We start from the raw sequence: 142,332 nt of genomic DNA on the forward strand, positions 1-142,332 counted from the left end.
TACCCTGCTCTCTAAAAGGGTAGGGAAGAAAAACCTTCTTGATGGCAGAAGAGCCAACTTGCTAAGGGACATTTTACCAAAGATCAGTCAAGACAAATTGGCAGCATTCCCAGTTAGGAAAACTTCCTAAATAAACATAATGCAGTGGGATTAAAGAATGTTTGTGTTCTTATTCTTCAAAACTAAAAAAAGAGTTGAGGTTTCCAGAGACGAAACAACATAGTTTTTACCTGCAAAACTTAAAGCAGCTCACAATACTGTCTTTGCATAGTTTGAAAATGAACCAACAATTGGAGGATAAATCCAAATCCAAACAGATACACAAAGCTGGGGTTGGAACAAGGAGCAATCTGACCTCTGAAAGGTAAGGACGGTCACCATACTGTTCCACGATTTTCTCTCTGACTGTTGGCTGCTTTGTTTAGGCAGGTAATCACCTGATAAGCCTCTCTAAAGGTGATAGGTCAAAGAGGAGGACAGGAAGCATGTCTGACAGGAGTCTCTGAAGCTGTTAATGACCAAGACGGACCAAGAAGTGTTCTGCTGCTGCATCTCAATTTCCCCTCGGTTGTATCATTATCCTGTGTTTATTGCAGCATGTCCAAAGCAGGAGAGAGGACCTCTTCTACAACTTCTGCCGACTCAGCCCTAACAGACAGGTAGGCTCAATCCTTTACAGCCTCTGTAGTTTTAAATTAATATAGCTTAAAGGTCAGGGTTTGTTTGTTGAGGAATCTTGAAATGTACTTTACTATTTGTTTTCACACTTTTTAGCAAAGATGGTGGCTCTAAAACTAGCACAGCCACAAACTCCCCATCGGGTTCAGTTTCTGAAACACCAAAGAAGTCCTCCAAGAAGGCCAAGAAAAGCACAGAGAGCATGACCAAAGTCTACAACTCCATTCTCAACAGTGTTTTTGGGGCCGTAAGTAGCCGACACCCACTCACTATCAGAACCATCAAACTGCAGAAATGGACCGGCTGAAAACTACCACAGCCAACAGCAAACCAATTAACAAAAAATATAATAATCTTCTGGTTAAACAGAAAAGATTGTTAATCCTCATACAAATTCTTCTAAAAAGTATTTTTTGAAAATAAAGACAGCAGTTGGGCACGGTGGCTTGCCACCATCTCGATCATCTCTGAATATCTATGTGAGGGGCGGCAGGCTTGTTCCTGACCTTTCTGACGCTGCTGGCTCTGAGCCTGGTGTGTCTGCTGTATTAGTGGCTCTGTAGTGAAGGCTTAATGTCACAGTTTGTTAAGGTTATCCACCAGAAAAGTACTCTAAGATCATTTGTTTGTCAAACTGAAAATATTTTTCCATTCGTAGTTGTTCCTTTGCGAAAATGTGCAGGAGACTGTTGAGATTATGAGAACAGGATATGGAGCTTCACACAGTTATTGGCACCTCATGTGAAGAAGTGTGAACCATTAAATTAAATTATCTTTTGTTGCAGAAACATGAACTCCAACCTTAAATGTTTCTGCATTCATTTATTACAAGAAACAATTCGTATCCACAGTCAGAGCAACAATCAACAAGTTTAAAACAGCTGTAGCTGTCACAAACAGGGCTGGATGAGGAGCCACGTTTATTCATTAGAGAACAGCAACAAAATACTGTGAACTGTTAAAGGTTGGTATTGAAGCACCCGTGTTATTTCCATGTGCAATAACATACAACCTGTGTTTGCTGTTTCATCAGGAGAGAGAGCTGGCCCAGGCTGAAATAGACGGTGAGTCTCATTTACGCAGGTCATTATTTAAGTCAGTAATAGCAACATTTCTGTGGATGTGTCCCGTGAAACGTCAGAAGGCTTAAAATCCATGGGTTCAATGCAGAAAATTTGTAGCAACCATTCAAAGATGATTTACAGCTTGATTTCCATTTGCTGCGATGTTTATGATTTTATTGTCTTACTTTCAGCTCAGAACTATGAAATAAGAGCATTAAAGCGTGACATTCCACTTAGTTTTTGTTAAAAATGGAAAGTTTTATGAGATCTGTCATGCTTCATTAAAGCTGCAGTTACAAGATTGATGTTCCCAAGAGCTGTGAATATTTGTGAAACTTCACAGAGTTGCAAGAAGCCTTTAAGGAGTTTGACTATGACCAAGACGGCTATCTGAACTACAAAGATGTGGCTGAATGCATGAGAACCATGGGATACATGCCCACTGAGATGGAGCTGCTGGAGATCGTACAACAAATCAAGATGAGAAGTGAGTCTGATGAGAAAACATTTTTCCAAATAAGACATAACTTCAAGATCTTAAGTGCATACCACAATCTGGACACACTGATATCTTTGCAAGTAATTTTACTTGTTTTATCCTTTTAGTAACGCTGTTCTTTTCTTCTGCTTCATTGTACTTACAACAAAAATTGGAATTTTGATCCAAAAATCCTGTTGCACCCACATTTCATTTGGAAGCTGGAATACTAATAGGGTTTTCACAACGATAAGGCCATCTTCTTTATCTTGTACAGTTTGCATAAACACTTAATGCATTCTTACACTATAGAAACACATTCACAACCAGGACTTGCACTGTATTAGGTCTGTGATTGATTTGTATTTAAGTGTTTTTACATCATAGCTTTTTTGTTTCATTTGGACCTTACAGAATGCCTTTAATTAATTACATTGAGATAATTATGTTTTGAAAGAAAGACATGAAACCACATTTCAAGTTTAAATTGAAATCTTTTTAAACATTTGACCACAAACTTTAGCAAAAAAAAACGTAGCTTTTTTATTTTGTTTAACTGGACAAATGCACTTTAATTTTCATCTTTTAAATTTGCTCACAAAATCTGACCAAAGATTTGACCTTAATTGTATATTAATAAATTTGTTGATCATGTTTAACCAAGGTTTTATTTGTTTTAATGTCCTTATTAAACCTGAACAAAGATTAGACCAAGTAAAAAGTTATTGACTTACCTTTTTTATAACGGTTTTAATAAAGACCAAATCACTGTGCCTGAAGATTGAATGAAGTGAAAAGTTATTAACTATAAATATTTCTAGAGAATTTGTTTAATTAAATTTGTTGATCAATGTTGACCAACAATTTGACCAAGTAAAATGTCTGCTTTCACAACTGTTTCAAAGTTTTTCATTAGATTTGTTGATATAATTTGACCAAAGAGCTAACAAAGTTCTTTTCTAAATTCCTTCAATTAAATCTGTGTATCAAATTCAACCATTAACGTGTTTTTGATTAAACCATTTGTTAATTACTTTACCTAAACTGAATGAAGATTCGACAAACTAAATGTGTATAATTTGTTTTAATCCATTTTTGATTTCTATCATGAAGTTTGCGGATCAAAGTTGGTTAAAAAAAATCAACTCTTTTTGCTTGTTGACCTCCTTTCTCTCCTTTAGTGGGCGGTTTGATGGACTTTGAGGATTTTATCGAACTGATGGGGCCGAGGATGATGGGAGAAACCACAAACATGCTGGGACTCAAGGAGCTCCAGTCAGCCTTTCTACAGGTCAGCTAGTCAATATAGATCTGGTTAAATTAGTGGAAAGACGAGAACAGAATTAGACGAAGTTCTTATGAACTGAAAGTTTTATTGCGTTATTGAAGAAAAAATATTAAATAGAGAAATTTGTTTGCTATAGTTTGACTTGGATGGAGATGGTAAGATCAACCAGGAAGAGATGAAGGAAGCTCTGAAAAGTCTACTGGGGGAGAAGCTGAAGAAGGGAGAGCTGGAGGAGATCCTAAAGGAGCTGGATGTTAATGCTGATGGAAACATTGACTTTGAAGGTGGGATTGTCATAGAACCTCCTAGTGCTTCTCAGTGCTGGTCAGCGGTATTAATCCTTTGTCATTTCTTCCATTAAATTTAATGATCAAATCCATCCAAAGATTTGACCAAGTAAATTGTCTTTAAACGTCTTTTATTATATTTAATAATATTGAACGACCAAGTAACATTTCTTCACATTGCCAATATTTGAATTTTTTAAAAAACAAGAACTGCCATCCTGAAGGAAATAATGTTGAAAAAGCCTCAGATTCTTGCTGATGATGAATGGATGCGAGATTTGACCAGAGACGTATATGATGTTACAAGCAGATTATTTCGGGTCGACCTACAAAACGCTTTATCCTTCATTGTTCAAATAAACTCAGCACTGACTCTGATTTTTGTCCTGTTTCATTTCAGAGTTTGTGATGATGCTTTCTATTCACTGAAATCTGGAAACAGAACCTGCATGGACCATCACTTACGCGTCGTCTGACAAGTTTTATTATATAATCCAATGTATTGTAATTCTTGCTTCAGTGAAGACAAATACCGCTATAGCCGAATAGGATTTTGTTTGTAATGCAGGTATAGACTTCTACTGTTCAACTATGAAGCTGTAAAAACCCTGTTGGCTAATTTGATTTGCATGGCATTGGTAGGGAAAATGTACTGAATGGTATTTCAGTAGGTCACTGAGTTGGGTGCTTTGTGATATGTAAATAAATCAGATATTTTTTGGCTATTTTATTAAATAAAATTAAAACCAGCTGAGTGTGTGATTTCATCAGGACAACACAATAAGATTAGAGATTATATCAGGCTCCCAATCAGACTTTATTCAGAAAGCACATTTTTAACCACAGAACAATGTGAAAATTATAAACGCACCTATCCGCATCTAAATAAGTTAAATATAAATAAAATAACTACTAATAACAGCAAATCAGCGTTGATTCTTGTCAGATCTCTAAAACCTGGAGACCAAATTAAAGCTGGTCTGTCAGAATCACATTAAAGTCCAGGTTCAGATGGTGGCGCTCCCATCAAATACACCCCATCAACATCTTAGAGGATTAACACTACTGGTAGCTGTCTCTGAGTTATGCTTTAGGTTCTAAGATGGGATCACACTTTTCGGCAAAATGTTTAGCACAGGTAATCTTCTCACATTGCAAAGAAATGCCCACCCCCAGCCCCCCAAAAGAACAGGTGTTGTTGCATATAGAGAAGCTTTAGTTGCATCCTCCTTACAGGAGCCAAGATATGGGTTTAAACACATGAAACTTAACCTTTAAATTAAGAGTTTTGTTCTTCAGATATATATTTTGAATCTATAATTATGTGGTTCACAGCCTGTTGACTTAAAAGCATTGATTGGGCTTTAATTTAATCTTGATAATTACGTAACATCTACTGCTATATATAGCAAATGCAGGATTTATCCATAACACAACCCGAAAAACATATTTCACCAATAAAATAGTAAATTAAAATGTATTACAATCAATGACAAATCATATATATTCACTACTCTGGGAGGATGTTCATTTGCTTTGCTTTATGCAAACATAAAAAAGAGACACAAAACCCCTCAATGTAAGACCTGAGCTCAACACTCAAAATTCCTAAAATATACCTCAATAAATCAAATCACATTGTTGTAATTACTGTCATATGTTATTTTCAGATCATAAAAAAGTAAACAAATTATGAAAGCAGACTGTAACTAGCATTTTAAAATAAAATAAATCCACAAGTTAAATTTTGCAAATGAGTTTGCAGTTAATCAACTGAGCTTTCAGACCTTAACCAGCTGTTGCAACTAGCTGGTTGACAGGAAAGGTCCCAAGTTTCCTGTTCACTAAAACTATGGAAATGATTAGAAAACCTCTTTGAGAGGGTAAGTTATCGAGAAATGTTACAAACGAGTGAGCACATAAAAAGGGAAGGAAACATAGAAGTGTCAATAGAACCAGGAGCCGCTGATTGATATCTCAACTTGTCAAATAATACCAACACAGCAACCCCAAATCTCAGATAATTTATGGAGGAGATGCTGTGTATTCAGAGCAGCAGCAAAGCAGTGACAGAAGGAGGACCTTGAACACATCTCATTCGTCGATCGTAATGGGGAATGTTAGATCTCTGGTCAAAAAAACAGATGAACTTCAAGTGCTGACAAGGATCCAGTCCGAAAATCGAGACTGCAGCTCAACCATAGAAAACAAAATGTTGGATTGGGTTTATGCAAATGTTAGCAATGCATACATCTCCAATGCGAGACCTCCTCTTGGCAAAACAAATTATAACCTTGTTTTTCTCTGCTCGATGTATAAACCTCTTGTTCAGAGCCAACCTGTGAAGAACTGTGAGAAGATGCTAATAAGATGAAGACGTTTGTTTGAGGCAGACTGGGATGAATGCCATGACTGAGTGTGTAATTGGCAGACTAACCTTCTGTGTGGACAACACAAATGAAGAGTTTCCACCTCTCATCTAAAATACTTCTTCAGTATTTCGGAATCTATGCCAGCATATCCTTAAAATTGAAAACAGCTAAATGGAGTTAAAGTATAATTAATTTATTTTATCTTAGTTTTTTTCTTGCTGTCATTTTAATTTTTCTCAGACTCAAACATTTGAGTCTGTAATAATCTCCAGGCACCCTTTAGCAAAAATAATTGTTGAATGGGTAAAAATAAAAATTACTATTAAATTAAATTTGAGATTTTAATTTAAAACAAATTAGATGTTTTATGGCCTGAAAGTACTTTTTCCTTCCATTTACTGAACAGAGGTTTTCTGTTGTAATAGTTCAGGGTGATAGTGTCCCCAGTGCAAAGAGTGATAGAGTAATTACTGAGGAAAGGCAGATGAAGCCAGTGATCTGTCTAAAAAAAAGACATCCATTAATTATACAAAGCTGGGAAGTTCAGCTGTTAAATAAAATTGTTCCCTTTCTCACATCTTTTCTCTACAAAGTAGGATGACAGAACATCCTCCAAGAGTAGTGTTTTCATATTTGTTGCCCTTGGTCAAACTGCCCAACTTTGTCTTTTTTATTTTGAACCACAACCCAAGACCACGACCCACTATGGAAGAAGCAGTAGTAAATGACTGACTGACATTTACTGTTAAGTATATGATTAAAGAAGATCTTTCTATCAAGATTTCCCTCCCATCTTCAGGAAATATCCACTCTGACTTTTGTAAACTTTGTGACACTGAACAAATACCATGCATAAGCAGGCTTTGTAAACAAATACACCTACAGCCACAGTAAAAAATAAAGTACACCATTCTTACATTCTAGTCTTCTACAAATATTGCATATATTTAGGGTTTAGGGAGGTACTTTTCCATTCTGGTTTCATCTTTAACAAATAATAACGTGGTGGGATTTGTTGTGGGTTCTCGAACACTTTGTGTGGGAATGAAATAATTTTCAATGACCTTGTAAAGACTGGGTCATTCATACATTAAAATCCAAAAGCTGGTGGAGGGTGTACTTTCTTTTTAGAATGACAGTAGGTTTTAGCCAGCATCTGACAATGTATGAGGCTCACGTTGTTTTTGAGGGCTCAGGACTTTCAGATCGCTCACATTGATACAGGACGCGCATGCAGAACTGCACTCATTTAAAGCTGTACTGCATGGTTTCAATAAGGTTCTGTTTGAAAGGTTCTTAGAACTATTTTACTTTATGGAAGAAAAAATTAAGTTCATCACAACACCGCTATAATAACCTCAGCCCATATTAGTAACCATTTCCTTGAGTTTTTTGTCTATATATTGTTGCGGCTCTTTATGCTAATAATCCTTCTCTTCTTTCTATGTTTTGTTCACTCTGTCCTACTATATACCAACTAAAAATGGATACGTTTGCTCTGTTTATTGTATTCACACTTTACTGTCTTCAGTAATACGCAGAACAGCTGCTGGCTATAAAAACCAAAACACTCGGAGCCTGTGTTCTGTGTCTACAGTTCATTGCTCGGCTCATCTGCAAACTCAGCCATGATGTCATGCACCCAGATGTCTCTTTCCTCCTGCGAGGTGTCGACCAGGAAGACGGTCAGCTTCCTGTCCCACGGGTTCTCGGCTTCTTGCACGGCCTCCAGCTGGGCCACCAGAGGCTTCTTCTCCACGTGGTTTCTGAAAACGATGGAGGCTTCCTCTGACCACTGCCTCTGCTTCACTCCTGCATGTGAAAGCAAAGCAGGAAACAGTCAGTAAACCCAATATTACAGCGTGAAATAAAAAGCTATTTAATACTCCACTTTACCTACAGAACTCGGACCTGCCGTGTTCTGTAGTGTTTAGTGTTCTAAGGTCATGGTTAGAAGAATGCACTTCAGGCACAGCTGAATATTAACCTGACCATATTCCTGCAGAGCATTGGTCAAAAAGAGCGTGTCTTAATCCTTGAATCTAAATCTGAAACATAACCATTTTTGATCAAAAGACAGAAATAGTGTCTAGCTAAAGTATTTGCACCCCTTGAACTTTTAACATTTTGTCACATTAGATTCACAAACTTTAATGTATTTTATTGGGATTATACAAATTAAATTAAACTGGAATGCTGCTAAACACATCGCATTGGAATAGTTTGGAATAAAAGTGGAAAATACCTTAAAAATAAATAGCTATATGATAAACTATATTTATATATATATTTTGTCACGTTACAACCACAAACATGCATCATGAACATGCTTTTAACTTAACCACAGTTTCAAGCCATTTGCTGCCTCTAAGTAGGTTTTCTTCCAGATTTGTCCTGTATGGATAGCTCCATCCATTTTCACATCAACTCTGACAAGCTTTGCTGTCACTGCTGAAAAAAAGCCTCTCCTCAGCATGATGCTGCCACTCCCGTGTTTAATGGTGGGGATGGCGTGTTCCCAGCGTTCGTTTTCTGGCAAACAGTGTTTCACATGTAGGCTTAAATTTTAATTGTGGCCTCATTCGACATAAAGACGTTCATCGGACTTCTCATTACTTCTCATGGCTTTAACTGCCTTCCTACTCTTTCATGAAGGCCTGATTTGTGAAGGGCTCAACCGACAGTTGTCAAGTCAACATGTTCTCTCCAGGTCCTCCAGACTTTCCATAGGTCTCTCTGAGTAATGTTCTCCTTCTCCATCCTGCTTGTGCAGGCAGGCGGCCATGTTTGAAGGTTTGCAGTTGTGTCATACTCTTTCCATTTTACTAATTAAGTGATTTCTTAAGGAAGTTTAGGGGTACCAGAGCACTTTTTAGATTTTTATTTGTAACAACTGTCAAAGATTTTATTGAAATACAGTGAAGAAGTGGTTAATACTATTATTATTGCGACTATTAATATTGTTGAAAGGAACTGTGTGAGGACTTACCAGCCAGCTGAGCGTGGATTCCCTGGAACGGCAGCTGTCTGAACTCCTTTATCAGAGTCCTGAGCTGACTGCAGCTGACCAGCTCATGTTTACCGTAGTCCAGCTCGCACACAGAAACCAGCCCGTTGGTCAGAACTCCCTTCACTAACACACGGTACCAGCTGCAGAGTAGATGGAGAAACATTTGGACTTTTATACTCATGGTAACAAGAACTATTACTACCTGGTTTTTAATATATAACCAGCTGATTATATCTTGTAGTTAATGAAATCAATGCCATAGCTCACTTGTTCTCAATTTTAGCAGCATAAATCTGATTCTTCTCAACTTTGGGTGGTTTCTCCTCAGTTTTATTGTAGTAAAGTATCATTTCCCCCATCAGCACCACCAGTTTATACATGTCTCTCCAGGGCTGGAGCACAAAGTGTCCTGGATGACACGCCACAGATACATACACATCCATATTGTGTCCTGTAGAAAACACAAAATGAAAGCGAATATAAACAAAAAAAACTGAGATTTTCTTTACAAGATCCTTTGCTTTCTTTATTCTTACCGACGTGGGGTAGATCTAGTAGTGGTGGCAGTTGGAGGAAGGATGAAGGTGATGATGGTGTTCCAGGCTGGCTGGTGGAGGTTGTGTTGCCTCCTCCTCCTTTAGGTCCTGACAGCGTCCTCCTGAGATGAGGCTTGGCTGGCGCAGAAGCCGATGTTGGACTGCCACTGGTGGAGTCACTGCTGCTCGAGGTTGTGGTGGAAAAAGGGTTTGTAGGAATCTTGGTTGGGCTGTGAAATGAAATAAATAGAAAAATCTATTTTTAGTGTAACCATAAAACGATTTTAACTAGACGAGAGCAGCATGAAATAAGTGGAAAAGCAGCAAATAAGACCTGTGGCTGGTCAGGAAGACATCTGGATGCTGTTTGAACAAGCCGGACTGGGCCATCTGGTGGTTGAGGCAGCGGGCCGGGTCGTGGAAGTTCTTGTCGGTGAACAGGTGGATGTAGACGCAGTGCTTGGTTTCATCTACTTTGGCAACCTGGGTAGTGTGGAGGTTTGTGAGGAGGAATAATAGAAGAAAAGGTTCACTGTGGTTCACAGGAGGAAGGAAAGCAGCTTTTCTCAAACACATCCAGCTCACAAGATGAGGTGAGACAAAGTGATAGTTTGGTGATGTTTTTGGGAAAACCAAGAACCATTTTAGTTGCTTTCACAAATGGGTTTCACAAACCATAAATTGCTTTAACCAATCTCTCTATTCCAGTCCAGGTTAAACTGGTCCATAAATTGCTTTTTTACGTTTGTCTAAGGTGGGCGTATTGCTGAAAACACACTGAAAAGTCTCCGTTTTTCTTTTAGAACGGTAGAAAGGTTTCGGGAAGCTCAAATTCCACTCTGCGCAGGTGGGATTTGGCATGTGTTTTTTGTTTTGCCCTTCAAGCTGTTTTTTTCTGTCAAAAACACACAGTGAGACTATATTCATATTGGAAGTTCCCCGCTCCATTCGGCGTTTATATAATACTGGTCTTAAGAGGGTTCAGGAGCTGCATGTAATCCTACAAAATGGTTTTATCCTTTTATCATGGAAGATGCTGGTTTTGAAAAATGTTAGCAGCTGTTTGGAATCTTAGAGGTAAAAAAGGGTTTACATTCTCTCTGCAATATATGTGGAGTCCACTGTTTTAGTAATCTTCGCTAAAACTCGCTAAAATACTCTAATCATTTTCTCTTTGTTTTTTTAAAACACTAAAACCATGTTTGACAGCTTAATTAGTAATGACTGCTGAAAGGAGAGCTAGAAAAAGCAGCTGATGAGACGTGAGAAAAATATTTTAACCTTTCTTTTAATTTTTTCTTTGGCTGTTTATGCACAATGTATAAAATTTGGTCCATGTCTGTATTTTGAGGGGATTTGTAATTTTCCTTATTTTCTTAATGACATAAGCATATTAAACTACACTGAGCAATATGTGTATCTGCAATATGAGTGCTGCCTTTAATTTATTGTTTTCTTTACTTTGAATTGAAATCCCTTCAACATCATAGTTTTTATCATTTGCCACCAGATCAAAGTATTTTCCTGCTTACTGTAAATCTACTAATAGTACAGGAGGAAAAGGAAAATGAACCTTTTAATGACTTTTCAACATATTTGCATGAAAACTGATCAGAATTAATGTTCAATTTTGGACATTTCAGTGTTGATAATAATAATAACAACCTAACCCCAGCCCCAAACTTCTGGAATAGTCAGCCTTGCTGTTCTTTAACTTTATAATTGAAATTAAATAATTTTTCAATGTTAATTACTCCTGGGTTAAAAATACGTATAATGTGAGTATTTTTAAACTAGGTCATCGTCACTATTGTTTTTCTGTAGGTAGTTGGCATAAACAACATGATGTTTAAGTTGGCATGAAGCAGATCACCTTCATGCTGCAGTCTGAGGTATTTAGCACTTTCTCTCGAAGCCACTGGACAGCATCTGGAGACCAGGATCCCACACTGACCGCCAGGTCTGCTAGGCAGCACTTCACAGCCTGAACACAAGTTGTTTCGCATATCAGTTTGTTTAAAATCACATTTTCAAAGACAACGTACAAACTGTGAGCTAAGAGCTTGCTAACTGCTTCTCCTGACTTCTTTTCATTGTTGGACCTGAGGTGGGATGAACACGAGGTCACGGAGGAACTGCGGTGGGATCTCTCTGAGTTCAAACACCTCTACGGACGCGTGGACGCCCACATCTATGAACAGGATGTCCACCACTCTGCTGCCGTGCAGGTTGGTGATCTGGGTTGAAAAACAATCGGGGAACAAAGCCTGCATGATGACGTCTATACTGTCACAACATCGTTTGGTTTTCAATTTCAGAATAATTAGGAGCTGCATTCACTTCTTTTATGGAAATTTGGGAATTTGTTAAAACCTTTAACAATGTGATCTGCAGGGAGTGTTTCCATCTTACCTCAACACGAGACCATTTGCCTTTATAGCGAGCCAGACATCCTTTCCCACAAAAAGGTCTGGATATCAGAAACTCTGACGTCACCTGGAACAAAGTAGAGGTCACTACCACCTTGTTGTCCATCCTAAATGGGACTTTGTCTTTTGGTTGGTTCCCAGTCTGTGTTTGTGCACCTGTTGCTTCATGCAAGCTATTCTAAATCCCTTCTATATGTTTGCACATTGTATTGGAATTGACTCAAAAATAACATCTGCAGTGTTCCTCTTGACGTAGAGCAGTAATGCATTAAAGGACGACAGAGGTGCACCTAGAAAAGCAACTGCTTCCTGTGCTGCTAACAGATTAGGTCCCTTGGGAATGTCTTAACTCCAGATTATCTGCCTAATCTCAGTCAGTACACGACACTGCCTGAGAAGAGTGTGGCGGTACAGTTAAACCTCTAGTTTGATTTAGTTTAGTTGCTTGGTTGGATTTAGTTTTTCTTATCTTTTACAGTGGTTTTAAATACAGAACACAAACATTAATTCTGGTGGTATAGCATTGATATTTTTGACAACAAACACTTCAGGTGAGTTGGGTGTGAAACAAAGGATGAATATGTGGAAAAGCACCTTAAGCCCTCTGTTAAGTACAGTGGAGGATCTGTGATGAGGTGGGCCTGTTTTTCTTCTGAAGGCCTTTGGATGGCATCAAAAACTCCTTGATATATTAGGACATTAAAAATCTGTGATCACTGACTCTTTGAGCAGGGAAACTAATGGCCAAATCAACACAGAAATGGTTCACCAGACACAAAATCCACCTTCTGCCATCTCTCTGTCAGTCTCCAGACCTGGAAGATACAGAAAACCTGTAGGCTGATCTGGAGACAAATATGGGTCCAGGACTCTGGATGATCCAGAGAGAAATTGCTGTCTTATAAGCAAAGCTGGGGACAGTACAGCAGCGTAACAGCGAGAGTGGCAACAACTGTGCCACCAGGGATTTTATTAATAACAACTACACGTTAACATGGAAGAATTTCTCTACTAAATAAATAGACTCAAATAAAAAAAGAAACTGAGTATACCTTTACTGGGAGTGACAATAACTGCAGCTGGCATTGTAGTTCTTTGGACTATGCCTGCTTTAAAAGAGTCTAAGTTAAGACATGAGGGAGGCTTTATAAAAGTTTTTTAACTGGATTTTAAAAGAAGCCACAGACTCAGATGGGCTCAGGGCCAAAGAGGAGAGTTTCAGAGTCTGAGTCAGAGTTCATCTATGTACTTTAATCAAATGTTTAGTTTAGAACATTAATTTGGATAAAAGGAGAAGTAAAGCTGAATAATATCTGCATAACAGTTACTGCTGATGTTTTTTTTTTTTTATTTGACAGTATTTGCCCAAGAGGAAGCAGATATATCTAAAATAGCAGTGGCTCAGAAACAGAGCCTTGGTGTACACCAAACAGGACAACACTGTGTGTTAATGGCTGCTGTAACCAACTACAAAAAAGTGAAAAAGTGTCGTTTTTTTTCATTAAAGTGAAGAAGATTTAAAATGTTGCTACTCTCCACTAAAGATAAGATGATAAGAACTAATTAATGAGGGAAGAAAAATAATGGCTGTGAAAGAAAATGTTCTCGATATGATCAAGGTCAATAAGACGAGGGTATAAGTTTATTTTGTTAAAAAGCTTTTCATTTGCATTTCTATTAAAACCTCTTAACAGGAATAAACAAATCTAAAGAAAACATGCGGTGTTGCTACCTGTGTGTGGAAGTAATTTTCTATTTTCTCCAATATCTCATTCAGCTTAGTGAGTCCTCTAGAGGGAAGCTGGCAGTAAATGGTCCCGTCGGAGCAAACACTGCTGACCGTCACATTCATATAAGCACTGTTCACCTGAGGATAAACACACGTTTAGTTGCTGTGCACTCAGACACCCGAAAACATGCACCCTTGCCTCTTCTGTACCTGTAACGGACTTGCTAGTGTATTGTCATGTAGGGCTTTCATGCAGGCAGCATTAATGTTCACATCATCGTCCTGAGAGGTGTCATACAGGACGACCAGAGGGGTATGACCTTTCTCTAAGATCTCGGCCAGGAGGATCCTTCCACTCGCCATCGTCTCAAACTTCTTCAGCACCACCGGCTCCTGACAGAACGGCTCCAGGCCTGAACAGGAACATTAAAACAGACTTTAATTACATCTCCTTTCTCTATTGTGTCACACGTTTTTTTTCACATTTTTTACATTACAACCACAAACCTCAATGTGTTTAATTGGGATTTCATGTTAACTCCAGTGCGCGGGAGCTGCTGTCCTGTCCTGCATCTTTTAGATACATCTCTGCTCCAACACACCTTAATCAAATGAACGGCTCCTTACCAGGCCTCTGCAGAACATTTTGGAGCAGGGATGCATTTAAACGTTAACAGTAGCTCTTGAGGACAGGAGTTGGAGACCCGTGTTACAGACCAAGCAAAAACAGGGCATAATTGTGAAGTGAAAGAAAATGATGTTTACCCACAGGTGTTGGACTTTGGTTTCAACGTGGGGAAAGTGTGTTCAGGTCTTTTTTTTCTCTGCAGCACATAGAGTTTTCTGTATAGGCCAAAAAGTTGAACTGTGGTCTGACCAGAGCACCTTCCTACGTGACTTGTGACAAACTTCAATTCATTTGTGGATCTCTGCAGCTCCTCCAGAGTTACCATTGCCTGACCTGCCAATTTAGGTGAAAGTCCATGTCTTGCTAGGTTTAGATTTGTGCCATGTTGATTCCCTGTGTGGAGGATGGCTCGAACAGAGCTCTGTGAGATGTCCGAAGTCTATTGTTTTATAACCTGACCCAAACACAAACATCTCCACGTCTTCGTCCCTGACCTGACCTGGTGTGTTCTTTGGCCTCTGAGGCCTTCACAGAACAGCTGGATTTATACTGAGACTAAATTACACACAAATTTACTAATTATCTGGTGACTTTTGAAGGTAATTGGGTGGATTTAGGGGTTTCAATGCATTGGCACACCACACTTCTGATTATTTATTTTTACAAGGAAATCATAAATCATTTTCTTCCACTTCACAATAATGTACTTCTTTGTTTTTTTTTTTTTTTTTAAACTTCCCCCTAAAATACATGGTATTTGTGGTTATTAATGTGCCTTAATGTGTAAAAGTTCAGTGGGTGGGAAGACTTTTGCAAGGCACTGCATGTGACTCACCTGCTAGTTTACACTTGGTTGCCTGGAAAGGCAGCTTCAAAAACTTCTTGTGCAGCTCCAACACTTTGGTTTTATTGATCACCTCAGAGAAGCCATGATCTACATAATATACCTACAGGTACAACAACTAATTATTAGGGAATTACTAATATTTCCTGGTTTGAATTCTTATCTTTAGTGGCTGCCTGGTTTTCAGTGCTTACCTTGACTTTATCAGACATGACCTCACATATTTGTGCCCTCAGGATTTCCTCCTCCTCTTCAGCCCGGACAGCTACGAGTTGGCCTGATGATGGAGAAGACAGAGGAGCTTGCCGGCTTTGGTCTGAACAATAAAACTCCCTCATCTCGTCTTCCATGGAGTCCTGCGCCCTTGAGTAACCCTCACCAATGTACCTGGCAGAGGAGGAGAAGCAGACAGTGAGAAGTCTGTGATCTATCAGTTCATAACAGGACAATCAGCTTCTCTTCCACCTCAGTATAACTGTGCTGGTGTCGGTGGCCTCCATCACCAGAACGGAGGGATACTCCTCTTTGGGGATCTGCAGAGGAGGCACCTCATGGTTACTGCTCTGAACCTCAATTCTCACTCTCAGCTCCTCTTCACTCGTAGATGAGCTCCTCCTGTTGCAGTTCTCATCCTCCCCACCTCCGGCGCTGCTCCGCCTGTACAGGATGGCCCTCTTGGGGTTGTCGGGCATCGGGTAGTTGATGGTGCAAATGTCAGAGAGCAGGTCAAGATTCTCCAGCACATGTCCAGGCAGTTTAGTCTAGTGAAAAAGTAAAAAATAATGATATTATCAACATTTGCACCTGATAAGTAAATCAACTGTACATCAAAGTGTGTGTCACCAACTTTGTAGGTATCCTGGAAGAGCTTGGGAAGTGCATGGGCCCATAGACCACTGGAGTACTTCACCAGCAGCTCCTCCAGTTTCTGCTTCAGCTCAGGGCTGAGGGCCGCAGGGGAGGAAGGAGGGCTGGGAGACGAAGAGGAAGATGGTGGAGACAGAGGAGACTGGGAGCCAGAGCGAGCCAAATGGTTGCTGAGGGGCCTCTTTTGAGCAGGGTACGTTTCAGCTGGGGAGATGGTGGAGTTTGAGTGAAGGATCTGTGAGGAAATGGATGTGTTGGTCTGTTCCTTGGCGGGGTAGAGGAGCAGCTCCGTTGAGGTGCTGCTGCAGGTTTTCTCTACCTACAAGAGAAAAAAATAACTAAGCAAACTTCTTTTGCAGCTGAAAACTTGGATATGTTCTCCAAACTGATTATATTGTGAGGATGACTCTTGTCCACGGTCCTCTTCAGGAGACCCCACAGATTTTCTGTCAGACCCCAAAATTACCAAAATTGTATTTGTCCTCTCAAGATACCAACTGTTCGTTGATTTAGATGCTTGGACTCACAGTGATGCAGAAAACGAAAATTCTTCCTGATTGTCAGCTTTTTAGCAGACAGCAGAAAGTTTTGGGTCGAAACTGTCTGGTGTTTGGAACCATTTATAATTTTATCCACAAAAACTACTTTATGGCGCGCGACCATGTACGGAGGCTACAGTCCTTGAAGCGGCCGTCCCGGGTTCGAGTCCCGGACCTAGTGACATTTGCCAAATGTCCCTCCCCCTCTCTCTACCCCTCTTTCCTGTCTGCCTACTGTCAAAAAATTAAAAATAAAGGCCACTAGTGCCGAAAAAATATCTTAAAAAAACCCAAAAAACTACTTTATTTAAGGAAAAACAACCGCACAACATGATGAAGCATCCTCTGTGTTCCTCTGCGGGTATGGTGTTCATTTTGGTGAAATTGGGAGGACATAAACCTGACGTGACAACTGCAACACCCAATCGCTGTATAAGAGGAAAATAGTCTATTAATTTTGAACAAGTACACATTTAAAAGTGGCTTCTGTCAGTATCTCAAAAACTAAAATGATCGATAAAACCAAGATTTCTAACGTGCTAAATCAGAGAGAAAGTACAGATTTACTGTAAAAAGCTCTTATTTTGAATTATTTATGTTTTCTGTTGGGTGAAGCAATAAGAAATAAAGACTGAAAACTTTATCAATTTCCAAAGTTGGAAAATTATCAAATCACATTTGATTCAAGACGGCTGCATGGTGGCACAGTTGGTAGCACTGGTTCGACTCCCAGCCAGGGGTCTTTCTGCATTGAGTTTGCATGTTCTCCCTGTGCATGCGTGGGTTCTCTCCAGGTACTCCAGCTTCCTCCCACAGTTTAAAAGCATGACTGTTAGGTTAATTCATCTCTCTAAACTGCCCTTAGGTGTGAATGAGTGTGTGTCTCTGTGTTGCCCTGTGATGGACTGGCGACCTGTCCAGGGTGTACCCCGCCTCTTGCCTGTAGACTGCTGGAGATAGGCACCAGGTATAGACAATGGATTGATAGATGGACTTTTCAAGACTACATTTTCCAAAGTTGGAAATGCATTATAATTTATCTAAACAATATTATTAATACCCCCTGCCGACTGACTTCCTGAATGAAAGTGAACTACCAATGCATCTACAGGTCCTTCTCAAAATATTAGCATATTGTGATAAAGTTCATTATTTTCCATAATGTCATGATGAAAATTTTACATTCATATATTTTAGATTCATTGCACAGTAACTGAAATATTTCAGGTCTTTTATTGTCTTAATACGGATGATTTTGGCATACAGCTCATGAAAACCCAAAATTCCTATCTCACAAAATTAGCATATTTCATCCGACCAATAAAAGAAAAGTGTTTTTAATACAAAAAACGTCAACCTTCAAATAATCATGTACAGTTATGCACTCAATACTTGGTCGGGAATCCTTTTGCAGAAATGACTGCTTCAATGCGGCGTGGCATGGAGGCAATCAGCCTGTGGCACTGCTGAGGTCTTATGGAGGCCTGGATGCTTCGATAGCGGCCTTTAGCTCATCCAGAGTGTTGGGTCTTGAGTCTCTCAACGTTCTCTTCACAATATCCCACAGATTCTCTATGGGGTTCAGGTCAGGAGAGTTGGCAGGCCAATTGAGCACAGTGATACCATGGTCAGTAAACCATTTACCAGTGGTTTTGGCACTGTGAGCAGATGCCAGGTCGTGCTGAAAAATGAAATCTTCATCTCCATAAAGCTTTTCAGCAGATGGAAGCATGAAGTGCTCCAAAATCTCCTGATAGCTAGCTGCATTGACCCTGCCCTTGATAAAACACAGTGGACCAACACCAGCAGCTGACACGGCACCCCAGACCATCACTGACTGTGGGTACTTGACACTGGACTTCTGGCATTTTGGCATTTCCTTCTCCCCAGTCTTCCTCCAGACTCTGGCACCTTGATTTCCAAATGACATGCAGAATTTGCTTTCATCCAAAAAAAGTACTTTGGACCACTGAGCAACAGTCCAGTGCTGCTTCTCTGTAGCCCAGGTCAGGCGCTTCTGCCGCTGTTTCTGGTTCAAAAGTGGCTTGACCTGGGGAATGCGGCACCTGTAGCCCATTTCCTGCACACGCCTGTGCACGGTGGCTCTGGATGTTTCTACTCCAGACTCAGTCCACTGCTTCCGCAGGTCCCCCAAGGTCTGGAATCGGCCCTTCTCCACAATCTTCCTCAGGGTCCGGTCACCTCTTCTCGTTGTGCAGCGTTTTCTGCCACACTTTTTCCTTCCCACAGACTTCCCACTGAGTTGCCTTGATACAGCACTCTGGGAACAGCCTATTCGTTCAGAAATTTCTTTCTGTGTCTTACCCTCTTGCTTGAGGGTGTCAATAGTGGCCTTCTGGACAGCAGTCAGGTCGGCAGTCTTACCCATGATTGGGGTTTTGAGTGATGAACCAGGCTGGGAGTTTTAAAGGCCTCAGGAATCTTTTGCAGGTGTTTAGAGTTAACTCGTTGATTCAGATGATTAGGTTCATAGCTCGTTTAGAGACCCTTTTAATGATATGCTAATTTTGTGAGATAGGAATTTTGGGTTTTCATGAGCTGTATGCCAAAATCATCCGTATTAAGACAATAAAAGATCTGAAATATTTCAGTTAGTGTGCAATGAATCTAAAATATATGAATGTTAAATTTTCATCATGACATTATGGAAAATAATGAACTTTATCACAATATGCTAATATTTTGAGAAGGACCTGTATTTTTAGGCAAGTAAAGCTTAAGTGGCCTAAGAAGTAGCAACTTCTGTTCGGCTTGTTGTGATTTGACCGACAAGGCCAGGTACTTTATATTCTCTCATGCAGGTACTGAGTGTATTTTGAGCACAAAGCTGCAGGACCAGTTTCAAAGAGGAAAGAAAGGGTGCAATGGATCTGCTTACTCCAAGTGAATCTGTTGTTTAGTGTTTCTACAAACCTTTAACAGAAGCGTAACAAAAAACCAAGAATCAAAATAGTTCAGTGCAGCTCTGACGTGTTTCTGAAACTGCTGGTGTCTCATGTTGCTTTTTTGCTACAAAATATTTAAGAGAAAGGAAATTATCAAAAACTTTCAAAGCATCTCGCCAGTTCAGAATGAGTACATACAATGCATATGTGGGTCCAGGTCTCCAGGTCTTTGAGGGCCTCTGAGGGCAGGTCCTGTTTGTACAGCTCTCTGTAGATCTGAGGTAATTTTGACACCCAGAAGCCATTGCTGTACTTGGCCAAAATCTCTCTGATGTGGCTCTGGACCTGCTGATGGTTGTATGGTTTTCCTTTGCCTGAGCCAAAGCTCTCATTTAGATTCAGTGGTGCTGGAAGAAAAACAACAGAGTAGGGAGGAAAGAATTTCACAAAAACTCTGGAAAAGTTTTGTATTTCACCAAAACAAGGAAAGAGATTTGACTCTTTAGGAGGATTTGTACAGACCAGCGATTATTAGATGCCACCAGAGCAGCTCACTAGGTAAGAACTTTGACTAGTCCAGGGTCACATCTCAGCTGATGAGCATCTACTATTTTATGATTTTGTCTTTGACCAAAGGTCTTTTTTCTCTCATTATGTCAATGTGAATTTATTTCTTCACCACAAAAAAGCAACAGAAGTTTCCCATATTCAGTGAAGCAAAAAGGTTAAACAGTGCGAACAATAAAACAAAGAGGCGACAAACAAATAAAGTAGACAAGACCAAATACCACCTAGAACTATCAGACATATTTAGGTCTCATATTCTGCTTTAGTCAAACGCAAAGGAGAAAATATTCAACACAGATTCTTATCAGTCCGGGAATGAGAGGGTGAACTAATCCAAAGATTTGGAGCCGTCACTGCAAAGGTCTGATCACCTTTACGTTCCAATTTGTAACGTGGAGCATGTAATCGAAGCTGGTTGGTTGACCAGAGAGCTCTCAGTGGAGTGTAGATGTTGAGAAGATCACATAAATATGATGGGGTCAGACCATTTAAGACTTTAAAAGTAGTCAGCAGAACCTCAAAACCAATTCTAAAGCCGAACAGGATCCCAGGGAGAGAAGCCAGGTTTGGAGATGTTTTTAGTAGCTGTTAACAGACAAGCTGCTGCGTTCTGGACAAGTTGCTGAGATGTTTGATTTAAGCTGGCATACAAGGCCTTACAATAGTGCAAATGAGAGGTGAAATCATAAATCATCTTTTCAGCATCTTTGAGTGGGAGATATGGTTTTACTTTTGCAATCAAATTAAGTAGGAAAAAGCTTGATTTACCAGCTGCAGAGATCTGTTTGTAATATATGCTATTTTCTTTTGATACAATTTTGCATTCAGTTCAAGCCTATATATACAGTACTGTGCAAAGGTTTTAGGCAGGTAAAAAAAATGCTGTAAACAAAGAAATTAAAGAAATATAAATGATTGTTTATTTTTATCAATTTACAAAATGCTAAGTGAGCGAACCCAAACATACAGCCAAAGTCATTAAGAAATATCTTCAGCGGCCCTGATCTCAACATCATTTTAAATGCGCTGCTAGCTTTAGAAAAAGCAAGCCAGGGATGTCACAGAATATTTTGATTACTCTAGTCAAATACATTTTGTTGCTCTGTTTAATACAGAATACAAACCTTATGACTGTGGAACATTGCAACAAACTGTAATTAAAAAAATGCACTCTGTAAAGAAGATCTATCTGTATTGCACAACTGAAGCGAGGTGCGTTAAAGAAGCCGCGTCCAACAGTTGTGCTGAAAGTAGACGAGTTGCCGAGGGGAAGTGAGCAGCAGGAGGTGGCGAGTGAACACACAACATGAACAGAAAATATTTTTCATTTATACACTAACATTAACAGGATATTGTGGAAGTGTTTCTTTTTTATTCTGACACATTAGTAAAGTACTTTTGTATAGACTGCATTCAAGAGATTTATGATCTGGAAAGTCAATCAATGTGTTTATTAAATTGAATGCATCAGTCTTTTACTCTCTTCTGCGTTAACGTTTTGAGGAATGCCTCGTCAAGAAAGGGCCCAGAGGTTTTTGTCAGATAAAAATGTATTTTCAAACTCTGATAACTTCTGCATCTGCTATGTATGAAGAACAGCAACCTGATGCCAAAAATAGGAGCAAACTGACTGCTAGCGTCTGCTGGACTTCGTGGGAATGTTTGCGTATTTAGCGGAATCTGTTTTGTGAATCCAGTGCAATAATTAGATAATGTTCGCAAAACAAAGCTGCGAAATTGGATTGACAGCATGAATTAAAGATGAGTGCATGAGTGTTTTCCTTGGACTTTCTGGATGATCTCCTGATGTGCAATTGGAGGATTTCAGGAAAGCTGTTTCCTTTAAAGAAGCTGAAGCGCTTCTCCATTTGCACTTTATTTGTTTTAATTTAAACCTACAGAGTCACCAACACACTAAATTATCTCAATCACATGCTTCCACACCGTCCACCACTTTTGGAAATAATTTATTTTGAGCAGCTGGCTCTACAGATGTCTTTATTTAACTAGAGGTACAGGTTGACAAATGTTTTGGCTTTTTTCTCTTGTTGAACTACTTTTGCACACAGCTGAACAGGTATTCCCTTAAATTTAGTTAAGAATACTAAATATTCTCTCCAAATCAATTTAAAACCAAACTGCTGTGATTTAACCTTTACCTTTGTTGTATATGATGGATATGAGAGTTGTAGTATGAAGCACACACACAAAAAAAATCCTTCAGGTGAGTCGACCACTTCTTCACAACACTGCATATTGACAGCTAAAGTTATATTTCATCGTCTTCTGAATGCTACCTGGGAAGCATTTGGATAACGCCAGGAAAGCTCAGCTGTTATATGAAATTGTAAAATATTTCATTGTATTTTTGTGCTACAAAATCAAACAACAGACCCAAAAATCAACCCTAGAGTAGTGATTCCATACTGATTTTGAGGGGTTGTAGTTTGGATAAAATATCAGTCATACTTACGATCGGTCTGTTGTGGATTTCTGGAAAGGTGAGTGTGCACCTCCTTCTGAAACCGTGTTGGGAGGCCCATCCTCTTATCTGGTCTGTACAGAGAGAACCAAACAGGGAGGTGAATACCTTCAGATTTGTTTTAGAAAATAAAACAAGAAGACAAATGCTGGAAACCAAATGTTTTGTAATGCCACTTATGGGTTATTCTTTTCAACCCACGATTTATTGGCCTTAATGTTGAACATTATGCCCCTATCAAACTATCGTGAATCTACCTTGTGTTTCAGCGGAAATAGGAGAAAAAAAGCTTTGAAACGTATCCTTAATTTGCATTTCATATAGTAGCATAAACAGTTTTAACACCAGCTAAGTCAGGCTGTCCTGAAATTTAAAGACCTCAAAAATCTCAGCTGCATGAGCGCCTTCAGTATCATGTATACGGCTCATTTGCTTCACTGTTGCAGAATCAGTCTAAGTGCAACCTAAATATTGCAGGTATCAACCAATAATAACATTGCCTAAGCTACATAATACTACACTGTGTTGTCTTCACTAATAAATAGTCATTCCAACGGCATGCTGGATACTGTAAACTTAAAGTGAAACTGACGACTTGACCTACTTTCTGACTAAATTCAGGTTATAACTATCTGAACCCCCTTTCTGGGTTGAAACCAAGACACAATATGCAGGGTTGGACCCAAAACCCAAATATGTTGTGCTGGATCGGTCCATGTTAAAATCAGGACTGGGTAAGGATAGTAGCCCAAATAAACTTATTTTTAAATCTGTAAATAGGAACGAAAGAGTATGATTTTATTAAGGTTGTATTAGCTTCGTAACTCTTACCAAGATCTAGATCTTTACAACATGAGAAAACATTAATTTAGCATGATGCAAACAATCATCTGTTATATAGCTTCAGTCTTCAAGAAAATATTAAAAAAGGACATTTTCAATTCATTCCGGTCTCCAGAACTGAATAAAGACAAATTAATTTTCATAAGTAGAATCTACATAATCAATTCTCACTTAATTGTCAAACCTTTGCCTAATACCTCCCACTCTCAAAAAGAGAAAATATGTTTTCCACGACCACACAGAAAGACTTCTCTTTCTTTTCTTTTGAAATTAAACTATAATTCAGCTTTGGCCTGTTGGGATACGGTTTCCATATTTACCACATTCACAAGTGCACACAATTGAAGATGACGTTGACCTGTCCATAGAAAGATCTACAGGGATACAGAGAGATATGCTGATTCACTCTGTGCTGGTTTAGAAGAGTTAATCTACCAGAGAATAGAGGAGGGATTAAAGAGGGCTCATGCCCCCCCGGGCTGGGCTCCTGTCCCCAGCTGGTACACTGGGACTCCCATCCTGGAGCCCCTTTGTGCTGCAAAGGTTTAGCAACACAATGGACTCTCCACAGAGTGAACTGATCTCACTGTTGTTGTTTTAAGTGGATGGATATTAGTAGGTGAACCAGTCACTGAGTTAAGATGAATCATTCTGTTTTAATAATGTCAGCTGATGATATCTAACAATTTAATCTTTTTGAGAATGAATCAGAGAGTAATAGAAAGACTGATTAATACGCTTTAATGTAGAGAAATAGAATCGATGAAGATCAAGAGAGAACCAGAATAATTTAAGCTTCATCAGTTAAGATGTGACTCTACAAAAACAGGTAGGCAACAAACTGTCATTCTCTGCGCTCCCCCGGCGAACACTTTCTCATGCTGCTGACATACGGCTGAACACGCTCATGGTCAATCGGTGAAACGCAGTCTGTTCACGTCACATTTTAGCCCTACTCAGCCCCGATGGGACCTGCTGACGAGCACGGACCAAGAAAGCCAGTAACAGAAACGGCCCTAAAACAGGCTGAGTGGAGTGAAGTCGGCCAAAGTAGAGCCCATGGAAAAGAGACATGAGTTTATGTCTTGTCTTCTTTTAAAAAAGGGGGGAAAGTGCTAGATGGTGTCATCCCTAAATTAGTTTACAAGATAACTGTACTATAAAGACATAAATACTTGCATGTTTCTCCCACTGATTAATGCAGAGCCTTGAATTGATCATATTCACCAGATTTACTAACTACGTTGATTCATTTTTAATTACTTCCTTTACATCCAAACAGCCATTGTATGTTTGTTTGACCCATTTACCAAGGTAGCTAAATAATGCTCTTGCTGTAGAGTCTTAAATGGTTAAACCAACATATACAGGGTTTGATACGGCAACTACAATTAATGAAACTAACTAGCCCTCAGTCACCTTTCTGCAGGTAGGTTCCCTCTCTTGTTAGCTTTGTTCTGATTGAAAAGCTTGTTGGGATGTCCCCCAGGCCTGCCCTCAGACAGGCCATCTCTCAAGTCTCTCGTCTGTCTGAAGTCTCCATGTCCAGCCCCACGACCGGCGCCTCCTCCTCCTCCTCTTCCTCCGCCTCGGCCTCGGTGGTTTGGCTGCCTCAGAGAGGTTTGGGGTTTAGCTGATAAGGAAAATACCACAAAAAAAGTGAGTGACTCAGCTAAATCTGATGGGGAGACAAGGTATTGCATTTGTCTGGAGGGCGATTTCAAAGGCATTGGAAGAAAGACGTTCAGATAGATTTGTTTAGGAACCAAAAACCAGCTGCTGCTGGTCCACATACTTCTGAAGGATTTCAGACAAGTCTTGAGTTGCAAATAACACTTATAGCTGTGGGTAAAATAAAACAAAATTACAAAAACTTTGTTGTAAATCAGATGAGTGTGAGAAAGAAATGAGGGTTCAATTGACATAAAATCATACAAATCGATGTTTTCTTGTACTTTAAGGGTAATTTCAGTTTGATTATCATTTTATTTTATATTCTAATCATCAGTTAAATATTTTTTTATATTCTGTTCTTCGGGCAGCTCTTTAACAAATGCCTAGACCAGAAAATATGACATTAACTACTCTCTTAATGACGTACATGAGTAAAAAGCTAAAATACTTGCCTTTAAAGATGTCTGTTGATGTCTAAATGTTCTTTTTAGAGTTGATTGGATGGTAGCCAGTTGGAATTTCAACATCCTTGTTTAGGCTAAAAGGGGATAGGATGTATGACCTAAAAAAGTCCAGTTTTTGGGCTACATTGAGACAAGGACTGTCAAGCCTGAAAGACGCGGACATGTAATGGACGTCCAAAGTTTGAAGGGTCGCTTCTTGGCTACATCTGGAAATGAAATCTCAACTTATCCCTGTTAAATAAACTTAAAAAACTAGATACAAATTTATCAAGGACTCACCAAGTTTTTCTTAGGACTTTGACTGCTTTTTCACTCATTTTCAGCCCTTAGTGAGAGATGTGTCATCATTTAAAGTATTCAGCAGAATGGCCCTTTGAGGGCTTCATGTTAATTCATACCCTTATTTTGTCCCAACGCGAAGCCCTTTCGGTTAAACTTAATCTATTGTACAGGTCCTTCTCAAAATATTAGCATATTGTGATAAAGTTCATTATTTTCCATAATGTAATGATGAAAATTTAACATTCATATATTTTAGATTCATTGCACACTAACTGAAATATTTCAGGTCTTTTATTGTCTTAATACGGATGATTTTGGCATACAGCTCATGAAAACCCAAAATTCCTATCTCACAAAATTAGCATATCATTAAAAGGGTCTCTAAACGAGCTATGAACCTAATCATCTAAATCAACGAGTTAACTCTAAACACCTGCAAAAGATTCCTGAGGCCTTTAAAACTCCCAGCCTGGTTCATCACTCAAAACACCAATCATGGGTAAGACTGCCGACCTGACTGCTGTCCAGAAGGCCACTATTGACACCCTCAAGCAAGAAGGTAAGACACAGAAAGAAATTTCTGAACGAATAGGCTGTTCCCAGAGTGCTGTATCAAGGCACCTCAGTGGGAAGTCTGTGGGAAGGAAAAGGTGTGGCAGAAAACACTGCACAACGAGAAGAGGTGACCGGACCCTGAGGAAGATTGTGGAGAAGGGCCGATTCCAGACCTTGGGGGACCTGCGGAAGCAGTGGACTGAGTCTGGAGTAGAAACATCCAGAGCCACCGTGCACAGGCGTGTGCAGGAAATGGGCTACAGGTGCTGCATTCCCCAGGTCTGGGCTACAGAGAAGCAGCACTGGAATGTTGCTCAGTGGTCCAAAGTACTTTTTTCGGATGAAAGCAAATTCTGCATGTCATTCGGAAATCAAGGTGCCAGAGTCTGGAGGAAGACTGGGGAGAAGGAAATGCCAAAATGCCAGAAGTCCAGTGTCAAGTACCCACAGTCAGTGATGGTCTGGGGTGCCGTGTCAGCTGCTGGTGTTGGTCCACTGTGTTTTATCAAGGGCAGGGTCAATGCAGCTAGCTATCAGGAGATTTTGGAGCACTTCATGCTTCCATCTGTTGAAAATCTTTTTGGAGATGAAGATTTCATTTTTCAGCACGACCTGGCACCTGCTCACAGTGCCAAAACCACTGGTAAATGGTTTACTGACCATGGTATCACTGTGCTCAATTGGCCTGCCAACTCTCCTGACCTGAACCCCATAGAGAATCTGTGGGATATTGTGAAGAGAACGTTGAGAGACTCAAGACCCAACACTCTGGATGAGCTAAAGGCCGCTATCGAAGCATCCTGGGCCTCCATAAGACCTCAGCAGTGCCACAGGCTGATTGCCTCCATGCCACGCCGCATTGAAGCAGTCATTTCTGTAAAAGGATTCCCGACCAAGTATTGAGTGCATAACTGTACATGATTATTTGAAGGTTGACGTTTTTTGTATTAAAAACACTTTTCTTTTTTTGGTCGGATGAAATATGCTAATTTTGTGAGATAGGAATTTTGGGTTTTCATGAGCTGTATGCCAAAATCATCCGTATTAAGACAATAAAAGACCTGAAATATTTCAGTTAGTGAGCAATGAATCTAAAATATATGAATGTTAAATTTTCATCATTACATTATGGAAAATAATGAATTTTATCACAATATGCTAATATTTTGAGAAGGACCTGTATACCTGTAAACAAGTTATTTCATACCCATGTACCTCGTTTCTTGACATGAACGTGCTGTTGCCGCCGTCCAGGGTTCAAATACAGACCTTTCCTGCATGTCTCCCCCCTTTCTTTTTTTCTGGCTGCTGGTCTAATTATTGTCAATAAATGCCACTAGTCCCACAACATCTAAAAAAAAACGTTTTTTCAGTTTTTTTCTCTTGGTATTTTATTATATATTGCAGATAATCTTAAAAAAACAATTTCATATAGACTATTTAATTCTATATCATTTTCTAATAGACTTTATATTACCCACTACTTTTATAGATCCCTGTTTGACCCCGCTGTGAAATATGACAGATTATGACCTTTGATAATGCCAAGATAACTATAAATGACCTATAAAGGCCGCTCAATTTCCAACCTGAGAACAAACGACCAAAACTGCGAAAGCACAAAATAAGAAAGATGTTAAGTTACAGGCACTTTTTTCCCAAAGCTTGGTTGTTGTTTGTTGCTAAAATATGATTTTGTATCTATTTTTCTTTATGATTTCCTTCCTCCTTCTGAGCTGGCCAAGATCAATAGTGCACCAGGTTTCCTGGCAGACAAAACTAAATCTTTGGTATGTTTTTTCAAAATCATCTAAAGAAATGGGACCAAAAAGTGTTTTTAGGGGGAAGAAAATCCCTAAAAATCCTATTGAAAACTGATTTGAAAAATTATGTGTCAATGATGTGTCATCTTAGACCTAAAAAGTGATTATCTGGTCTTTCAAAGAGTCTTTTCAAGTTTTGCTTTTTGTACTGTGAAAAGAAAGTCCATAGAGATCAATTCAAAATGGCTTATTGCAAAAATTGTCTGTTATGTGTCAACACAACACTGGTTCATCCTTTGAGTTTAGGAACCTTTTATGCCTGAATAATTCAAAGGTCAGCGTTAAAGTGGATTAAATCATCCCAACTGAAAATAGGCTGATCGGGGACTGAAATGAGTGCCAAAGCCAAACACAGGCTGGCTGCAGGGAAAAATGTATATAGAAACGAGGATTGAGTCAAGACACAGTTGGAAAAAACGTAAAGCCATTAGCCAGACTTTTTGTGAAAATAAATAAATTCACCCAAGAAAGGGTCTAACACCTATAGATCCCTGAATTATCTCACATGAGTCTAATGATAATCACTTAAGGCATAAGACAAGTGATCAGAGTTACTATAAGTAGGTCTATTTGTATTTTTTGTTTTTTCTTCCTCTTTAACCCTATATTTATAAACCAAATTCCCTTTTCAAAGATGCTCATTTGTATTCTATACAGTTTCAATTGTGTTTGAGAGTTCAGGAAAATGTGGCAACAGTAAAAAAAACCTGGAAGCGGTTTGAAAAGATGACCAGACCAAACTGGATTAAAAGTCAAAGCTTTCAGGATCCAAGCAGAAATGTGTCAGAACTCGCTCGTCCACCTTAGTGTTTACTACTAATTAATGCAAGTTCCTAAATCTTAACCCTCTTGTGATGTCATCAACTCAAATACCCACGCAGCAGAATCTGCAGTTTGTTCCCCCAGTGCACTTTTTCAAATCTCTTCAAAAAAACTGCAGAGGAAACCTCCACTTCAGTACTTCACTGTGCTTTTATTATCTGTGTATATGTGCTGGTGAAAAGAAAATACACAAGTTGATAGTATATTCAATGAATTTATTTTAAAGAGTCACACAAACACAGCCCAAACTAGCCAGGCCTCTCATCATTACAATACTACACCAGCCAAGCTTAGCATGACATAACATTTGTGTTAAAAGGCATCACAAGTGCACTGCTACTCACTACCACTCTTGTCTGTTTCACTCTTCCTCCCACTGTTGCTCCTATACCCATTCATTCTACAATCCCCCATCTTCTAGACCTTTCTCATGCTTTAACATTCACTCTGCCTTTATTCCCACCGACTCTGCTTTTCTCGCACCAGTAACAACAAAACCCGACCATCAGCATTTAGAGCCTTAGTCAGCAGACAATTTCTGCTTCATCCAGTCAACACACACTAATGCATAATGCAGGAGCTAGCTGACATCCGCATGCAGATATAAGTAAGGACAACCGCTCACACGCACCGAGAGCGAACGCCACATCACCTTGCTGAGGTGGACCTGCAGCTCCTGGTCTGCCTCTGCCTGAATATCAATAACCCCGGCAGTGAGAGGAGGATGAGAGGGAGTGAGGAGGAGAGCTTGATTTGTGTATCAGCTTCTCTGCGCTTGCAGGTTAAACTGCATCGCCCCACTCCGACTTCCTCCTCCCTGTCACTAGTCCACCTCCTCAGCGTTTCAGAATCTCTCGCTCTCTGTTCACCTCAAACCGCCTCGCTGCTACGTCCCCTTCTCTCTCTTCCTCCCTCCCCTCCGTGCTGCCACCTCCCACCCCCTCCTCTGCCTCTAGGAATTTTCTGCAGCATCGCCGTCTAGCAGAAGTGCAAAAATAAAGTTGTCTGCAGGTTTCTGCATGGAAGTCACTTTTGTCAGTGAAATATGGACCTGTATCACAGTTTTTCCCGAGTTATTTAAGCCAGATGAGGAAAGACAACGGCTCAGTAACGTATGTATGAGCTGTTGTTTTTGTACACCTGACGAACAAATGCCTAAAATACCCGAGAGTCGACACTATAACAGTAAAAGGAGGCCAGTCGTTCATCTTCAACCCGTCGGGCTGCAACACACAGAGCTTTTGCCTCTGCTGCAATATCACAGCCCTGGTTTTAACTTTTCCACATTTTATTTAGCTGCAACCCTAAACTTTCATGTACTTTGTGGAGATTTTATGAAACAGACCTTTGCTTTAATAAGCCTAAATATATTTCAGTGTAACCACTTGCACAAAGTGTGTAATTTATTATCAGTATACATTCAGCTGCCTCAGATGTTTGTTAGACAGCATCAATGAACAAACAGCCCATCATCAAAAAACTGGACTAGTTTAGGTGAACCTAAACCAGTGGTCGGCAGCCACCAAACAACAACACCAAGAGCCATTTTTGCCTTCCGTCTAGCTAAACAATATTTATTTAAAGTCACAAAAGCAGCATGGCTCTTTGAAAGAAAATACATTGTTTTTCTAATGCCTACTATAGGATATTTGTTCACATTTCTAAATTAAAGAACATTTTTTTTCCAGATTTAACACATTTTCCTCAATGGGACTGTCAATTCTTATAGAAAATGACATAAAAACCTGTTGAGGAAATGGTTCCTTAAATAAAGAATATTCCTTACACTATCATTGTCATTATTTGTAGAAATGTTACGTATATATTGCAGGAAAATGACTAGGAAAAAACTTCAAAGCCAAGAAGACCATGGGAACTGTGGAGGAGCTGCAGAGATCCACGCCTCAGGTGAGAGAATCTGTCAACAAGACAGCTACTAGTCGTTCACTCCACAGATTTTTGGTCTTCATGGAAGAGTGGCAAGAAGAAAATCATGAAAAGTCCTGTTTGCCAAAAGCCATGTTGGGACATAGCATATTTGGGAAAGAAGCAGTCATAGTCACACAAGAACAAAACGTTGCAGAAAAAACACCATGTGTGATAGAAAACTCACACCTGGTTTACACGTGCCGTTTCTGTCCTCACAAACGGCTTCTCTGGACAGAACCACACGCAAGTTAACTGTAGGGGGCGTACTTCAGAGGGCGTAGTTTTGACGAATGACTTACGGAAAAGGATTGAATTCATACCTAGGTATCAAATACCCAAATTTACCCAAATGCTTAATTCTGACTCCTGTTTACTAATTACTGGCATCTGGTATGAATAACTGGAGAGGTTAAGAGCCAACTTCAGGTCTGTATAATACCTTCTATAAACCTTATTTTAAGACTTTCTGACTAACTGATAAAAACCCAATGTTGCTTAGATTGCTTGCTGAACCTTGAGCTATGGTGAGTGTACAGACATTGAATAAAAGTGAGCCGAGGATGGAGCCTTGAGGAACACCAAATGTTTGCCTATGATTGTCAAATGATAAAATGCAGGGTGCCATCTGTAGCAGTGTTAGTAATTTATGTGCACTAACTTAATATTTTCTTGCCACTTTGTTTATACTATAATGAAGTCTGAGCAATGGTTGTGATTGTTGCTCCTGTTCAAACGCAAGCTGAGCCTTTTTTGTGTCTAAAGCTATTCCTAGAGGTTACTATATGCTTCAGAGGTTGGAGGTTATTGTCAAGCAGTGCAACGGTCCTGAACGATTTCCACTTACGGCCCTCTACTTATCTATACAAGTATTTTTTCTAACTTATCACTCGTCACAGATGTAACATGGGTTTTTGTATATACCAGTTTGGTTGGTAAAATCTCACCATTGAGGACTAGAGGAACAGCTGGTTTAACTCTCATCTGGGTGTTGACCATGTAGTGTCGGCCTGTTTTCTTGGAGCTTCGCTGTCGGGCCACCACCTTTGCTGTGTGTGCCTCCTCCATGGCTCCAGAGGAAAAATAAACCATCTGGAAAGAGAGATGTAAATGTTATCAGGATAGTCTCAAGTGTTTTGAAGATGTGGGGTACAGAGATCTAGTGTGTGTCTTGCTGAAATGATTTTTAGTGAATTTTATTTTATTTTGAGAAAACTGGAACAAACTTAAATACTAATTCAACAGTATGCTCAAAATGTTTTAAAAAAAATGTAACATCAACCTTCATTTCACTTCATTTTTGTGACATTTGCTTTTATTCGTCACACATTCCCTGATTAACGGCACATTCTGGTGACAATCACCTCTCCAGAACCTCTCCTCTCCATGCGAACAGAGGACGTGTTGGCTAAGAGAGCATCTAGCTGCTTGTGTGGGATCTGTTCTCCAGTCAGCTCCTTGCACTCCGACTGCAGGCGGGACAATGACACTCCACCTCTGTTGGCCTTGACGATGGCCTGCAGCGTCCTTTTCGTCAACTCCACTTCAGCCATCTGGGGCAAAAAAAAAGAAAAACTCAAAACAGGGTACCAAATAAAGCAATAAGACAGACAAAAAAATATATACTTTAGGACTTTATGAAAATGTTTGATGACAATGTAACTTTATTTATTAACATCTTTATTTCCAGTGAAATCTTCTGATTTGAAGAATATTGAGATGAAGAAGATGGACTGAGTTCTTGCTGTAGAATACAAGTGAAATCAAACAGCACCACAACATTCATTGGCCTTTTTCATAAAGTCTTTAAAAAAAAATGAAAAACTGTCTTCCTAACTTTGGATGGTGGCAATACTACTGCAATAGAAGCTGAATTTATGTTGAAGCCTTTTCCACATCTTTCCTAGAGGTTCTAATAAACCTGGAGAGCATTGTAAATATTTGATAGTTTGTTTGGGCAAACAAAGGGCTTAATGTGCTTCTGGACGTCTGCTTACAAACACTTAAAATGTATCAAGAAAAATAAAAAAGATCTGCAATTTTCTTTATTTTATGTGTCATTTAACAAAAAACTGAGCTCGGCATACAACCAAACAGCTAGAGCATCCCATGCAAAACCGAAAATCGATAATATTTTTAAAAATATGAAATTACTTTTTTTTTTTTTGTTCAAGAACAAAATAATGCAGCTTTCCTGTTACTATATATCACTCTCACCTTTATTCAAAGATTAACTGTAACAGCTGAGGACACATTGTAATATGCAAATATTTTTTCGCCAGTATTCCCAGTTAGGCCAAGCCTGCATTAGTTGGACACAGCTTGCATGGCTCTTCGGCACAAAAATCCGTCAGTGTTTGAAGGAAGGAGATCTTAACTGCTGTTTCTGAGTAAAATCTGGATGCAGTCAGGTAGTGTTGACTAATAACCAACCCAGCTGAAAAGTGCCACCAACCACCAATTAAAAACAGAGGAAGTTCTTCATGTCCTCCTCTTCTTCTTCTTAAAGTTTTATTGGTGGTTGTCAAACAATAAACTGGTGCATTACTGGTATGTATGTTGTGCCCCTGGTACCAGGGGACCAGGGGCACAAAGGCCAACTTTTATAAATTTGTTTCCTCTGATAATTTTATTAAAAGGAAATTATTTAGGCCTAGTATTTAAATAAATATGTACATAAAAAAACAAAGACAAAAAAAGGATAAATTGAAAAATACATAAAAATATTTTTGAATTAATCAAAAGACCAAAAGTTCATCAGGCATTTTCCGAAGACATTGATACATTTATTAATGAACTATTTTAATTGAAAAATGTATTCATAAAAGCAAATGCATAGTTTTATGTTTGCCAGTGGTAAATTTGTGCTTGTGCCATTATTTTTTTAATCCTTTATTGTGTGCCAGTTTTGAATGTCCATGACTCACAGCGCGGAAGTACTGTGTAGAAACGCGACTTTCTTTTTTTAAATTAAAAAATTTAACAGAAGCCTAATGTTTAAATCTCCTTAAAAATGTCAAAGGTACAATTTTCTCCAAATCTAGTTTGGACGGAACCACCTAGAACATGGGGACACACCCTGATCCGGGGCAGCCTCAGCTTTAACCAGGGAGGCCTAAAATATATTTAAAAAAAAAAAAAAACCTTCAGGACAAGCGTGAAACCTGTGCGACAAACTACAAAAACACGCAGAACCGTACAGCATATACAGGTCCTATTTAATATAACTGAGGTGAATTGTGCAGCCGTCTCTTTGCATCGTATTTATCACTTGTTGATGTGGGACAGGGAAACTAACGCAACGCTGTCACTCCAGCTCCACACCCTCCATAAGGGACCAAGCTGCTTTCCTTTAACTTCTCTTGTATTTATATTAAATAATCCCCAAACCCTTCTGTAAAAGTACTCTACAAAACTGTACGCTACATTGTCTAGTTTCGGTATCGATTCCTTGCGCTACTTAAGAGATAAATCCTCCCAACAGCTCATAAGTTTAGCTAAAATACGCACTCGATAGACCGGAAGCACATTATAAACAACCTTCAGAATAAAACTACAGATGAGGCTTCGACTACAAGTAAACCTTTATGTTGAAAACCTGTAACCGGAAGTACAATTCTGCGCTCTAGCTAGCTTTTTTAGTCATCTCGTGATCAAAATACACACTTTAGCCAAACTTTGTCCCCCGCCCCTTGAGGATTTAAAAAAGTTGTTATAAAAGTAACAAAAGCTTCCAGACCTTGCTGAGAACAAACGAGGCGGTCAACTCTGGATCCGGTCCGCTCCTTGTCAGAGGTGTCACCGCCACGGGGCTGAGCTGCGGCCGACCGGGACTCGGTGTCCCGTGTGACTGCCAAGCCGGCAGCCGGTCCGGGAACACCCTCCTTTCAGCCACCTGATTGGTCGCTTACGGACGGGTCTTTGGTTAATTACAATGATATCTTTTCCAGAAGCTGCAGCACAAGGCGGAGGAATTCAAATGCATGCATACACTAACTACGACTGTCTTCTAAATAAGAGAACAACTAAAATTAAGGTCCCTAAAAAAGGAGACAAATTATGCCTAATAATTAGGATACATACATTAAACATTAAAACCAAAACAAGATGTTTTTGGGCTGTCCCAATGAAAAATAAAGACAAATGATTTATTTCTATAGAAGGCTGTATAGCCATGAGAAATAAAGGGTAAGCTGATTATTTAAGCATTAACAGTTAGGTTTAAACTGGACTACTATTGAATGAATGACAAATTATTACATAGGAAACAATTTATAGATAGTGAAAACTGTATTTCCACAATGTGTGTGCAGGATGAGTAAAATATGGGTAGAATTTAATAAGCATTTGTATGGCTGAATTTATTTCTCAATTATTCTTTATACAGTTCAGACAAGATGTTTACACACACTGCATTAAAACACAGCCTGTTTTTCACCGTTTGACATTAGATCAGACTAAACTTTAGATCAGTTAGGATTATTATTATGTTTTTATAATTACCACAATAATGAAACATACACATCTTCCTTGTGTGGCATCATGGGAATATTGACCTTGTGAAAATGTTGAGAGATGCTGGTAAGACAGTGTCATTATGCACAGTGAAAGAAGTCCTGTATTAACTAGGGAGAAGCATTACTCTGAAAGCAATATGAACAAAGCCAGATTATAGTTTGTAAATACATACATGGATAAACCTCAATTTTTCCATAAATGTCCTGTGATCTGATGAAACTTAAATAATAACTGTTGGCAATAATGACCATTGTTATGATTGGGGGAAAAATGGGAAAACCGGTAGTTTGGGTTTGAAAACATCATGTGTGGATATTTTGCCGCAAGAGGGACTGGTGCACTTCACAAAATAAACAGTATCATGAGAAAAGAACATTATAAGGAAATATTAAAGCAATGTAAATATTGGTATAGAAATTGTAGTATTACGTAATTTACAAAAGGATAGGTCATGATAACTTTTGATGATCTAGAGAAGGTAGAGGATGGCTTTGTATGGTGGAGAATCCCAGCAGACTAAGTGTTGAAGCATGGAATGCAGTTAGAAGAGAGAGAGACTGAGCAGCATAGCTGGTAGTTAAGAAGTTAAGAGCTGACCTTCAGGAAACAACCACACTATTGCTTTGTCTTGCCAGTGTTTGTCCGTCACATAACTATTTAGAGCTACAAAAGGTACATCACTGTGTTTCTTAATTTAGACCGTTTCCATAGCAATATAACTGTACAAGAAGCTGACAGCTAACAGCTGTATTTATGTATATAAGGACATTAAATGTCTTGTTTCTAAAGAGTTTGCAAATAAATATACCAGTTTTTATTAGTTTTACTAAAATTAAAAGCTTAGAGTTTTTTCTCGTGATAATTAAATATTTAACACACTCCTTGTGGTGATACAGTATATACAACTATCACACAGTAAAATGCAGGATTCTCCCTGATTATTTTATAATTATAATAATATAATAATAATAATAATAGTATAATAAGCTAGACATTCTGATACAGCAGAAATAAAATCATGTTAAAAAGAAAGAACAACCTCTGTCTAAGGTAATCAAAATGAAAATGATTTTAATCTAAAATCAACTGTACAAAATCACACACCATTAATTTAACCCTGTCATTACCTATTAAACAAAAATAGAGCCAATCAGAAAGAATTTTAGATAAACACAGTACACCCAAAAAAGAATAGACACTAATAAATATGTCTAACCCTACAATTTGAAGAAGGTCTTTCTGTTTACCATGACTACAGATTTGCAGACCAGAACAATAAGACTAAGATACCCATTTAATTAAATAAGTCAAATCAGCCCAAGTAAAGACAAAACTGACATAGTTTACCATTTTTAGAAAAAACAGATTTACAGGCTCAAACACCTACAACTTTAAATAATCAATCAGTAAATTCAACAAAATCCAAAATAATAATACATAATTTTAGCAAAATGAAGCCCAACTGGAAACGTTAATTGTTTTAGGCAGCATATTTTTTACAGTGAAACAACATCTAAGAATGAATTTACACATTTATAAACATGCATTTTAAACATATTAGTTGACAAATCCCGTTATATTTGTATCTGAAATTTACTTGATTTTCAAAAGAAATACTTTGGATTAAGAACAAGGTGACAGTAACATCTATCACCTTAATTTGTAGGGATTGAAATGTAAGTAACTGAAAAGAAAATGAATGCTCCAAACTTTCTGTCAATGACACACACACACACACACACACACACACACACACACACACACACACACACACACACACACACACACACACACACAAAGCCAAATTTATAGACTATCTAATGTAATGAAAATGGACAGAAAATAGAACATTGTCCTGCAATAACTATGTCTTACCAGCGGGGGCGCTAGATATGCTGTGGTGTCTTGTGTAGGTGAGGATAACGGAAGTGAGCTGTCAAAAGCCGGAAGAGAGCCGGATTAGCAAACTAGAATATCTCAAGACTGACAACAGATGGTTTTAATGCTTGGATGAAAGCTTGAAAGAGCCACAGTTAACAACAGATATCTCTGTTTGTCTGGTGAGCTGCATTAAAAGCGCGTCATTTGTTCTAGTTTGCTAAATTTGCGTATCTTTCGCGTTTGTCCGTTGACTAGCTAGCCATTTAATTAAGCAACTTCAGTTTTATTGTTATCTCTGAATACATTTATGTGAATTATCATTTAATAATTTCTTTACAAAACGGTCTTATTTTCAAATGGGATTTATTGACGCAGGAATGTTGTGTTTCACGACTTTACTCCCTAACAGTGCAACATTAGCAATGGGTGGCTAATACCGACTTTGTTGCTTTGCATTTGGTCCAGTGTACATGCTGTAAAATGTTATGTTTTCAGTTTTTTACTTAATGCAGGTTTGGATTTATATAATCCATGTTATTGTCTGAACGTGAATATAACATAAATAAGAGGAAAAAGTAATAATAATGTCAATTTCTACGTCACTAGACTGGAAAGTGTACAAAACAGCGTTTCAATAATAACTTCCTCTCCTGATAACGCAACTAAAAAGAAAGTTGAAAGCTTTAAATGTGACAATTTTCAAATATTTTAGTGTTTTTTAGTCAGAGTTTCTACAAAGTCTGGAGAAGTGTGGAATATGAATTCGTATTCCCCGATTTGATCTTTATTGTTGAAATGTTTCTGTGAATTTTTCATCATCCATACAGTTCATTTACAGTATGTGGTTTTTACAGGTTCCAGATTCAAAACCTATATAGAAATACTTGCCATGATTAACAGTGAAGTTTTGTTTGTCTTTTAAAAACTGGCTATATAATTTAGAAAAACTTTAGAAACATAGGTATAAAAACTAGAATTTTTGATATGAAAATGTGCATGTATCCTAATCAAATCAGATTTTCTTTATTGATCACTTTTGGCCACTTTTGTTTGTGATTTGTGAGTATTGTCAGATCTTAAAATTTGCAGTAGGAATGTCATATTTACCTGCGATGATATATTAGATTTTAATAGGTTTAATAGGTTCAAAATTCATACATTTTGGTACTTGAGAAAACAGTGAAACTTTCCTGGCTGTTCTAATGTAAGATCATTATTTAACAAAACCTACATAAGTTTGAACCCTCTAAGTTTATAATGTTTTTTATAAATGAGACTAATTTGAGTCAATCACTTTGAAATTTTGTTTAAACATAAATTAAATCGAATGGGACTGTTTGTCGTAGAAAAAAACTACCATGTCTTCTCATTTTATGTCTTAAGAAAACACTGGTAACACACAGAAAACACTGAGAAACATTAAGTGTTTTGGGATATCTCTTAAAATGCTTCAGTATGACTGAGCTTGAGACATTGCCACACAATATTTCATGTATGAAGAAAAAACCCCGACTATAGATGGATGTTTTCAAATGTTTTGTGCAGAACCTTTAGCTCAACACATCTCGGTTGAAATCAGCTGTGACGTTTTGTGACTTCAGCGCAAAGATCACGCCCTCAAGTCACCCTGGTTTGCTGCTTTCACTTATCTTCGGGAGAGAGAAGAAGGAGGAATATAAAACTAGAATTAACTAAAATAGCAGCAGAACCTTGAAGCTTTTTATTTAACTGGTAGTGAAACCGATTCTGGGTTTTAATCATGGCTATGAACAGACGGCATTCGTATACTCCCCGGGTGAGTAGGAAGGTCTACTAATGTTGAAAAATGACCTGTTTAACCCACTGGTGGATTTTTGACTTATTGTACTCGATTATTATTATACTATTTTAATATAAATCTAGGACAATCAATGAGTTTGTTGTACTCACCATGTAGCAGATGCTGGATTCATATCTGTATATTTTCTTCATCGCAGCAAAAAGTCATTCATTTCACCTGTTGAGACATTTAACCTGTTTGCAGACTCATAACTCGCTGTTGGGAATGATCTTACAATGTCCTGTGTTGGAGCGCCGAAATTAGAACCATTAAATGTTTCTGTTTGCCGCTTGAATTCACATGTCCCTGCAGCTCATATAAAGCCCGTCGTCTTTCCCCTTGACCGACTTTGTTGTCATAAGAGCCTCTTTGTGTGAGATGTTGCTGCTTTTTTAGGATGCTTGTCGTCGAAGGTCATATGACTGTGTGATGCCGTCTGTGTGCTCAGCACCCTCAGGACTCTTGTTGAATATTTGTAACTGTGACTGAGCTACAAAAAAAAAAATACAGATCTATCCTGACCATTTGCAGATGTTTCAAAGTTATAAATTCATTAAAAAAGGTATTGTTATTCATGCTCCTAATAAATCATCTCTGTCTGAACATATTAAACATGCAGAGCAAAGACAGGGGTCTAGTAATATTTGAACAAAAAAACAACACATTCTCTTGAATAGCTACTCTGCATGCTCACTCTGCTGTTTTTGTCTTATTTTCCACATTTCCATGGCTAATCAGCATTCTTCCCTCATATTTTCAACATTTTTCTCCTTGCCTGGATTTCCCACAACCCCTCAGCTGACCAGCCCATTGATCAGCAAAATGAGCAGCACAGGAACAGTGGAGAGTGTTAGACCTCCAAAGGTAGGTTGCTGTTTCAGAAACCATAAAGGAGGAAACATTCAGAGTTTCTTGGAAATCAAATACTTCCATTATTCCTTCAGATTGGCTCCTCAGTGGAGGTGACAGGTAAAGGCCAGCGGGGCACAGTTGCCTACATCGGTGCCACCCTCTTTGCCTCAGGTAAATGGGTCGGCATCATTCTGGATGAGCCCAAAGGAAAGAATGATGGCACCGTGCAAGGGAAGCGCTACTTCACCTGTGAGGAAAATCATGGGATATTTGTCAGGCCATCCCAGGTTAGTGATGGAAATGGGTTTAAATGTAATGTTTTAACATTACTCACCAGCAGGGGGCGTCTCCAGGAAGTTTAGTTAAGGTGGCCAGATAAGGACCACCTCTAATCCTGTGGTGGGCCAACAAAACTAAAAGCAGAATTTCAGGTTTGTCTGGTATTTTGCTGTGGCACAGCTTAGAAATTTAGATCAGATTTATATATATAAAAATGAAACTTCTTTTCTAAGACAAATGTGTGGTTAGTTTATTCGTTTTAAGTCTCGTTGAGCCAGAAATGACAGATTTGATATTTAGTACATGGCTTGTTTAGCTCCTGCACGATTTTTGGGTAGTTTTTTGTCTTTTAATACAGTAATTCTGTATTAAGGGGTTGAGAGTGAGGGACTTTAGAAAAGGACTGTGCAAACAAATACACAAGCATATTTAAATTAAAAAAATACATGTAAAATTATTAGAAGAAATAAATAGAAGAGACTGCTAGATATTTAAAAAAAAATTAGTACATTTTCTCCAATGTGTGCTTTTACATGTTTAACAGGTTTTCGGGAAAATCAAATTCTTTGATCTCATTTACAAACATGGATGACTTCTATCAGCATCAGTGATCAGACACAAATAACTGCTTCCTATTTTCCATCCTTATCATCCAACGTTTGACTCCTTCGTCTCTGTGCAGATCCAAGTCATCGAGGAGGGCTCCCCTGCCACATCACCAGAAACCCCCGAGTCCAGCTCGGCAAAGACGCTCAAACAAAAAGGTGAGAAACCACCACAGAGATCTTGAACAGCCACATTTGTGAAAAATCCGTGTCGGAAGCTCTAACAGTTGTCATTATTTCTTTTTCCAGACATTCCCGAGACTCCCAGAACAACAAAGCAGGTAATAAACTGTGCATACAAGTCTTTCCACCTTGTTTCTGTTTCCTGTTGAGTTTGTAGTAAGTTGAATGTTTACATTTTTGGAAAAATGATGTAAGGTTCAAATCTGAATTGTTACTAATTGAATGTTTTGCACCATAGGTTCATTTTTTGATTTTTCCCTGCTGTCTAGCTGAGCTATCAGCTTTCAGGTTGACTTCTCTTTCTGTTTTTCTCATTACTGTTTGCAGACACCAGCGAACATTAAGAAGGTATTGATGTTTAAATTCAGCACCTTTGCTTTGGCGTGACTCTTTGTATCTTTCTTCACTTGCACGGGACATAGAAGCACAACTTGTCAGTGACGCATTTTTAATTTTCACTGCATTTTTTTCCCCCACCTTTCTTTACGTTCATATTCTGGTTTCCGGTTCCTATTTACAACCAACCTTGGTTTAGAAACCAAACCTGCCATGATGTATCAATTCTTCACATTTCTGTCGCCTTTCTTGGGTTTTCCTGTCTGAATTCACATTTTACTCTTCCATTATCTAGAATCTAGAAGGCCACTATCCTTTCAGAGGGAGCTAAATGATGCATGCAGCAACTTGTGATCAGTTTGTTTTATTTAACAATAATTAATTTGCTTTTTACTTGCTTCTAATCTCTTATTGTGCTTCACTGCTGAATGTGTGCGTGCCTGTTTCCTTGCTTGTGGGTGTGTGTGAATCCATCCATTCCTTCTCCAACTCTCTTCCTGCTCCCCAGTCCTCTACCCGCCGCTCTGCAAAGGTGAGCTTCTTCAAAGCAGACAGAACAGCAGAGGTTATCGAGAACAATGTTGGTCAGTTGTTTTTACAGCAAATGTTTGCTGTAATGAATCAGGTGATGCATTTTTAGCCAGAAAAAAAAAATCAGGATTGCATGCCTATGGTTATTAAATATGCCTATAAAACTGTTATGCTGGTTTGACTGTGAGTATTTGATCATTTTAGACATTGTTTGTATTTTATACTTCTGGGTGCTTCTGTGTTATACAGCTACACCAAGTGGTCAATTAAATGTTAGCAAATTAGTCTCAAAGTACTTGTAGGTTCAACTCTTTACGGGTCAGCCACTACGATCATTCAGAATGACCAGACCGTGCAGTCCTTACCAGTGCAGACAGAGCGTCTGCATAGCGTAGCATGAAACTGGATAATTGTTGTGACATTTGATTAGCAGTTAGCGCTCGTACCACATAAATCTGTTGACATGTCCAAAAACATGGGTGGCAGATCAAATGATGAGTTCTGCAGTGTCTGTGTTGTGTAGCATGATGGGGGTTTTAGTTGGTACTTAAACAAGTTTGCATTAGCGCATTTCCCTTTAGGATAAATTCCTGTTCTAATTTTTCAAATATGCTGTTAGATAGAAAAAGATACATTTTTACATTATTTCTTTGTTTAAGGAAAACTGTGTGCAGCAAGTGAACAACTAACTGGTTTTCTTATCCAATCAGGAATAGGACTTTAATTAATGAATCAACGCCTTGATAATGATCAGAATATAAAAGGTGGCTGTACAGTGAGGTTCCCTTACTTAAACATGTCCTCTCATGCTCTGAAACGAAGTTAACTAGTTAACCTACACTCTAAGATTCCTTCCTAAAACACTTATTTTACCTTCGAACAACTGTGTGTGTTTTAAGTTGTCTGTGGGTAGCGATGATGAGTGTAATCTAACAGAGCAGGTTGCTATAACTACAAATAAAACTGTACCAGGATATATTTTGGCCTGTAACTGTTCAGTCCTAACAGTGTCTGTGATCATCTATGATAGTGGAGCACGCCATGTCTCACGCCTGCTACCTCCCTCCCCTCCCTCTTGATACGTCCCAGCCGCCTCAGACTGGCGCTCCGGGTACGCTGTTATGTCAGAGCACCTGACATGTCACCTCACAGGGGGGTGGGTGTGAAAACGAGTGCATTGTTTTTGTCCTACACTGGTGTACTGGAGTCTGTCAGAACTTGTGTTGGGAAGTAACATAGTTTTGTCCTGGTGGCAGCACGGCTTAAAGAAAATTCACTGAGTCCTTCCAGGATGCACGTTCACTGGGGCAGAAGATCTTCTTTGACACCTTGAATGTCTAGAATACCTTTCCCCTTTATCGTCATCTTCAACGCGTCTGTTTTTATCAACAGGCATCGCGTGAGAGCCTGTCGTCCTCTCTGTCTGGAGATGTCAGTGAGGTGAGCCTGTCCTCCCAGCAGGGGGCGCTGGGTGCGCCCGTTACACCTCAGCCGAGCGGATCTCCTGCAGCCCTGGCTCCTCCGGCCCCAGCTACTCCGAGCAAGGTAGGTCCGAGACCGTTGTGAAGAGCTGAGCCGCGTTCAATCTTTCCACATTTCATTTGTTTTTATTTCTCCATCCTGCTCATTGTGTTAATGTTTGTTGCATTTCATCCATGTAGTTATTTAACCAGGTGGAACCTGCCCTATCCAAACAGGTAGAGTTTTTTTATGGCTTCATGCATGCTAGCATGAGTTTTCTTACAAACCCAAAGGAAAATCTTACCCCGAGCAAAACTTCTGAAAGCATCTAAGAACTCCTTGCTGTGCATTTGCATTTAACTGTGAAGATGCATGGTTCTAGTTTCTGGGAAAACATCTACAGATCCCTCATTGCACTGTGATGTTTAAGAGGAAGGGATGTTCACAAGTTGAATAACTCACTTTGGTTTTTTTTATGGTGGGAATGTTCCTTAATCTCCTAAAATAAGATCTTTGTAAGGACAGTAAGTGAAGTCATTTTGCTTCCTTGTGTTGCCGACTCGTTTCTTTCTCAGGAGGAAGAGTCACTGCGAGCTCAAGTCAAGGACCTGGAGGAGAAGCTGGAGACTCTGAAGATAAAACGAACTGAGGATAAGGCCAAGCTGAAAGAACTGGAGAAACACAAGATCCAACTGGAGCAGCTGCAGGAGTGGAAGACCAAAATGCAGGAGCAGCAGGCAGAGTTGCAGAAGCAGCTCAAAGAGGCCAAAAAGGTGCTCAGAAAATAGTTTCAATGACTTATTTTACCTCATAACATTATCTAAAATGCCTTGCAAAAGAATTCACACCCCTTAAACTTTTTCAGGTTTTGTCACGTTGCCACTGATTTAGGTCGAACTTTGACCTGGTCGTTCTAAGGGATGAATATGTTTGATCTGAACCGTTTCGTTGTAGCTCTGGTTGTATGTTTTAGAGTCAGCGCCTTGTTGTAGGCCTGTATAGAGCACCTTCGATCTTTACCTCAACTCTGAGCAGCTTCCCTGACCATGCTGAAGAAAAGCCTCCCCACAGCATGATCCTGCCACCACCATGTGTCTCTTTGGGGATAGTGTGGTCACGGTGATGTGCAGAGTCCAGAGCACCTCCTTACTCTTGTTTGATGTCACTACATGGCTCGTAGCCAACTACTGATGGGATGTCTTCTGGTTTTACAATAGCTTTCTTCCATTAAGGCTGGATTTGTGGGGTGCGTTACTAATACTTACGCTGCCCTCAGATTCTCCCACTTGTGTTGAGGTTTTTCGTTGTCATGTGACATGGGGGGAAAAAGTGACCATTGGGGAAAAGTTCAAGTTAGCCGACTATATAATGTTGTAACTCATTGGATAACTGAAAAGCTGGTCTGTTTTTTGTGACCCTGCAGGAAGCCCGGGAGGCGCAGGAGGCCAAAGACCGCTACATGGAAGAGATGGCGGATACTGCAGACGCCATAGAAATGGCCACGCTGGACAAAGAGATGGCTGAAGAGCGAGCGGAGTCACTGCAGGTGGAGGTGGACTCGCTGAAAGAGAAAGTAGAGGAGCTCTCCATGGACCTGGAGATCCTGAGGCATGAGATTTCAGAGAAAGGTGTGAGATTAGAGAGGAGCAGCTCTGAGAGGACTTAGATCTACAAAGTGACTTTATTTTAATTCTGTGTCTCTTGTTTTCTAATGCAGGAACAGATGGAGCTGCCTCCAGTTATCAAGTCAAACAGCTGGAGGAGCAGAACGGCAGGTTGAAGGAGGCGTTGGTCAGGTAACGGCTATTAAAAGATCTCTTCAGGGGAGAAATAATCAGGTCTGACATGTTTAAGCTTTTCCTTTAGAGTGACTTGAATCAAAATGGATCTGACCAAAAAGTTAAGAAAATTATATTTCTGAATAAATAAGAACGGCTCTCCTGTTCTTAGGATGCGGGACCTGTCAGCCTCAGAGAAACTGGAACATGTGAAGCTGCAGAAGCACATGGAGAAGAAGAACACCGAGCTGGAGACTCTGAGGACTCAGAAGGAAAAACTGCAGGAAGAACTCAAACAGGCTGAATCCACCATTGATGAGCTGAAGGAGCAGGTAAATTAGAATATGCTTTTAGAGAGACGATGATTTCCCCGAGTCATGTACGGTGGAAAATTATAATTGTGTGAAAATTTACCAGGTTGATGCTGCTTTGGGTTCAGAGGAGATGGTGGAGACGTTGACTGAGAGGAACCTCGACCTGGAGGAGAAAGTCAGAGAGATGAGGGAGACGGTCACTGACTTGGTCGGTTCAGAAACTATGTTTTTGTTTTAACTATAGTCGGATCTTTTGTTGGATCAGTCAAGTAAATGCAGGTTCAGAACATATGAGAAGAAATCTGTCAGACTAGATTAATGCGCGAACCAGCAATTAACGTGTAATTAACACGGTCTTTCAAATTTAATCTGAGACAAAAAAGGTCTAAGTCTCTTATAAGGGGTAAATGGCAATGAATAGGAGATATATTTCAAAAGAATTTATTTTGAAATATAAAAGTCTTGCTCTTTTATATTAGGACTCACATTTACCAATAAAATGTGAAAAATGTTTAAAGGGTGGGAAGGCTTTCGAAAGGCACTGCATTACTGAGACTGTCAGCTTTAAGTAGGTGGGTTCTCACCGGGTACTCCGGCTTCCTCCCACAGTCCAAAGACATGCCTGTTAGGTTAACTGGTCACTCTAAATTGACCTTAGGTGTATGAGTGTGTGCATGGTTGTTTGTGTGTTGCCCTGCGATGGACTGGCGACCTGTCCAGGGTGTACCCCGCCTCTCGCCCATAGACTGCTGGAGATAGGCACCAGCTCCCCCGTGACCCACTATGGAATAAGCGGTAGAAAATGACTGACTGACTATAAAAGTCTTGCTCTTTTATATTAGGGTTATTACAAAGGGAAGATCCAAATGATTAAAAGGCTTAAAGCAGCGATTAAGGCTTTTAAAATAAAAATTTAGATATTTGGCAAAATGAGGGACTCAGTCTTCTTTAAGTTGGATTATTACTAGAAAATGTTTCATATTCCTTAGAAAATTCCTGATGAATCTAGACCAACATTCAACACAAATTAATTTGGACTTTCACAATAAATGCTCTTCAAAATAAGAGCCTAAATATTTCATAGGTTAGATTAGGGCGAAAGCAATTTCCTCATTACTAATGAAACTAAACCACAGGTGAACAAGAGATTAAATTGACCTTTTTAAAAGAAAGCGCAAAGAGATTCTTTGAAATAAAGGTTTTGCTTTTCTGTAGTTCAGTCATTAAAAAAACTAGACTCCAGATTTCTGATGATTTTAATAAGACCAAAGCTGATGTATGTTGGATGTAAAGAAGCATTGGAAAAAGGCTCTATGGTTTTGCAACGTAACAAGTAGCAGGTACCATAAAAAGTTGTTTTTTTCTTCTGGTTAATTTCTTTCTAAATTCATAGGAAGCCATCAATGAAATGAACGATGAGCTGCAGGAAAACGCCAGAGAGACAGAAATGGAGCTGAGGGAACAGGCGGACCTGAGCGTCGTGAAGGTTCGGGAGGCAGAAAAAAAGGTGGAAGCTGCTCAGGAGACCGTAGCCGACTACCAGCAGACCATCAACAAATACAGAGAGCTCACTGCCTCGCTTCAGGTGAGTGGAAACAGAGGACAGCTCGTCATAGTGGGTGTGATGCGAAGTGACGTGTTAACACTGAGCTTTTGTTTTGTAACTTAGGAAGCCAACAGGGAGCTGATCAGTCAGCAGAGTGCAAATACAGAACAAGCTCTGCAGCCAGCTGCAGAGCTGTTTGACTTCAAGATCAAGTTTGCCGAGACCAAAGCGTATGCAAAGGTTGGAGATCAGAGTGATCAATAATCTGAGGTTACCAGTGAATCAGATCTGAAATATACATCACTGTGTGTGTTCAGGCCATTGAGATGGAGCTGAGGAAAATGGAGGTGGCTCAAGCAAACAGACAGGTTTCCCTGCTCACCTCCTTCATGCCGGACTCCTTCCTCCGTCACGGTGGAGACCACGACTGTATTCTGGTGCTGCTGCTCATTCCCAGGCTCATCTGCAAGGTACAATGCAGCATGACGTCCAGGTAGATTGTTCTCGTTTTTTCTTCGCTTTGGTAACTCACTTACTCTCTTGTTTTAAGGCTGAACTGATCAGTAAACAGGCCCATGAGAAGTTCGACCTGAACGGCGGTCTGGTCCAGGGAACGCCGCTCAGAGGACCACCAGGAGAGCAGCGCAGCTTTGCTTCGGGACTCGTCTACTCCCTCGGCCTGCTGCAAGCCACCCTGCACAAATACGAGCGGTAAACACACGAGCCACTTCTCTAAGAAAATCTGTTTAACTTACAGCTCGTTAGCTTCAACGGTTTCTTGGTTTCTAGGGCTCTGAGCTCCTGCAGCGTGGAGGTTTTTAAACGCATGGGCACACTTCACTCCGAAATGAGCTTCCACGAGCGCTCGCTGGATTATTTCATCGACTTGCTGCATAAAGATCAACTCGATGAGACTGTTCAGGTGGAATCTCTGACTAAGGCGATCAAATACTATCAGGTAGGAGTCTGCCAACAATCTCCTGATCAAACAAACCTCCCTCATATTTAAAGATTCACAGGATTTTATCTAAAGCTTCTGAGAGGTCAGACCTGAGCTTGTTCAGTGAGCAGCCTTTTGAGTTTTGACTTCTGTAATAATGTGATGTTACTGTTTGGTGCTTGTTTAATTTAAAAATGCAAGGCACCCGATGACCACTAGATGTCCCTAATGATGTAGAAAAATCACTTTAAATACAATGTGACTCTTTTGTTCGAACCAAGAGGCACAACATAATATCATCGTGTGTGTGTGTGTGTGTGTGTGTGTGTGTGTGTGTGTGTGTTTGTGTGTGTGTGTGTGTGTGTGTGTGTGTGTGTGTGTGTGTGTGCGCAGATGATGGCGCCCAAGATGCCAACGGTCACAGAGTGAGAGTTAGGATTGTTTTTGTCAGATAAACAGAGGAGAATTAATACCTCAGATCCATTATTTCCAGTATCACACAGCTTTAATAAGCACAAACCAGTTTTATAGACTTTAAAATATCAAAAATATTCTTTTCAATTCAAATTCTATTGCAGCACCACCTTAAAAGCTATACTGGGCCTCTGTGTGATTATGGGTCAATTTGTCATTTTGTTCCAGCCTACTACTACTTGGTACCAATAAATAAACCATTTCATATCCATGCACTTAATCAGATTTTTTTTGTCCTGTAAATACTCTTGAAAATACTTAAATCTTGTATATAATTCAGTTTAACTTACAATATTTGTAAGGATTCTGGTTTTGATCCTCGTTTTGGCTATCCAACTGGTTTTGACATATAAATACATAAAACTCTAAACTATTATATTTATGTAAACCGTGTCTTTATTTGGTTTAGTACACAGGAAACAGTGGCACCCGGGTGTAATTTAAATATCCGACGTGTTAATGTTGCGTTGTTTTCCAGCAACTGTACGGCGTCCATTTGGCAGATCAGGATGAGGACTGCACAGTGCAGCTGGCTGATCACATTAAGGTATTTCCACTGCTCTCAGTGCATTCTAACTTCGTTTTAAGAATTACATTTTTTTATTTTATTTGGATTGACATTTTTTTTTTTTTTTTGTACCCAAAAAAGAAAGACAGAAAAATGCATTTATCTAGTAGTTTAATTGGTGAAACAGTGTTATTAAAGTGGTGCCCTCTCACCTCAGTTTACCCAGGGTGCCCTTGATTGTGTGGGGGTGGAGGTGGCTCGTCTGCGGGCGTTCCTGGCAGCAGGACAGGAAAGTTCAGGCCTCGCTGTCCTCCTGAAGGACCTCGACACTTCCTGCTCAGATATCAGACAGTTCTGCAAGAAGATCCGGCGCCGTATGCCTGGAACAGATGTAGCCGGAGTCCCTGCTGCTCTCAGCTTCGGGTCACAGGTGCAGAAATACGCAGGACAATGATCTGAAAGGGGATGTTCAGTCATTACTGATCCCCTGTTAAATGTATACAATAATAATAGATCCTAAAGATGTTTTTGATGCATTCTCATGTATCATCCACCAGGCGTCTGAGACGCTGACTGAGTGCAGGCGACAGCTGACCCGTGTGGTCGCAGTACTGCAGGAGGTGGCTGCAGCTGGGGCTCAGATGGTGGCTCCGCTGGCAGAACAGGAGGGCCTCAATGCTCTCAAACTGGAGGATGTTGCCTGCAAGGCCGTGGAGCAGGTAGTCGCATTCCTCTTTCTAAGCCTCGTCCATTAACTAGTTCCGTGTCAAAGTTTAAATGCAGAAAAATAATTTACAACTAAAAAGTGGTCGTTTCGTGTTCTTCTACCAAACTTAGACAAATAGTGTTAAAATGAGGTTTTTTTTCTCCAAGGTATATGGCTCCCAAGGAGTGAATGGCCCAGAGCTTCTGCGACAGTCCTGCAGCTCTGTCATTACAACCATGAACAAGATGGCTACAGCAATGCAGGAAGGAGAGTACGATGCTGAGAAACCACAAGGAAAGGTATGAGTCTGTTATTCTAAGTTAATGCAACATGTAAAGCATACGCTTGTTATCCATCCCGACCTTCATCCTCTGTCTTCAGACTCCACCAGTGGAGATGAGAGCCGCCACCGTCAGGGCTGAGATGACCGACGCAGAAGGTCTAGGAGTCAAACTAGAAGACAGAGAAACAGTCATTAAAGAGCTCAAGAAGTCCCTCAAGATCAAGGTGATAAAAAAATTCATGAGAACATGTTACTTTAAAATGTTCCCATAAGTCAGTGAGTAGGATAAAGCAAATATGTGGAAGAAAGTGCTCTAGTCAGACCAGTTCAAAACTGTCATTGTACATGACCCTGAACACACCATCCCCATGGTGGAACATGGTAGCGGTGGCATCATGCTGTGGAGATGCTTTTCTCCAGGAGGGACAGAGACTCTGGTTAGTGTTGATATTAAGATGGATGAAGCTACAGGACAATCCTGGAAGAAAACCTGTTGGAGGCTGAAAAAGATTTGAGTCCGGGGTGGAGGTTCAGCTTCCAGCAGGACAGCACCACCAAACATACAGCCAGAGCTACAGAGGATAGGATTAGATCAAAGCATTTCCATTTAAAGTCCAGACCTGAGTTTGAGCTATTTTGTAAAGAAGGAGTCATAAATACAGGCTCTAGATGTACGAAGCTGGTGGAGAAAAGTGGAAAAATATTGCCTCAGGGGGGCTGCAAAATAACAGATGTGAATGTCTTTGTTTGAAGGGTGAGGAGCTCAGTGAAGCCAACGTCCGCCTCAGCCTCTTGGAGAAGAAGCTGGACACCTCCACCAAAGATGCAGACGAACGTGTTGAGAAGATTCAGACCAAACTCGATGAGAGCCTCGCCCTGCTGAAGAAGAAAGAAAAGTATGGAAGATTTGAATTTGGCTGCAGATTTTCCAATTTCTTTTGCATGTCTAACGTTTTCTGATGACGCTTCTTCACTCCTCTGTCTGCAGGGAGTTTGAGGAGACGATGGATGCTCTGCAGGCGGATATTGACCAGCTGGAGGCAGAAAAGGCCGAGCTGAAACAACGCATCCACAGTCAGTCAAAGATGACGATTGAAGGCCTGAAAGCCCCACCGGGTTCAGGAATCGCCTCCATCGTTCAGGGATCTGCAGGAGGCGAGTTTTTGTTCTATGTGTCCTTTTTTTTCAAAATCTGAAACAGGAAGTATAATTTATTTGACAGTATGTCCAATTTAACCATAAGAAAAAGAAACCAGCAACTGTCTACTAAAGTCAGTGACGGGGAAGATTAAACGTAGGAAATATGAGATTAAACAGTTTAAGCGTTTCTTTTCTCTTTACTCCAGCAGGTTCGCCTCCATCCATGGCAGGGCCAACGCAAGTGGTGGACTCGCCTCTCCTCCGACAGCAGGTTGAGGTCCAGAGACTCGGCATTAAGAACCTGAAGAATGAAAACAACAGGCTCAAGGTAAACTCAATTTAAGTTGCCATCTTGGTGTTAAACTGTGTTAGCGTTTGGTGTAATAAGACTCTGCATATGTGACTGACAGGCAGAGAAGATGAAGGCTCAGCTGGCATCCCTGCCTCCACTTTGCCCTCCAAAACTCCCACAAGTGTCTAAAGAAAGCTCCACGCCTCCAGAGGGACTGAACACGGGGATCTACCGCAGGACCGACCAGCTGCTGGCCACTCTGCTCAAGCTGAGTGCAGAAGTTAAGGTGGTGGACATCACAGGGAAGACAGCAGGTGTGTTTTCATGCGTTTCCTTTATACCCCAGTGTGTCACATTCAAGCACATTTATGTAGGTTCTGGAGGTCATTCAATAGACCAACACAAATTAGTGCTTCATTGTAATTGGAGCAAAAATAATACATGGTTGACAAATAAAAATCGAAACAGTGTGGCGTGCAGTTAAATTCACCCCCATTTACTGATACCCCAAAGCATGATGCCGTCACCACCGTGTTTCACCATGGGGGGAACGATGTGTTCAGGGTGATGTTCAGTGTTAGTTTTCCACCACACATCATGTGGGCCAAAAAAGTTCAGTTTTGGCCTCATGTGAGCAGAGACCCGTCTTCCACGTGTTTGCTGTGTTTCCCAAACGTTGAAGGGGAACTTCACAGGACACCTGAGACTAAAGCACAAAGATGGACTGTGTTTACTAATTAGTTGATTTCCAAAGACATGTGGTGGAACTGGAGTCTCTTAAGGGTTATCAAGAGCAAAGAAGGCTAACAAAATACATGTACACCCCACACCTTTTTAGATCATTTGTAAGGAAAAACTTAAAATTGAAAACTATTTTCTGCTACATAAAATACATAGAAATGTGTGATTCTGAAAGGTCAAGGTGTAAATACATTTACAGGGCTCTAGATGCATGTGTGCTTCCTTTATTGAACTGGGTCAAATTTTCTTTCCCCGTCTCCCAGTCAGTGCCAGCGCCCAGCTGCTGGAGCAGACGGCTCGTCTGAAGAATCTCAAGGACGCCCTGGACAAACTTCAGGTCCCTCTTGTACTTCAAACTGTAATGCTCATGTCTTATCCAAGATAGAAACGTCTCCAGTAATAAAAACCTGATGTTTCAGGGTGAGGTGGCTGAACATGTGGTTTCAAACCAGCCAGGAGCAAAGGCTTCCTCTGACTTCGCCACATTCCCAGTGTCCTCCTTCATTAAGGTACAACCACACAGTAAATGCTTTTTGAAAACGATTTCCTTCCTGTACATCTGGATTAAACACCGTACTGTTTTGGAAATGGTTTGTTTTTTGTTTTTTTCCTCAGGCTAAGGAAGAGAAGCAAGGAGGAACTGTTTTCGTGGGTCGTGTTGCCATCCCGTGCACCCGCGGCCAGGAGCAGGTCCACCGCCTCATCCTGTCGCAGCAGCAGCTGCAGCAAGTGCACAATCTCCTCATGGTCTAAAATCCGCTCCCATTCCCACCAAACACCTCTATTTAACATTGTTGTCTCTTTTCAATACTACACTCAGGAATCTGTGTCCTGTTAATCTGTCAGCACTAATAACTCTTTCATAATTTAATGCCAGAATGTCACATTATGAAGATGTATTCATTTAAACTTTGAAGCTTTGTCACCTCGTTAAATTTGACAAAAGTCAACTTTAACCTTTGTACGAATACATTTGTATTTGTAGCGATTCTGAAAATAAAACATTTCACTTGAACTTTGTCGTACTTTTTTTTTTTAAACAATGTAGGTTTTGAACCAGCTAGATGGTAATAACTGAGTCACTGAAACTTAGCTGTCCACTGCAGGACACCTGCTTTAAAAGTTGGCTTCTGGTTTAATAACTTAAGGCCATTTATTCTGTTTTGATCACGGGTTCTAATGGGTCAGAGCCAGTTAATAATAAATGGAAATGAGCTGTAATAGTGAAATTATAGTTAAGATTTGAGTATTGACTTAACATAATTTTTGAAAGTACTTCAATGAAACTATATTAAAAGGCCCAAAGCCATTTGTTCTCCATCACTGACATTTTCAAATTTAGCTTACGTACACTTTGATTTTTACGCCTTTTAAGAGTTTGGAAAGCCCAAAAAAGTCATGACTGCAGTTTTCTTTTAGGTTAAGTCACAAAACCTGATTAACTGGAAGCACATCTGTTGGTGTATTTGAAGGCAAACCTGAAAACGTTCTTATTGCACGTTATGGGAAGATCTTAATCATGTTGACCGCCACAAATCTGTTTCCACATACGGTATAATTTCTAGATGACTGCAGGTCACTAGATTATCTGCTACTATAAATGACAAATCTGCAGCTTAACGTTCAGGGAGGAGACGGGTTTTCGTTTGTGACCCAGAGAACGTGTGCTGATTTATCCCAGAACAAAAGCAAACGAGATCAAGATGCTGATCTAAGTTGGTAGGAGTGCTAAAACACAGAGGAACAAGTTCTGTACGGATATGGACTGAAAGCCACTCGGCCACGATGTAGCCTTTATTTCAAAGGCAAACAACAAAAAAAACAAAAAAAGCAAGTTATAGTTTGCAAATACTCCACCGGACGAAGCTCTTCAGTCGAGCAGGCATGTCCTGTGGTCTCATGATGACTGCTACGTTTGGAGGGAAAAGGGAGACTCGGATCATGTCAGCTGTAATACAGGTGCCTCATGCTGAGTGTGTGGCGTGAGGAAAAATAATTGTGAAAATATTAAAAAGCAACATCTCAATACATCATCCAGGGAGTTAAAACTGTGACTCATATTGGTCTTCCCAAATAACCCTAATCATACCACCAAATTAGTTAGAATATAGTTTAAGGACAAAGTCAATAACACAAAGCCATCATCTGAACCCTGCAGAGGTGGAAGATGTGTGAGAACAAGGCAGCCTAGAGACCTGACTCCATTAGACCAGTTCTGTCTGAGAGGAATCGAACAAAATCCCAGCAAACCAGGATGCTTGGAACATTTGACCCAAGTCACAAATACTTTAAATCTGACTTCTCACTAGGGCATTTAGTGTTTGTGATCCTGACTTTAAATAGAGGTTTAGGGGGTGTCACATGGCTCAGTGGTAGAGCAGGTCCACAGTTGGCTATGGTTCGATTCCCGACCTATTTACTGCACGTTTTCGCCCCCTTCTGTTGGGCTACTACTGAACAACAGTTACTTTCACCCCCCCCCCCCAAAAAAAAGCATTCTGACTTAATGTCAGACAGCAAGAAGAAGTCTTTTTATACTCTGCATGTAAACATCAGGTTTCAACCTCCACTACAAAGACACTGATGTGCTGTGGTCCCAGTAGAAGAAAAGAGGGCGTATGAATTGGCACCATCAGAACTTCACTCTTTTAGACCTTATTAAAGTTCTGTTTCATCTAAAAATAACCAGTGATGACAAGAGTTTAAATGAACAACATCTTGTTGTGAAAAGTTTATTTTATAGAAACTCAAACAGCACATTGTTGAAATGATCTTTAATTGTAAACAGTTCAAAACCTAAAAATCTTCAAAGCAACAAGTCATTAAAATGTCTTCAGCTCTAGTGAAAAATGTTAGCAACTAAAAAGCCGACATGTACACGATAAGATACCTCAGCATGGTAACGAACAACTCATTCATTAACTGAACATGTGTAGGAGCGCCACCACTTCAGTAATGATAGCCATGAAAGGGACGGTGAACTGGTCTGTGATGGGAATACGGGGCGTAGTGGGGTCTGCCGTGGCGGTTCCTCATCACAAACTGATGGTGGTCTTGATCTTCGTAGGGCTCGAGGTAGTGAGGAGGCATGTAGTCAAAACCTGTAGGATATCCACACTGAATTTCAGAGCTATAGAGTTCAATTTATGATACACGGCATGTTAGGGAAATATATTTCTAAAGGTGCATTTGACATGAAATGCTCAGCAGATGTCAGTAACAACTCACCCATCATTTTATTTTATTACACAACTTAATTCACGAGTAGCTGTGGTTTTAATTCTTTGCATGAGTGGACCGGATGAGCTAATAACAGAAGGTGTTCGATACCAAGTCTACAGGGACCAGGGCACTTACCATATCTGGGCTGTTTACGTTTGGACCGATGTTTGCGGCGTGGCCGGGGCCATGGTGGCTTGACGGCAGGTCTGAAGTTCTCTGCGTCTTCACGGCAATATGGCAGAGGCTCTGGGTTTTCCTCAAAGCTCAAGTAGTCACGAGGCAGAGAATCAGTGGCAAACTCCTCGCTATAGCTGTTAACATTTGCTGCTGTTTGATACACATTTTGAAAGGAAAGAGGGGTCAGGGACAGAGAGAACAAAATGAGTGTTTAGGACGGATGGGACGAGGAAGTGCAGATTTATCCGAATACAGAATATTTTAAATAAAGAGCCATTAAAGACAGATTTGATGTTTGTCACCCTGGGATTCCTGCAAGCGATTTTTAATGATTATACGTGACTATTTTCACAGAACAGATTTTGGAGAAATTTATTCTGGAAATTCTTCAATACCCATCTCTGGAGAACTAATCTGCTCTGTTATCTAATTGTTTAATAGCAGAAACACAGAGCCATCATGTGTGGAAGTCAGGAACCTGCAGCATGAGTAACTGGTAGAATGCCACTTACCTGGAAATACAAACATTTTCCATCCTTACACAGACCTGGAAAATCCTCTTATTCCATACTTTTCCAGACTGTGTATAAATGCTAGGAATATATTTAGGAGCACCATCATGTCTTACCTGCAGGTTTTTGAGAACAGTCATAGAATGACTTCTGATCAGGAACCTCTGCAACACAAAGTAGATGCATGTTTAAATCACAAGGGGAGAGTGTGTGTGTGTGTGTGTGTGTATATATAACCACCATCCTCACCATCAGCAGTCAGCCTCACACCCCAGGCTTGTGCTATGTGCCGTAACAGGAGAGCAGTGATCCTGCGGTGGGCAATGGCGTTCCAGTGGACTCCATCCTTTGTTCGATGCTGCAAGGAGAAGCGGAACTGAAAGTGGAGGTCCAACACATCCATCTCACAGCAGCTGGCCAGAGTCCAACCACAGAAGTTGGCTTCAATCACATCGTAACGCAGCTGAGGAGCTTTGTGCTCAATCTGTGTTCAGAGAGGCATAAAAAAAAGCAATCAGGACCTGTCAGCAGAAAGCTAAACTGACAGAGAGGACAATGGGAACTGCATGGTAAAACAGAGAGGAATTACTGCTGCGTACATTTTTATGTTATATGGAGGCTTATTAAAAGTACAATTATCGCACCTTTGCCATATCATTCATGTTTGTGGTAAAACTGTAACATGTAGAGTTTAATGTACATCCCCAGCAGCATGGTGGGAGGAAAGTGACAAATCTCTGTTTACTTCAATCAGCATTGCAAGACTTTTGTGTCTTGTTATACTTTTGATTTTAATTTACCTCAGGCACCAGAAAGCCACCTTTGATCCTCTCTCCTAAGGGCATTGTAAGGTTCCAAATAACCAGTGTCTCCTGTGGTAGGACCATCTTCAGCTCATCAAAGAACAGCTTAAGGTTCTCCTTGTAGTCATCAGTCCATTTGGGATTGTATCTAAAAACCCAACAAATAAAATGCAAACAAAATACATCTAATTGATTACGGCTTAAAGATCAGCATCAAACAAATTTTTGCTCAATATGAGACCTAATGGACATCATGCAAAGACAAGTTATTTCTTTATAAAATTTCTGCAATCTGCAGCTGAACAGATTCGATAAAAGGTGGTTATGTAGTCATTTAAAATGATTTTCAGTCAGCTAATTTTCCCAAGTCAGATGTTAAACACAAAACCAAGGTCATTTTAAACACATCATGGGGTTAAAATGTAATGTTTCTCCAGAATCAAATGTAATTTCCCGCTCTAGTTGTCATTGAATACAAGCTACTTGTCTATACCAATTACTAAATACTAACTTTAAATTTGCAGGACACGGCCACAGAGCACCAGCTCTAGATAAAATGAAGTCTGGAAACAGCATTTATCACACAGATTACAAACAAACTACGGTGTGAGGGGGACATCTCCCCAGAATCCCACATAGAAACATAAAGTATCACGATCACTTGATACCAGGGCTTTACAATATTAGGAAAACTATTAGAGGCACATCCATAAATCGACAGGAGTTCAGAACCAGACGATCAGCTCTGATTGGCCGGTCGAATAGTGATCCCCCCCTTCAAATCAAATTCATTTTAAAATGAATGAATTTCAAATTTTTAATGAATCAAAACAAAGAACGTCAACAATTTCCACTAAACTATAAACACACCAACAAACAATGTATTTCATTGCACTTTGAGACGAATTAAAATGAGAGTGCAGGCTATGGCTGCACAATTCATCGCTTTTGCAATATCAGCGAAACCAACATTAATATGACAAATACTGCTTGGGTGACAAAATTATATGTGCAAAACATTCATGCTATGAATGCCATTAATATATTTGATGTTTGTTTATCAAGTTGCATCACTGTCAGCATATCAGCTGTAGGCAGATGCAATTGTTTTTTTGAAATAAAACCATGTTAGACTACCTGCTAGGTGGAGTTTATACATGCAATAAATCCCAAGAAATTACCACTGTAGACGTATTCATTTATCTCAACTCATAACATAATGGCGACCTTCAACAAGATTATCAGATATCAGGATTTCCTGATTTTGTGCAGCCTTAGTAGGGACAGATGATAGAAAATGGGGATAATATTGTTAATTTCTTCATTCAGAACTACTACTGCTATCAAAAAACCTGCAGCACCCTTTTCGTGTGTTTCGGGTGTCCAAGTCCAGCCTCAAGAGCCACTATCCTGCAACCTTTGGATTTTGGGACTCCTCTGGAGATCATTGTGGAAAGATGGATTCTTCATAAAATGAAGAACATTATGGAGAACCCTGAGCTTCCTCTTCATGAGACTGTCCTACAACAACAGAGTGTCTTCAGTCAGAGGCTTCTTCAGATCTGCTGTAAGACGGAGCGCTACAGGAGATCCTTCCTGACCACAGCCATCAGCATCTACAACGGCTCTTTGAGGAAACCTTCATAATATGAGCTACAACAACATTTAATTTCCCTTTGGGATTAATAAAGTATTTTTGAATTGAATTGCATCCCTGCTCCAAAAGGCCTGGATCTCCTCATTCATTCAACTCTGCAGAGGCCTGGTAGGGAGCCATTCATTTGATTCAGGTGTGTTGGAGAAGGGATTCATATAAAAGCTGCAGGATGGTGGCGCTCTAGGACTGGACTAGAGCGTCTCTAGAGCTAATATTTATAAAAAGGCAGGAATGAGCAGGTATCAGTACGGGATTACACTTATAAAGAGACCTAAATATATAATTTACTAAAAGTTAATGTTCCCCACCTTGAAATATCCCAAACACAGGAGTTTACGATGACCACGTCTGGTTTCAAGCCCTGGCGGAAGTCCTTGATGATGCTCTGCATGTATGTGGAGAAGACGCGGGTCACAAAGTAGAAGCGGACCAGGTGGTGGTCGGACTGAAACTGACGGACCTCTCTGTACTCGGTCCCGTTGTTCATTTGATTCAGACAGCCTCCTTCCACCAGGCAGTCGAGCTCAAAGCTCATCTCGCCCTGAAAAAACAAAATGGAGGTGGGTAGATGAGCTCGCAGCTTAAAGCCATAAGAGAAACGTCACCATGAAGATGAATATCTTACGGTGTACTTTTTTTAACACACGCAATATACACTGCTCAAAAAAATAAAGGGAACACTAAAACAACACAATATAACTCCAAGTAAATCAAACTTCTGTGAAATCAAACTGTCCACTTAGGAAGCAACACTGATTGATAATCAATTTCACATGATGTTGTTCAAATGAAAAAGACAACAGGGGGAAATCTTTGGTGATTAGCAAGACACTCAATAAAGGAGAGGTTCTGCAGGTGGGGACCACAGACCACTTCTCAGTACCTATGCTTTCTGGATGATGTTTTGGTCACTTTTGAATGTTGGTGGTGCTTTCACACTCGTGGTAGGATGAGACGGACTCTACAACCCACACAAGTGGCTCAGGTAGTGCAGCTCATCCAGGATGGCACATCAATGCGAGCTGTGGCAAGAAGGTTTGCCGTGTCTGTCAGCGTAGTGTCCAGAACCTGGAGGCGCTACCAGGAGACGTGGAGGAGGCCGTAGGAGGACAACGCTAGACCTCATGTGGCTGAAGTGTGTCAGCAGTTCCTGCAAGATGAAGACATTGAAGCTATGGACTGGCCCGCCTGTTCCCCAGACCTGAATCTGATTGAGCACATCTGGGACATCATGTCTCGCTCCATCCACCAACGTCACGTTGCACCACAGACTGTCCAGGAGTTGGAGGATGCTTTAGTCCAGGTCTGGGAGGAGATCCTTCAGGAGACCATCCACCGTCTCATCAGGAGCATGACCAGGCGTTGTAGGGAGGTCATACAGACACGTGGAGGTCACACACAATACTGAGCCTCATTTTGACTTGTTTTAAGGACATTACATCAAAGTTGGATCAGCCTGTAGTGTGTTTTTCCACTTTAATTTTGTGTGTGACTCCAAATCCAGGCCCCCATTGGTTAATAAATTTGATTTCCATTGATGATTTTTGTGTGATTTTGCTGTCAGCAGATTCAACTTTGTACAGAACAAAGTATTCAATGAGAATATTTCATTCAGATCTAGGATGTGTTATTTGAGTGTTCCCTTTATTTTTATTTGAGCAGTGTATAATTTCTAAACTAATTATGTCCACATGCTGCTCGTTAGTGCTTACCTTGCTCCTCAGTTGTCTTAGGCTGAGGTATTTGTCCTTTTGTAACAGTACGACAAGGTCCTTGTATACAGACCGCTGAACTGAAGGTGAAAACATCACACAGGTCACTCCAAGTTACAGAAAATAAACCGATAAAAGCCGTTTAGATATGAATAAAAGGTGAAGAGATGCTCACTGGAGTCTCCCAACACCACCACGAACTTGTTATGGAGGAGCAGGCGGGCCTGCCGGTGGCTCACGGACTCCTTCTGCTAATTAAAACAAGCATTACTTATATTATTTTTAAATCAACATTTAAAAAAAGCCGAAATAACACTCACCATTGTTTTCTTTAACTTTTGTTAGCTTTAAGATCTTAACTAACGTTCCTGAATCCAATATCAGCGTCCCTTTCCAAACTTTTTTTTTTTTTTTTTTTTGTGCTAACTTTAGCTGTTAAATCAAAAGCGAAATCATTACAACCTGGACGTCCCTCTCTCCTCCCTCCCCGACTGACTAAACCTACAAAAACCTCGTTTAGTCGGTGCCTAAAACCACTTTTAAACGCGTCGAAGAAAATCTAACAGCCACCGTCACCGTGTGGACCATCAAACGTTAGCATCGCCAGTTAAAATCGCGTCGCTCGACGCTGGCGGCCGTTAATCCAACAGACGCAGGTGACGCTACTTTAATGAGGCCTTTAACGAGTGTCGGACATTTTCCATCCTGCGATTGAACAATATCCGTTGAAAATAAACGGATATTTCGGTGAAATCTGCGATAAATACCAATTTATACATTTTACAAACATAACTCTGTGACATGTATTCAGATAAGATGTCGACGAATTCGTTTTCCAAACGTTAAACCAGGTTGAAATGTGAACATTATCAGTTATCACACGTTCTTGAGGGTACACAAATGCAACTTAGAAGTCAGTTTTAAAGGATCTTATTTTAAAATGATATATAACAAAATAAACAAAAAAACAGGGAGTGCAGTAAACATACCTGCCTAGATAATTTCTCTATTATCTATGCGATTGTGTTTCTATAGTTCCTCATCCTACATTATTGGTTTATCTCACTTTTAATTCATCTTATTACTATCAATATAGTTATTTGTTTTATGTCTTTATCCTTTTGCTTTTAACCTCTTTAAAGCACTTTTTATTACAGCTGAATGATTGATACAGAAAAAGAAAACTAACATGCAAGCTTGTATGTATTCAGCCACCCTGAGTCAAAACTTTGCAGAGCCACCCTTTGCTGCAGGTAGCACAGGTATGTTTCTGCCAGTTTTGAACATCTAGCTCAGTCAGATTGGATGGTGAGTGGCTGTGAACAGGAATTTCCAAGTCTTGCCACAGATTCTCAATTTGATTTAGGTCTGAACTGTGACTAGACCCTTTTAGCACATGAATATGTTGAGATATAAATATTCCACTGTAACTCTGGCTGTATGTTTAGGGTTGTTGTCCTGCTGGAAGGTAAACCTCTATCCTCATATCAAGTCTTTTGCTGCCTTCCAAAATTGCCCTGTATTTACCTGCATCTATCTTCTAACCAGTTCTGACCAATTTACCTGTCCCTGTTGAAGAAAAACATCCCCACTGCATCATACAGCCACCATAATGGTTTTCCATAGGGTTGGTTTGTTTAGCTTTTCCATATTGGCCAAAAAAGTTCTGTTTTGGTTTCATCTGACCAGAGCCCCTTCTTCCACGTTAAATCGGTCCCCTTCTTGGCTTGTGGTGAAGTGGCTCATGGCTTTCTTTAATCAATGGTTTTCTTTGTGCCGCTGCTCTATAAATGCTGTATTCATAGAGGGTATGACTAATATGTCTTCCAGAGTTTCTTCTTGGCTGCTTCTCTAAATATTGGTCTCCTTGCTTTCTCTGTAACTTTAGCTGGACATTATTGTCTTTCACATGCGTCCAATTTCTTTAAACACTTCTTCTGTTAAGGGTCTCGGTTGATCACAGGGCAACACACAAGACAAACAGCCATGCACAAGCCGGAGTACCCAGAGAGAACTCATGCATACATCCATGAAGGAAGACCCCTGGCTGGGTGTTGAACCCAGGACCTTCTTGCTGCAAGGCAACAGTGCTACCAACTGTGTCACCATGCGGCTTGTGGTTGTAATTGCAACATAAAGTGAAAAAGTTCATTGGGTCTTGATGAGAACCAAGTGTTTAAAATATTGAATGTAGTAAAGTTAAATAAATCCAAGATATTGTATAAGGTGGCATATTTAGAAATCTAATAACGTAGGATAAGTTGACACTTTTATTTGTCATTGTACATACACAAAGACACAATGCTTGAAGTTTCTTTTAGAAGCCTGAAGAATAGCATTGAATAATTAAAAAGATAAAAAATATCAAGACATCGGTTAGGTATTAAATAGAAAAACAGATAAAACCCTCAAATAAAAAGAAAAACAGCCTTTTTTCCAAAATGATTTTTTTTATTTCATTGCTTGTGTTATTTTTAAATGGGCAGTTTCAGATATTTTTACTCAGTTGAAGACATCATCATCATCATAATCCAGTACTTGAATCTGATCTTCTTTTTTCTCCTCCTCTTCCTCTTCTTCTTCTTTTTCATCATCTTCTGGATTTCCTGCTGTCTTACTTTCAGCATTCTGCTGAAACTCCTGGTATATCCCATTCAGTGCTTTCGCCGCCTCCAATGACACTTTCAGATTCCCTATCACCTCCCTGTGTTCGTCCACACTCACAACTGCGGAAAGTAAAAAAACACATTTCAATATATTGTAGGAAGTCTACTAGATTCAGGGATGTCCACAGATGGACACAAGGTGGTGCTAGAGCACCTGCCCTTTTATCCTATGGACAAAAAAGTGCCCTCCTGAAATCTTTTTTTTTACAGTGTATAGTGTGGGGCCCAAGGTAAAAATTCTGAATTTAAAGGCCTATAATACCAGTGCCAGGCGCCAGGAGAATGTCTACGATTTAACTCTTAGATAAATTAGAATAAATAAATTAAAATCGATCTCATAGATGTACTTATTACATTTGCTATAATGGTCCCGAATGACTTCTGTTTGACTCATGTTTTTGCTTTTCATTACACATACGGCCAAATGAGCTGGTTATCATTACAATTCATACACTACTAAAATACCTTTAATAAAGTTCAGTAAATGTGGGGCATGTAGGCTAAGTTGTATTTTCTACTTCTGTGTGTGTAAAAATGATGATGTGATCAGAGTATTTTAATTTTTAAAAAGCAGACATCTTATCAGTTCTCAGGACTTCTAATCTCATTCATTTTTATTCTCTAAGAATAATTTCTGTCATATATCACACTGGCTACATGCAGAAATATAGATGATTCTTCTTATGATCATATTCTCTGCTGTTGGTTTCATTTTGACTATGAAGATTTTATTTTAATTTCCCTTTTGGATTAATAAAGTATTTTTGAATTGAATTTGAATTGAATTGAATTATAACTCATTTTCTGGGTATAGTTGATTTACGCTGTAGAATGGTCACTGGTTACTCACATTTCTGAAGATAACTCATTTAGTGTGACCAACCTGGTAAATTTGGCAGTGTAACCTGCTTTGCTACAATATAAGGTTATTTGGTACAGAAGACATTTTGTGATAAAAGTACAGAATGATATAGTCAAGACAAACACGCTGTGTTCAGTGTGTAAAAAAAAAAAAAAATGAAGGATAACGTGAGTTTCAAATTTGACTCAGGAAGTTCAGGTTGTGAATCAGTAATCTAACTTTAAATCAATCTATGATCATTTTGTTGCCTTATTAATCTTAAGAATTTTGTAAAATGCATTCTTGTTTTGAGTTTTTTTTCCTGGGTGGTCATTTCCCTACATCCCACAGGACAGCTTGTTTTGTGGGTGCTTAGTAATACATATAAATTATGTTCATGTTGTGCCTGTAATAAATCTCACACTACAAAAGCAGCCGGCAGCTCCATGTGCTACACAAGGTGCCCTTTTTTCCCACTTGAGCACCTGGCTCCCAAAATGTCTGTCCACGCCACTGACTAGATTATTTGAAAAATGTAGAAAATCTTAAACCTAAAGTGAGATTTGTATGTTTGCTAAAGTCAGTCATTGTCTTCAAATGTTTTTTGCCCTCACAATATAACCATCTGGCTTTCTCCTCTGAGTTAATTCACAGAAATGAGAATTTTTAATACAGTAGCATACAACTCTCACAGTCAGCATATTTTGTTACATTTCCCAAACTAAATCCCACAGCTACAACACCTACTGTCAATCTGTTGCTCGATCACATCGTTTCCTGTGAGCAGCAGCTCCTGTAGGTCCAGGAAAGCGTGTCCGACATCCACACACTCTTCTTCATCGTCCATCGGCTCGCTGACCACTGTGAACTTTAACCTGCGTGACAAATAAACACATACTTACACTTTGTATCTAGGCAGGATTATAAAATAAAAAATAAAAAACATACAGTTCTGGTTAGTGGTTTACATGCAGCCTTTATGGGGAATGGCCTTATTTAATAATGCATTTGACCCATTCTTCGTTAGGATTCTACGTTAGGATTAGAATGTTACATCAAATTAAAAAAACCTGTTTAATACAAAAATATGAGCTTAATAAAAAGTATGTTTAATACCTGCTTAAAGGCTGTTTTTTTCAAAAAGTATGTTTAATTTGACAAACAGGCTTCATCAAAAGTCAACTTGTTTTCTGTTTTAACATTATTTAGCATTTATTGAATATGACTGTATACATTGAACCCCACTAATATTTGGTTTAATGTCCCCTCAACAAGCTCCTGGCTTAATTCTGCCACCATATTTGACCACTCTTCTTAGCAGAAATGTTAGTTAATTTAAAGTGGTTGAAATCAGCTTTTATCAACATGGAGGGAGACGGTGCCTGCATGGAAAGAAGGCCCCGCCACCACCTTCAAGCCCAAATGAAATTTGTCCAAATGGACAAGCCAAATTACTGCTGGAGAAAAGGTTTCTGGTCAGAGAAGATGAAGACTGAATGTTTTAGACAAAATGACAAGACATATGATCAGAGGAGTCAGGATGATGCTTTAACTGTTCAGCATGGTGGTGGCAGCATTATGCTGGGGCTTCCCTGCCAGTGGTAGTGATATACAGCATAGAGTGTATGGAGTTCTTTCACTTCACTTCAAATTCACAACTAGAGGATGGAAACTTGGACACATATGGATGCTCCAACAGGACAATGATCAAAACACATTGAAACAGGTTTTAGAATGGATAAAGTAAGCTGACATCAACTTTCTTCAACTTAACCTCAGGTCAATAAAAAATTAAATGTTTATCTTAAAAGAGTCCATGCCAGGAAAACAACCACTTCAAATGAGTACTTGCAAAAGTTGCAAAACATATGGGAGTTTCATGCCATTCATGGGTGAAAACCTCCGGCTAGTCCCTTATAGGTCACCCACCTGCCCTGGTTGGGATCTGTGCCCTCCAGCATTGTGTAAAGATACCGCCTGAGTGGAGCAAACTGCGAGCCATCCACATAAATCACTGAGAGAGAAAAAAACCCATCATCAGGATATCCTGAATACATTTTACAGATAGAAAGAAACACCCCAATTCAGTCACCTCGTGTGAAGTTGTAGTGAATCTCCTCCCCGCTCACAGGTTTACGAAGGGACATGGGAGTTTCTGTGGTCTCCATGGCAACGCCCAGCAGCCGGTATTCCACGTAAACGCGTTGCACGGACCGGTCCAGCGCCACACTGGAGGACGGTTCAAACGTCAAGGACAGGATCTCAACTCTTAGCTTGTCTCCCTGGAAAACGGCAACATTCATGTCTTCCACGGTACTGTGCAGAATCTTGAAATCCACCTCCCATTATTTATTTATAAGCTCAGTTCATAAAGCCAGACTTTCTTGAAACCTTGTAAAGTATGAGTAACAGTATTTCAAACACATATCTGGAAGTAATTGGTGGTACAGACGGACCAGTTGAGGTCTGACCAGTCAAATTATATAAGGTTTTTGGAGCATGGTTAAATGCAAATGGCACCTCTTGGGCCATGCTGCCTTGGATAGAAAGTTATATTGTCAAATTTAAAAAGGCAAAACACACAAGTATAGAAACATTAACAGACTTTTGGAAATCCTGGGTAAATATTTATACAGACTCCTTTAAAAAGGTTTCCAGAAACTCTCCATGGAAGTAAAATATGAAAATGTCTCTCTACATCATAAATTTAGCCTTGCTCCTACAATTTATTCAACTGTCATTCTCAAATATTTTGTACCTTCCTCATTTTCCTTTTCGGTGGTATAATTATTAAGTCGCTTTGTGAAGAACTCAATTCTGAAGATTCAGGGGCTTCAGTGTCCTCTGTAGGAGTGTTTAAAACAAAAACAGACAGAAAAAGTCAAAGATTTGAAAGTTAAAGATAGTTAGATTAACTGAAGTTAGAAAAAGCTGAGGTTTAACATGTTTTTCTTTCCATATTTAAAAAATAAAAGTCTTTAAATGACAAATGTAATTGCAGGATTACTGCTCTCACTCCTCTGTTTTTCCTCCCATCCTTCAAACACAGACACCTGACCCACAGAGGGAAGCTCCTGGAACAAAAGCAGCCATTCAATTCTGTGTTACACTGATTATATTTGAACAGTATTAATTTTGTCTAGAAAGAACAGAACCGCATGTAGTTTTCAGGAGATGAGTGGGCTGACCTGAATCCCTGCATCGGTAGTAGAGCTTTCACTTGATGGAGTTGATCGTCTGGAGGATGACCCTGCTGCAGATCTTAAATAGAAGTAAGTTTTATAATCTTTTTAAGTGTTTTATTTAAATATACTGTATGATAAAAAAAACAATGTAGCAGGATCATCTGATGTTTTCATTTCAAACTAATTTGCATTTTTACAAACATGTTTTTCCAGACATATTTTATTTTTTCTGCCCATCTACAGGAGTATGTAGAATAGGTGGAAGCGGTTTTTTTTTGTACATATCGTCCTCTTACTTGTAGAAGGATGTCGTTAGTCTTGGCTCAGTGGTTAAGTGAGATGTTCTGACTTCAGAGGACCTCTTGGTGGATCTCTTCCGGTCTGCTGACGGTGTTTTCCCAGACATGATTCGCTCTGATCGCAGAGCCTGTGAGCTTTTCTTTTTGACAGGTGGAGGCTGAGGCTGTAAGTAGAAAAATATCTTACATATGCAGGTAAAGTAAAGCGAGTAATATGCTCAAACAAAACCAAGAAAACATAAATACTTTACTACAATTTATTTTTTATTTTAACCTCAAGAGTGCAGAAAGACACACAACAGATGACATAGTGACATTATTGACTGGAAAATAATAAAACCAAAGCTGTGTGTCGAAAACTAATCGCCTAGCAGCTTCTATAAAGTTTAGGAAGGAAAGTAAAGTAATCAAATGCACTTGATTAATTGAACATCAGAAAATGGGAAAACCTCTATAAAAGCAGGAGTTTTTGAAGTGTGCTGGTCTGGAGTGTTAAAAGGTCGAGTTGACACAATGCCAAAGCAGAAATACATCAACAATAAACTTAGAGGTGCAGTTATCACTCCTATCAGTCTAACTCCCACATTCTACAGCAAATAATTTGTTCACAAGTGGAAAACATTTGCAGACAGTTGCCAATCTTCCCTCGAGTGGAGATTCCAGCAAATCCACCCCAAGAACAGGCTGTGCGATGCTCAGAGCAACTGCAAAACCCAACAGCCCCATCTCAGCCTCGACATGCTTCAGTTGGCATGTTACATGTCAAGTTCATGACAAGACAATTTGCTTCTCCGAAAAGAGTATGGCAGCACGACTTACACTCACAAAGTAATCTGAATGAATCACAAGACTGGTGGAGCATGCACACCACCATGTTTAGGGAATCCAGTCCAGCTTGGGGGTGGAGGGGTGATAATTTGTTCGACTGAAATAATCTGGTGGGACCTTAAGAGAGCTGTGCAGAAACTAATGTCTGCAACAATGATAGAGGCTGATAAAGTCAGACTGAAAATGACTAAGGAGAGTTATTGTTGCTAAATGTGATTCTGCAAGTTGCTCACTCATGGGGTATACTTGTTTTATTTTTTTAGACACAACAAGCGGAATCTGCTGTGTTTTTGAACACTTGAGGCTGGATCGTAATAATTTTGTAACCAGGTAAACAACAGCCAATTTTTATTCGGTCATACCTAAAACCCTCAGAAGACAGACATTGTATTTTCAGCTGGATTTCTTACCCATGCTTCTGTCTCTTTCTGCACAGTTTTACTTTCTTTGGGCTTGAGGTCCTGAGTCTGTTAATGCATAGAAACAAGTTCAGCTCTTCAGAGCCACATTTGAAGACATCTTGACCCAACAGAAAGAAATGACATCACCTTTACTCTGGGCTTGGCCGTCGGCCTCTGGGATGCTTCCTCCCTCCTCCTTTCTTCCATCTGAGTGCTTTTCGTCACCCTTTCGAGCTCATCCACCTTCTCCTTCCCCCATCTACTCTGAAGGCCATCCACCGGCGGCTGAAATGGATACTTCCACTTCAACATGACTCTAACCATTCCCCGAGGTCCACCGGCAGGATCTCTCAGAACATAATCACCTGACAATCCACAGGAAGAAATATCTAGAACCAGTGTGGCTTCAGGGCTTAGCTATAATTATCCATTAGGTTATTTGGTTTTCCTCACAGCCTGACCTCTGATCTCTCTGCCTGTCGCCAGAGCTCTCAGTGGGATCGGCGTCTTGGCCAGGTAGGCTGGAGGTATCTGCTCATCGCTGTCATCAAAGACATATACCCACAGACTGCTGGACCTGGGAAAAGCAAACTGACTATTATCTCAAAGAACTGAACAGTTTTATTTTATTTTTTAGATCTTAGACAGAACAGCATACCTGAGGTAGTGCAGTACATCAGTCGTTACGGCCAGAGGGAAGCTGGTGATGTCGTTGAACACCGGATCAATGGAGCACTGGACCAATGGTGAGACATGAGGCGGCAGGTCGTACAACCGATACGTCAGGTAGGCGTCTGGAAGGAGACCCGGCCAGCGGGCGTTGAGGCCAACACAGCGCTCAAGCATCACTACCAGCTCATTGGGGATCCCTCCACCGTAGTCATGTAACTCCTGCCATGAATGACAGGAAAGGATGAAAATCATCAGAGCTCAGAGCCAGAAAGCCTGAAAATCTTGAAAGAATGAAATATACATCCTAATTAACCTTTTTATCAGTGCTGTGAAAAAAATGTTTGCTGAATAACAGATTTCTTCTGTTTCTGTAACACTTAAATGTCAGACAAATGTAGCCTGAGTAACAATACAAAGTGGGGCTTTCAAATAATTCTTTTTATTTATTTAAGGAAAAAGGGCTTTTCACACCAACCTGGCCCTATGTGGAAAAGTAAATGCCCCACATTTTTTGTTTCTTTACTTTACTAGCCACAACACGGCCGGTTATCTACCAGATCAAGAAATCACTTAAAAAGAAGCTGTCTGATAGCACGAAGTAGGGTAAAAGATCTCTAAAGGAAACGCATAAAGCCTCAGTCTAAAGAAAGTTGTTGAGATCTCTGAGTCTGGAAAAAGGATACAAAGCTATTTCTAAGACTTTTAGACTCCAGGAATCCACAGTGAGAGCCATCATCCATTAATGGTGAAAACATGGAACAGTGGTGAATTTTCCCAAGAATGGATTAAACCTGGAGCTCTTCAATAACTCATTCAGGAGGTCACAGAAGACCCCAGAACATCCAAAGTACTGGATGGTCAATATTCATGGTGCAATAATAAAGCACACCAGCATGTCCATTTCTGAACGGCACAAAAACATGAAAGGAAGGTTTTTGGAGTCACTTAGTGAAAGTCCAGATTTTAATCTAATGGAGATGGTGCGAATTGACCTTAAACAGGCTGTTCATGCTTTAAAACCCTCCATTGTGACTGGATTGAAACAATTCAGGAAAGAAGAGTGGCTCATTGAAAGTTACGGCAGACTCTTGATTTCACCTCTTGGCCGTTGTCTTGCCAGCCAAGTGGGATCTGAACCGGACTCCTCTGAGTCACTGTCCTCCTGTCAGGTCTGATCTCTGCCGCAGTGTTGATGGGTTCAGCAGGAGGAAAGAGGCGCACCCAGAAATCCACAACACCGATTGTTTCACCCTCATTTCCTGAGAAAACAGGTTAAACAGTAAGAAGAGGAAGGAAAATGGGAAGTGAGTATCAGCTTCACTATATAGTTACTCACCTGTGATACTGACACTGCTGCAGATTCGTTCTCCTCTCCTCTCCATGGCACCCATGAGTGACACGCTGCCACTTCCATGGGTGATAAATCGGACCCCTCCCAGTGCCTGGTGGAGCTCCAGCTGAACTCTTGACCCCTGACCATCCAACCGGCTCAAATCCCGGACTGTAAGTGCGTAACGGGACGTGAAGCCGTAGTTCGGCTGGCTCCCTGACACCAGAGGGGTGGAGTGCATCTCAAAGTCCAACAGGCAATAAGTGCAGAAGGTCACAATGTGCTCATGTTGGCCTACACCTGGATGGAGGCTGCTCATGATGCGGAGCCCCACTGGGGTGAAGGTGGCCGCCTGGTGGGACAAAAACAGCTGTTAGTGGATCAATTCTTTTTTTGAGAAAATTCTCAGAGGATATTTTTGGGTTTTTACCTTAAGGTGGATCTCTAACAGTGACTCCCCAGATTTGAGCTGAGAGAAAGAGAGATCGTCCTCTATGGGCTGAATCACTTCCTGATCTCCAGCCGGCCAGGTGTACTGTATTGGTATGGTCCGTTTGTAGTTCCTGGGGCTGTAGGCCAACTCTCTCAACTGGGCTTTAGATTAAAATTGAGGAAAACAAACTGGAGTTGTAAAGAACATGCTAGAAGGTTTTGTGTGTTTTTTAAAAGGTCTTGTCCAAAGTATTTTTCAACAAGAACATAGAAAATGTGAGGATTAAAATGGATGTTGAAAATGCCCACCCCTACCAAATATGGATCAGTGCAAGAAGAGATGTAGATAGTTTTTAAAGCTTTTCTGAAATGTGTCGAGCTCTGGAGGAAGTGGTGGTGAATTGTCCTAATAAAACATATTTACTCCTAGATTTGGGGTAAACAAAGTGGAAATAAATGAACTCTGTCCTGGTCGTGCTCATACGTGTGGCACACTGAGCAGGTTAGTCCCAACCAGGAATTGAATGAGATATAGACTTAAAGGAAACCCAGATGTTTTTGGATATTTAACTTTTTATTTATTTTTAATGGGCTAATTTAGGCTTTATACTATCTTGTATAGAGCTTGTTTTATTGTCTTGTGCTCACATTATTTATGAATTTTACTGGAACCCATTTTTGAGATTGCGTCTGTACCAATCTCTGCTCTTTGGATCCAGGTTTTCCTGCTTCATTCACCCCATGACGTCATCAGCCCTCAGCAACACTTCGGATTGTGTTTCGCCACGTAGCGTCTGGACAGCTCAGAAATCTGACCCTTTTGCAGACATATCACATTCTAACTAAAAGCCCCTCATTAAGGCATTAACACAAATTGATGATAAACAGTTTATTTAGCCGCAAGCCAATAAAAGTCAAGTTGTGCTCTTATTTCGATTATCTTTCTCTGACAGTTAAGAACCTTGAATAGGCTGGTTCAGATAGTGAGATGATTATCACTGTAAGGTTTTGACACAGACTTCTCTCTAAAAACAAGTGTCATTCAAACTTATTCAGACGAGGAAAAAAATTTAAGTTGAAGGAATTTGCAGGCCACAAAAAGTTAAATATTTTGTTTGACACGTTAAATATTTTGTAAAGAATAAATGCTTGAAAACCTTATTTTTTTTTTTACCTGCTCAATAACATACCAAAAATGCAATATTTGAATAAAACAAAGCAGTCTGATCTCTGTAGAAAAAGGAAAAAAAATCCTACATTTGTTTGGTTTGATTGCATGTATTTCTTGGTTAGATTGTATTATGCTTGGTTATTTTTTCCTACTTAAGTAAAAGTCGCTTGAAGTTTAAAAATGAATGTAAAAAAAAAAGGTTCATAAAATAATTTGTGAGATTTCATGTTTTTCTGTTTATGTTTCATTTCTTTGCCTAATTAATCTCAGATAAATATTTGTGTGATTACTAATTAACAAATGTTTGATTCTCTACGTTAATTATTCAGTTTCAGCTGAAGCGTTAATGGTCTATAATATTCTGAAAATAATATTTTTATACCAATATGCTCCCAGTCCTTTTGAAATGTACAATTTAGGCTCCCTGACAAAGAAAATTAACCTTCAGATTGATTATGGAGACTAATAAATACAATATTTTCATTTAATAAGATAGTTAAGATTTCTAATGAATACATACACTTAGCTCAAGTAGCTCATCAATTTCTGCAGTTAAAGATCAACCATTTTTAAACACAGATGACACCCAAAGAACGACTGTTTGAGGCATTATCCCTTCTCTGCAGCAATCACTTTCATGCATTTATCTTTTTTTAGCAACACCAGAGAACCAAATGTTCAGCAAGTGTAACAATCGTAGGATAAAACATTGTCCACTACATTATGTAAAGTGCCTCATAAACGGAATTGAACTGAGTTCTTTGCAGGAGCGCATGGTGTTGAGATCAGGGCTTTGAAGTAATCAGCAGTTATTATGGTTTGTTTTAACTTCAGATCTGAACGCTGTCCTACCTTGTAGCGTGTTGATCTGCAGAGCTCTCTTTGATAGGAGTTTGTCTTTCTCTGCAACCCTCCTCCTGCTCTCCTCCCTCTCTTTTTCCACCTTCTGATTGATCATGTTTAACTCTTCCTTAGAGAGGAAATATATTTCTGAAGTTTATAGTAATCTGACAGTGCCCATTTCATTTAAGCCTTCTCTAATGTGTGCATTTAACACTCTGCATGTACCTGCAGGTCGTTGGTGATCTTGTGCTCCAGCAGCAACAGGTTCCTGGTTTTCTGCAGCTCGAGCACCGTCTCGGCATGGGACGCCTGGATGTTCACCAGCTCACGGGACGAATCGTCCACCCCACCATCAGGCACGAGGAAGCCCAGGCCCTCCCTGCTCTCCTGCTGCATCCTGAAGGCCTTTGGTTGGAAAGGAAACACATCTGATATGAGATTTTAGGAGCACTATTTAATCATCTGTGTGGAGAAAGTAATCCAAACCTTGATCTGCAAAAGAGTTTCGCTGAGATCCTCAATGCTCATGTCAAAGCCCTGGAGATTGGAGAGGACATGTGTGACCGTTTGAGCTACGGGAGGACAACTCAGAGAAAGGAAGTTTATTCTGTTCATTTCTGACCTTAGTGATGGAGTCCAGGCTGTCCTGCAGAGAAGAGACCTTTTCTCTGTATTGGTTAACATCTTGCTCCAGCTGCTGTTGCTTCTTTCTTGTCACCACAGACAGCTCTAAATGTAATTAAATATTGACTTTTTATTTTGCATTTCATCGTTTAGTCAGATTTAAATGAAATGGAAATGAAATGAGTTTGTGTTTTAACCTTCCTCCCGCTCCCTCTGCTCCTCCAACATCTCCTTCTCTTGTCGGAGTTTCTCCTTTTCCAGCTCCAGCGTGATCCTCTCCTCCCTCTCTTCTCGCAGCATCTCCTCCAGTCTCTGATGGAGATCTGGTCTGGAGATGTTCTCCCCCAACCTTTCCTTCTGCTCCACCTCTCTTTGTGTTTCGGCTCGGGCATCAGGGGGTTTCTGGGCGGACAAACTGCTGACAACAGAAATTTACCAAATTAACCATGTTTTCAGCTTAAAAGCAGACAGAAACTAATATTTACAAAAAAGGTCAATCTTTTCATAAATAACACGAACAACTGAACACCACATCTTAAGGACCAGTAACATAAAGTTTGTTTATCAGAGTTTACAATGCCTTGAAAAAATATCTTTCTCTTTTTGTCACATTATAACCAAGAATTTGTGTGTTTTTGAGGAAGTAGATAATTCTAAAGTGGAAGAAAATTCATTAATTATTAATTTTCAAGTACTGACGCAGATTCTCAGTAGGCTTTACGTCTTGATTTTGACTAGGCCATTCTAGCACATAAATATGCTTTGATCTAAACCATTGTAGCTCTGGCTGAATGTTTACAGTCATCCTGCTGGAGGGCAAACCTCCGCCCTAATCTCAAGCCTTTTGTAGCCTCCAACAGGTTTCTTACAAAGGGAACCATGGATCCGTGTCCCTGCTGAAGGAAAGGATCGTCACAGCATGATGCTGCCACCAATATGTTTCACCATAGGTGTGATGAAGTTGATATGCACTGTTAGTTTCCTGACACCCATTCCATTGCATTTCATCTGTTCTCATCTGAGCACCTTCTTCCATTTGCTGTGTCCCCTACATTGCTTGTGACAGGCTGCTAATGAGACTTCTTATTGTTTTCTTACAACAATAGCTTTCTTCTTGCCAGACCTCAACAAGGACCAGATTTGTAGAGTGCCCAACAAATAGTTGTCCTGTAAACAGATTCTCCCACCTCAGCTGTGGATCTCTGCAGCTCCTCCAGAGTTACCATGGGCCTATTGGATGTTTCTCTGCTTTTAGTTTAGATGGATGCCCACGTTTTGGTGGATTTGCACCTGTGCCAAATACTTTCCATTTTCATACAATGGATTGATCTTTGCTCTGTGAGATGTTCAGAGCAGGGATTTTGTATTTTAAAACCATACTTTAAAGTACTCCACAAGTTTATTCCCAACTTGTCTACTGTGTTCCTCTGAGGCCTTCACAGAACGTCTATTTTAGACTGAGGTAAGATTATATAGAGGTGGACCAAGGTAATTGGTTCCACTCGATTTTTTATTTAGAGATATCGCAGTGAAGGTTATCAATACAAATGTATAAGATATTGAAGAGTAACATGACAAAATGTGGAAAAGTACTACAGTAATACTTTTGCAAAGCACTGTATGTGCATGCACAACCTGCAGTAACACAGAAAATTAGAATTATTCCGATTTGTCGAATAATAGACCTCTTATTTGTCACATCTCTATCATTATCTCTGAGGCCCCACTAGCCTTTTGTAAACACTAGAACCAAAAGTCATTTTGTAAAGATAAAGTTATATTTTTCAAACCTCTTTAGTGCCTACCTCTTTAGTAGAGTATCATAGTTGTCTTTTATCAGATCCCTCTCTCCCTCCAGGTCTAAGATCCTCTCTTGGAGCTGAAGGAGAATGAGGTGAATTATTTTCAACCTGACAGCATCACAAATGATCCTACTGCACACAGGTGCCGACATGTTACCTTGTCCAGAGTCTGCAGAGACAGAGTCGTGGTGGTGAGCTGTCCCTCCAGTGTCAGAGCTTTCTGTCTCTCCTGCTTCAGTTGCTCAGTCAGCTCCTCCACCTTCTCCAGCAGAGCTCCCTGACTTTCCCTCAGCGCCCTCTGACTCTGCACTCGAGCACAAAAACCAGGTTTAAACTCATCAGGAAGATTCCGAATTATTCAACAGACGTTATCTGTTTATGCAGAGGTCTTTACCTCCTCCAGCTGATTTTCATACGCCTAGGGAAAGACATACAGGAAGTTAGTCAGATGCTGTTGCTAATAAGAATAAATGATGTGCAGAATTAGCAGAAGACGGGAACAGGGTCTCACTTCCTGCAGGTCAACAATCTTCTCCTCTGTCACTCTCAGGGCTGCACTCTTCTCTGAGAGCTGCTTTTGTAGATGGATCAGATCCACATTCTCTCTGATTGTGGTTCTAATGCAGGTAAAACACATTTCATTCTAATTATAAATGCACTTTTGTAATTAACACATGCTTATGCTGCTATGTGAAAAATGGGTTGTAGCTGTTTTATATGCATCTACATCTACCTGTGTCTGTCGGCCTGTTGCTTCTTCAGCTCTCTGACTGTTCCCTCCATCTCTTTCTCCCTCTCTCTCAGAGAGTCTCGGAGAGCCTGGGCTGTCACCTCCAGTTCTGTCATCCTCACCTGGTCGGTCATACTGGACCTGCTGGATGATGATGGATGTTATGTGGGATTATATATATAGAAGGACCTTGAATAATAATGTGTTAAAGAGAGAAAAATTGGGTGTTTTTGACAGACTTGCACCTACAATCTTTCCATCTCAGCTCTGGTTTCCTCCAACGTGAGGCCATATCGTGCAGGAGCAGTCCGTGCTGCCCTCCTGACTCCAGCCTCTCCCTCCAGATTTTTACCTGAAAACACGAAGGGGAAGAAACCACATATGGTGAGGAAGAGAAGTTGACATCTTCTCGTGATATGCACAAAAGCCACGTGGATTTACGGCATCTAATGATGCATTAAACAGATCTTTTCTCAAGGTGGAATGATTACACAGCATTATTTTGCACTAATTCAACCTTGTTGTCTTCTCATGTAAAAATAATGTATATATGATATATTTACAAAAAAATATTTTCACTTTCCTTTTCATATATTTATATTTAAAACGTCTTCATTAAGAGTAAAGTGGGACCAACGTTAAATTCCTTGTTTGTTTCCACAAATTTGGCTTACAAAGCTAATTCTGATTGAATATTTTTTTAAAAACAAAAGCTGGGTGCGGCTGCATGGTGCTGCAGTTGGTGGCACTGTTGTGTTGCAGTAAGAAGGTCCTGGGTTCAACTCCCAGCCAGGGGTCTTTCTGCTTGGAGTTTGCATGTTCTCCCAATGCATTGGTGCGTACTACGGCTTCCTCCCGCAGTCCAAAAACATGACTGTTAGGTTAATTGATCCCTCTAAACTGCCCTTAAGTGTGAATGGGTGTCTGTCTCTATGTTGAGCTGTGATGGACTGGCGATCGGTCCAGGGTGTACCCCACCTCTTGCCCGTAGACTGCTGGAGATAGGCACCAGCTAAAAGCTCCCTGGAGAAAAATGTTATGGTTTAGGATTGTTTTTGGCCAAAGGAAGGTATCAAACACTGTGTCAGCAGTGAGGCATGGCAGTGGTAGCATCATGCTGTGGGGCTGTTTAAAGACAGTGTCACTGGTGTATTGCACAAAGTGGAAGGAATAAAAAATCAAAACAATCTCCAATTGTTGGATGGTCAAAACTATGGAAAATGGATGAAATATACTGACAAGCCAGACAAGAATCCAACCAACCAACCACTAATTCTTCCAAGAGGAATGGTTGGACATCCAGACAGAATTATGCCAGAACCTTGTTGGTGACTACAATCCGGGTGGTTTTTCTGCAACTTGCTGAGACATTTGTCCAAATGTTAGTAGATCTCACAATGGAGAAATTAACTTGTTACAGCAGCTCTTAGTAACACACAAGTAGTAGAGGTATATGTATAATTTTTCCCTTGTGTGCATTAAGAGAAAATCCACAAAATATTAGAACCTGTGCACCCAATATTTCTTCTATAAAAACGTTGCAGCTGCACGCTATGAGCTTTTTATCATCACTCAAACCTGGAAACTGAACTTTTCAGATGAATCTTACAATGCCCAAATGAAAATGACATTTATGCCAAGCTTGTGCAAACTTGACCACTGCAGTGTCAGACATTGGGCTGCAGCCAGATGCTCTTGCTCTCTGCGTAAATCTCACCTTTGTTGTATCTGTAAGGCGTGCGAGTCCCCAGGTCCAGGATGTGCTGCTTGGCTAGGCTGAGTTTATTCTGCAGCACCTCCTTCTGACTCTCCAGCATCCCCACCCTGGCCTCCAGCTCCTGGATTGCATCCTCCATGTCCCTCTCCTTGACAGGACCAGACCCAGCGTTGGACTGACGAAGACGCATGAGCCTTGTGGACATTCTGGGGTAAACAGAAAGTTGGAGAGAGGATTTAGGGTTAATTTTAAGCACAGTCTATCTGCATAATCATGGTATTTGGTTTATACTTTGAATCCCTAGGTAGGAAAATATCCCACCTGGTGAACTTTCCAGATTTCAATAAATTAAAAGTTTCCTTTTTGCTCAAATGAAAACTTCTGCACAGGCTCCGGTTACCTGCGGAGTCTCTGCTCCTGTGTCCTTGTGTGTTGTCTGAGCACACTGTTCTCCTCCTGCAGCCGGAGGCACAAGTCTTCCAGATGCTCTCTGGGAAATCGAAACAGCCGCTGAGGGTCTGCTGGGGACACAAAGCACAGTCATGTTCGTGTGAACCAAAATTGTACAAGGAATTTGTTGTGGGACATTATTTACCTTTCATCTTTGTAACATGATGCTTCTTCCAGGGCCTGACATCTCTTAGAGTATCTGAGAAAACAGCAAAATCATTTGCAAACAAACAAAAAAATATGCTTCATACTTCTATCCATTTACATAGCCCCCCCAGCAACCTTGCACGGTTGCCGGGGGGGCTAATTCTAGCGGTCATCGGGCAAGAGGCAGAGTACAGCCTGGACAGGTTGCCATTGTAACAGTAGGTTGTCCTATTGCACAACCAGTTGTTGCCAGTAGGAATCTTCCACCATTCCTCTTCGCACAATATCTCTAGATCGTCCAGGATCCTGGGTTCTGTCCTCCCATCAGCTCACTCAGCAGGTTTTCTATAGGATTTAGGTCTGGAGACTGAGATGGCCATGAAAGGAGGCTGACTGTGGGTCTGATGAACCATTTCTGTATTTATAGATTTTTGGTAATTGGTTGGGAGGAAAGACCCAGTGATGACCCATATTTGGTTTTCTGCCAGAGGTGACCCGATTTCCATTTTAAATGACCTGGTATTTCAGACTTCCTGATGCCATTCACGCTCACAAGCTTGCAGGAGAAAAGAGAAACAGACCCACAGCATCCTGGATCCTCCACCAGAATGGGCATTAATTGGCCATTTCAGCATCTTCATCCTTTGTTACACAGCAGACCCACCTGGAGAATTTGTTGCTAAAAAATCTGAGTCTCATCAAAACATAACATGCCACACACCACCAAATCACACAGCTCCAGTTAATTTAGAAAACACATTTTTATACTTGTGATGATATGACATGCCTAAGGGTTTTGAACACTTCTTTACCGGTGGTGCTAATAAGTATGAGAGGTAGTTGCAGAGGTGCAGTGAAACTAGAGTCTAATTTATATGTAAGTAATGCTTTTTTAGCTGATTTATTTATGTAATATTGCTCACATAAATGCTGTTCTTACACTGTAATAAAACAATAAAAAAACAGACAGCTTTCTGCACTGTTTTGTGTTATAGGTCAACACAAACCTGGGAAGGTGGGCATCAGCCCCCCTCTCATCAGCCCCACGTCTCTGACCGGCAGATCCCCGGCTGTCTCGTCCATCATCGGCGACATCACACCTTTTCTACTTCGAGCTCAGCCAATCACAGAGCTCACATCGTTTAGTCTGAAAAAATATGGGCAAAATAAAGTTGCACCAATGGGATAGAAAGACTTATGTGAAGTTAATGACTTGATTATATTTAACGTTGAATTGTAATGTTTAGTTCAAATAACGACACGTTGCTTTTGGAAATGCTCCGTAATTATTTATTTTGCTGAGGTTTTGTCACAAGCAGCAACATTTTGGTTCAGTCTGCAGTCTCAGACTCAGGTGTTATCTATTAAGGAATGATACATAAAACTAGCCAAGGAAATCAATTTAACGAGACAAACTGCTTCTATTTTGTAGGGCCTAAATGCAGCACTGAGCATCTGGTGATACAGAAACCATCCGTACAAAACAACACAATCTAATTCATTTATAAAGCTCTCCAGTCAAATTATTTGAGTAAATATATATGACCTACCCTCACCTGCCGCCCGTCTGAGTAAGTTCTAGATCTCCAGAAGAAATAACAAATGTTGGCCTGTATGTTAGTTTTTAGGCCTGGAGATTTATGTGTCTCCGCCCAGCGCCTGGATCACACCGTTAATCCCTCATCTATTTTATTATTCCCCCACTGCTTCCTGACTGATAAATCCAAATGATCCAACTTTAATTCTTCAAGAGCGCAGTCCCTAAAATAAATGCTAAAATGGGTTCAGTAAAACTCATGCAAGAATACAGGTTTCAATTATCAAATACACGACAAAACTGATGTGACAGAGTGGAGAAGTGTGCCCCTGTGCTCCATCTGCCCTGAGGCTAATCCTATTTCTGCACTAATCTGATCAGCAGCAGGCGTCAGGTTGTTCAATGTGAACATGTGCTGTGATGTCAGTTCGGTTCGTAATCTATATGCAGACAGATCTGTGGAGAGGGGCTGATCTGGGATCTGTGCAATCTTTGAAGAGGGTGCTCGGGTGTGGAGAAGGGGGGCAGAGGGAGAAACAGTAATGCAACAGCTTTCATGTTACTCATACATCAAAATAACATCAAACCTAATCCCAGGTGTTTGACATCCCATATCATTTATCTAAAAGTGCAGTTTTCAGGTTAGCTTTACCCATTTGGGTTTTTACAATGAAAACATTTTTTGCTCTACATTCTTTATTTTCCACAGTAAAACACAACATAAAACATTTCATAAGACTCTGATATGTGTCTTACGGTGACAGGTAGGCAGCAAATTACAGACTGCATAAAGATTAGGTTAAAAACTAAGATAACAGTAAAAGGTTGCAATAATGATAAAATATTATCCTGTATTGCAGTGGTGTGATCTTATATGGACAAATACGGTAGTTCAAAACTGTTAAACTTAAAATGTCCTGAAACCTAATTACAAAAAATGCTAAACATAATATTGAATATGATGGGCTTTATGCATATAAAGTATATAAAAATATACAAAATACAGTTAGCAATATTTTGTATATTACCAATAGTACTACTACCACCACTACTATCACTACCATGACTGCTACAACTAATAATACTAATAATAATAATAATAATAATAATAATAATAAAACCTTTCATTCTTCATAATTTATTATTGCAGTTAAAATGATTCACATGCTTATTTATTTCTTTAATTTATTTGCAGTTAGCTTAGGAGTGTTTTACAAAACATTTCCAAATTAAAGGTTGGATTTTTCCAAATTTTCTTTCAGCATAAGACTATGTAGTGCAAAAAAAAAAAAAAAAAGGATTTATTTTAAGGATTTTTATACCAATGTACAAGGAGTGCTAATAAATGCAGCGGGTTCTTTACAATGTCACAATGAATGTTGTAATAAATAAAAAAAAATCGTTGGATACAGACGTCATAGAATGTCATATAGTGATGTCTTCTAAATCCCTGCCAAAAATAAGTTTATTAATGGGCCGAATGGTCAGGGGCGATTTGTTGGTGCCGTTTTCATTCGTATCCGGGTTGAAAAACGGAAACAGGGCCTCACTGAAGTGAAACTCTGTAAATGAATAGATGTGTGACTGAGTCTCTGCGTCGTAAAAAGACACAGTCCCATCTTCATAATCCAGGAACACGCCAATGACCTGCGGCCTCTGGGGAAAAGACAGCAGCTCTGCCTGTCGTGCGCAGGCCCAGTACTCGGTTCCTTTCCTCAGACAGATGGTCCAGAAACCGTCCTCTGGGCTCAGAGTGACCGCACCTTTCCTTCTCACAGATGCTCGAGCCACACCCAAGTCCCACGCCGTTTTGTGTCCCACATGCACCTCCCAGTAGCGCCTCCCTGTGGTGAAACCCTGCAGACACAAGAAAAGCGGCCTAGACAAAGCAGCAAGGCACCAAACACTCAAACATAAAACCATCATAAACTTTTATTACCATGAGGGCGAGGACACATGGGGCTTTGTCAAAACGCTCTGGGAGATCTGCCACATTTTGCATAATGTCTCCATCTTGAACCTGCCTCCCATCTTCTGACAGAACGAGCCAGGGGTTGGCCGTCCTGGGGTCCAGAAGAACATCAGCTTGGTAGACAGAATGAGATCACAGCAGAGGAGCGTGTTATTGTTCTGTTATTACTCATGTCAGCATGTTCATATCTGTGGTTTCAGTCTCTTGGCACTGAAAGTTATATCTTAAACATCAAGTAGCAAACTTTTTTTTTGTTTTGAAGACCAAGAAAATTTTACTTTATTAAAAAATAAAAAATAAACTGAAAGAAGAGACAGTGCCAAAACATGTGAAAGTCAGCTAAGTTGTACCTGCATACTGCTGGACTTTCTCGTGTTCTGAAAGTCAATAACAACATCCTCAATTTCTTCAAACCATAATAGTAATAAATAAAACTATTGGCTAGATGTTGTGGTGTTCTGACCTCGAGAGGAAAGTTTTTCTAGTTGCAGTTGCAGCTGCTCTCGAATATCAGCCACCGCTCTCCTTATGACCCCCAAGCAAGTGTCTGAATGGACGAGGATCTCCGAGCAGTCTTCGGTGGACGGAGGAGAACTCACAGCTGGGAAACTCTGGAACCAAGGAGTCAAATCAAGAAGGGAACAGATTAAATAACGTGATTCTGCCTGAGGTCTCACTGTAAGACCAAACGCTGATGAATAATCTTGCCATCATCAAATGGCTGCAGGTCAATCCACCCCTTTGACAGTTTGTTATCCCCTAAATTATACTTTATTTTCTGAAGATTTTATCCCACACCCTATTTCCATTAATTGTGGTTCCCAATTCACTCCTATGAAATATGACAGATGATGACCCCTGATCGTACCAAAACAGATCACTCATACTCACATTTGTATGCAAACAATTTCTGTACTTCAAATCATCAGTTGTCAAAACAGGTATCAAATGTCCTACTGGTGGGGAAAAAGTGGCTCATGGTGGGTGTAAAACGTCCTGAAAACCCAAAAAACTCAGGTTTAAACTTAACAACTTATCTGTTCTCATTTTGACCTGTAAACTCCTGACCTGAACAACATGGAAGTGGTCTTCATGGTGAAACAGCTGCTCCAGTTCCCTTCTTCTCCTCTGCAGCTCAGAGATTTCTGATTCCAGACCCGCAATCACACTCTTCGTCCTAATTTCTGCCGCCGTCTGCTTCTTCTGGATCAGCTCGGCCAGCTCAGCTTGACTTCTCTCGATGATGCGAAACAGAGCAGAGAAAACCTGCATGCTTTCCTCCATGTCCCTCTTTGAGTTTTCCTACCAGCGAGTGATAAAAACTGAAAATCAGGTTTAAACTTTGGAAAATAAACGGGACAAATGAAAGATGAGGACTGCACAGTTTGAGCAGTAATCACGCCGAATCAACTCACTTTACTTCGCTCAAGATTGAGTTTGATCTCCTGCAGCTTCCGCAGCTTGTCCTGGATCATCTGCTGAACTTCTGCTTGGATCATTTTCATCTGGCTCTATAAAAGAAGCGTTCAAAGCTGTAGTCAAAGGTCACTCTGTCAAGAGTCTAACTAGAGTCCTAAACTCAGTCACCTTCTTGTCCTGGCTCTCTCTCTCTACTGGAACAATGTCGTGGCAGAGATGGTCGGTTTTGATGCACTGCAAACAAACACACTTCTGGTGACTTCTGCAGAACAGCTCCAGAAGCTGCTGGTGCCTTCTGCAAACCCTGTTCTCCAGCATCGCTACAGGTTCAATCAGCTTGTGAGTCCTCAGCGTGCCAACTCTGAGGTGAGGCTCCAGGTGGCTCTCGCAGTACGAGGTTAGACACACCAGACAGGACCTCAGGGCATTTGTTTGCTTTCCCACACACGTATCGCAGCTTACGGTCTTCCCCTGCCTTCTTGCTCGGATCTGCTCCGACATTTCTTTGGCAAAAGAGTTTTCGCAGAGCTCCGGACAGACCTTGTACTCCGTGTAACATTTGGGGCAGTTGATGGAGAGGCTGCCTTGCCAGTGAGAGGTGATGCAGGCGAAGCAGAAGCTGTGGCCACAGGGGATGGAGATAGGCTCCAAGAAAACATCCTGACAGATGCTGCACAGAAACTGATCCTTGGACAGAAAATAGTCATGGGAAGCCATGACCTTAGAAAGGAAAAAAGAACAGTGCCATTTACTAAAAGAGATAATAATCATGCGAATGCCTAGCATACTTTTCACAACACATTGCAGGATGACATGAGGTATGTTGGGTGGCCTCAGGTATATGTTCTTTCCAACAGAGGTCTACTGGGCCCTTGGTGCACTCCAAATGCCGGGTACAACATCAACATAGTACCAGGAATGTTGGAGACATCCTCTGTTGCCTTCTCCTCATGCTTTTAATGACTAATAAATGCTCCTACATCTGCCTCAAAGCACCATGGCTTCTCTGAGGCCTGTTCTAGAGGCACCAGGTTGCTGCATAATAAAATCATCTGCAGGTCTGGTGAGAAGTGTGCATGTAGTCATCATGGAGATGAATGTCAACACAAAATATACAACTTCAACAAATGTTGTAAATAGGAACAAGGGGTTTGTTTGTTGTTTGGATAATCATCCTCTTATTCTTTTCAGTTTTGTGCCATGTAGCAGTACCTCTGTCCCCAGAATAGCCCCGCAGTAGGATCCTGCCACCACCGTGCCAAACAGTTTGGTTGCCTCCATGTTGATGTCACTGTGGCCAAATAGCTCGATTAATATCTTTTCTGATGATTAAACTATCCTCCAGAAAGAAGTGTCACCTAGAAAATGTCTTTTCTAGGTGGACAGATGTAAGTTTCAGTAAAGCATAAAGGGGAACGATATTTGTCTGGAGTTCAGGGTGGCTTTTCAAGTAAGCAGGACAAAAACCTGAGCACCACTATAGAAACAAAGATAATTTTACTTCTGAAAGAGGGGAAGGTGGGAGGATCTCACATGTGGAAATTATGTAGTGAGAGGTTTTACACTGAGGCGTGAGATTGCTCTGGGAGGGGTTTAAATCAAGTTATGTTTTAATTTTACCATCTGAGGGTGACATATTTGGTCAGATGGTTGAAACTTCAACATAACTAATAAAATGATCCTCAACACACATCTGGAATAGATGAATTAGGCTAACATTAAGGTTGTGGAATAGGCCCAACCTCCACCTTAGAAAATTGTGGACCGAGACCAGAAGAGTGATCAAATATCTTTCCAGAATTAAGCCACATATCATAAAAAAACAAATAAATAAAATCAAGTTTGGTTTTATTTGATTTGTGGATTCTGTTTTTGGTAATTTGAGTGGTCCCTGTGTTTTTCATATTTGGCCTTGTTTTTTTATGTGTTCAGTTATAAATCTGGTTAGTCCATATTCCTGTTATTCTCTGACATTAATCAAGATTTCTCAGCTTCCTAGTTCTGCTTCCTGCACAGCTATATATTCTGCTATTAAATCTCCATTCAATCATACTCCACCACGCGTCAGCCTTCTTCGTGTCTGCAATTGGGCCCTGTTCCAACTACAAATATGTATGCAAATTGGTCAAGTGTGAATTAGAGAAAATGTTTCACGGTCGGGCACTCGGGTCATGTTTGAAGTTTCAGCTGAACAGACAGCACCAGTAGCTGGTCTGCATGTGTATTATATCAAGTCCAAATTCAACCATTACTTCTGTTATACTTAACTTTCTCTGGGAAATGCATTTATGTTAAATTATCGGTTATCTAAAAATACATTTAGAAAACTTTAGTTAGTCAGCCATACTCACTTGATCATTAGCTTGAACCATATCAGCAACACTTATTGACCAAAGTCCACCTGCCTGACTACATGACTCAGTTTCTCACCCTCTGTTTCGGTTCTGTTTTAAACGTGAGACAAAACATATAAAACTAAAACACTAACACACTTCCTCTTTTGCTCTTTTGCCGTTGGTTTGTTATACCAATCTACACACCTTTTAATTTGCTACACAAGACTCCTTTACCTCTCATCTAGAAGAGCGAGCTTCTGGCTTCATAATTTTCTCTTTATGTGAAACAATCAAAAGCAAACTGACAGTCCTGGTACATTTCAGTGTTCAGTTCCAGCGTTTTGGTCTGTTTTAGTCTTTGTCTTACCTTTTTTTTCCTGAATGTGAAAGATGACCTCGGCAGGAGCAAAGGCAAACACTGGGCATTGTGGCTGTCAAGCCAAAGTCCTTCCCATTTAGCTGTGACCACTCCCTGTGGGAATTGTTTTCATGTTGCGCTATGGTGGGAGGGGTAAAGTCCACACGAGGAGGAGAAATTGCTCTGTTTTGTAAAAAATTTTCTGTATTTTTCTCAATATATTCCAACTGTACAGGTCTGAGCAACAAGATGGAAATGAAGCTACAGTTTTTCACAGTGAAATTCACTTCTTTATTTTAAAAGAAGATAGAAATACTAATACAGTTATCATAGAAAGTGAAAACAAGACTTCATCACATTTGTAGATAACATTTAGTAGGGAAGATTTTAGATTAATGAAGAGCACAGAGTAATGCAAAAAATAAATTTGAAAATTTGACATCAAATGTTCTCATCATAATTTATATTTTCTTTCTGTTTAGGGAAAATGTTCTTCCACTCATCTTATGGCTCCACAGTCGCAACCTTCATGGAAAACTGTGGCAGCAAACCATTATGAAGGAAGAACTGTAAAAGCAAGAAACCCCATGTCAGGAAAAAGGGAAAAATAATATTTATTAAACACAAATAAATAAATAAATAAAACTACTCTTACCTTTGCCACCAAAGCCTGTATTTCTGATTCTGACAACGCACCATAGGACTTCAATTGCATGTTTAAGACAACAATGTAATCTAGAAAAGAAATGCAGAAATACAATAAAAAGACCTAACCTGTTATATAAAAATAACGTAATCACAATAATTATTTTCCCCCCAAGTTGTTATTATCATGAATTCAAATAATGATTCACCAAAGTATGAGATTCATTCTTTGTAGATATTTGTTTGGATTTTCTATATCTAAATGTATTGTAAAACATTGGGTCCACATTTTTGAGAACGTCAAAGGAAAGCAGCTCATCTTCATCTAGGTTTACTGTGCTCCATTATGGGGTAAAGTAAAGATTTAGACTGTACTTTTTAGTGGGAAACTTTGGATATTTCACACAGAAAGAGAAGCAGCATTTTGCTTCTAGTGAGTGTCTGTGTGCGTGCAGGCAGCAGGGACACTTCAGCTTTGTGGGGGAGTTCATTAGTAATTTAAGTCTATGTCTCTCCCTTCACTTTAAAGTTGACTATACTGCTTATGGAGAACCAATCCTGCCATAGTAAAGAATAAATACAGAAAAATAAATAAACTCAATAAAATAACCACTGGGCCAACAAAAAGCTACAACAAAAAATCTGTGCGCCATTAAAAGCAACAAAATAATAAAAAGAAGAGATTTATATTTATATTTATATATATTTATATGTTTTAAAATATTTTTAAAACATGTTTTTTCACGCTCCTGACTCCAACTTGAAAGAGATTAGCCGCTGCTAGCTGCTCCTTTTCAAAACCAGGCAGCCATAATGAGGCTCAGCCAATAGGAGAGCAGCTGAGGCGGTGATGCTGTTCTCTGTCCCGCCCCATTCGTTTTTACGTTTCCAGCTGCATGTTGAGGATGAAAAGACAATGGCGTACAAGGAATGTAAAAACTGATCGAAATGAATGGGCTCAATGAAATCCGTTTTGGTAACAAAGTACAACAGGGATATATGAGAGCATAAAATTATATATATATATATATATATACATATAAACTCGACAAATAGAAAATAAGCCTTAAAATTTGCCTATTTATAGAACCTTATATTTGGGAGGTAATAAATATGAAATATAAAACTGCAAGAAATTAACTTGTATTAAATAAGCAACAGAAAGAAGAGTTCAAGAAAAAAGAAATGATTTGAAAATTAGTAGTTAAAATAAAATTAGTAGATTACAATATAAATATAAATATATATCTGATTAATTGATGAATTATTGAATAAATCTCGTATTTTTGTTATTTTGTTGCATTTAATGGCACACTAATTATTTTATTGAGTCATTTATTTATTTCTGTGTGTATTCTTAATTATGGCAGGATTAGTCATCCATAGCCTTCGACTACACTTTATATGTAAGGATATTAACTGATGGCTCAAGCTCTAACCCTATCAGGTTACACTGATGCGTTTTTTTATGGATGATTTTATGTTGTTTAGAGGTGGTAGATGGTAGGTGCAAAGAGACACAGAAAAGCTGCAGCTTTGAACGCCTCTCTCTTAGCATCCGGCGGGTAATTAACTGAAAGAACAACAGTGATGTGTTTAATTGAGATGACTGAAAATTTTGTTAGCCAATGTGATTAAACGGAATCAAGATTTTATTATTGAGGATCATAGTGGGTTGACTCCTTTATCAGACAAATTTATATGCTGGTGAGATTCATTTATTTAGATTTTATGGCTGCAGAATTGTCAAAAAATATGCAATGAGTGGGTATTTGAGCAAGACAATAGTTGTCACTTTTACTGTGAGGTTTTGACGGTGCAGTTTAAAGGGCAAAAAAAAAAAAAAAAAAACTCAGACAAATTATGATAAACGTATAAGAACTAGCTGAAGAAGAAGCCTTCTTAGTTCAAAATATATAAGTGGTGAACTATGAACTTGAATCAGTTCATTTTGATTTGCCTAAACTACACTAGAAGTAGTTTTTGTCCAGGATTAACCGGCACAACACTGGTCTTACTTTCATAACAACATTTAGAAACATTAACTCAGTTATAGGTTTTACCAAAGTTATGTTTATCAAAGCAAATAATAGACAGAATAAATTAGGATCTAAAATAGAAACAATATGTTGAAAGTGTGTTGGAATAAAAAGAAAAAGAAAAACATCCGTGATGAAAATAAAGTTGGAATATATGTCAGAACTGCATTCACTTACTTGTTCCTGTATGAAGACAGGTTTGGAGCAAGAAAAAAAAAAAAGGAGAAAAGGAAATGAATTATCTTAAATATTAATGAACATTTATTTATGTGTAATAAGAAACATTTGACAGCACTATTTCACATTGTATAAAAAAAGCAAATTATCTTACCAGTAGCAGCAATGATTCTGACACCACTGCTTCTGACGTTCTCAAACACAGAGAAGACAGTGAACGTATATTTGGTTCCAGCAGTGAGAGGTGAGACTGTTAGAGTTACTGGTCCATCTCCATCTGGTGGACCAATGTTTAACTCTGTACCATTAAACTGGAGAACATTGCCGACGTTGTTGATGACTCTATCCCACCGCAGAGTGATGCTGGTCTCATCTTGCGTTGATGGTCTAAAGTTGTCTGGATTTTGAGGAACTAAGACAGAAATAAAAAATAGTCAAGGAATTGAACATACAAATAACTTATCCTCCTCACGTTGACCTGTTTACCATATTGATTGATAATGAAAGACAGTTGTGAGAGCAGAAACTTGACAAATAGAAAATAAGCCTTAAAATTAGCCTATTTACAGAGCCTTGTCATAACTGCCCTCCGCTGCAAATAACAACAGTGAATTACAAAAATATTCAACCCTCTTGGCATTTTTCATCTTTTGTTGCCCCACAACCAGGATTTAAAATGGATTTTTTTGAGAGTCTGCACCATCTCACTTACAGAACATGCCTACAAATTTGAAGATGTTTTTTTTTATTTTGTACAGCAAACAACAAATAAGACAAAATAACAGATCGACCCTTCTAAAGTCAGTACTTTGTTGAGCCACCCTATGTGGCAATTACAGCTTCAAGTCTCTTTGGATAAGTCTCTTTGAACTCGCCACATCTTGCCACTGGGATTGTTACCCATTCCTCGAGGCATAACTACTCCAACTCCTTCATGTTGGATGGTTTTTCCTTGTGAGGAGCGATCTTTAAGTCTAACCATAGATTCTTAATTGGCTTGAGGTCTGGACTTTGACTAGACCACTCCAACACTTGATTTTTCTTAAACCACTTAAGTGTTGTTTAAGCAGTGTGCTTCGGGTCATTTTCCTGTTAGAAGGTGAACCTCTGCCCCAGTCTCAAATCACAGGCAGACTGACAGGTTTTGCTCAAGAATATGCCTGAATTTAGCACCATCCATCTTTCATTCGAATTGGACCAGTTTCAAAGTTCCTGCTGTTGAAAAACCTCCCCACAGCATGATGCTGCCACCACCATGTTTCATGGTGAAGATGGTGTTCTTGGGGTGATAGGATGTGTTAGGTTTGTGTCAGACATAGCGTTTTCGTTGGTGGCTGAAAAGTTAAATTTTTGTCCCATTTGACCAGAGCAGCTTCCTCTTTACATTTGGGGAGTCACCCATGTGTCTTTTGGTAAACTCAAAACGTGTGAAACATAAGGTAATGGCTTTTTTCTGACCACACATAAAGCCCACCTCTATGGAGTGTACGGCTTATTGTGATCCTATGGACAGATACTCCAGTCTCTGCTGTAGAACTGTGCAACTCCTTTTGGGTTACCTTTTCTCTGCGGTGCTGGCTCTCTGATTAATGCCCTCCTTGCCCGGTCTGTGATTTTTGGTTGGTGGCCCTCTATTGGCAGGTGTGTTTTGATACCATGTGCTTTCCATTTGATGATGGCCTCTCTCAGCAGCTTTGGCCTAGACTTGTTTGGAGAGCTCCTCCGTCTCCATAGTGTGATGCCTCTTGTTTAGTGGTATTGCAGCTTATGCAACACCACTAAGCAGTCTAATAAACCTAATTTATAAAGCCCTCACAAAAAAGGATATGTACTTTAAACTGCTCTGCCCCTTAAATATTATTTATCGGCACGTACACAGTTTCCTCACATTGTTTCTTACATTGTTACCATCTCAGGCCCTCTGCAAACTGACATGCATATTTTCCAGAAGAGAGTTTTTCTGCTGTGTTTGCACCTATCATCGCCATGCAAATTCAGTTTTTGGTGAGGAAAATTTAAATTTTATAAAAGCTCTTCAGTGGAGTGAATTTCTGGAGAATATTAGAAACGATGATCTCGTAAAACACTTTAAACATGCCTATCATCACATTTACCTGTAGTGCTGGAAACCACAGCAACAATGTAGCCATTGTTGTTTTTTCTCCCTATATCTGTGTTGCTTTATTCAGTTTGTTTCCATTAAACCTCAAATTAAAATTAGGAGAATCTTTAACCAGGTAAACCTTTAGCCATGCTATAACTATATATTTTTTTATTTTGTTGCACTTAAAGCCAACGTCTGGTAATATAACTCTTTTAATTGGTTTGACACAGGCTTGCTGTGACAATGTCTGTGTCAGTGTTTGTAGCAGAGGATCATAATTATATTCTGAGCAGAAGGCAACTGTAACACGATGCAAAAAGTAAGCACACCGTCTCTGCTTATAGTTGCAGACCTGTTTGTGTCATGATCTGCCAGTGTTGGGTTTTCTGCTCTCCTTTTATTTAAGGTCCATATTAGATTCATTCTAGTGTTTAGATATTAGTTACTTCCCTGTCTTAGTTTGTATTTTCTTGTAGATCTGTTTTCACCATGATTATGTTCTTTAGGTAGGCTCATTGTTTCTGTTCACTTAGATGTTTCTGTTACCTCCCCGGACTCCCTCCTCATTGGTTTTAGTTAGCCTCCCTCCTTCAGTTGTCTTTAATCTCTCTCTTCCACCAGCTGCTCCTGATTTCTGTCTGATTAGTTCCCTGTGTTCAATAGTCCATTCTCCACTATTCCTCACCATTTATACTCTCTGGTTGTCATTGTTCTCCACTGGTTCCTCCTGTAAACTACCCTGGCTATTACCTGCTCCATGTCTGATACTCTGCCTGTGTTCCATGACCTCAGCTGTAAGTTCACCAGATTTTATTCTTAAATATTCAACTCACCATGCGTCTCTAGAACTCTTGTCTGCACTTTGGTCCAGCAAAATGTCATCGTTATATGACAGTTGGCACCAGCAAATAATTTCTTTTTCGCTTTGTGAATAAGATGCTGACACTGAAGGAATAGCACGTTCAGATGATGCACATGAAAATGGAGATAATAATGAATCCAGTGCAATCTGATTAGTAAAAAATTAGATAATAATTCAGATATAAATCTGAAACAAAAAGCACACAAATTGTGCAGTTTGAGACAATCTCAAGTCACATGACTAATACAGGATTTTATCATTGAATCTATGGCTTTTTAAGCTAAACAATGGCAAAAACTGACTTAATGACTTCAAAAACTGACCTAACTGAATTTAAAACAGGTGCTCAGCCTAAGGATGATGTAAAACATATTACCAGTGATAGATGTAAGTAGTACTCCACTGCTTCTGATGTTCTCAAACACAGAGAAGAGAAAGAATGTGTGTCTTGTTCCAGCAGCGAGAGATGAGACTGTGTGATTTACTGGTCCATCTCCAGTTGGTGCACTGATGAATGTCTCTATTCCATTATAGTGAAGAATGAAACTGGTGTTGTTGTTGACTTTATTCCACTGCAGAGTGATGGTGGTCTCATCTTGTGCTAATAATGCGAATCCTTCTGCTTTTTTAGGAGCTGAAATTGAGGCACAAGTTAAACTTGATTTAAAAGGATGTAGTCTGTTGTCACAACTATATCATTAGCTTAAATGCCCTCCTTGAACCACCACCTTAACTTGGTGGAGGGGTTTGAGTGTGGCCTCGAGGATCATTTGAGTGTTTGAATGATCCTCGAGGCTATGTTGTCTGGGGCTTAAATGCCCCTGGTAGGGTCTCCCATGGCAAACAGGCTTTAGGTGACGGGTCAGACAATGAGCGGTTCAAGACATACGGCGGAGCTGCCGTCCCACCCTGGAGCCAGGCCTGGGGTCAGGACTCGTCGGAGAGCGCCTGGTGGCTGGGTTGCACCTTGTGGGACCCAGCCGGGCCAAGCCCGAATGAGAGACGCAAGGTCATCCCCCAGTGGGCCCACCACCTGCAGGGGGAACCATGAGGGACCGGTGCAAAGAGGATTGGGCAGCGGACATGTGTTAGGAGGTGTTCAGAACTTTAGGAGAGTTTAATCCAATGTCAAAGCGGACGTTTTCTCATTTAGTAATTTTCTAAGTTGGTTACAGAGCAGGTTTTTATGACTTTAATTGTTAAGGCTGTGAGGTAGATCAGTTGATGGCACTGCTACCTTGCAGCAAGAAGGTCTTGGATTCAAATTTATCCATGGGTCTTTTTGCATGGAGTTTGCATGTTCTCTATGTGCATGTGTGGGTTATCATCGGGTACTTGTTTCCTCCAACAATCCAAAAATATGACTATGAGGTTAACTGGTCTCTGTAGATTGCAGTTAGGAATAAGCGTGTCCATGCATGCTCTCACCCATAGACTACTGGAGCCCCCCCACAAGCCGCTTCCTTAAAGAATAAGCGGGTGTAGCCGATGGATGAATGGATTATTTAGTCACATCATAAAGAGCGTAGAAGTTAAATGTTTGTAGTCTATCACTGCTTCAGTCAGTAAAATAAGGGTCTTTTGTCTTCTTCCCTGTTTCAGGATATCAGAATTTATTTAATATTTTTACACTGACAACACCTCATGAAAGGTTAAAGGTGGGAACGGTTCCAGGATTGAAATGGAAGACGACCCAGTGGAGATGAATGAAGGGCTTTGTGTAGTCAGAAGCAGTCAGACAGGATAGACTGTTTTTTTCATTAACATAGTTTTTCCATAAATGCAATCTGTGTTCCTTCTGCTGCAACTAACATCTTTCTGCTATGCAAATTCAAAATCTTCACTGCAGAAATAGTTCAGTGTGTAGTACCCAGTAGTTGTCAAATGAATAATGCAGAGATGTTATGCTGATGTTGCCAGTTATTTAGGATAAACTAAAAAAATATATATTCTTTGCTTGGTCACATCCACAAATGGTGATGGTGAAAAGAAATGACAAACTAAAATGTCTCACCAGTGACCGCTGTAAGCTGTACTCCACTGCTTCTGATGCTGTTGAGCTCAGTGAAGAGAGTGAATGTGTATCTAGTTCCAGCAGTGAGAGATGAGACTGTGTGAGTTACTGGTCCATCTCCATCTGGTGAACTGATGTTTGTCTCTCTGCCGTTAAACTGGAGAACAAAGCTGGTGTTGTTGTTGACTTTATTCCACTGCAGAGTGATGCTGGTCTCATCTTGTGATGATGGTCTGAAGCCTTCTGCGTTGGGTGGAACTGAGAAAAAAAGCATGAGGAATTTATTATTTTCTTTTATCCTAAAAGCAGAATATACTTTGACACATGACTGATTCTTCAGTCATGGGCTTATATTCAGACTTTAGTGACATCTGTCTGGGACAAAAATAACTGCAGTTGAGGTAAAAAGCATTACCTGTTAAAATTTGTGGGATAGACTATAGTATAAAATTAAAGTAATTGAAATATCCTCCTTGGAAACATTAGTTGCTTAAGGGAGCCTTTGGTGAGTTTGTACTTGAATACACCAAAACTATGTTACTGCGCAATGTCGAAATATGCAAATATAAATATTTTGTTCCAAAAAATAGCTTTTTATTTCACCTTACATTTGTGTTAAAAATGGATTAAAATTTTATGTCTAATTTTCTAGAAATCTTTAAAAAGCTTGAGATTAGAAACTATTAATGTCTTTGTTTCTTTACTTTTATTTACAAATCGAAAAATTAGAAAATTCTAAAATTTTTTGGATCCCCTTCACCTGTTTCCAATCTTGTAACATTGCAATGATCAACTTAAATGTATTTTTGGGGATTTTATGTTATGTTATATTTATGAAATTGATGAAAAACAAACCACCAAAAAAACAAAAATTTGTTGGAAACATTAGTTGCTTAAGGGAGCCTTTGGTGAGTTTGTACTTGAATACACCAAAGATATGTTACTGCGCAATGTCGAAATATGCAAATATAAATATTTTGTTCCAAAAAATTGCTTTTTATTTCACCTTACATTTGTGTTAAAAATGGATTAAAATTGTATGTCTAATTTTCTAGAAATCTTTAAAAAGCTTGAGATTAGAAACTATTCATGTCTTTGTTTCTTAACTTTTATTTACAAATCGAAAAATTAGAAAATTCTAAACTTTTTTGGATCCCCTTCACCTGTTTCCAATCTTGTAACATTGCAATGATCAACTTAAATGTATTTTTGGGGATTTTATGTTATGTTATATTTATGAAATTGATAAAAAACAAACCACCAAAAAAACAAAAATTTGTTTTAGAGGATACATATGAGAAAAGTGTGATGGACATTTGTTTTCAGACCACATATACTCTAATACCCCTACAAAAATCAAATACCACCCATTGCTTTCAGAAATTACTTAATTAGTAAATGCAGTCCATCAGTCTATAATGTAATTTCACATACAGCTGCTCTGTGAAGGCAGAGTTTTGTGCAATCAGCCATTTATGTATAGGAAGAATTTGCACAACTATAACTGTACCAAAACATGGCTGTAAAGCTAAACACGCAAGCAGAACAAGGAAAACATCATTCAGAGAAGCAGCCAAGGGGCCCATGGTAACTCTTGAGAGGCTGCAAAAATCAACAGCTCATGACAAGATGGAGAAGTGGCAAGAAGAAAGCCCCTTTTGAAACAAAAACATGAGAAGATCTGTTTGCATCCAAGTTGAAGAAGGTGCTCTGCTCAGATGAGACCAAAGTTGAACTTTTTGGCTTATAGGTAAAATGTTGTGTGGGAGGAAAACTAATGCTGCACATCATCCTGAAACCATCATCCCTGCTGTGAAACATGGTGTTGGCAGCATGGTGTGGTGTGGATAATTTTTTTTCAACAGGGGATGGTCAGAGTTGATGCAAAAAAGGATGGACCCAAAGACAGAACGATAGCGGACAAAACTGTTAGAATGGCCCAGTCAAAGTCCAGGCTTGAGCAATTTTGCAAATAATGGGCAGAAATGTCAGTTTCTAGATGTGCAAATCTGGTAGAGACATACCCAAATGACTTGCAGCTCAAACTACAGTGAAAAGAGACTGGAAGGAAAGTACTGCCTCAGAGGAGTTGAATAAATATGTACATCACACTTTTGGATTTTAGTTGTCACATTTTGGAAAACCATACATCCCTTCCAACAGATAAACTACACAAACTAATTTAGTTTGCAGCACATTTGTACTGCGAATTTGAAAAGTAACATTCCATTTTTTTTCCTGGACTTTTACAGCAACCACCAAATCAAAAGGAGAGTTAAATCTGGATACATTACTTGGTTTGTAACAGATGAACGGATAAGTAAGGGAGCAGTTTTCATCGTGCCATTTTCCAGAGTCGTCAAACTTTGCAGCCATACACTCATGTCTGCCATGGTCTGGCTGACCATTCGCCCAGTATTGAAATGAAGAGCTGCTGCCGTCAGACCAGAGTTTTTCCCGGTACAGACCAATCCACAGAAATGATCCACCTCCTAAGTTTGAGATGATGTCATTCTCACTCTGATTGCGAACACTGTGAAAATGAAAAGTATATTAACATCACAACATAATTTTATACACTTAGATGCTTCTTCATGTATCCCATTTTATTGTTAGGTTATCCACGAAACAGTCATAGAAAAAACAAAGTACACCCCATCATTAATTAGAGAACCCCTGGATGCATGAAGTGCATGCATGGAAACCACCATTAGTAGCAGTAACTTATAGCTGCAGTAGGGAGTTCTGAGAAAACTATGGACTTAGCTTAAAAATTGTAACAAGCACACCTTACAGGTATGCACCCCCCCACCCCCCCACCCCTCTGATTGATTGTTTCAGCAGTGTTTTTCTGCAAATGGCAGTAGGACCACTGGGAGGAGCCAGAGGAGCTTTATTTTTTCCCAGATTATCTATCTCATATTATACTGTCAGGACATAGTGGCAGTTTTAACAAATATATACAGGTCCTTCTCAAAATATTAGCATATTGTGATAAAGTTCATTATTTTCCATAATGTCATGATGAAAATTTAACATTCATATATTTTAGATTCATTGCACACTAACTGAAATATTTCAGGTCTTTTATTGTCTTAATACGGATTATTTTGGCATACAGCTCATGAAAACCCAAAATTCCTATCTCACAAAATTAGCATATCATTAAAAGGGTCTCTAAACGAGCTATGAACCTAATCATCTGAATCAACGAGTTAACTCTAAACACCTGCAAAAGATTCCTGAGGCCTTTAAAACTCCCAGCCTGGTTCATCACTCAAAACCCCAATCATGGGTAAGACTGCCGACCTGACTGCTGTCCAGAAGGCCACTATTGACACCCTCAAGCAAGAGGGTAAGACACAGAAAGAAATTTTTGAACGAATAGGCTGTTCCCAGAGTGCTGTATCAAGGCAACTCAGTGGGAAGTCTATGGGAAGGAAAAAGTGTGGCAGAAAACGCTGCACAACGAGAAGAGGTGACCGGACCCTGAGGAAGATTGTGGAGAAGGGCCGATTCCAGACCTTGGGGGACCTGCGGAAGCAGTGGACTGAGTCTGGAGTAGAAACATCCAGAGCCACCGTGCACAGGCGTGTGCAGGAAATGGGCTACAGGCGCCGCATTTCCCAGGTCAAGCCACTTTTGAACCAGAAACAGCGGCAGAAGCGCCTGACCTGGGCTACAGAGAAGCAGCACTAGACTGTTGCTCAGTCGTCCAAAGTACTTTTTTCGGATGAAAGCAAATTCTGCATGTCATTCAGAAATCAAGGTGCCAGAATCTGGAGGAAGACTGGGGAGAAGGAAATGCCAAAATGCCAGAAGTCCAGTATCAAGTACCCACAGTCAGTGATGGTCTGGGGTGCCGTGTCAGCTGCTGGTGTTGGTCCACTGTGTTTTATCAAGGGCAGGGTCAATGCAGCTAGCTATCAGGAGATTTTGGAGCACTTCATGCTTCCATCTGCTGAAAAGCTTTATGGAGATGAAGATTTCATTTTTCAGCACAACCTGGCACCTGCTCACAGTGCCAAAACCACTGGTAAATGGTTTACTGACCATGGTATCATTGTGCTCAATTGGCCTGCCAACTCTCCTGACCTGAACCCCATAGAGAATCTGTGGGATATTGTGAAGAGAACGTTGAGAGACTCAAGACCCAACACTCTGGATGAGCTAAAGGCCGCTATCGAAGCATCCTGGGCCTCCATAAGACCTCAGCAGTGCCACAGGCTGATTGCCTCCATGCCACGCCGCATTGAAGCAGTCATTTCTGCCAAAGAATTCCCGACCATGTATTGAGCTTGGATGTGGAATTGCTATCACACATAAATTGTTGACGATCTGGTTGCAAGTCTGAGAACCAGTAGGATTTGCTTTTTTTTGGTGCTAACTGTCAGTTTCATACAAGACAGTAACAATGTGATTCTCTCCATTTTATGCATTCGAATGTCAAAGGTATCTATTAATAAATAACAGTTGTACAGTACTGTGTGTGACATAAGTTTGGATACAAACTGTCTGAAGTGCTAAGAAATATCTATGAAAGTTTCATAATGCTCTATGTGTGGAGCAGCCGTGTTGGACCTGCCTTTTCGGACTTCAGAGAACATTTGGCTTGTATTTCTGACAGGCAACTTTGGCTAATGATTTAAATTTGTGAGACAGCTAAATTATACAATAAATTAGCTAAATGAATGTATTCAGAGCTGCAGTAACCGTTGTCATTTACATTGTCATGATTCTCCTGTATTTGGTGTTTGTGTTTTGAGTTTCTTGTCTGTTTCTCTGCTCTTCCCCGCTTAGTTGCTGTTATTCTAGTTATTTGCATTAGATTAGGGTTATGATTCATTCTTGTGTTTAGATATTTATGTTACATCCCAGGACTTCTTTGTATTCCTGCTCATCTGTGTTAATTACCCACCCTCTTTCAGTTGTTAAATTCTTCAACTCACCACGCTCCTGTCTACACGTTGGTGCGTCAAACATCCAACACCCCATGACGTACATGATCTCACTTTCTGTGTGAGCAATTGGTATTAAAACCTATTTTCCTTCAGCTTAAACGGAAGGTTCATAATTTTCAGTTTTAAAGTCAGCCCTTTATAAAATTTCATGGATCTAACCAGAACACCCCAGTAATCTGACATCACAATAATCAAAAATACATTCATCACAGATGGGAAAGAAAGACAGCAGATAGAGTTATTGTACTTTTCAAATGGACTTTTGTGGGAGGGCTTAAGGTCTTTTAATAGAAAAGAAAATGTAGAATAAGTCAGCCAAATAAATCAAAATTCACCCACCTGTAAAGACCAAGACAGCCAGCCTGTAACCCATGATTTAAACCTTTGAAAACAAGCATGTTAGCATGATCTAATTTTTTTTATAAATCAGAATCAGCTTTATAGGCCAACATTGTGTGCACAAACAAGGAAAGTGACTTCAGTTTCAAGCACTCACAGCGTATAAGTATAAACATATAAACATATAAACTTTAGAGACATTTCAGTATGTAATTCCTGCAAGATGTAAATGTTATAGGATGTACTTACTATTAATTATTTCCCCTATTCTTTAAGCACCTTCCACACAGTCCTGAGCATCAACAGTCTTCAGCTTCTATAAACGTTCTTACAGATCTAAACTCCATAAGGAAGACAACAAGTAATCCCAGATGGAAATCTAAATTTTTTTTTCTCTGTTGGGTCAACATTTAGAAGAATGAGGATATCCTGAAACCCAACCTGCTCTACCATAAAACCAGTGCTCTTTTTGCATCACCACAATGGAGTATCATTTGTCATGTGTCAGAAATGGTTTTTAATACTCCCAGAAACAATTCTTCTTTATGTTGGGGCGGCTGTAACTCAGTGGGTAGAGTAGCTGTCATGCAGTCGGACAGCAGTTCGACTGTGGTAATGTGAGGGAGACCTACACTTTTATCAATACCTTTCAGATCTTAACAACACAAATTAAAGTATTTTCTGCGCGAACGATTTACTACACATTAAAGTATAATTTTAAAAGTGTTATAACTCCCAGATTTTAAAAGCTCACTGTTTCTAGGAAATGAGGGCATAATATGCAATTGCTGATGTTTTTGACCAAAACTTTTATATGTATAATAGACAAGGTGATGTTATCAATAAAAGGAGATGAGGACAGTTGAGTCCTCTCTATTTCTTAAATGTCACCTCATTCCAGCAGCATCTTTAAAAGGATGACCCTAGCCTGGTCACTGTTTATAACATATTGAACATCTCAGCATCCAACACCTTTGTCATATGAATGGTACAGAACCCAGAGTTGAACAGAGGGAAGCTCCTAGGAGACCTCTTCCTTGAGGAACTGGGAAAAGCACTGGTGACACCTTAGATCCAGAGAAGACACGAAACCTCATCCTCCTCTGCCAATATTAGAAGGATTCAGGAGAACGCTGGTGGCCGAACCATAATTTTCATTTCAAATACCTACAATATTATTACATGCGGAACATAAAGAGCTATTGGAACGGCTCTTTAAATTAAATTCAGAGAACAGGTCAGAACAAGAAATGTTCTGGTGATCTTCCTGCTGTGAAATCAGCAAACATTAATGTGGACAAATGAAAAGTTCTGCATCAAGAGAACTTCAGTAACTGTAGGAGAAAAAACATCTGGCTTCTCTGATGTCTGCAGTTTCTAATGAAACAGAAAGTGAACAATACATCCCTCACTGAGGTATGTAATGTTGTATCTATTGACACAGAGGTCTCACTTTGTCTGAAGTTCTGTTCCAGTCAGCAGCTCTCAGTAAACTTTCTTCATGTGGACCTGATGTTTCTAAGGATTTAGCGTTGGTTGGAGATCTGATAACTGTTAATCTAGAAAACAATACTCCCCTACACCTTTGATGGTTTCTGTCTGTTGTTGATGGGAATCTCCCACTAACCTGTTTAACCTTTAACTGGGTTATGTGTCACATCACGAGACTGACATTTTATAATTTATAAGTCATTGTGTTTAATTTCTGACATCTGTGCTTAATTATGTTCACCTTTCACATTGTGTGGTTCAGATTATAGTTCAGAGGGGCTTCACGGAGAAAATCTGTTTTATGGGATGGAAATGTGTTTAGAAATGTATAAAAATGACAAATACTGTAAAATGCATCTACCAAGGTGAAAGTGATCTGTAGTTTTGTCTATAGAGGGATTAACTGAATAAATAGTTTACAGTTTTAGGAATTGTAAATAAACAGTGGGGCTCTTTTATCAACCAGACGTGGAGGACGGGGAGGGAAATCACTCATTAGTCAGTCTGAGTTTGTTGTACCGTGAAGGAGGAAGGTTGTCTGGCAGGTTTAACTGAGGTGGTTATGGATGGCACTGACTCAGAAAGTAGGTAGACCTGACAGACAAGTCTTAAATTAATCAGTTGGTGTTTCTGTGAAGTTCTTGGAAAGCTACACAGAATGACAGCTGCCTTTTTAAATTCCTGAAGATATTTTTATATTAAGCAATCCAAGCAATGTGTGGATTGTTAACTTCAGAGTTCTTCAGAGATCTGTTTTTAGTTGCTGATTGGCCCTTATGTCTCTTTGTTTTGATGTTAAGCATTTCTCATGTGCGGTCGGGTCGGACTAGTGTAATTATTCTTGACATTTTCTTTAACCATTGTAACATTAGGCTGAAACATGTTGGAGCTGCTAATAACTACTAACAGAAACGTAAACATCCTAAGCTTAGATCATTGCTTCTGCCTCCTAACAAATATTTGTTTCTTATAGGTTTATGACATAGAAACCACATTTCTGAATTAGTATTATTAACTTTTGTGAGGGAAAAACTTGAGACAGACTGCCATTCAACTTCATCCTCTTAGACCACCGTGTTTTGCAAGGGGGAGTTCAGAGAAGGACTCCATGTGTCCAGACTAAGGATTAAAGACTCTGGTCTGTATCTGTATGAGGTGAAGACTGATGTCTGGAAGATGTCCACTCAACGTCTCTGTTAGGTTCAATAAAACATTATTCTTATTAATCATTGAAATTTAAAGTTTCTATTCATGCAGCATGTGCTGACTACTGCTGATCCAAAATTATGTAATAAAATCGATCAGGATCAACTGTTTCTCCGACAGCAGATGAGAAATTACTAACAGTTTCCAATGATCAGTGAAATATTTAGTATTTCCATAAACCGACTGTGAATCCAGAACCAGAAGGTCCAGGAAGGATCGACCTCTGTGTTTCACTGGGACTGACAGCAGCAGCTCTGATGGTCAAACTGGTCTTCAATTGTTTTAGAGAAGCTAATAAGAAGTTCAACTTTACAGCAGCTGTTTAAATGAACCCTGAAAGACCTCGAAGCTCCTTTGTTCTGCTCATTCAGATTGACCTCTGACCTCCTCACCTCTCTGACTTTCTCCACCATAGAAACATCCCAGCTGGGCTGTTTTGATGCAGAGATCTAAATGTTGTGAACTTCACTCCGTGCATTAATTAACCAGCAGCTGATCTCAGCTACTTTCTATTTCTCTGCTGCATGTTGATGTTCTGACTGGTGACCCGTCCAGGCTGCATCTGCCTCTGACCCACTGACTGCTGGAACCAGACATTCTGGACTCAACCAGCCAGACTGATCTGAGGTGCTATTAATGCTGGAACAGCTGATGGGCATTATTGGTGTGATCAAAGCACTTCATCTGCCTCATTTGTATTGGTTCTGATGTTTATGTTCTATAAATAAATCCATATTTATTCACATGTGTTGTCAGATTGTTTTAAAAACATTTTGAACTTAAATTCTAATATTCTCATATTCAAACTAAATTCTGCAGGTTTTATATAATTAAATCAGGTCAACAGATGAACTAAACTCCAAACAGATTCTTATTTGGACATTGATAGAATCATTTTCAACCTTATTTTTTTATTTTCCCATGTTTACAGCATTTGCTTTAAAGCAGCAGAGTTTTCCTTCTGATCCAGTTTTTCCAACAATATCAGCAAGACTTTGTTCAACTCCCCAGCAGAGATAATCCAGCTGGTAGATCTGACCTGAGACCATTTTTTCCAGTACAGCTTGTGTAGTAGCGCCATCTTGTGGTACATTTAGAAACTGTGTGCATCTACAACTGAAGGTCTGATCCTGTAACATAACATCTGGTTGACTGGATCAGTTCAGTAAGATTTGTTCTGTTTTAAATGTATTCCCTTCAGAACCACATCAGAACCTCTTACTTTCTGTATTAAATGGAGAACAAGCAACAGTGGATTTATTGATGGAGTTCAACACATGAACAGAAGTACCACTGTTCCTCAGTCAGATGAAGATAGTGGAGGAATATTTGCATGAGTAGCAGGATGAAACACATCAGATGAAGTCTGATCACAAGGAGACAGTCTGAAGGTCTTTGCAGAACTTCTGGACTAATTTCAGACCTGATCTTTAATTCAAGCAGAGGTGGAACAGCGGATAAATAAAGCTGGCTCTTGAAGCCAGAAGCTGAAGAGAGTCTTGGAGTTGGAGTCCGTTAACTGAGATCTTTAAGGCTCTGATGGTTCACTCTGATGAAATACAACGTCTCACAGACTGAAGCTTCTGAAGGATGTAAGTTCTGAAGCTTCGCATCTTCATCTTCCTCTTTCTTCTCCTCTTTTTGACCACTGAGCAACAAACATCACAGAAAACAGCTGCTGGTCCCACAGAACCAAATATCACTACATAGTAGAAGAAGGTCTTTCCTCCCCTCTGTGGTTGGAGCTCAGCAGCTTCTGGAGTAAAGGTAAAGATTAATAATAGCAACAGCGACATCATCAAATGAGACATAAGTTGCCACTCTCCAGGCTGCAGAGCCATACAAGCCTTACAGGATTCCATTACTTTACTTGCCTTTGATAAATATCAAAATATGTCTAAAAACCAAGAAGCACTAAAACTAATATTGTAGCTGTAAGCTATCAGATCCAACAAACAACAGCGATGGTTGATCAACAGGCTTTTGCTGAGCTGCAGTCATCTAAATAATGTGTGTTAAAGCAGGGAAACGTCAGGACCTTGCGAGGATTGACTTTGAACACCCCTGCCCTAAAAGGCTCCATGAAAAATGTAAATTCTTAAATAATAGCAGAGAAAAGTTAAGGAATTCACAGTAGTAACAAAAGCTGTAATCCCATTACTAATGTTACTGACAATATTTTTACACAAACTACATGTAAGATACCTTTTAAAATGTTAATTCTACCACAAATTGAATGAACACTTAAACAAGACCCCAACATAGCTAACGAGTTAGCTAAAGCTAGCATCTGGAACATCACTGAATGCATTTGGATCATGTGTTTCTCAAGGCAAAAAGGGCAACCAAACAGATTGCAAAACTTTGTCCATGACCATCTTTAGAAGTTCTACAGAAAATACTGTGATGTAATAGAGAACGAAACGAAGCAAAACATGGAAACATCAGAAGAAATCTAAATTCAACTTTTCTAGACTTTCAGAGACTCCCAATACACAAAAAAATTGATCTTTTTTTTTCCTTCATAAAAGTTCAGCTTCAAGTTTCTGACAGCATAATAAGTTAATATAATATGAGGCACAATACGGTTTAGGAGAAAAGTGATTCATAACTGCTCACAACTAATGGTAAATGATGAGAAGACACTCAAATGGTATTTACAAATATATGGTTACTTTATATCAGAATTTCTATACTTTAAACCTTGGGTCTAACTCATTGTTACCACTGTTCACATGGTCATCACAGTGATACTATGTTAATCGTATCCACAATCGTTTTACATTGAATTGCCAGTTTTTCAGAAACATTCATTTTAAACTGACAAAGCTTTGATTCTTTGCAAAACCGTGCAATCACACACTTACCTGGACCAGCAGTGCACATGGCACTGAAGCTACCGAATTCAAAAACTCATGATTTAGGTCATAGAGATGCTGCAAACTGAAGGGAAGAAGGAATGGCAGCAATATGTAGCTTGTATAGGTGTAACAAAAAGCGCCCTACATCGGGTAAAACATAAAGACATTTAAGCACCAGAAACACACATGATGAAATGATCAAAATGTTCAAGTCAAGTAAACAGACAGATAAAACAAGTAATTATTGTTAATAAAACAATAAGGAAATAAAAATGATGAGAAATCAATCAGATTGAAGGACTGTGGGATCAAAATTGTGTAGATTAGATTAGTGAGGACATCTTTTGGTCTTTTCATTATTTCTCCGAACCATTTTTTTCAGCGTTTTATTGTACTGCTGTGAGGAATATTTGTGTGATTTTTGATAAAAAAGCCTCCACAGTGAAGCCTCTTTTATTGGGCTCTCTTCTTGTTCAGAGCCAGTTTCCTGCACAGGTAACTCTTTTGCTGCATGTTTTTCTGATCCCTAAAGGAGTGTTAGAGTTTTCTTAAAGTTATATATCTCCTTGCAGGAATATAGGAAGAAAATATGTAACGTTCTTATTAAATGCCTTAAGAGTAAGTTTTGCTGCTGCACGCACACTAGATTAGGTTTCATCGCATCCGCTGACCACACTGCGGTATTCAGTTAAAGCTGCTCCAGGCTGACATATAAAGTTAGTGATACACTGAGGTTTGTGGTCTGTCTCATGTAACAAGGTGGAGCCTAAAGTATATAATTATGAGTGTTCTTTATTTTAGGGTGTTCCACCTTTTTCATCCACGAGAGGAGGAGGATTGGACTCCGGTAACATAGATATACTGTTTTTTCTTGCCCATTTTGTACAGCATTTTCACCAAACTCTTTGTGCTTATTCAGAATCAGAATCAGAATCAGCTTTATTGCCAAGTTCATACATACAAACAAGGAATTTGACTCCGGTACACTTTGCTCTTTTGTTCTGTTTTTGCATTACAGAATATACAAATTTACAATTTACAATGTACAATATACACATCTAATAAAAAAGGTGCATTTGCAACTTCTGTATGCTGTTGTTCTGTACTCTATTAAATGTTCATCAGAGAAACAGACTGGGGTCTGTTTCTCAACAACTGTCTCTGTGGCGGCTGGTTTTAGTAAACAGTGCTCTGTAGCAACAGCCTGAAGGTAAAACTCTAAACAGTTTACATGCAGGGTGTGTGGGGTCTGCAGAGATTTTAGCAGCCAGTGGTTGTTGTCATGGCTGTCCCATTGGTCACTCATGACATAAGGTGATGTTTTCTTTGGAATCCCCAATGCGTGTGCTTCAGATCCGACATGCCATCATCACCTCAGTCCTGAGCCGTCTGCTGACCTCTCCTCTGACCTACGCCCTCGACTCAGTCATCGGCCTTTTACTGTAAGCTACAGTTCTCACTTTCCCAATTCCTCAACATCTTTTCTATTCCTGTCTCACTCAACATTACACTTCCTCCTAAACAGAGGCTTTAATTCTTACATCGGTGCTGCTCAAACTTTTAGTTACAACATTTCACATATAGTTGATAAACAAAACTCCGTAGCACTTATTATTATAAAAAATCAAACCACATTGCCTTTCTATTCATCAATCATAAATGTAAAAATCATAATTCCAACCACAATCATTGATATACGCTTAACAGGACTTTCAAAGAAATCCTCCTTCATTCTCTTTTTCATGACATCTTATCCATGTAGTATAATCATTATTCATTTGATACTCTAAAGATTAATCTTTCATTTCATCATATGTAATCTATTTTTGTCTCAATCATAGTGATAACACTTCTGCAAAAGATAATTAATACATAACTCCAAATGGGCCTCCCAGACTTCACAGCGTTAAAATGTGAATATTTACTGATTTATGATTAATTGATTTAATTGTGAGGGTTTAATTAATTTCTGCATGGATACATGGAAAGATCTCACCTCATTTTAACCACCCCAAGACCTGTCTCGAGTCCTCCATCCCTGCACACAACACTTCAGTCTCACAAACTGTGATCTGTTTGTCAGGTAGTGATTGATCCAGGTGATTGTTGAGGCCTCCACCTATAGTTTCTCACATAATAAATCAGACTGTATTGTATTAAATGCACTGGAGAAATCAAATAACACGATCCTCACAGTGCAGTCTGCTTCTTCAAGATGATAGTAGGTTTGTTGCAGCAGATGCATTAAGACCTCTTTAACTCCAACTCAAAGGCAAACAGGGGGCCTGATGTCTACTTGTTTTCTTGTTCAGATGGTGGCACATATTTTTTTTTATCACAGATTGTCTTTGAACAAGCGGTTTCATCTGGGATTTGGGGCTGTATTTTAGGTTTTATATGAGCTTTTGAGACATTAATCTGCTGCTCCCAAAAACTCCTTGTTGCTAGGGTTGCATATCACAACAAATGTCCAAAAGTAAAAATGTATCAGCAAAAGTCCCTCCAGCTTCACATCTTTCAAAACTAGAGGGAATAATTGTCCTAAACAGCAATGCTTTAGCTAGAAAAAGGAGATTCGACTTGTCATCTTCCGCTTTATCCAGGACCAGGTTGCAGGGGCAGCAGACTCAGTAGAGACGCGCAGACTTCCCTCTCCCTCCAAAGGAGGCATCCAAAACAGATGCCCCAGCCACCTCAACTGACTGCTCTTGATGTAGAGGAGCAGCGGCCCAACTTCAAGCTTCTCCCAGATGGCCAAGCTCCTCACCCTATCTCCAAGGCAGCCAGCCTAAATGGAGCCAGTGGAGAAGGGGCATAAATGTCTGATTTTTTTTTGGCTTCATGTTGCATTGTTTTCACCAAAATATTCAATTATCAATGTAAAACGTTTTTGATATCAGAACTTCTTACTAATTCTGCAATGCTTCCATTTTTTATTTACTCTTCTTTAGAAATAAGCAATGATTAATCTATTCACTGTTTTATAAATGGAAACCAAATTACACAAAACAAAATGTTGTCCAAACCTGAAAGAAAGTCAGTGTGCGCCATCTTTGGGATCAATTTTTCAACCTTTGTGGATAAAGCCCACAGATAGCTGGCTGTCAGCTGAACCTTGGATTAAGTGGGACCTCCATCCTGGTTGTGGAAGACTGGATTAGTAAGGAAACTTTGGGATGAATGTGAGTTTGCCCAAAAGGTTTGTAATATTTTTTTGTAACTTTGAGAAAGTTTACAATCTGATCTATATGTCCTCTGGGAATTGGTAAAGCCTGGTTCTACGACTGTAACAAAGAAGGGGAGGCAACACATAGTGGTGACATTTAAAGAAAATATTTAAATAATCCAAAAATAACATATTTCATTAATTATTATCTAGCCCTAATATTGGAACCCCTTCCAGGCACGTTTTTCACCTCATTGTTATTTACCTATTTTAGATGACACAATGAATGAAGAAACATTAATGTATTTCTGAGATGAATGAACATTTTGGGGCTCTTCAATGCTGCATGAGTAGTTTTAGCTAACAGAAGGTGGGGTGCATTATCTTTCCAGTTTCCTGGATCTAAATATCCACCACTACACTGGATTGAGCTATGCCTCCATCTCACCACAGACGCTAATTGGTAGATTCAGGATTTCTTTCACAGTAAACGGGGCCTGTATGTAACTGTAGCTGCTGCATAATGGCAGTGTTTGCTGATCTGGAAGGTAATTGTGGCCTTGAAATAAAATATATCCTCTCCTAACCTTTGAACAAGTGTTGGTCTGGCAGCTTTGTAACCCCTTTTATATGCAACAAACAATAAGGTAAATGAGTAATATTAACTAAAGCTGTGTATGTTTACTTTAAATAAACAGACAGTTAATCTGTGATCAACCTCAACCTTTTGTCTTAAATAATGTGCAGTGGGGCAATTCAGACAAGATAATGACCCTGTCTCTAATAGTGTCCCTGACATTAAAGAGGTAAGAGGCAGGCTCCTGGGCCTACAACTCTCCCAGGTGGTGATTTGAATTTAAGTATCTGATTTTAGCTGTTGCATTTTACCCTGACAACTGAGGACCTTGGTCAGAGAAAAATAGGCTCCTCAGGCTTCTGGAAGTCCTGAACCAACCCTTTTTTGCCTCAAGGGTTTCACTCAACTCTTTAGCCTCTGAATGTTACTGACTATAGAGACATGACATCACTGTTTTTGACTTTACTTGGCCTAAGACTTCAGTGACATACTATCAAAACCTGGGGCATCAGTGCCTATTTGCTCAGAGGAAGAAAACTGACGTCTTTATTTACCTTCTTCCCAAGAAACCACTCGTTGCCTCCCAGGGAATGAATCTCCATCGGGTGCGTGGATGAGTCTCCGTCTTCAAAGCCTTTTCTTCAAACTCAGTTTCAGCATCAGGGAAAGATAGGTTAAGTTGCTTGATTCGTTTCTATTATCTGATGATTATCTTGCTGAAGTGTATGCTGATACTGAACCGTGCAAACGCGTTACTTTTTAAAGGAAGCATATAAAAATCTAGGTAAACTGTGGACAGTCAGTTATTTGACTCACCTTATTTTGGTTTTTCATTGGTAGTAAAAGTCTTGGTTAATGGTTCTAAGGTGATTTTAGGATTCAATTTCAATTAAATTCAGTTTATTTATATAGCGCCAATTCACAACACATGTTGTCTCAAGGCACTTCACAAAAGTCAGGTACATACATTCCAATTAATCCTAATCATTGAACAGTGTAGTCAGATTCAGTTATTTATTCAAATTGGATAAAAAGTTTTTCTGTCTAAGGAAGGAGGTTTTAATAGGTTGCCTTAAGCCAAACTTGCCAAAACAACGGCCTTGGGGCTCGTGCCGAGTCAGTGGTAAAGTGGTAAAATGGAGTTTTGACGAAAATTTGTGCGTCAAGTCTGCATTCCCCCTCAGCCAATTACCCTTCAAGGCTTCGCTTTTAAGGACCTCCAACCATGGATCTCCCTGTTCTCCCGCCGAGCTTCGACCCTCCTCCACCCCATCGTCACCATCTGGCTTCCTAGCTCCTTCCAAATCTCTTATTATCGGGCCTCCACTCTATCACCAGTATCGGATCCCAGAGGGGAAGACATCTCTAAACCTGATCCTAAATCTTTCATTCAAGCTCATGTCATTCATAGCGTTCATGTCTTCCTCCGGGGTCCGAACGCCAAATAAATAAACATCTGCTATTTAACTTCTCTAATCAGCATCTTTGTGTTTTTATTGTGAGTCTTTACAGGATTGAAATTATAGTTGTACAAACTCGGTTGTCCAAACTACCAGTTTAAGAAGGGTGAGACTTTCGGATGTAGGCTGTTAAGAGGTTAGGCGTGTCATTTTCCAACACCAATTAAACAGATCTTTCAGTAAACCTACTTAGTAAGTCCTTTTAAGTTTATGGAGGTCCAGACCCATTAGATGGAAAGTATGGAGGACCAACCCTGCCATAATTAAGAATATATATATGAATAAATAAATGCTCAATAAATAAGCGTATGATTACATACACAAAAAATACAGTAAATAAATAAATGTAGGCAGTTATTAAGTTATTCAGTGAGACATAAATGTATATATCTAATTTAATTAGCTTATTTATTTATTCACCTTTGTAATAATTACCTTATTTACTTATTATCCATTACAATTTTCAAATTTATTTGTTAATGGCTTATTTTGAAATTTATTTATTTATGTGTACGTTATAATATTTTTTGTCTGTTTTATTTTTCCTTTGTGAAGCTAATACTATAAACATTACATTACAACATTACAAATTACATCTGCACATTTGCATTGCAAATGCTTCGTTTCACAAGTAAGAGTGGATGCAGTTCTTTCCCCTGGGAAGCTAAATTCCAGTTTCTCTTTTGCAATGCGGTGTGAACCTGTGTGTCGTGGAGCTGTAATAATAATAATGCTCTATAACTCAGTTACTTTAATAAAAATTTAATGTTTTATATTCACATTTATAGTTACAGCTATTGTTAGTTTTTTTAAAACACTTCATTTATTTAAGATTTTCAAGTTAAATCATATAAAGAGAAGAAAGACAATAGGATTCCATAGAGTGTAAGAAAATCCTGTGCCGAATTGGAGTTATTGGATTAGCAAGTTTCTTGCAAAATTTAATTCCAATTTCATGTGGTCCTGGGTTTTTCCCAATTTGCATTGATCTGATAGAGTTCAATATTTCTGCTGGGGATATTTGCGCAAAGTTTGTCAACTTTGAGTCTGTTAAGATAACACCAGAGTGATATTTTATTTTGTGAATAGCTCTGCTGGCCTGTTGGGCCCTAAGCTGGTGGGCTAACAGTGTATGTGGTCTATTGGAGTAGGAAAGTGAGCAGGAACCAGCAAATTCACATAAAAGAGTGTTGATACCCTCTGCTCTTTCTAGTAAACCCACTACTTTTATATTCTGGCGACAAGAACGCACATCAAGGTCGATGACCTTGTGTTGGAGTAATTTATGGCTCCCCTCCAACTGCATCAATTGTTGTTTTAGCTGAGTCAGTCTGATAACATGATCACTGCCAGCAGCCTTCGCAGTAGAAATTCAGTCTTTGTGTTCGGTCAAAGTGGCTTGCTCGGACATCTCACTGTTTGCCATAGTTGCCAGCAGAGTTAGCTCTGGAACATCATCTATACCCTTGATGTTGGCCCTAGCATTAGCCTCTCTCCCCCGTTTTTGTAGGGAGAGCTTTCGTGAAGTTAGTCTGCTGTTTTTACTCCCTCCTGGTTGCCATAACTGAAGAAACAAGAATGATCGCAATGCCCAACTTTCTAGCTGATACAAGTAGATGAAAAATGTTATATTACTTGAATAATAATGTATCACATGGGAGCTCTGAAAAGGTGTGTCTACACCATAGCGTGTGCTCTAGTGCCACCCCAGCTACTTTTATTTTTCATTCCAAATAATTAAAAGCCACCTCCAGACCACTGCTTGTTATTCTCTATGGTTGTGTGTTTAGGAGGGAGTGTTTGCTCCATCAGCATCCATGTATGAGGCCGAGTGGTAGTGCGGAGTACCCGGCCTTCTTGGCGTCCCTGTCGGGGGTGCTGGATAGTGCCCCTCCTGGGGACTCCATTATTCTGCTGGGGGACTTCAACGCCCACGTGGGAAACGACAGTGACATCTGGAGAGGCGTGATCGGGAGGAATGGCCTCCCCGATCTGAATCCGAGTGGTGTTTTGTTATTGGACTTCTGTGCTGGTCATGGATTGTCCATAATGAACACCATGTTCAAACATAAGGGTGTCCATCAGTGCACTTGGCACCAGGATACCCTAGGCACAAGGTCAATGATCAATTTTGTTGTCGTATCATCAGACCTTCGGCCGCATGTTTTGGACACTCGGGTGAAGAGAGGGGCTGAGCTGTTCACTGATCACCACCTGGTGGTGAGTTGGATCCGCTGGAGGAGGAGAAAGCCGGACAGACTTGGCAGGCCCAAGCGCATAGTGAGGGTCTGCTGGGAGCGTCCGGCGGACCCCTTGGCCAGGGACGTATTCAACTCTCACCTCCGGGAGAGCTTTGAGCAGATTCTGAGGGATGTTGCAGACATAGAGTCCGAATGGACCATGTTCTCCACATCTATTGTCGATGCTGCTGCCCGTAGCTGCGGCCGTAAGGTCTGCGGTGCCTGTCGCGGCGGCAATTGGCAGACTGGGGTGGTGATCCCCCTACATAAGAAGGGTGACCGGAGGGTGTGTTCCAACTACAGGGGGATCACACTCCTCAGCCTCCCTGGTAAGGCCTACGTATTGGAGAGGAGAGTCCGGCCGATAGTCGAACCTCGACTTCAGGAGGAGCAGTGTAGTTTTCGTCCCGGCCGTGGGACACTGGACCAGCTCTATACCCTCTACAGGGTACTCGAGGGTTCATGGGAGTTTGCCCAACCGGTCCACATGTGTTTTGTGGACCTGGAGAAGGCATAATCTAAAAATAAAAAAAGACCGGAAATCACAATGATGATGATTTTTTTTATTTTTATTTGTGTGTTACTGCTGCAAATAAGTATTCGAACACCTGTGAAAATCAATGTTAATATTTGCTACAGTAGCCTTTGTTTGCAATTACAGAGGTTTTTCACCAGGTTTTCACAAACTGCAGTAGGGATTTTGGTCCATTCCTCCAGACAGAGCTTCTCCAGATCAGCCAGGTTTCTGGGCTGTCGCTGAGAAACACGGAGTTTGAGCTCCCTCCAAAGATTTTCTATGGGTTTTAGGTCTGGAGACTGACTAGGCAACTCCAGAACCTTGATATGCTTCTTACAGAGCCACTCTTTGGTTATCCTGGCTGTGTGCTTCAGGTCATTGTCATGTTGGAAGACCCAGCCACGACCCATCTTCAATGCTCTAGCTGAGGGAAGGAGGTTGTTCCCCAAAATCTCGCAATACATGGCTCCGGTCATCCTCTCCTTAATACAGTGCAGTTCTCCTGTCCCAAAGCATGATGCTTCCACCCTTATGCTTCACAGTAGGGATGGTGTTTTTGGGATGGTACTCCTCCATCATTTCTAAGTGGGACAACTTACAAAGTTGCAGGGTGTTCAAATATTTATTTTCCTCACTGTATATATATATATATATAGATATATATATATATATATATATATATAGATATATATATATATACCTATATATATATATATTAGCCAGAGGATTGGGCGGCAGACGAAGGTGGAGACCTCGGCGGCCCGATTCCCGGATGCTTAGGCTGGCTCTAGGGACATGGAATGACACCTTGCTGGGGGGGAAGGAGCCTGAGCTTGTGCGGGAGGTCGAGAGATATCGACTAGAAATAGTCGGGCTCACCTCAGCATGGGCTCTGGAACCCATCCCCTCCAGAGGGGCTGGACTCTCTTCTACTCTGGAGTGGCCCACGGGGAGAGGCGGTGGGCTGGTGTGGGTTTCCTTGTTGCCCGCCAGCTCAGCCATCTCGTGTTGCGGTTTACCCCAGTGGATGAGAGGTGCGCATCCTTGTGCCTTCGGGTTGGGGACATGTCTCTGACAGTCATTTCGGCTTCTTGGTGTCCCTGTCAGGGTACTGGATTGTGCCCCTCCCGGGGACTCCATTATTCTGCTGGGGGACTTCAACGCCCAGGTGGGAAACAACAGTGACACCTAGAGAGGTGTGATCAGGAGGAATGGCCTCACCGATCTGAATACGAGTGGTGTTTCGTTATTGTACTTCTGTGCTAGTCACGGATTGTCCATAATGAACACCATGTTCAAGCATAAGGGTGTACTTTAGTGCACTTGGCACCAGGACACCCTAGGTAGGAGGTCGATGATCGAGTTTGTTGTCGTATCATGAGATCTTCGGCCGCATGTTTTGGACACTCGGGTGCAGAGAGGAGCTGAGCTGTCCACTGATCACCACCTGGTGGTGAGTTGGATCTCCTGGAAGAGGAGAAAGCTGGGCACACTTGGCAGGCCCAAGCGCATAGTAAGGGTCTGCTGGAAACATCTGGCAAAGCCCTCAGCCAGGGATGTATTCAACTCCCACCTCCGGGAGAGCTTTGACCAGATTCCAGGGGATGTTGGAGACATAGAGACAGAGTGGACCATGTTCTCCGCATCTATTGTCGTATGGTCTGCGGTGCCTGTCATGGCAACAATCTCTGAACCAGGTGGTGGACACCGGTAGTAAGGGACGCAGTAAGGACTCCTTTTGGCTGTCCTTTCGGCTGTGGTTGGCTTGTGGAACTCCTGAGGTGGTTGATGGGTACCGTGAGGCCAAGCGTGCCACGGCCCGGGCTGTGGCAGAGGCAATAAACCCGGGCCTGGGAGGAGTTCAGTGAGGCCATGGAGAAGGACTACTGGTTGGCCTTGAAGTGATTCTGGCAAACCGTCCGGCGCCTCAGGTGGGGGAAGCAGTGCTTCGCCAACACTGTTTACAGTGGGAGTGGGAGGCTGCTGACCTCAACTGGGACATTATTGGGCGGTGGAAGGAGTACTTCGAGGATCTCCTCAATCCTGCCATAACACATTCCATGGTGGAAACAGAGGCTGGGGACTCGGGGTTGGACTCTTTCAGCACCCAGGCTGAAGTCAGCGAGGTGGTTAAAAAGCTCTGCGGTGGCAGGGCTTCGGGGGCCTCAAGTCTTTGGATGTTGTAGGGCTGTCATGGTTGACACGCCTCTTCAACATTGTGTGGCGGTCGGGGACAGTGCCTCTGGACTGGCAGACTGGGGTGGTGGTCCCCCTTCATAAGGATGACCGGAGGGTGTGCTCCAACTACAGGGGGATCACACTCCTCAGCCTCCCTGGTAAGGCCTATTCCAGGGTATTGGAGAGGAGAGTCCGGCCGATCGTTGAACCTCGGCTTCAGGAGGAGCAGGGTGGTTTTTGTCCCGGCTGTGGAACACTGGACCAGCTCTATACCCTCTACAGGGTACTCGAGGGTTCATGGGAGTTTGCCCAACCGGTCCACATGTGTTTTGTGGACCTGGAGAAGACATTCGACTGTGTCCATCGTGATGCCCTGTGGGGGTGCTCCAGGAGTATGGAATCGGGGGCCCTTTGTTAGGGGCCATCCGGTCTCTGTACAAGCGGAGCACATGTTTGGTCTGCATTGCCGGCACTAAGTTGGACCTGTTCCCGGTGCATGTTGGACTCCGGCAGGGCTGCCCTTTGTCACGGTCCTGTTCATAACTTTTATAGACAGGATTTCTAGGTGCAGCCGAGTGCCGGGGGGGGTCTGGTTTGGGGACCAGAGGATTTAGCCTCTTCCTTTTGTGGATGACATGGTCCTGCTGGCCCCCTCTAGCCAAGACTTACAGCGTGCGCAGGGGCGGTTCACAGCCGAGTGTGAGGCGGCTGGGATGAAGATTAGCTCCTCCAAGTTTGAGGCCATGGTTCTTGACCGGAAAAGCGTGGCTTGTTCTCTTCAGGTTGGAGGGGTGTTCCTGCCTCACGTGGAGGAGTTTAGGAATCTCGGGGTCTTGTTCACGAGAGAGGAAAGAATGGAACGGGAGATCGACAAATGGATCGGTGCGGCTGCCGTAGTAATGGGGGCACTGTGCTGGTCCGTTGTGGTGAAGAGAGAGCTGAGCTGAAAAGCAAAGCTCTCGATTTACCGTTCAGTCTACGTTCCTACCCTCACCTATGGGCATGAACTTTGGGTCATGACCGAAAGAACAAGATCCCGGATACAAGCGGCTGAAATGAGCTTCCTCCGCAGGGTGGCCTGGCACTCCCTTAGAGATAGGGTGAGGAGCTAGGCCATCCAGGAGCCATCTGGGAGCGGTTGCTCCTCCACATCGAGAGGAACCAATTGAGGTGGCTTGGCCATCTCGAATGCCTCCTGGACGCCTTCCTTGGGAGGTGTTCCAGGCACATCCCAACGGGAGGAGGCCCAGGGGACGGCCCAGGACACGCTGGAGGGACTATGTCTCTCGGCTGGCCTGGAAACGCCTTGTGCTCCCTGCCGAGGAGCTGGAGGAGGTGTCTGGAGAGAGGGGCGTTTGGGCGTCTCTGCTGAGTCTGTTGCCCCCGCGAACCAGTCCCGGATAAAGCGGAAGATGACGAGTACGACGAGTACGATATTAGCCAGAGAAAGGATTTACTTCACTGATATTAGTATTACTATTAGAAATTAACAACATGGAACCTATGCAATAGAACTGATCCAGAATTATACATCATCAGGTTTGTAACAGGTTTTCAATTAGAGTTTGAAGTATAAAGCTAAAGTTTTTGAGCATATTCTTGTTAAATACTTCTGTTGAAATTAGTTATATTACTTTGTCTGTAACAGATGAATTGCAAACTCTGGGTGGAGTCTTCATCATACCATCTTTCTGACCCAAACTCAGCAGCAGCACACTGAACACTAGAGTCATAATTGGGCTTACTGTCCACCCAGTGCTGAAATAGAGATGTGCTGCCATCAGACGACAATTTGTCCCGATACAGACCAATCCCACACGTCAATGCTTCCTGTTAGGTTACTGATTAAATTTTCTGTTTGATTCCATGTGCTGTAGAGGGAAATAAAAGCATATTACCAACAAGGAAACAAACAAATCCCCCAGATAGCGTGTGTCATCAAAAAGATTTGCATATATCATTGAGCCTTCACTGAAATGTAAACCCTGGAGCTTCCTTGTATAGACAGCAATATAACAAATTTAACAGCTTAAACAAAGACTGCCATTACTTATGTTTTTAAACCATTATAGCTGCAAATTCCTAAAAGATAAAAATATAAAGATGTCCTTGCTTAATTCTACACAACATTAAAGCTTGTTTAAATCATATATTTAACAAATGCCTGCATTCATAATCAGAATCAGAATCAGCTTTATTGCCAAATTCGTACATACAAACAAGGAATTTGACTCCAGTACACTTTGCTTTTTGGTTTTATTTTTGCATTACAGAATATACATATTTACAATGTACAATGTACACATATATAAATAAAAAGGTGCATTTGCAACATCTGTATGCTGTTGTTTTGTACTCTATTGAATGTTCAACAGAGAAACAGCCTGGGGGAAGAAACTATCTCTGTGGCGGCTGGTTTCAGTGAACAGTGCTCTGTAGCGACGGCCTGAAGGTAAAACTCTAAACAGTTTATGTGCAGGGTGTGTGGGGTCTGCAGAGATTTTAGCAGCTCTATTTCTGACCCTAGACCTGTATAAGTCCTGGATGGAGGGAAGGTCAGCCCTGATTATTCTCTCTGCAGTCCTGATTATTGCAGTCTGGACCTGTCCTGTTTGGTGGATGAGCCAAACCACACTGAGATGGATGAAGACAGGACAGACTGAATGATGGCAGTGTAGAAGATGACCAGCAGCTCCTGTGGAAGGTTGAACTTCTTGAGTTGCCTCAGGAAGTACATTCTCTGCTGGGCCTTCTTTCGAACAGTGTCTATGTGTGAAGACTATCTCAGGTCCTCAGAGATGGTGGTTCCTAAGAACCTGAAGTGGTCCACAGCCGATACAATGTTGTTGAGGATGGTGAGGGGGGTGCATGGGGGTGGTGTTCTCCGAAAGTCCACCACCATTTCCACAGTCTTGAGTGGGGTTCAAGGTAGTTCTGACTGCACCAGTGTACCAGCCGATCCACCTCCTGTCTGTATGCAGACTCATCACCGTCCTGGATCAGTCAAATGACAGTGGTGTCATCTGCAAACTTAAGGAGTTTCACGGACGGGTCCGATGAGGTGCAGTCATTTGTGTACAGTGAGGAGAGGAGTGGGGATAGAACACATCCCTCGGGGGTACCAGTACTTATTGATCTGGATCGGGAGAAGATGCTCTCCAGTCTCACCTACTGCTGTCGGTCTGTCAGGAAGCTGTTGATCCACTGACAGGTGGAGGCTGGGACGTTGAGCTGGGTGAGCTTCTGGTGGAGGATGTCTGGTATGATAGTGTTGAAGGCCGAGCTGAAGTCTACAAACAGGATCCTGGCGTACGTCCCTGGGTGGTTGAAGTGTTGCAGGATGAAGTGTAGACCTAAGTTAACAGCATCATCTGTCGACCTGTTTGCTCGGTAAGCAAACTGCAGGGGGTCCAGCAGGGGGCCTGTGATGTCTTTCAGGTGCTTCAACACCAGCCGCTCAAAGGATTTCATGACCACAGACGTCAGGGCTACAGGCCTGTAGTCATTTAATCCTAGGATGGTGGGTTTCTTGGGCACTTGGGCATTTTCTTGGGATGATGGTGGATCGTTTGAGGCAGGAGGGGACCTCACACTTCTCCAGTGATTTGTTGAAGATCCTTGTGAAGATCGGAGCGAGTTGATTTGCACAGGCTTTCAGGCATGATGGGGAGACGTTATCAGGTCCTCCAGCTTTCTTTGTTTTCATGCGCTGAAAGAGCCTATTTACATCTTCCTCGGAGATCTTTAGTGCAGGCAGAGGATCTGAAGATAGGGGGTTGGTAGCTTTGTGGGAGGAATTTGTTCCTGAATGGGATGTGGAGTAGATGATTTGAGGTGTGAATGGCTTCTTGTCATGTCTGCAGTAGAAGCCATTCAGACGGTTGGCCAGGAGACGACTCTGTTCATGATGGGTGGAGGGGCTCTTGTAGGCAGTTAGGTTTCTCAGACCAGTCCATACAGCTGAAGCGTCACCACTAGAAAGGCTGTTCTTAAGCTTCTCACAGTTGCTTCTCTTAGCTGCTTTGATCTCTTTTGTTAGTCTGTTCCTGGCCTGGATGTACCGCGCCCAATCTCCACTGCTGTGAGCTTCTTCCTTTTCCCTGCGCAGATTCATGAGGTGTGGAGTAAACCATGGCTTGATGTTCCCAAAGATGCAGAAGGTCTTGGTCTGCACACACATGTCCTCACAGAAACTGATGTATGATGTCACCACATCAGTTAGTTGGTTTAAGTCAGTGGCTGAGGTTTCAAAAACAGTCCAGTCTGTGCATTCAAAGCAGGCCTGTAGCATCAGCTTTGATTCCTCAGTCCACTTCTCAACAGTGTGAACCGTGGGTTTGGAAGCTCTTAGTCTCTGTCTGTAGGTTGGGATGAGGTGGATTAGAGAAGGATCTGAAAAACCCAGAGCAGCCCTGGTAACAGCATGATATGAGTCCTTTAAAGCTGTGTAACAATGGTCCAGTGTGTTTTTGTCTCTGGTGGGACATTTAATATGCTGTCTGTATTTGGGGAGTTCATTGGAGAGGTTTGCTCTGTTAAAATCTCCCAGTATTATGATGAAAGAGTCCGTGTATTTTTCTCCACGTCTGTAATCAGCTCAGCAAGATGTTTTTCAGCAGCAGAAGTGCAGCCATGCACAGTATTATAAACGAGGAAACTCTCTCTGTGAATAAAACGGTTTACAGATTATGGAAAATGACTCCAGATCCGGACTACATGTTTTTCCCAGCACTTTTATGTCTCTGCACCAACCTTCATTTATATAAAAGCAGATTCCGCCTCCTCGCCTCTTCCCCGATAGCTCTGTGCTGCGATCCGCTCTGAGCAGCTGAAAGTCCGGCAACAGCAGTGCACGGTCCGGGATGTTTTCATTCAGCCATGTCTCGGTGAAGCAGAGAACCGCTGATCCGCGGAGGTCCGTGTTTTTACCAGTGAGAAGAAGCAGCTCCATCTTGTTGCTTAGAGAGCGGACATTTGCCAGGTGGATTGAAGGCAGTGGTGTGCAAAGTCTTCTTTCGCGGAGCTTTACCAGTTTCCCCTCCGATGCTTTCGGCGCAGTATCCCGTATAGTGCCGCAGCTCCGCTTGCCAGGAGTTCAGTGAACCTCGGATCGATGAAAGATGGTGAAAAAATCCCAAGAGAGGACTCTCTGATGTTGAGAAGTTCCTCTCTACTGAATGAGACCACAAAATTGTGGCCCGAGACCACAGTACTGTGGCTCGAAAAACATAAAAACAAACAAAATACAAAAACAAAGAGAGAGAGAAGCTCCGAGGCTGCCATCGTCGGCGCCATCTTGGTTTTTAATCCAGGGAAGTTGATTTTATTAAAGTAAATGCATGCAGTATGGTGTCATATAACCCAGTATAAGATAAGATAAGATAAGATAAGATAAGATAAGATAATGGAGAAATTAACTTGTTACAGCAGCTCTTAGTAACACACAGGTAGGGTGCAGACAGTTATGAAATAATGGATCACATCCCGTCCCCCACCACATGGGATGCGGTGCGGTTGCTTGGAGAGGGGCTGTGAGCTGTGCTTGGCTTGCTGTATGGAGCTTCAGAGGTCTTCAGGTCACTGGATCACCAGTTGGTTGGGTTGGTTGGTATTTATTGATAAAATAGAATATAACTCGTACGGCCAGCTCATCATTAATTCGGACAGTTTTCTTCCAATAAACACAGCAATGATTATAAGATGCTAATACTATAAACAGCTTACATAGCTTTAGCTAACTTGCTGAGCACATGCTCCCAGAACTTTCCCAGGGTTGAATATTGAATTGGGAAAATATAATACTTTATTTTTCACAGTAAAAAAGTAAATGTAATATTTCTTAGCACTAAATTTACATTTACCTCTTGGTTCCTGCTAACCAGGGCAGTGTGCGTATGACATTTGAAAAGTAAACAAACATGCAGCTGGTCTATATAGGCTAATCTACCTAAAGAGTTGAGTGGAGAAATGGGAGTGCTGGTGCCCCTGCACATCAGTTACAATGCTGGTCAGAATGGAAGCAGAAATTAATGTCTGTCAGAATACTGACAGAATTTTTGTTTTGTAGATACAAGAGGTCAATTACATCTGCACATTTGCATTGCAAATGCTTTGTTTCACAAGTAAGAGTGGATGCAGTTCTTTCCCCTGGGAAGCTAAATTCCAGTTTCTCTTCTGCAACGCGGTTCGAACCTGTGTGTCGTGGAGTTGTAATAATAATACTCTATAACTCAGTTACTTTAATAAAAATTTAATGTTTTATATTCACATTTATAGTTACAGCTATTGTTAGTTTTTTTTAAAACACTTCATTTATTTAAGATTTTCAAGTTAAATCATATAAAGAGAAGGAAGACAATCGGATTCCATAGAGTGTAAGAAAATCCTGTGCCGAATTGGAGTTATTGGATTAGCAAGTTTCTTGTCAAATTAAATTCCAATTTCATGTGGTCCTGGGTTTTTCCCAATTTGCATTGATCTGATAGAGTTCAGTATTTCTGCTGGGGATATTTGCGCATTAAGAGCTTCATGAGAGGCTTCATCCCGCTTTGGCATGTTAAGATCTTTTAACCAGTTTTCCACATCACCTGTGGAGTTAGATTTGTAAAGCTCCTCATAATATTCTCTAAAGCGAGAGTTTATCAGCTTTGAGTCTGTTAAGATAACACCAGAGTGATATTTTATTTTGTGAATAGCTCTGCTGGCCTGTTGGGCCCTAAGCTGGTGGGCTAACAGTGTATGTGATCTATTGGAGTAGGAAAGTGAGCAGGAACCAGCAAATTCGCATAAAAATCTAGAGTGTTGATACCCTCTGCTCTTTCCGGTAAACCCACTACTTTTATATTCTGGCGACAAGAACGCACACCAAGGTCGATGACCTTGTGTTGGAGTAATTTATGGCTCCCCTCCAACTGCAACAATTGTTGTTTTAGCTGAGTCAGTCTGATAACGTGATCACTGCCAGCAGCCTTCGCAGTAGAAATTCAGTGTTTGTGGTCGGTCAAAGTGGCTTGCTCGGACATCTCATTGTTTGCCATAGTTGCCAGCAGAGTTAGCTCTGGAACATCATCTATACCCTTGATGTTGGCCCTAGCATTAGCCTCTCTCCCCCGTTTTTGAAGGGAGAGCTTTCTTGAAGTTAGTCTGCTGTTTTTACTCCCTCCTGGTTGCCATAACTGAAGAAACAAGAATGATCGCAATGCCCAACCTTCTAGCTGATACAAGTAGATGAGAAATGTTATACAGGTCCTTCTCAAAATATTAGCATATTGTGATAAAGTTCATTATTTTCCATAATGTCATGATGAAAATTTAACATTCATATATTTTAGATTCATTGCACACTAACTGAAATATTTCATGTCTTTTATTGTCTTAATACGGATGATTTTGGCGTACAGCTCATGAAAACCCAAAATTCCTATCTCACAAAATTAGCATATTTCATCCGACCAATAAAAGAAAAGTGTTTTTCATACAAAAATGTCAACCTTCAAATAATCATGTACAGTTATGCACTCAATACTTGGTCGGGAATCCTTTGGCAGAAATGACTGCTTCAATGCGGCGTGGCATGGAGGCAATCAGCCTGTGGCACCGCTGAGGTCTTATGGAGGCCCAGGATGCTTCGATAGCGGCCTTTAGCTCATCCAGAGTGTTGGGTCTTGAGTCTCTCAACGTTCTCTTCACAATATCCCACAGATTCTCTATGGGGTTCAGGTCAGGAGAGTTGGCAGGCCAATTGAGCACAGTGATACCATGGTCAGTAAACCATTAACCAGTGGTTTTGGCACTGTGAGCAGGTGCCAGGTCGTGCTGAAAAATGAAATCTTCATCTCCATAAAGCTTTTCAGCAGATGGAAGCATGAAGTGCTCCAAAATCTCCTGATAGCTAGCTGCATTGACCCTGCCCTTGATAAAACACAGTGGACCAACACCAGCAGCTGACACGGCACCCCAGACCATCACTGACTGTGGGTACTTGACACTGGACTTCTGGCATTTTGGCATTTCCTTCTCCCCAGTCTTCCTCCAGACTCTGGCACCTTGATTTCCGAATGACATGCAGAATTTGCTTTCATCCGAAAAAAGTACTTTGGACCACTGAGCAACAGTCCAGTGCTGCTTTTCTGTAGCCCAGGTCAGGCGCTTCTGCTGCTGTTTCTGGTTCAAAAGTGGCTTGACCTGGGGAATGCGGCACCTGTAGCCCATTTCCTGCACACGCCTGTGCACGGTGGCTCTGGATGTTTCTACTCCAGACTCAGTCCACTGCTTCCGCAGGTCCCCCAAGGTCTGGAATCGGCCCTTCTCCACAATCTTCCTCAGGGTCCGGTCACCTCTTATCGTTGTGCCGCGTTTTCTGCCACACTTTTTCCTTCCCACAGACGTCCCACTGAGGTGCCTTGATACAGCACTCTGGGAACAGCCTATTCATTCAGAAATTTCTTTCTGTGTCTTACCCTCTTGCTTGAGGGTGTCAATAGTGGCCTTCTGGACAGCAGTCAGGTCGGCAGTCTTACCCATGATTGGGGTTTTGAGTGATGAACCAGGCTGGGAGTTTTAAAGGCCTCAGGAATCTTTTGCAGGTGTTTAGAGTTAACTCGTTGATTCAGATGATTAGGTTCATAGCTCGTTTAGAGACCTTTTTAATGATATGCTAATTTTGTGAGATAGGAATTTTGGGTTTTCATGAGCTGTTTGCCAAAATCATCCGTATTAAGACAATAAAAGACCTGAAATATTTCAGTTAGTGTGCAATGAATCTAAAATATATGAATGTTAAATTTTCATCATGACATTATGAAAAATAATGAACTTTATCACAATATGCTAATATTTTGAGAAGGACCTGTATTACTTGAATAATAATGTATCACAAGGGAGCTCTGAAAAGGTGTCTACACCATAGCGTGTGCTCTAGTGCCACCCCAGCTACTTTTATTTTTCATTCCAAATAATTAAAAGCCACCTCCACACCACTGCTTGTTATTCTCTATGGTTGTGTGTTTAGGAGGGAGTGTGTGCTCCATCAGCATCTATGTATGAGACTGTGATGTAGGGTCACATCCTTCAAACCTATATATTTGTTTCACAGTTTCACAAAATCAGGTAAGGCAGCTTTAATAGATAAATGTATTCAGAGACACAGACAAACATTATTTAATCAAATAATGTTATCTAAACAAGTTCTTAGAAATGAGTCATTATAAATGTCTCAAATAAAAATAATAACATATTTTATAAAGTCATATTATAAAAAAACACATTATTAGTTGAGGAGACACATTTTGACAGAAATTGAGTTTTGACAAAAATTCAGAATAAAATACTCACCTTCACCACCTACTCCTTCCAATGACTTTTCTGTGCGTCTCTTTGTCATCCAGTCAGCATCCTGTCGGCATGATTCTTCATCCAATCACCTTCCGATGCTTCGCTTTTAAGGTCCCTCAGCCATGTTCATCCTCGCATGTCAGCTGAGCTCAATAGATGTTACGATGTCTGACTACGAGTTTTTCACACTCATCCCCTTGATATGGTGTTGTGACTGTTGGAATAATTGATTTATCTTATATTTTCTCCTATTCTTTAACTTTACTATTTGATTTTATAACCATTCATGATGTTTGTGTGAGTAAGGATGTGTGAGTTGTCTGCAGGCAAAGATCATAAATGGAGCTGAGAAGGAAGCAGTCCAGTTGAGGAGGTCATAAAGATGAAGGCTGATTGCGCTGAACAGAAGACGCACTGATCCTAAGATGGAGAGACTGTGGAAGTGTGTTGTTGAAAGATAATGGTGTTTATGACCTGTTTACGATTGCAGTTGTTCTTCCCATCCTTTAGAGAGCAACGTTCTTTGTAATTAGGGACCCCCGAAAGATAATAAAAAGAGAGGAGCGGACAGATGTTTTTCAGAGCGGTGTGAGATTTGTAACTGAAAAGCACATCTCTATCCGTTCTCCTCACAGCGAGTAAATAATTAATTCTTTGTCTCTCTCTTCTTTTTGTGATGTTATAAGTATTTTAGGTAGTATAAACCTGACATTAATTTGGTCCTTCGGAGCCGGATTCCAAATACGCCTGATGATTCCAGCGGGTTGGTAGATTCCAGTAAAGACAGTGCGCACGGCTGTCTTCATTAGGAAGACTTACAGACCCTTTCCGGGACTGGATCTCGGCCCGCCCGCTGGGGTCTGACGGCTGACGGAACTCTGAGAGAGAGGAGAGGACAAAGTGGTGAGTTGAGTTTGGATTTTAAAAGTGTGACGAATGACTGGGGGTCATTGCGTGAAATAAAACCCTGTGAATCCTAGGCCCTAAAAGGGAAAAGTAGGACAGCAGAGTCCTGGAAAAGTATTAAGAAGTAATACTGAAAATTCCGTGTTTCCAGGATGGCGGAGTCCGCATTTAAGTGTTTTAAACAACACAAATACTAAGAAATATCCGCGTTTAAATGTGTGCATGTGAGAGATGAATGGAGGATTTAAACCACTAGGTTTTGCCTCATACCAAAGCAGGGGGATTGTAAGTGACTAACTTTTGTGGAAGCAAAGGCAGGAATTCTCCACTCGAAAGAGTTGAAGTAAGAATTACCACAAAAAGGCAATTTTTCTGTCACCCTACTGAGCAGAATAATCCAGCATTTAGAATACCCTAGGTATTTATATGCTGGACCAAATTTAAAAAAAAAAAAAAAATGGGAAAAGGGGTGAGTAAAATAAACTAAAAATGAATAATAATGCAAAGATTGGAAATTTATAGAAGCACAGGATCATATTTAAAATATTAAAATTAAAATATTTAGATAAATGGATAACCACATATTATGATGGTCGTTTAAACTCTAAAAATTAGTTAATCTATAGGATGCAATAATTAAAAGTACATTAAAAGTAAACATGACCCAAGAAAAATGGACAAAGAAGGTTATGATGATATAGATTATTGGTTAAAAGTAACTAAAGAGAGAGAGATATGATGCAGGAGATAAGAATGGACGTTTTTGTGGAAAGCAGAAAAGGTCAGAGGGCTAAAAAGTAATTTTTGATGGACTTACAAAGTAGAACAGCAGGACAAAAGAAAGGGAGTAAAAAGAGTAGGTGGAAAGTTTTTGTTTTGTACCAAAGATCTGATGAGGTTTGACAGGATAAGATGGGCTAAAATGAGTCCCTTTGGTGAATAAATCCATCCCCACCATGGCTGTACCTCATGTATGTTTTATTTGTGTTTATTTTTTTTATTATTGTTTTGAGACGCTGAAGGCTGTTGATACAGCGTGTCACGGAGGTTCATGGCATGACATGTTTTTTTTCTGTGTAACCTTAGAAAATATTTTACTCTTTTTAACAGCAGAACAAACAGAGTGAGGGGATTAATCGATAGGCGTACAGTTAGATACAGACGCAGAGCTGACTACGCTGAAATAGCCAGAGTGAAACAAAAAGAGGAAGAACCTTTTGAAGAATATAGGATTAGACTGACAAACGTGTTTAAAATACATAGTGGTCAACAAGAAGATGAAAACGAGCAAGGAGCTTATTGACAGTAGTTAAAAAATGCACTACATGCTGGTTCCAGGGATGCAATTAATACCTGGGTAAGGAGATATTTTATAGGGTTCCCCACAGCAAATCTAGAAGACTATGTTAATCACACCCTCCATGCAGAAAAAGTAATGAAGGATAAAAAACAAAAAAATGATAGCCAACACCTTTTTTTAGCAAGAAAAAGAAGTAGAAGAACAGATTCATTATCAAAACAACAGAGGAAGAGGAGGATTTAGAGGCAGAGGACAAAACCGCAGGTGTCAGGGAGGAGGAGTGAGCAGAGGAAATTACAGACAATACACCTCAGGGTGTTGGTGTTGTGGGACAGAAGGACATCTGGCCAGAGACTGTCCTGGGAGGAGAAATAATGATTCAGCATGACTAGGACAGAAAACAAGTGAAATTGTTCCTAGTACCTCAGACACCGATGAAAACAAAAAACCAAAAACACAGGGGCAGGATGTCCTCCTAAATTTCCAGGACCTTCTCTCTCTAGATAGCATAAAACCTGAAGTTACCTTACTATTGAATGGAAAATCAATTACTTTTCTTTGTGATACCGGAGCATGCAGGACTATGGAAGCAAATCGTTACCGCATTTCAAATGAAAAAGCATTTTCAGAAATGCTTTTTCATTTTAAGAATGTGGCTGCATTGTTTGACTCATAAATAAAATTAGTTATCAATAATCCTATTTGCATTTTCTTCTTCATGACTGCACATTTTATGCCATAATCAAAAAGAACAAAGCAGATATTGCTTTTTCGTTTTCATGGTCTGCCCGCAAAGTACTGCCCAGAACTCGAAAACGAAAAAGCATTCCGAGCGGCGGGCGCAGAAGAGTGACGTCTGCAGCCGCTCTTCCTCAGCTCCCTGCTGACCGAGCTACCCATCTTGTTCGGTGGGAGGCGCTGTGCACGTCTGCAGTGCATTACATTGCAAACGTGCCGAGAAATTGATTGAATTGCAGCAGGGCCGAGCTCAATTTGTGGCAGTGGCAGGCAGAACAGGTAGTTCCGGTGGCAGGCTGTGGCGGAACTGCCACAGCCTGCCACCGAAGCTGCCACCGGAACTGCCACAGCTTGCCGCACGGTGGCACGGGATTCCGCGAGGATGCCAGAAGGTGCCAGACCGGCCGTAAAAACTTGCCAATGCGGTTGCCGCTGTTTTTGTGGAAGCTGATGCTGATTATCGGCAAATGGGTTGTCATTATGTCATTATTGTTATAGCCTGTTACCTTTAAATAATGATTTCATTATTGATTATTATTTAATAAACAGCTTTGGACCCATAACATAAGGTGATTGTATTTACTTGACATGGAAAATAAATAGCACTATCTGTATGTGTGACGTGTTGAAAGGATGACGATTTATTGCACAAACAGCCGGTTTATTATAGAGCACGAGCCGCTATTCTGAATCGTCACTCACAGAAAAATATAAATAAATGCTTAAAAACACGCTGGATGTCCCAGGCCATGAGGCTGCCACCGGAACTACCAGTTCTGCCTGCCACTGCCACAAATTGAGCTCGACCCTGCTGCAATTCAATCAATTTCTCGGCACGTTTGCAATGTAATGCACTACAGACGTGCACAGCGACTCCCACCGAACAAGATGGGTAGCTCGGTCAGCAGGGAGCTGAGGAAGAGCGGCTGCAGACGTCACTCTGCTGCGCCCGCAGCTCGGAATGCTTTTTCGTTTTCGAGTTCTGGGCAGTACTTTGCGGGCAGACCATGAAAACGAAAAAGCAATATCTGCTTTGTTCTTTTTGATTATGGCATAAAATGTGCAGTCATGAAGAAGAAAATGCAAATAGGATGATTGATAACTAATTTCATTTATGAGTCAAACAATGCAGCCACATTCTTAAAATGAAAAAGCATTTCTGAAAATGCTTTTTCATTTGAAATATGGTAACGATTTGCTTACATACAGGACCACCTGTAGAGAAACAATCCCAAATTCCAGACTTAGTGATCAACAAATAACAGTAAGGTCAGCTAGTGGGAAATTGACACAAGTCTGTGAGTCTGAACCAGTTTGGATAAGAGATCCCAATGGACAGTCATGCCAGCTATCTATTCTAATGTTCCCTGAGTGTCCGGTGAATCTATTGGGACGAGATGGATTACTACATCTGGGGTTAGCATTAATTCTGACCTCAGAAGGACATATTGTAGTAAAGAGAAAAGCAGAACTCAGCCAAGGAGATTATTTCGTGTTAAAAGGAGTGAGACCACCTTATTACCACTATTCACTGGATGTTCCAAATAAGCCACCCCTAGACGTAGGGACAGCTTTATTAACAGAAGGAAGAAATGTCATAACTCGACTACAAGATCAGATGACACCAGATGATCTACATATTAACATGTGAGATAAAAATACTCCTGGATCAGATAAAACTTATGAAGAAGCATTAACTAAAGTAACCCCTACCAAAGTCATGGTAACTTATGTTTATGCAGATAGGAAGAGTACGTCAGTTGCTGAAGTAGTGTTAGCGGAAGACACTAGGAAGCTCTGCAAAATGTGGACACCTCCACACATATCTTTCTTCAAGGATAAAGAACTCAAGTAGCATGATATGGGAAGAATAGTGCAGAGGGGAAAAGATGCTACAGACTGGTTTGCAACAACAATGAATACAGAAATCAGTGCATCCACAGGATTAACTAGAAAGCCATTATTCTGGACAGTGACAGTGCAGGAAGGGATACATTTGCATACAAAGCAACAATGAGAAATATTCCTTACTGAACAGGAGGAACAATTCTTGAATGAAGTTCCTAATAAGTTATGGTCAAAAGACCCTACTGATGTGGGTTTAGTAAAAGGAGCGTTACCTGTCCAAATTAGAGCAAAAACAGAATACAGGCCCAATGTAAAACAATACCCTTTGAAACGTGATGCACGTGAAGGAATAAAACCAGTAATAAAATATTTAATAACTGCAGGGGTGATAATAAAATGCGAGGACTCACCATGTAACACCCCCATTTTTCCAGTTAAAAAACAAGCTCCATCAACAGGATGGCGCATGGTACAAGACTTACAGACAGTTAATAATGCAGTTGTTCAGAGAGCACCGTGTGTTCCTGATCCTTATACATTATTAAATTCCCTAAGACCAGATGCTAGAATATTTACTGTAGTTGATATAAGCAATGCATTTTTCTCTGTACCTATAGATAAAGATAGTCAGTTCTGGTTTGCATTCACCTTTGAGGGACAAAGATATACTTATACCAGACTACCTCAAGGCTACTGTGAAAGTCCAACTATATTCTCTCAGGTAATGAGTGCAAATATGGCCAAGTTTGACCCTCCAGGAGGTAGTCAGGTTTTACTATATGTTGATGATTTGCTATTAGCCTCTCCTTATGAGGAGACCTGTAAAAAAGACACAATAGCATTATTAAAACATTTAGCAGAAGAGGGACACAAAGTTAGTAAAAAGAAACTTCAATTGTGTAAAAATGAGGTTAAATACCTAGGCCACAATCTTAGCGCAGGGGGACGCACAATTGTAGAAGAAAGAAAGACTGCAATATTATAAGTTCTAAAACCAGTAACAAAAAAGCAAATGATGTCCTTCCTTGGACTAACTAATTATTGTAGAAACTGGTGCCAAATTATGCAGAAATAGTAACTCCATTAAACAAACTAATGTATGAGGAAGAGCTGAAAATGACGTCTGAACTGAAATAGAGAGTAGAAGCTGAAGATGGAAATTAACATGATTGTCAAGAATTAGCAGAAAAAGAAGAAAAAATTAGAAGTGATTTGCAGGATCATGAAATAGTTTATGTGAATGATTTCTCCAAAAAAGATGAGAGAGGGAAGACACAAACAGGATATGCGTTGGTGACAAAAGATACAGTGTTAAAAGCAAAACAATTACCTTCACATTATTCTGCACAGGCTGCTGAGTTAATTGCGCTAACCGAGGCCTGCAAACTATTTGCAGATAAGACAGCAAGAGCGGCTGCAGCTGGACAAATCAAAATATTAGTAATGAAAAAACAACATAATATAGACAATATTGTGTTAAAAGAAATGCAACAACAAAGCTCACTACAGGAGATAGAAATGTGGAAAAAACATGGAGCTGCATTAAATGATGAAAACTATATTTGACCAGATAATAAACCTGTCCTACCAAAGAACCTATATAAATGGGCGGCAATATTGAGCCATTGTGTTTCATAATGTCTCAACAGGGAGGAATAGTAGGACAGATATATTAATATTATATAACATATGGATTTAATTCTTAATTCTTATTAAAAACTTTTTTTGTAAAACATGTTTAACATGTGCAAAACATAATCCACAAGGGAATTTAAGACCACGAAGGGAACCATTTTCAAAACTAAAATACCCTTTCAAACAATTCATATGGATTTTATTGAGTTAAACCACAGTGTGTCGGGGAAGGACTGTGGGTCGGACCAAAGCGCAGACAAGAGCTCGGTAGCCGCATCATAATTTATTCCACACTCCAGGTAGTATGGCAAAACGAAGCATGAACAAAACATAGTCATGGTACACGTAGCATAAACGAAGCATAGACAAAGCATAGACATAGAAACGTAGCATAGAAACGTAGCATAAATGAAGCATAGACATCACCGACATAGAAACAAGGAACCAGCGAGGAACTAAACAAACAGAACAACTAATATACACAGAGCACAGAGAGGGGAACAAAAGGCAGGTAATCAAAGAAACAGGGAACAGGTGTGACAAGGAACAGGTGAAACAAATACAAAGGCTGAGGATGGGTGAAAGGACTTAAACAGAAACACAAACTAAGCAAGAGAATAAATCAGAGGAGGAAATAAAGAACTAGAATAACTATGAACTAAAGTAAACAGAGAAACTAGAGGGGAACATAGAAACAATAACTTAAGAAATAAACAAAGAGCCATAAGGAGAATCAAAATTACAAAATAAACCAACAAGACCAAAATGTCACTCCATGACACATTGAAGGGAAAAAGTTCTGTTTAGTCATTATAGATGCATTTTCTAAATGGATGGAACTATTTCCAACTAAACATTACAAGCACCTCAGGGTTAACACCCTATGAAATGTTATTTGGAAGACCATACAGATTACATAGTTAAAAATAAGTGGGAGTTAGATGAAGAAGCTAACCTAGCTGATTATATGAGGAGTATGTTAGAAAAGCAACAGAAACAAATTCAAACTAATGAGGAATGTTCTATTTCCCAGCAGGAAAACCAACTAGTGGAACCAGGAGACTGGGTGTTAATACGGAGTGTAAAGAAGAAGCATTGGTATTCACCTAAGTGGGAGGACCCATATTAGGTATTATTAACCACTGCCACGGCAGTAAAAATAGCTGAGAGATTAACCTGGATTCACCTTATAAATTGTAAAAAGGTCATTTCGGTTGAAAACTCCGCCAGGGGAAGTGATTTATAGACTGATAATAGGGTGGACCCAGACATTTAGAGGCTGGAGAGACCCGAAAGTCAGTGAAGAAAATTAAGACACTGGAACCACTTAGAGGAGTCAAGATTTCAGCCAAAATGACTTTTATATGGATGAGCAATGCTTTCCGATGGGTATTTATATTTTTTCTCATATTGATTTTTTTATTTTTCTGGTACTTCTGGGAACCAGTCAAGATGAATTAGAATGTAACAACATCTGTTATGAGTTATATGAAACAAGTAGCGCTAAATCAAGGTAGGCAAGATAACCTAACTATGTGCACTAAACAAACTTGTTATACTTATGGCATTCAAGTGTGCATGAACTCTAAAACCATAGCTGTGGTGCTGATTCCACTCATTAGTTTGACCAAACGAGGAAGGAAAGGACAGGATTATAGAAGTTATAAATGGTACTTAACTAATGACAGAAGAGACACCTCATGGTCCATTATGGTAGCTGATGAAGGAAATAATTGGACACCAGAGTGGTGCACCACTGCTTATGCTAGTTATTAAAATAAGTTGTTTAAGTTCCATAAAGCTGATAATGTAATCCAGGTTACAAAGCGAAGAGAGTGAAAATTATGTTAGGAAAGTTAACCACAGATGACTAACTTCCAGGTTATTACTGGAGTATCAGGAACAAATAATAACTGGTTATTGATGGTAGAGCGAGTGGCTAACATGACTAAAAGAGATTGTGTTGTGTGTATGGGTTCAAGGCTTTTATTATAAATAATTCCAGCTGTAATACCACAACTCTGTGTGATGGAAATAATGAATCAAACTAATCCTAATGAAATGTGTTAGCACAAGGATTCTGTTTTTCCTGTAACCACAGCAGATAAGGATAAATCAGTATTCCATAAATGGGTCACCACTGGAAACTACACATGTATAAATATGACAGAGAGACGTAATAAATTGGGAAATCTCACTGCAGTATGGTGTACTACAATTGTAAAATTAAATAAGTATTTTAAACCAGTCTCTAGAGGAGACATTTGGTGGTGGTGTGGTGACGACAGATTGTTTGATTGATCACCTTCAAAAGTAACAGGACTCTGTGCTCTAATTACTTTATTGTTACCAGTTTCAGTATATCCTATGTTAGTAGATGAAGTAACAGATTATCTAGTGTAAATCCACATGATTGGCATGATAGAAAACGCAGAGCAGTAGATTGGCAGACTGAGGGAGACTCTACATACATAGATGCTATAGATGAAGATAAATTAACTGATCAAGTAGCTGCAAGATTTGAATCAAGTATCTGTTGGTGGTGTACGATGAACAAAAACGTAGACAGGATCAATTATATCCACTATAATGTGCAAAAACTAAGAAATTGGACACAAAGCGGGTTTGAAACTGTCCATGACTAATTGGCTTCAACTTCCCTGATGTCATTCCAGAAGAGAATTGCTTTGGACATGTTGATAGCTGAAAAAGGAGGAGTTTGTGCATTTTTTGGAGAAAAATGCTGCACATTCATACCTAACAACACGGCTGCTAACGGCAGCCTCACCAAACTCATAGAAGGTTTGAGATCTCTAAATGGCAAAATGAAGGAGCATTCTGGAGTAGACACCTCAATGTGGGACTCCTGGCTGGATGTGTTTGGGAAGCATAAAATTTAAGTATCATCAGTAATAATTTCTTTTGCAGTGTTTGCTGCAATTTTGACATTGTGTGGATGTTGTTGTATTCCCAGCCTTCGTTCTCTACTTAACCGTCTCATCACCACAGCTATTTCTTTTATGGAAAACAGAGTTACCCAACTCTATCCGTTATTTAAACATCAGGATGATGAAGATGACGAGGATGGGACTGACCACGTTTCTGACCTGTGTCCAGATCCATCTATATGATTCTGTGATTTAAATGTCAGTAAGTACCTCTGAGTATAATTGTTTATGTACTCATGAAAATAATCTTAGTTTTAAAAAAAATCTGAAAGAAGTGGCTGTTAAGTGATATGAGAATATGAGCAAATATTTCTATAAACAGGGAGGAAATGTTGGAATAATTTAATATAGATTTATCTTATATTTTTTCCTATTCTTTAACTTGACTATTTGATTTTATAACCATTCATGATGTTTGTGTGAGTAAGGATGTGTGAGTTGTCTGCAGGCAAAGATCATAAATGGAGCTGAGAAGGAAGCAGTCCAGTTGAGGAGGTCATAAAGATGAATGCTGATTGCGCTGAACAGAAGACGCACTGATCCTAAGATGGAGAGACTGTGGAAGTGTGTTGTTGAAAGATAATGGTGTTTATGACCTGTTTACGATTGCAGCTGTTCTTCCCATCCTTTAGAGAACAACGTTCTTTGTAATTAGGGACCCCCGAAAGATAATAAAAAGAGAGGAGTGGACGGATGTTTTTCAGAGCGGTGTGAGATTTGTAACTGAAAAGCACATCTCTATCCATTCTCCTCGCTGCGAGTAAATAACTAATTCTTTGTCTCTCTCTTCTTTTTGTGATGTTATAAGTATTTTAGGTTATTTAAACCTGACAATGACTATGAATATGAATATATAATTTTATTTTTCATATTAATACTTTAACATTTACCCCTCCTTGAACCGTCACCTTAACGTGGTGGAGGGGTTTGAGTGCTCAAATGATCCTAGAGGCTATGTTGTCTGGGGCCTAAATGCCCCTGGTAGGGTCTCCCATGGCAAACAGGCTCTAGGTGATGGGTCAGACAAAGAATGGTTCAAGAACCCCTCATGAAGAACAAAATATCGAGGCACGTGACGTCGCCCGGTACGGCGGAGCCGCGCTCCCACCCTGGAGCCAGGCCTGGGGTCGGGACTCGTCGGAGAGCGCCTGGTGGCCGGGTTGCTCATCGCGGGACCCGGCCGGGCCAAGCCCGAACGAGAGACGCGAGGCCATCCCCCAGTGGGCCCACCACCTGCAGGGGGAACCGTGAGGGACCGGTGCAAAGAGGATTGGGTGGCGGACGAAGGTGGAGACCTCAGCGGCCCAATCCCCGGATGCTTAGGCTGGCTCTAGGGACGTGGAATGTTACCTCGCTGGGGGGGAAGGAGCCTGAGCTTGTGCGGGAGGTCGAGAGATATCGACTAGAAATAGTCGGGCTCGCTTCCACGCACAGCGTGGGCTCTGGAACCCATCTCCTTGAGAGGGGTTGGACTCTCTTCTACTCTGGAGTGGCCCAGGGGGAGAGGCGGCGGGCTGGTGTGGGTTTGCTTGTTGCCCCCCAGCTCAGCCGTCTCGTGTTGGGGTTTACCCCAGTGGATGAGAGGGTTGTATCCCTGCGCCTTCGGGTTGGGGAGAGGTCTCTGACTATCATTTCAGCCTACGGGCCGAGTGGTAGTGCAGAGTACCCTGCCTTCTTGGCGTCCCTGTCGGGGGTGCTGGATAGTGCCCCTCCCGGGGACTCCATTATTCTGCTGGGGGACTTCAACGCCCACGTGGGGAACGACAGTGACACCTGGAGAGGCGTGATCGGGAGGAATGGCCTCCCCGATCTGAATCCGAGTGGTGTTTTGTTATTGGACTTCTGTGCTAGTCACGGATTGTCCATAACGAACACCATGTTCAAACATAAGGGTGTCCATCAGTGCACTTGGCACCAGGACACCCTAGGCAGGAGGTCGAAGATCGACTTTGTTGTCGTATCATCAGACCTTCGGCCGCATGTTTTGGACACTCGGGTGAAGAGAGGGGCTGAGCTGTCCACTGATCATCACCTGGTGGTGAGTTGGATCCGCTGGAGGAGGAGAAAGCCAGACAGACTTGGCAGGCCCAAGCGCATAGTGAGGGTCTGCTGGGAACGCCTGGCGGAGCCCTCGGCCAGGGATGTATTCAACTCCCACCTCCGGGAGAGCTTCGACCAGATCCAGGATGTTGGAGACATAGAGTCCGAGTGGACCATGTTCTCTGCATCTATTGTCGATGCTGCTGCCCATAGCTGCGGCCGTAAGGTCTGCGGTGCCTGTCGTGGCGGCAATCCCAGAACCTGGTGGTGGACACCGGCAGTAAGGGATGCTGTTAAGCTGAAGAAGGAGTCCTATCGGCTGTGGTTGGCTTGTGGGACTCCTGAGGCGGCTGACGGGTACCGTGAGGCCAAGCGTGCTGCGGCCCGGGCTGTGGCAGAGGCAAAAACTCGGGCCTGGGAAGAGTTCGGTGAGGCCATGGAGAAGGACTACCGGTTGGCCTCGAAGCGATTCTGGCAAACCGTCCGGCGCCTCAGGAGGGGGAAGCAGTGCTTTGCCAACACTGTTTATAGTGGGGGCAGGAGACTGCTGACCTCGACTGAGGACATTATCAGGCGGTGGAAGGAGTACTTCGAGGATCTCCTCAATCCTGCCATCACGCATTCCGTGGTGGAAACAGAGGCTGGGGACTCAGGGTTGGACTCTTTCATCACCCAGGCTGAAGTCACCGAGGTGGTTAAAAAGCTCCGCGGTGACAAGGCTTCGGGGGTGGATGAGATCCGCCCTGAGTACCTCAAGTGTCTGGATGTTGTAGGGCTGTCATGGTTGACACGCCTCTTCAACATTGCGTGGCGGTCGGGGACAGTGCCTCTGGACTGGCAGACTGGGGTGGTTGTCCCCCTTTATAAGAAGGGGGACCGGAGGGTGTGTTCCAACTACAGGGGGATCACACTCCTCAGCCTCCCTGGTAAGGCCTACGCCAGGGTATTGGAGAGGAGAGTCTGACCGATAGTCGAACCTCGGCTTCAGGAGGAACAGTGTGGTTTTCGTCCCAGCCGTGGAACACTGGACCAGCTCTATACCCTCTACAGGGTGCTCGAGGGTTCATGGGAGTTTGCCCAACCGGTTCACATGTGTTTTGTGGACCTGGAGAAGGCATTCGACTGTGTCCCTCGTGATGCCCTGTGGGGGGTGCTCCAGGAGTATGGAATCGGGGGCCCTTTATTAGGGGCCATCCGGTCCCTGTACGAGCGGAGCAGGAGTTTGGTCCGCATTGCCGGCACTAAGTTGGACCTGTTCCCAGTGCATATTGGACTCCGGCAGGGCTCCGGCAGGGCTGCCCTTTGTCGCCGGTCCTGTTCATAACTTTTATGGACAGAATTTCTAGACGCAGCCAAGGGCCGGAGGGGGTCTGGTTTGGGGACCAGTGGATTTTGTCTCTTCTTTTTGCGGATGACGTGGTCCTGCTGGCCCCCTCTAGCCAAGACCTACAGCATGCGCTGTGGCGGTTCGCAGCCGAGTGTGAAGCGGCTGGGATGAGGATCAGCTCCTCCAAGTCCGAGGCCATGGTACTCGACCGGAAAAGGGTGGCTTGTCCTCTTCAGGTTGGAGGGGAGTTTAAGTATCTCGGGGTCTTGTTCACGAGTGAGGGAAGAATGGAGCGGGAGATCGACAGACGGATCGGTGCGGCTGCCACAGTAATGGGGGCGCTGTGCCGGTCCATTGTGGTGAAGAGAGAGCTGAGCCGAAAAGCAAAGCTCTCAATTTACTGGTCGGTCTACGTTCCTACCCTCACCTATGGCCATGAACTTTGGGTCATGACCGAAAGAACGAGATCACGGATACAAGCGGCTGAAATGAGCTTCCTCCGTAGGGTGGCCGGGCACTCCCTTAGAGATAGGGTGAGGAGCTCGGCCATCCGGGAGGAGCTCGGAGTAGAGCCGCTGCTCCACCACATCGTGAGGAGCCAGTTGAGGTGGCTTGGGCATCTATATTGGACGCCTCCCGGATGCCTTCCTTGGGAGGTGTTCCAGGCACATCCCACCGGGAGATGGCCCAGGGGACAGCCCAAGACACGCTGGAGAGACTATGTCTCTCGGCTGGCCTGGAAACGCCTTTGGCTCCCCCCCGAGGAGCTGGAGGAGGTGTCTGGGGAGAGGGACGTTTGGGCGTCTCTGCTGAGTCTGCTGCCCCTGTGACCCGGTCCCGGATAAAGCTGAAGATGGTGAGTATGACGAGTACGATATTAGCCAGAGAAAGGATTTACTTCACTGTTATTGCAAGTATTAGAAATGAATAACATGCAACCTATGCAAAAGAACTGATCCAGAATTATATATCATCAATTTTGTAACAGGTTTTCCATTAGAGTTTGAAGTATAAAGCTAAAGTTGTTGAGCATATTCTTGTTAAATACTTCTGTTGAAATTAGTTATATTACTTTGTCTGTAACAGATGAATTGCAAACTCTGGGTGGAGTCTTCATCATACCATCTTTCTGACCCAAACTCAGCAGCAGCACACTGAACACCAGAGTCATAACTGGGCTTCCTGTCCACCCAGTGCTGAAATAGAGATGTGCTGCCATCAGACCACAATTTGTCCCGATACAGACCAATCCCACATGTCAATGCTTCCTGTTAGGTTTCTGATCAGATTTTCTGTTTGATTCCATGTGCTGTAGAGGGAAATAAAAGCATATTACCAACAACGAAACAAACACACTAAAATCCCCCAGATAGCGTGTGTCATCAAAAGGTTTTGCATATATCATTGAGCCTTCACTGAAATGTAAATCCTGGAGCTTCCTTGTATAGGCAGCAATATAACCAATTTATCATCTAAAACAAAGACTACCATTACTTATGTTTTTAAGCCATTATAGCTGCAAATTCCTAAAAGAACAACTATAAATATAAAGATGTCATAGGTGAATTCAACACAATATTAAAGCTTGTTTAAATCCTATATTTAACAAATGCCTTCATTCAGGGAAGATAAGATAAGATAAGATAACGACTTCATTGATCTCACAATGGAGAAATTAACTTGTTACAGCAGCTCTTAGTAACACAAAGGTAGGATGCAGACAATTATGAAATAAGTTCAATCAAAGAACAAGTAAGGTGAATGTGCAAGGTAAATAAGCACGTAAATGTTCAAAAACATGTATAACAATGGGATGACATAAATAAACCAATTTTGACAAACTTCACATCAATATTAATGTTAAAATAAAACCCTGTTACATATAAATATATATATATAGAGATATATATATTTTCTGTCTGTTTTATTTTTCCTTTGTATTTTTTACTCTATTTATTTGTTCATAGCTATTTATTTATGCCTGCTTCATTATGCAAATGAGAAGGCGCTGTGTCTTCAGGTGTCAACTTCTGTCTATCAGCTGGTTAGCTTTAGCCTGCATAGCTCGAATGTGCATGGCTTTCCCCACCAAAAAGCATTGTTTAGCAATGGTAGCAACTCAGTAGACAGATGTTCGGTGTGCCAACGTTGTAATTCCTCCAGTCTATTAGCAGCTTCCCGTAAGAGCTATAAAGCTCCATACAGCAAGCCAAGCACAAAGCCCCGCTCCAGGCACCATCATCATATCCCGTCCCCCACCACATGGGATGCGGCGAGGTTGCTTGGAGAGGGGCTGTGAGCTGTGCTTGGCTTGCTGTATGGAGCTTCAGAGGTCTTCAGGTCACTGGTGATCCAGTGAACCTGAAGGAAGTGACCAAGGAAACAGAAATTAATGTCTGTCAGAATACTGACAGAAAATTTGATTTTTAAATACAAGAGGTCAATTACATCTGCACATTTGCATTGCAAATGCTTCGTTTCACAAGTAAGAGTGGATGCAGTTCTTTTCCGTGGGAAGCTAAATTCTAGCTTCTCTTCTGCAAGGCGGTGCGAACCTGTGTGTCGTGGAGCTGTAATAAACTGGTAAGTTTATTGTGTTTTCTGCTCTATAACTCAGTTACTTTAATAAAAAGGTAATGTTGTTATTTAATGTTTTACCGGTCAAAAGTTTTAGATTTGCACTTTCACACGGTGTATCATGGGTCTCTTTATTTTTATGACTATTTACATTGTAGTTTCTCACCAAAGACAAAAAGCTATGAATGAACACACATGGAATTATATAGTAAACAAAAAGTGTGAAACAACTCCAAACACTGGTGAGGTGAGGAACAATTGACCTAATAACAGCACAGACCTCTACATCACCTGTGGATTTTGTGCCCCAGCATATCGCTACCAGGGGAGGTAATATTAGTCAAACTGTTCTGTTACCAGCATTAGCCGGTGCTTACCAAACAGACTGGTGCCCTGTTGAATTATTTTCCCACTTTCTCAAATGGTTGGTGCCGCTTATTATCTCTGCTGGAAAATCAGGTAATATCAGGATCCATCTCCCGTCATAGGTCAGAGGGGACTTCTCCTATGCTAGTCGGAAGATTTTTTCCTTTACCCAAAAGCTTTGAATCCGGGTTACCATGACTCGGGGTGTGCTTAGGTGTGTCAGGTGGCTATCACAATCTGCGTCCCATCAACTTCTATTAGAGTAGGAAAGTGAGCAGGAACCAGCAAATTCGCATAAAAGTCTAGAGGGTTGTTACCCTCTGCTCTTTCTAGCAAACCCAGTACTTTTATATTTTGGCGACAAGAACGCACATCAAGGTCGATGACCTTGTGTTGGAGTAATTTATGGCAATTGTTGTTTTAGCTGAGTCAGTCTGGTATCGTGATCACTGCGAGCAGCCTTTGCGGTAGAAATTCAGTCTTTGTGTTTGGTCAGAGTGGCTTGCTTGGACATCTCATTGTTTGCCATAGTCGCCAGCAGAGTTAGCTCTGGAACATCATCTATACCCTTGATGTTAGCCCTAGCATTAGCCTCTCTCCCCTGTTTTTGTAGGGAGAGCTTTCTTGAAGTTAGTTTGCTGTTTTTACACCCTCCTGGTTGCCATAACTGAAGAAACAAGAATGATTGCAATGCCCAACCTTCTAGCTGATACAAGTAGATGAGACTCTCTGCTCAGACTGCTCCTCCATCAGGTGATGAAGCAGAAAAGAGACACAGTTGTCGTGTTGTCAATTTTCTATCAGGGACTTTCTTTATGAGTTGGCATGGGGATGTAAAACTGGTTTTACCGTAGACGACTCTGGTGTTCCAGCAGTTTCCAGTTCATGACAGATCTGAAAATTAGTGGTTCTTCAGTTCCTAAGCATCCTAACCAATACCATTTAATCTCAGGGCGGAAAATTTTGGTCTTGTTCTAATCGTGTCAAACTGCTGACTGTCATGCTTCACTGGTGATCAGGTTTTGATTTGTTTGGATCACTTCCTTGTTGTTTGTTATGTTCTTCATGTCTTGGCATATATAGTTGTTATTTTGCTATTAGGGTTTTGCCATATTAGTTAATGCGTTTTGGGTTTAGTTTATTTTTGTGTTGTTTTTTTTTTACATTTGGATTTATTTCTGTTCTGATTATGAATATGAATATATTATTTAATATTAATACTTTAATATTTTATTAAGTAACATTTTGGTCTGTAAAGGGTTGTCCTGTGAATACCAGCCAGATAATGCGGTGGTATTAGGACAAAATTGAAAGGAATAAACCAAGCTCTGCCGACCTGACCAAAACTACCAAGCAGAATGAAAGAATAAGGAAGACTAATGGCTATGTACAATATAAACAAGTTGATCGAAGATGGTTGAAAACCATGACCGAAAGAGTGATGCAACATTATCATGCAATGTTATTTATGTTTGAGAACCAAGGATTATCTTGAGGAGTAGATGAGGTTAAGTTAGTCTCGGAAACAATTTAGGTCATAATTGGTACCTTCAAGTTACCAATCACAAACAACATAGGATAAAATATTATTTTAATAAAATACATTTTAAAGAACAATTTGCTGAATAAAACCAACCTTCTGGATGACTGGATGGAAATATTACTTTGACCAGGGACCAGGACCAACAACCTTTCTGGGTAAATGATATTTATTGGTGTTTAATTAGTAATCACGTTTAGTAAAATAATATTTGAGGAAATATTATTTCCTAGACTGGAAACTAACAACTGGGTAAATGATCTGTAGCTGGCTTAAGGTGGGCGATCACGTGTACTTAGATGTTATCGGTTGGAGCCAACAAAAGAAGCTTATGGCTTGTTACCAGAATCAAACATGTACCTTTAAAATACCACTAAAAAGGGTTGAAATGCATAAGCGTTGACAGCGCATTATGGCCGATCTTCTGTATTTAAAATCCCCTTTAAAAAAAGTTTTCTTAACTTGAAAAACACAAACTGAACACATGCAATGAGCAGCCACTTTGCAAGCACTAAGACAGCTGAGTTCTCAACACAAACAAAAACCAAACGTCATGAAATGAAAAATGTTTAGATTATCTCATTCTAAACTAATCTTCTCTGCCCAAACACTACCTCTTACGGGACCGTGCTGAGGAGAAGTTGTCCTGGGCGACGAGGAATGTATCCACATGTGGTTAAACAAAGGGATAGCCTGCAGCTAACCTTGGTAGCTGTGTGGGCTGGGCCAAACTGCATGCAGAGCGCCGTGCTGTGTATGCGGTACCTTTGTCCTTCATACAAAATTGGGAATTCATTCCTACCTAACTTTGTGC

General features: G+C 40.6%; 6 protein-coding genes across 24 annotated transcripts; 2 read left to right on the forward strand and 4 right to left on the reverse strand.

Annotated features, from left to right (window-relative positions):
* Positions 1-330: 330 nt before the first annotated feature.
* On the forward strand, positions 331-7,668 carry LOC124880545 (calcium-binding protein 2-like). Of its 3 annotated transcripts, none has more exons than XM_047385744.1 (8): positions 336-659; positions 775-925; positions 1,712-1,742; positions 2,086-2,229; positions 3,402-3,511; positions 3,645-3,792; positions 4,196-4,338; positions 6,132-7,668. In XM_047385744.1, the coding sequence occupies exons 1-7, from the start codon at positions 598-600 to the stop codon at positions 4,222-4,224; spliced, it is 675 nt and encodes a 224-aa protein (XP_047241700.1). In that variant the 5' UTR covers positions 336-597; the 3' UTR covers positions 4,225-4,338; positions 6,132-7,668. The 3 variants fall into 3 exon arrangements, with proteins under 3 accessions (XP_047241699.1, XP_047241700.1, XP_047241701.1); XM_047385745.1 differs by having other exon boundaries at positions 4,196-4,334; positions 6,128-7,668; XM_047385743.1 differs by lacking the exon at positions 6,132-7,668 and having other exon boundaries at positions 331-659; positions 3,645-4,332.
* On the reverse strand, positions 4,594-34,987 carry tdrd7b (tudor domain containing 7 b). 3 transcript variants are annotated; one of them, XM_047385739.1, is made up of 20 exons: positions 34,833-34,987; positions 32,458-32,646; positions 32,041-32,185; positions 24,967-25,180; positions 22,696-22,778; positions 19,854-20,062; positions 16,191-16,529; positions 15,809-16,104; positions 15,538-15,730; positions 15,335-15,446; positions 14,082-14,284; positions 13,875-14,009; positions 12,126-12,209; positions 11,816-11,950; positions 11,587-11,697; positions 10,048-10,196; positions 9,714-9,943; positions 9,445-9,628; positions 9,157-9,317; positions 4,594-7,979 (listed from the first exon to the last, which is right to left on the reverse strand). In XM_047385739.1, exons 2-20 carry the CDS (start codon positions 32,644-32,646, stop codon positions 7,759-7,761), a joined length of 3,393 nt encoding a protein of 1,130 aa, XP_047241695.1. In that variant the 5' UTR covers positions 34,833-34,987; the 3' UTR covers positions 4,594-7,758. The 3 variants fall into 3 exon arrangements, with proteins under 3 accessions (XP_047241695.1, XP_047241697.1, XP_047241696.1); XM_047385741.1 differs by lacking the exons at positions 32,041-32,185; positions 32,458-32,646; positions 34,833-34,987 and adding an exon at positions 29,820-30,030; XM_047385740.1 differs by lacking the exons at positions 32,041-32,185; positions 32,458-32,646; positions 34,833-34,987 and adding an exon at positions 29,799-30,030.
* A 2,549-nt stretch (positions 34,988-37,536) lies between these two features.
* Positions 37,537-53,292, forward strand: LOC124880899 (dynactin subunit 1-like). Of its 7 annotated transcripts, none has more exons than XM_047386302.1 (32): positions 37,537-37,671; positions 40,110-40,175; positions 40,256-40,450; positions 41,125-41,206; positions 41,297-41,328; positions 41,558-41,578; positions 42,075-42,098; positions 43,128-43,208; positions 43,490-43,642; positions 43,759-43,794; positions 44,134-44,331; positions 44,982-45,186; positions 45,276-45,354; positions 45,509-45,668; positions 45,754-45,858; positions 47,044-47,235; positions 47,320-47,436; positions 47,514-47,666; positions 47,747-47,907; positions 47,986-48,154; positions 49,089-49,157; positions 49,336-49,548; positions 49,676-49,837; positions 49,992-50,123; positions 50,206-50,331; positions 50,861-51,003; positions 51,096-51,262; positions 51,454-51,575; positions 51,658-51,853; positions 52,544-52,617; positions 52,700-52,789; positions 52,896-53,292. In XM_047386302.1, exons 2-32 carry the CDS (start codon positions 40,134-40,136, stop codon positions 53,031-53,033), a joined length of 3,837 nt encoding a protein of 1,278 aa, XP_047242258.1. In that variant the 5' UTR covers positions 37,537-37,671; positions 40,110-40,133; the 3' UTR covers positions 53,034-53,292. The 7 variants fall into 7 exon arrangements, with proteins under 7 accessions (XP_047242258.1, XP_047242260.1, XP_047242261.1 ...); XM_047386304.1 differs by having other exon boundaries at positions 51,457-51,575; XM_047386305.1 differs by lacking the exon at positions 43,759-43,794.
* Positions 53,293-54,981: 1,689 nt separating this feature from the next.
* Positions 54,982-61,027, reverse strand: LOC124880887 (PC-esterase domain-containing protein 1A-like). Of its 3 annotated transcripts, XM_047386288.1 has the most exons (10): positions 60,684-61,027; positions 60,539-60,614; positions 60,364-60,443; positions 59,112-59,192; positions 58,960-59,036; positions 56,992-57,142; positions 56,441-56,675; positions 56,308-56,355; positions 55,638-55,829; positions 54,982-55,381 (listed from the first exon to the last, which is right to left on the reverse strand). In XM_047386288.1, the coding sequence occupies exons 1-10, from the start codon at positions 60,684-60,686 to the stop codon at positions 55,230-55,232; spliced, it is 1,095 nt and encodes a 364-aa protein (XP_047242244.1). In that variant the 5' UTR covers positions 60,687-61,027; the 3' UTR covers positions 54,982-55,229. The 3 variants fall into 3 exon arrangements, with proteins under 3 accessions (XP_047242244.1, XP_047242243.1, XP_047242242.1); XM_047386287.1 differs by having other exon boundaries at positions 58,960-59,192; positions 60,539-60,611; positions 60,684-61,024; XM_047386286.1 differs by having other exon boundaries at positions 58,960-59,192; positions 60,684-61,023.
* A 1,772-nt stretch (positions 61,028-62,799) lies between these two features.
* rpgrip1 (RPGR interacting protein 1) lies at positions 62,800-80,150 on the reverse strand. 6 transcript variants are annotated; one of them, XM_047386977.1, is made up of 31 exons: positions 80,052-80,150; positions 79,509-79,648; positions 78,500-78,553; positions 78,305-78,422; positions 77,905-78,110; positions 76,437-76,539; positions 76,191-76,331; positions 75,969-76,074; positions 75,852-75,875; positions 75,615-75,761; positions 75,461-75,534; positions 73,853-74,073; positions 73,654-73,760; positions 73,518-73,568; positions 73,257-73,436; positions 73,041-73,158; positions 71,016-71,179; positions 70,592-70,937; positions 70,354-70,514; positions 69,242-69,474; positions 69,045-69,160; positions 68,731-68,948; positions 68,593-68,649; positions 67,352-67,518; positions 67,059-67,131; positions 66,878-66,944; positions 66,629-66,714; positions 65,963-66,152; positions 65,800-65,884; positions 64,618-64,745; positions 62,800-63,089 (listed from the first exon to the last, which is right to left on the reverse strand). In XM_047386977.1, exons 2-31 carry the CDS (start codon positions 79,594-79,596, stop codon positions 62,866-62,868), a joined length of 4,053 nt encoding a protein of 1,350 aa, XP_047242933.1. In that variant the 5' UTR covers positions 79,597-79,648; positions 80,052-80,150; the 3' UTR covers positions 62,800-62,865. The 6 variants fall into 6 exon arrangements, with proteins under 6 accessions (XP_047242933.1, XP_047242934.1, XP_047242932.1 ...); XM_047386978.1 differs by having other exon boundaries at positions 76,191-76,328; positions 78,305-78,425; XM_047386976.1 differs by having other exon boundaries at positions 73,853-74,070; positions 78,305-78,425.
* On the reverse strand, positions 79,778-86,204 carry btr33 (bloodthirsty-related gene family, member 33). Of its 2 annotated transcripts, XM_047386981.1 has the most exons (9): positions 86,133-86,200; positions 84,642-84,720; positions 83,598-84,149; positions 83,426-83,521; positions 83,079-83,312; positions 82,474-82,621; positions 82,361-82,387; positions 81,978-82,123; positions 79,778-81,895 (listed from the first exon to the last, which is right to left on the reverse strand). In XM_047386981.1, the coding sequence occupies exons 1-9, from the start codon at positions 86,189-86,191 to the stop codon at positions 81,464-81,466; spliced, it is 1,773 nt and encodes a 590-aa protein (XP_047242937.1). In that variant the 5' UTR covers positions 86,192-86,200; the 3' UTR covers positions 79,778-81,463. The 2 variants fall into 2 exon arrangements, with proteins under 2 accessions (XP_047242937.1, XP_047242938.1); XM_047386982.1 differs by lacking the exon at positions 84,642-84,720 and having other exon boundaries at positions 86,133-86,204.
* Between the last annotated feature and the right edge of the window lie 56,128 nt (positions 86,205-142,332).

Source organism: Girardinichthys multiradiatus, chromosome 14 (genome assembly GCF_021462225.1).
Source record: "Girardinichthys multiradiatus isolate DD_20200921_A chromosome 14, DD_fGirMul_XY1, whole genome shotgun sequence".
NCBI lineage: Eukaryota > Metazoa > Chordata > Actinopteri > Cyprinodontiformes > Goodeidae > Girardinichthys > Girardinichthys multiradiatus.

Excerpts from the sequence above, each read along its gene's own strand:
- LOC124880545 (XM_047385743.1), top strand. The coding sequence starts at position 598 with ATGTCCAAAGCAGGAGAGAGGACCTCTTCTACAACTTCTGCCGACTCA. Across the intron at positions 926-1,711 it reads TCAACAGTGTTTTTGGGGCC|GAGAGAGAGCTGGCCCAGGC; the intron begins GTAAGTAGCCGA and ends CTGTTTCATCAG. Across the intron at positions 1,743-2,085 it reads GGCCCAGGCTGAAATAGACG|AGTTGCAAGAAGCCTTTAAG; the intron begins GTGAGTCTCATT and ends GAAACTTCACAG.
- btr33 (XM_047386981.1), bottom strand. The coding sequence starts at position 86,191 with ATGCCCAGTGTTTGCCTTTGCTCCTGCCGAGGTCATCTTTCACATTCA. Across the intron at positions 84,721-86,132 it reads TCACATTCAGGAAAAAAAAG|TGACATCAACATGGAGGCAA; the intron begins GTAAGACAAAGA and ends ATTTGGCCACAG. Across the intron at positions 82,622-83,078 it reads ACCACTTCCATGTTGTTCAG|AGTTTCCCAGCTGTGAGTTC; the intron begins GTCAGGAGTTTA and ends CCTTGGTTCCAG.
- tdrd7b (XM_047385739.1), bottom strand. The coding sequence starts at position 32,646 with ATGGCTGAAGTGGAGTTGACGAAAAGGACGCTGCAGGCCATCGTCAAG. Across the intron at positions 25,181-32,040 it reads TGTTCCTCTAGTCCTCAATG|CTAAACCCCAAACCTCTCTG; the intron begins GTGAGATTTTAC and ends TTTCCTTATCAG. Across the intron at positions 14,010-14,081 it reads CACTAGCAAGTCCGTTACAG|GTGAACAGTGCTTATATGAA; the intron begins GTACAGAAGAGG and ends GTTTATCCTCAG.
- LOC124880899 (XM_047386302.1), top strand. The coding sequence starts at position 40,134 with ATGAGCAGCACAGGAACAGTGGAGAGTGTTAGACCTCCAAAG. Across the intron at positions 45,355-45,508 it reads TTGAAGGAGGCGTTGGTCAG|GATGCGGGACCTGTCAGCCT; the intron begins GTAACGGCTATT and ends TCCTGTTCTTAG. Across the intron at positions 45,669-45,753 it reads TTGATGAGCTGAAGGAGCAG|GTTGATGCTGCTTTGGGTTC; the intron begins GTAAATTAGAAT and ends AAAATTTACCAG.
- rpgrip1 (XM_047386975.1), bottom strand. The coding sequence starts at position 79,596 with ATGTCGCCGATGATGGACGAGACAGCCGGGGATCTGCCGGTCAGAGAC. Across the intron at positions 75,535-75,614 it reads CTCTGCAGACTCTGGACAAG|CTCCAAGAGAGGATCTTAGA; the intron begins GTAACATGTCGG and ends ATTCTCCTTCAG. Across the intron at positions 70,938-71,015 it reads TGTTAGAGATCCACCTTAAG|GCGGCCACCTTCACCCCAGT; the intron begins GTAAAAACCCAA and ends TTGTCCCACCAG.
- LOC124880887 (XM_047386286.1), bottom strand. Across the intron at positions 57,143-58,959 it reads TGTGTTTGGGATATTTCAAG|ATACAATCCCAAATGGACTG; the intron begins GTGGGGAACATT and ends TTGGGTTTTTAG. Across the intron at positions 56,676-56,991 it reads GTGGCTTTCTGGTGCCTGAG|ATTGAGCACAAAGCTCCTCA; the intron begins GTAAATTAAAAT and ends CTCTGAACACAG.